General features: G+C 41.0%; 1 protein-coding gene across 12 annotated transcripts; it reads right to left on the bottom strand.

Annotated features, from left to right (window-relative positions):
- Nucleotides 1–62,254: 62,254 nt before the first annotated feature.
- On the bottom strand, nt 62,255–141,015 carry KLHL13 (kelch like family member 13). 12 transcript variants are annotated; one of them, XM_066182051.1, is made up of 9 exons: nt 140,933–141,009; nt 134,314–134,403; nt 127,768–127,832; nt 81,373–81,514; nt 80,032–80,164; nt 79,579–79,775; nt 72,537–73,332; nt 65,383–65,496; nt 62,255–63,800 (listed from the first exon to the last, which is right to left on the bottom strand). In XM_066182051.1, the coding sequence occupies exons 2-9, from the start codon at nt 134,356–134,358 to the stop codon at nt 63,313–63,315; spliced, it is 1,980 nt and encodes a 659-aa protein (XP_066038148.1). In that variant the 5' UTR covers nt 134,359–134,403; nt 140,933–141,009; the 3' UTR covers nt 62,255–63,312. The 12 variants fall into 12 exon arrangements, with proteins under 12 accessions (XP_066038148.1, XP_066038147.1, XP_066038149.1 ...); XM_066182050.1 differs by lacking the exon at nt 140,933–141,009 and adding an exon at nt 137,956–138,030; XM_066182052.1 differs by lacking the exons at nt 127,768–127,832; nt 140,933–141,009 and adding exons at nt 120,428–120,486; nt 137,956–138,030.
- Between the last annotated feature and the right edge of the window lie 3,164 nt (nt 141,016–144,179).

Genomic DNA, 144,179 nt, shown 5'->3' with positions numbered 1-144,179 from the left:
TAAAAAATAAACCACCACCATAGATGAACCTAATTCCCAACCAGATACATTTTCTTCTAAGACATGTATTTTCTTTCCAGTTCTGGTACTGGCAATATTGTGCTGCATCTAATAGTATGGCACCCAGGATGGATGGGTCAGAAGAGTTCAGTCTTAAATTTGTAGGGAAAATGATGCTGTACATATTTTCTAGTTCTTGTCCACCCTAAACTCTCCATCTTGAGACATGCAACATTCACCCTCTCACACATTTGACATTTCCCACTTTTACTGAATGCCCATTCACCTTCTGCTTTGAAATGTTTCAGGGTCTGTTAACAAGGGAAGATAGAACTGCTCAGAAAAATAAATTACTTTTTAAAAAATATCACAGTAGTGCAGGCATGTTTCTGAGTAACTGGGTTGGAAAAGGGGACAACTGCAAACCATGTGCTTAAAAGTACCTGGATAAATTGACTTTGCATTACAAATTGGGCCTGCGCTATTCAAAGGCATCAATTTGTACTGTGTTAGTAGTCAATTCAAGTAGTAGTTAATAATATTCCATTACAGTTAGTAATTGATTCAATAACAAAATTAAATAAATATTAAATATTAAATATAAACATTATTTTGAAAAATTATTTAATACAAATATCAAATAATTAAATTCAATAATAGTTAATGGTTAATCCAAATAACCTATTGACTGTCTAAAGGACCTATGTAAAGAGAACTTACTTTCTAGACTACAGTATCAATGAGTTATTGTAACATCATTTTTTAGCTGCCCAAATGGTGATTTCAAAAGTTAAAACTAAATTTCTGACCTTACACTGTTACTCAGAGGCAACCCTCCACCGCACTGACTAACACAGCACTAATCTGATTTTCAGGAAACATTTGGCCTTAAATCCTCTTGTCATTAGTAGAGGAAATGGGCTGGCCCCTGCACAGTCATTACAGCTCTTAGTGATGAGGCCGGCAGGATAATTCAGAGTGAGTCCTCTCTTCCCAAACTTCACAGCAGCCTGGTGTATCTGTGCTCCAGAAATCCCTGCCCTAACCTACACTGGAGTGGGGCAGGGATGTCTCAGGTGATGAGTTACCCTTCCTCATCTCCTCTCCAAATTCCTGTCAGGTAAAACCCACCTCCACAGACACTCTCCCTGCTCCAAGTGCTCATCAGGCTCCTGCCACTTGTACATGACTCTGCAACAAACGCAGAGACAGAAATTGCCTTCTACCAAAGGAAAGGGCAAGAAGGAAGAGATTGATGTGGAACAGTTGTGCAGTGGATTTTTTAAAATAATTTGCTGAAAATAAACTTTAATGGCAAATTAAGAGCAGAGATTAGCTCTGCAGTCCTGTGTTCTCAGAGGGTGACTTGCACGCACAAAAGCAAGGCCAGAGCTTGGCATCAGGAGCAGCTCAAGTTGCAGCATGTCCCTGGGAGCCAAGCAGGGATGGGAGCCAGGCAGGGATGGGAGCCAGGCAGGGCAGGGAGCTGCTCTGCACAATCTGCTCAGCTCTGGGCAGACTCTGGCTTTTGGGAGCTCTACTCGCTGTGAGCTCACTCAGGACGAAAAAGGAAGGGATGGCCAGGTGGATCAGTTTGGCTGCTCCTCTCCCCTCTGCCTGGCTCCTGAGAGGTGACACAGAGGTTCTGGGCAGAGGTGGAAAATCATTGCCCATGGCAGGGAAGTCACTGTCTCTGTCCAGTTCAGGATTCACTCTCCTGAATGTATCTGTTTTTCCCTGTTGCATTCACCAGTCCAGAGGCCCAGAAGAAGCAAAACAAGACCTTTCAGGCCTCTCCACTAATTTTGTTTCCCATCACAGGAGCTGACACAAGCATGCAGCCTGCACCCCACTGGCCTATTTGAATGTGTTTTCTGAGCTCACCAAGAACTCGAGTCCTTCAGTTTGCATCTCCCAAGTTCTCAGCCACTCTCCCCACTGCTATCCTCTCCTACAGTGGGTCTTACCCCGCCTCCCAGCAGCAGGGCACCGGGAAGGTGAGTTCAGTGGTGTGACAGCCCCTTCCAATGAACGATGGGATACAAGGTAAGGCACACCCTGCCTGGCTCGTGGAATTCCTGTCACCTCCAGCAATGTCTATATCTAGGACCATACCTGGTTCAGCTTGCCCAGAAAACACCTTCCTTATGGAGCCTCCAGTTCTGAACACAGCTCTGTCAGTGCAGAGTGTGTCAGCTCCCATCCTGCTGCCCACTGAATGCTGGAGTGTTGCCTCTGCAGGGAGTGCTTGGGCTTGGATTCCTGGCTGGGAGGCAGATGGAGGCTCCTCCTGAGAGAGCGAGGGAGGTTTCCCTGCTGCACTCCTGCAATCTGTGAATTAAACACCTTGGCTCCATCATCAATTTCTCCCATAATGACTGGGCACTGACAGAGAGGGATGAAAACACCAAGTCATTCCTCCCCCTCTGAAAAGATAAAGGCCAATAAAAGATGGATGTTGGCAGGCTGGCTTGAATTACCACACAGCCTGATGTTCTGAAAAGTCCCAGCTTTGCCAGCACGCCTGACTGCTTCATGGACACTGAATAACTTGACCCCAAACATGACAGAAATTGCTTGTGTCTGCAGAAATGATGTCAATTCATTTTGAGGTTAATTCAGCCAGGTCTCATCACTGTTTTTTCTTCAGTTTAGAAAATACATTATTCTGTTTAATTTCTCCCTCTGTGTTTCAGATCAGACAATCCATTTACTGAATGTGATTGATAAATTAATTAATTGTGCAACATTCATTTCTTTCACTAGTTTAGAACAGACAAACTGAAAATAAGTCACTACAAACCTCTACATATGAAAGATAAACTACAGGTCTTTTAGGATATTTTAGACTTCAGTACCAGAGGAGGATTGAAAGATTGTTTAACCTTGTCCAGTCCAATTCTTCCTCATCTTGCACCCTCAGCAACCATAAGAAATCACCAGCATTGCATGGTCAAACTCAAAGGTCTGTTTGGATGGATATATTGCACCCAGTAGGAGAATTTTCCCTGTATTACTTCATGCTTTTCTGATTTGTTCTCTTACTCGAACAAGCACAATTCCTTTTTTGGTTTTTTTGTCTTTTTGAAACAATGATATCCTACCAGAAGTAAAATTAAAGTATTTTAAATACTAAACTTTTGCCGGTTTTTATGTTTGCTTGCTTACTGAAAGAGAAAATCTCAAGAATTGCAAGGTGTGTGAGAGGAGAGACTATGGCTTGAAAAGGGCAGTGGTGGAAGGTTCCCAGAAGCAGACCCAGGCTCACAAAAAGTGACACTTGCTCCTTTACCAACCCACACAGACATGAGGGGCAGGCTGCAGCTGAAATACACCCTGATTAATAGAAAACGTTTCTTAACACTGATAAACCACTCATCAGGAAACACAAAGCACATCCAGTTCCTTCCAAACATGAAGACATTTACTATCTGCTCTATAAGCTTTGCTACAGTATTTCCTAGAAGTTTTATGCATGCAATCAAAGTGTCTGCATCAAGTTCTGCACATTTTAAACACCTCCATAAAGCAGAGTAATGACCTTCCTCCAAAAAAACAAAGTTAATAAACCAATAATATTCAAGTTTTACATCAGTGAGGCACAAATATGAAGTATATGCAAATTGCACTGATAAATCTGGAAGGTTCATGTAGTATCCAGCACTTTCATAGTCACTGGAGATCCTGGGACAACAGACAGTATCAAGAAAGACTGATGGCCAGTCCTGCCAGAAAAGACATGGGGTATACAAATCTCTTGAGTGGGGAAACTAATGCAAACATGTTTATAATCTTTGGAAATGAAATGCCCAAAGCAATAATTCAAATGCCACCTAATCTTTACTGGTTCAACAGTAAAACAAAAGTCCCTTCCCGGGATGGTTAAAACCCCTCTAATAGCACATCATTAGGAAAGGCAATTAATCACCACCACCTCTGCCTGCCTCGGGCTGTCTCTGACACCTCTGTGCAGGTCCCTGCAAGCTGAGAGCCATAAGCAGTCGGGGGGTACAGGTAGGACTGTCAGGGAGAGGAGAGCATGGCACATACAGCAGTGCTGCCTCTGGGTCACTGCACATTCCCACTGCCAGCCCACACCATCTGTCACGGGTGGGAAAGCCACCAAAGCGCTCCTGGATTTTAACCAAGTGGTCATACAAAGATGTACAGGTAATCCCACAGCTCCTCCACTAAAAAGAAGTTTTGATGTATGACTGCATTCGCTGTCTGTCTGCCACTACCCAGAAAAGGACCTGTATCATGTCTTCATGCAATTAATGCACTGTGCATCTAACAGCACAGTGTTGGCTGTTTTTCTTTGCTTACACTGCAAGCTCATCAACAGAGCAACAAGGTCTACTTCTTTGTAAGTACAGAGAAAGCAAAATGAAAAAAACCTGTCATTGCATTATTATCCCCTTGTTCATCCCTGCTCCTTCTCCCACTCTCCAAAGACACACAACCTTAGGGGTTACCCATGCTTTGAATCTGGGCCAATAATTACATTTCAAAACAAATTTACTTGTCAAGATGAAATCATGAAATCTGCTTTCCTGATGATGTTGATCTTTTCTTCTTTTTGTACTTCAAAATAACATAAACAGAATGAGAGCACCTTCCCCTTGCCCCCCCCCCTCCCCCCCCTAATTTTTTTCCTTTTAGGCTGTATAATTTTAACCTCCAAAGTAGGCCAACTCGGAGAAGGAGCATTTAATCTGTTACTGTGATTAACAAAGCTATTATATGGTTAAAGATTACATGTGAAGTGTTTACCAAAATACCATCCACTTTGTGCAAATGGTTCCTAGATGGTGCTAAGAAAAAGCGTTCAGAACGCAGAGAAAGACTAAAGAAAAGAGCCTGACTGAAACCCACCAGTCTGAAGCTCTGACATTCTGGAAAACTTACCGCTTCCTGGGATATGAATTTATGTTACTCATCCATTAAGAAAGTCAGTACATTCCACAGTACACATAAATCAGTGATGGGTCAAGGGTGAGGAAAGCCTTGTAGACTCCAAGATTAAATACAGCATGTCTCATATCTTCTGTTGCCCACTTATATATTTTCTAAGTTAATCAGAAAATGTAGCATATAGCCCTGTAACATAAATAAAATGGGGAGCAAACCTCTCTTCTCCATCTCGTCCTGACATTTGTGCTGCCTGAGGATACAACTCTCATGGTGTGTTCGGGGGGTGTTTGTGAACAAGTCCTGGCATCATTATTTTGGCTGTAGCCTCAAGCGTCCTCCATTGGCTGGAGGCATTTAAGCAGGCTTGGGGTCCTGGCCAGGACGGGAGGTTTCCCACCAGAAGAGCCCCACCCACCACTGTAATTTTGCTTTGGTATCCCTTCATTTTGATTTGATAGCCCCTGCTCTGTGGGCTTTCATGACTTTTTTTTAAATTTATTTTTTTAGGACATTCCTTGTTGGAATTCTGGAAACTTAGATTTTGGGGTTTTGGTATATAGTAATATGTGTGAATCAAGATGGAGGATTTAAGACATTGTCTAAGTCCTTCTTCTTCACCTTCTTCCTCCTTCTTCACGGGTTTGGGTGGATTTCTGTAACTGGGTGAAAAAGGTCCATATTGCGGGCCTCAGGCAGTCATTGTTGGGTCAAAAGAATAAATAATATAGGTGTCACCCTGTTATTGGGTAATTATCACTTAAATAATCTTGGAAAGAGTTAGAAGTTCCCCATTTTATCTTTATTTTCTAACTTGCTAGTTGGAGCTCACACCTCATGAGACTGTACGTGGATAAGAAACAGTAAACACCCGAGTTCAAACTCAACATCTGCATTTCCTGTGATTTATTCATCCTGACCTTGGCAGAGGAAAAGAAGCCAGAACTGTAACAATTCCCTATCCAACCTGTGGTCCTGAAGGGCCAGGCAGAGACCCAGATATTGGATGTCAGCCCTTCCTGCAGCTCTGCTCCCTACCCAGACCCTGTGGGGAGCTGCCCTGGACCAGAGTACATATCTGTTGTCTGCATCCTTGATTGAACTATAGTGATGGAGAAGCATTTAATTACAGATTTATTACCTTTGTTGGGAGGGTCAGCAAGAGAAGTGAACAGTCCTATGAAAACCTCTGCTGTTGTGCCCAAGTCAGGCAAACACTTGTTTCAGTAGAAACCCACCTGCCCATGCTGCAACATTTACTGCCTTGTCTCGTTTGTTCTTCTGGCTCTCCCCTTTGCTTCAGCATGGCTGATATGCTGGAATAAACATTCTGGGAAGAGCCTGGAGCTCAGCCTGGCTTCCTGTGAAACACACACATCCATGGACTGCCATGGGAAAAGAAGCTGACCTTTAAATCTTGTGTTGCATTTGGCTTGGAATAACTCAGAGCTCTTTCTGTACATAGATTTTCAAGAATATTAGTAATATACAACAATTCATGGAGGGTCTGTGTTAGTTAACTGCTTTCTTATTTCCCCAACCCAGCAAATGCCCTCTTCCACACCTGGTGGTGTCTGGAGTACAGATGCTCTTCAGGTGCTGTGCTCATTTCTTGCCAGGGAGTGGGGGATGTTTTATACCTTCCAGTGAGGGATTTTGTTACCTTTGTAGAGATGTTCTGCAAAAGCTTCAGCTCCTTTTAGGACTAAAATTAAGCCTCTCTCACTGTGTGTTTAATTAACTTTTATTTGCTTGACATTTCATTTTTATTATTTTTAAGCAGTCTGAGGTTCTTGGCATTAAAAGCACATGTAAACTAATTCAACTGACAGATAATCTTCACAAAAGACTTTTTTTTTCCTATCATCACACCACTAGGAATATTTTTCTGAGGAAAGAAAGTGGCTGCACAAATTCCCCTTGATTGCCTCAGTACAATGGACATTTTGCAAGGCAATAACAAGGCGGGGAGAAAGTACCTGCTGAGAACATGTGGACACTAAATCAGACACTTTATGCTTCTGGCTGAGCTCCTCCAGCTACCAGTAAGGGAGAGGAGAGGTTGCAGAATATTTATTTTATTGGGAAAAAAGGCATTTATTTCCTTAGTGGTTTAAAGCCTGATTTTGACCCGGTTCCCTAAGGACTGAAGAAAAAAATAACCGCTGCACTCCTCCACCTGGTTACTGTCAGGCTTCTCCTCCCTTCCCTACTATTTAGGTCATATTTTTGAAAGTCTCTGAGACTTGGTGTCTCTGAGGTGTGAAGCCTCTTGTACCTGAGTGGCCATCAGTGGCCACACGGGAGCAGGAACAGGAGCCTGTTATCACCATGGGCAGGGAGCAGGGAGCAGCTGGGCATTCACTCATCTCACTCCGGCCTCATGCAAGAGAAAACCTTTCACTGCACCCACACCTTATGCAGTGGTCCCATCAGCTTCAAAACCAAGTATGGAAGACCTCAAAAAAAAACCCAAATCAAAAAACTCTTAATCAACATGAAGAGTAAACCCAAGGGGAACACAGAATTCTCTGCTTTGGATAATAATTTTATGTTTATATGCACACACACACATACAAACATGCCTAAGAAGCAGATGAAGATTTTAGGAGAAATGTTGCCCATCAAAAAAAAGAAAACAAAAATTGAATCAATAAATATACTTTGCATTACTAAGACTTGCTGAAGTGCGCTCTTGAGAGTCAAAAAAAAAAACAACTATTTTTGCATTTACAGATCATCTCAACCCACAATGTTCCACCTATCCTTTCCAAAGCACTCATAATTCAGCAAAGAAAGCAAACCTTACTGCATATGAGATATGTTTACAGAGGCATAGCTGGTATATTGATTACATTGGTTCCTTTTAAATATTTTAAAGTGGATAATGGAGTATTTAATTAAAGAGAAATAAACATTAGTTTTCAATTTATGGGTAAGGAATGCCCTTACAGTAAGGACTGCAGGATATGACCCTCACTGTCTTTGCAGATTTATCATTTGTATCAGACATGGAGAATATAAATAACATCAGCCTTAGACTGGTGGCTCTCAGTAACTCTTCAACACTTCACAGTATTCTGCTGAAAAATCGTTGTTCTCTGAATTTCTAGTCCTGAATTGCCAGCAATGTCTTCTCAGTAGAAATCAAAAATTGTTGGGAGATATGCAGTGAGGGTACAGTAGTCATTATTAGGCTTACAGACAGCATAGTCTGTTTGGCTGATAATAAAGTCAGCATGCTGGTTTTGGGAATAGAAAATAACCTTTAATAAGCATCATGTTTGCAAACACCCATTCTATTCCTTTTTTTTTTTTTTTTTTTTTTGCTTCCATTTCCTACAATCTGTTGGATTAAAAGTCTAAAATTTAATTTTGCTCATTCTACCTTCTTACTGAAAAAATTATATTTCAACCTGCATGGATGAAACTCTAAGACCTTCCCACTGAAAAATGGGCTCTCTGGAGTCTTTTTTGCCAACACCTCCCTAATTTCTTCCTAATATCTGATCTAAACCTACCATCCTTCAGCTTGAAGCCATTCCCCCTTGTCCTGTCACTGCATGCCCTTGTGACAACCCCTGCTGTTGTCCCCCAAATGGCAGAAGCAGGCACTTCTCCCAAGGCACCCTTTAACTTTGGGCCTCCCATTTGGCAGTGTCACTGTAATGTTTTGAGGGCTGTCACCCGTCTCATGATTTGCAATGTGACATTTCTACTTCTGCATGTTGAGATGTGGCTTTTCACCCAGCTTCCAGCAGCCTGGCCCAGGTGTCTGCAAATAATCTGGAGCTCTGTGCCTGCAGCTCAAGATGCTCTCCTTCTTGTGCAGCACCTTGCAATTGTCACCATTGAGTCTCAAAGCTTGCAGAGCAGCATCAGCCAGGAGTTGCTCTTTCTAAGGTATTCCTGCTGGCTGTTTTTCTCCTCCTTCACTTTATTTTTCTCCCCTCAGACAGGTCTTTGGGAGAGAGCGCCTCAGCACAGAATTACTTTGTTTGGGTGCCAAATCCTCCTCACACTGGGGTGTAGTCAGAAAGCTGGCATGCCTCTGCCAGAAAAACTCTCCTTTTCAGTAGCTCTCAACACCCAGCATCCCTCTGGCAGCCAAGGCAGGAAAGAACAACCTTATCACCTACCCAAAGCATTTCTTTTTTTCTCCTTCCCCTGCAGACTTCACCTCCACCAGTCACATCCCAGCTCACAGCTGCTGCTCTGGTCCAGGTCTCTCCCCACACCGTCTTCACACAACTGGTCTCCAATCTGCTGCTCTGGCTCCAAATGGAGCTTTTAGAAACAAAAGGAAAGCCAAGCTTGGAGGGAGAAGGACCAAGCCAACTCTCAATACAAGCTAGCCCAGCCAGCCTGCCCAGTCCTTGGCTCAGTATCCACAGACAGGGCTCCCCCCGCCCTGCTGGCCCACAGCCCCTCTTCAGAGCAGATTAGGAGTCCAGAATCAGAAAAGACTTTTCATTTGCTGCTTCTCTGGAGATTTCTTGAGCTGCTCTGTGAGCAGCTCTCATTTAAGAGCTGGTGTGGCAGCCATGCAAATTCTTTTTAAACAATCACTGGTGGAAGCAATTTTAGAAAAGGAATGTAATTTTTGTAAGAGCAGCTTCTGCCTGGGCAAATGCTGCTGTCAGCACTGGCACAAATTAAAATAGGAAAAGGAGATTCTGCCTCTTGAGTGAGATGGGAACAGCAAAGGCTGCACCAGTGCCCCATGGCTTTGACCTCACAGGGACCACAGCTCACAGCGCAAGTGAGCTACCCTGAGCCCTGGAGGTGGTATCTCAAACAACAAACACCACTGAATGTCCCACAAATCTTTCCTCTCTCATAAAGCAAGCAGATTATTGGTCTTTCTTTTCAGCCTTCCTTTCTTGACATTTCTTTCCAGATCTTCCTTGCCCATCAATGAAGCAAAACTTTCATTTTTGCATCAGTGCATTGGGTCAAAGGGTTTTACCCCTTGCACCATAGACCATTTTCAACCATGTTGGTAACTCAGATACCCTGGAGAATACCTGGGTGGCAGAACCCCTCTGGCTCTGTCTGAAGCACTTCTTTTGGAAATGGAAATGGCCCAGGACAATCCTTCTGCTCTAGTTGCACTTTCTTTGGTGCTTTTTGACAAACACAATGTTCTGTGTGTTTTCTTTCACACCCCTCTCACTCTCACACCCCACTCACTTTCACACCCCTCTCATTCACTGCTGTGTGCTGCTGGTAGAGAGTCCAGCAGGACAGCTTGCTGATGGATAAGGTCTGGATGTGGCAAATAAACTGCATTTTAGATTATTAAATTTTGGGGGGATTATAGGGGGATATATACATAGTGTTATCCATTGTACTCATTCTTTCTTCTTATTTTTAAGGAATAACTGTAAAATCACTGAAAGACAAGGGAAACTAGAGGAAAAAAATGAAAACTGCAGGAAGAGCTGGATGTGGTACCTGTGACACAAGAAGAGCCTATGCCATGTGGCACCAGGCAGAGAAGCCACAGTGGCAGCAGCAGGAAGCCCAGCAAGACCCTCCCCTGGGATCCCACAATCCACACCCCACAAACAGCCCCAAGAGCTACTACCTGCGGAGCTGGGGTGGCACTGCAGCTTTCTGAGAGTTTTGAATCAAGCTGTTGCAGCTATTCTTTTTTAGAAAAAATGCAGAGACAGTTTTAATCCACATGTCTACCTGGGAAGGAACAGCATAGAGAAGAAAAATTGCCCCTGAAAAATAAACATTAATGTCCCAAGGACTGGACCAACCTTCTGCACTTGCAAGAGACTCACTGAGTAGCCTAGAGCCATTTTTCTTTGCTTTCATTGTTTTCTGCTTTAATGACAGAAATCCCTGAAGAGCAGAAGGTGAAGGGAGTCTGTCTCTGGTAGCACAGTGATATGCAGTAACCCCATTCTATTCCTTCCTCAAATTCATCCTTATCCCATCACCACTTGACAGCTTCTAGCTATTACTAATTTCAGCAGGTAAAAAAGGGCAGACCTCTCCCTCCCCAGTCCAAGAGCCTGACTTTCAAAATTGAGTGCAATGAGATGAGAAAATAAACCTCAACACATCACCTACCTGATTTGGCTATGGTGGAAGAGAGCTCTGCCAATGTCAGTTTCTCCTAGTAAACTTTAGTGATTATGCATTTTCAGGAAAATATATCAAGCTTCAGGAAAGAACTAAAACTGCTTAAGTGGCTGAGTCTCAAACACTGATATTTACAAGGTTATTAGCTGTGAGAAACAGACTATGCTGCACCGTAGAGCAGAAAAAAATGCCCCACTCATGAAGCCCGGCAAAGAAAATCAGTATGCAATTTCCCTTTCCAAAGGGGAAGGTGGTGGAATTTTTTTTAAAAAAAATACACTTGCCTCTATCTGCCACGTTTCTCTGCTGGCAAAATAAAATAGCAGAGATAGGTAGTGCCAGCATGAATTCCATTTGCTAACTGCGCCTACTCTGCTCACTAAAACAGCTTTGGAGCTATGTTTGTGCTTTGCTACAGTGGCCAAATTTCTCAGCACAGACAAAGCTGGATTCCCACCTCCCAGCACTGCCAGAGATGGGCTTTGCCTCTGCAGACCCTGGAGCAGCCTGGGAAACTTGCCCTCTCCAGCCTCTTGCATGATTCCTCTGTTCTCTGGCTTCTCTACTCATTCCAGATGGGAGAACTGACCTCAGATGGGTCAATTCAAGAGAGGACTTTTCACACCAAAGACTTCATCTCACAGTTTGTATCAACTAAGTGTTGTCTTTCTTGCAATTTTGCAAATTAAAATTTTACCCAACAAAACCCAAACATTATTCCCTGTATAATACAACCTAGATGCATTATCTTTTTAAGGAAGGCTCCAAAGTGAAGACATATTTTAGTCAGAGCAGCAAGGACAGGTTTAATCAGTGTTGAACGATTGAGTTTCTCCCCTGGCCCTTGATTAATGATCAGAAAATACCATCTACCTTATAACTACTCCCAAACACTCAAGTATGTTAAACAGACTTTTGATTCTCTCCAGCTTCTTGAGCGTGTGTGAAGCTGCAGCTGAATCCAATTTGTACCATCGGCAGCTGGAGTTATTCTGCATTTGCCACTGGCACTACATTTGGCATTACACTTCTTTTAGCCGCAATGAGGTGATGCTGAATGATAGATCTCTTTATGCGATGTTAATACCGTGATCATTCAGGTGGTTTGAATCTGTTAGGGCACTTTAGCTCTGTGTCTGCCAGGACAAAAAGGTAGAAGTGTTTCCAAGGAATTTTGACTGGGCGAACTGAATGACGATTGAAGCCAGAAATGGCTCTCCTGCACCTCCCCTGCAGGCAGTCAGGAGTGTGTCCTTTGAAGGACTTGCTAAAACTTCTCAAATAAATCTCATCTATCAGTGGGAGCAAGACAGGCCTAAGGAAAACAGCTTTTGTCCAGAAGCACTCAGGTCTAGTAAAGCCATGTTTTCTGAGAGTGGCTGAAGGCACCTTCCTGTCAAATTGAGGATCCAGTGGCTTCCTGAAGGTGTGGGGTGAAGCCTTGTTAAACCCCACAGACGGCTGCCCTGACCAAAACAGCAACAGCAGGATACAGACAGGATGAAACAGTGGACAGGCACAAACATCTGCATGAACCTCTGGCCACACGCACAGCACATGCTGACCATCAAAGGTGGATGCAGGTGAAGGGGGCAGTTTTTAAAATTTCTGCCAAGAGGGGAACCTGTGCTGTCTTCCTACTGAGAGGAGAATGTGAATACTCACAACAAAGCCTGAACAGAAAGAACTACTGAATATTTTAATCAACTCAGTCCTTCTATAAAAAAACAAGTAATTTTCCCCTCTCAGGGCCTCATGGACGGGTGCACACTTGCTGCCTGATGTAGCAACGATCATTTATTTAGGCCGCTTTAGTTTAACAGCTAAAATTCAGCTCTTTGACTTCCTGTGCTTAGGGAAGAAATTGATACATACTTTTTAAACCTTGAAATAGACAGAAGCTTGTAAAAGCCACAAAGAGGGGAGGAAAAAGGGAGCATTCCGTACAAATCAGCCTAGGGTAATCCAGAATAGTTTTAAGCATGTTTCCCCTCATATTTCCTATTTCCTTCTGGACAGTTTTTACCGTCCAGTAAAAAAAAGGTGTTGTGCACCTTTCACCCGGTGGGCTTTTTGTATCTCCGCATTCCTCTGCCTACAGGATTAAATACCAACCTCTTCCACAGTCCTTAACTCACAGCAACTCAGGGAATGCTCTTCCTAGCTATCCCAGGTATTTTCATCTATAAAGAAAAACACTGGAGCTGCTTCCCTAGCTCTTTCCAACTCTTTTCCAACTCCAGCTTTCTTTAATCTGGGCATGTATTTTCTAATAGTTACCATGTGCGCACAGTACCAGCTCTCCTTGAAAAGCTTTAATCTTTCTGTTAATCTAACTTGAAATTTTTGGTTCTCATCTGCCTTTCTATTCCCCATCCATTCCAAATAAAGGTGAAGAACAAGTAGAAACCTGCCACCCATTAATTAATCTGGACAGCAGAGCACTTGGCAACAGTCAGGCCAAATGCAAACTGCAGGACACAACATTTTTGTCATCTTTCATTAAAACCACACTTCATTCTTAATGGTAAATCTTTAGTATTAAATCCATAAAACTAGTTAATCAATAAATTAATGAGGAAAAACAGAAGTAACAATGGAAAAATATATTTTCAGGTGAGAAACAAAAAAAGACATAAAATATTCCAAATTTTGGGGTGCTTTCAGACGTTTTGTGTATGGTGAAACCATTTCAGCCCAGCTACTGCCCTGCTGCCCCCAGTAACTCCAGTGACACTCCATAACACTGCAGAAATAGTTGGCATCAGTTTTCCCCAGGCACTGCAAGGCACTGATTTGCATGATTAACTGGCTGTTCACCACTGGAAACACCAACATGGAGAATTTGCTGCTTATCTAAGGAGAGGATTTCCCTTCCATCTTAAAGACCCACATCAGTCTTCTCATTTTACTTGGATGATAAAAAGTTTCACAGCAGAATCACAGCTGCAGACAGCTTGAAATGAGCTTAGAGAGCCATGGGCAATGAGCAATCATTCATTGAAATGTTCCTTACCAGATTCATGATTTGTCATATGACAGTTGCAAAAAAAAATTATCTCTTTATTAGTCAATTCAAGTACAAATGAAAAATTGCGATTACAATAACCCTAAAACACCACAAAACCCCTACAACCAAGCAACCAAAAGCCTCAAACACTGCAGGCTGCATTTAGAATAACCAGAAACTGTATCTTTAGACTTCAATTCAGACAAGTGCTCTGCACAAATATTTGTCTATACAAAGTGTATACGAACTTTTATCATCTCACTTTGCTGAGAAGAGGAAAAATGAGGATGCTATGGGATATATTTCAATTATACTCACCCAGAGCTCATTACTACTAATTCACATTTGTAATCTTGTAATATGGATTGGAATAATAACTTAGACTGGAAGGTATTTCTGGAATTCTCTAGTCCATCCCCTGCTCAGAGGAGGGCCAAAGTCAGAGATGGATAAAGTTCCTGGCCTTGCATGCTCAGAGAGAACATTTATTTCCATTTGAAACCCTGGTCAGAGCTGCATTCAGAGAACCCTTTACAAGTTTCATGTCTGGCAGATGCAGTATCTGTCCAAACAGATTTTCCACCTCACTACCATGTTCTAAGCACATTTCCATACAGTTTGAATAATAAAGCAGGGAAAACAACATGACTGTCACCAACCAAGGCTCTTTCTGCAGAGGTAAGACAAAAATGCACCTGAAACGGGTCTTGCCTCAGAGACCACAGAAACCAGTCCAAAGAGGACTGAGAAACCAGCAGGAGCCAGATTTAATGCCCATCTCCATAAAGGTAAGTGAACCTGAAGATGTAGGTAATTAACTTCCATGCAAATGAGACATAGCAGCATCCAATTTTGGCACAGCCTGCCTGCTCTGAAAACAGTCACTGCTTTGCCATTGGCTTCATTGGCAGCAAGACCCAGCTGTCAGCTCAGCATGGAGCTCACTGTAATTCCCCAAAGCTTGCTGTGACACAGGCTGTGTGCCCCGTGGCAGCCCCACATATCTGGGCTCTGGCCCATTGTCCTGGTGCTCACCTGGACCAGTTCTACGTGCTCTCATGAGGTCTCTGCGGGGAATTACTGAGCCTTGGATGGAGGCCACCAAATCCCTGCAATCCCCTGCCCAGGAACACACTATTTTTGGCACCTGCATGGCAAATCCCCAAACGCACAAATACTTCGATCAAAACAAAGCCCTCTGTTTTTATGGGGGAAAAACCCCCAACAACAAAATGCATTGCTTTTTGCTTATTTGTTTCCCATTTTCTTTGTATGAGTCTTCTTTGCCAAGGTCTACAAAGTTAGTTTTCCCTCTCAGATTTTTCAGCATTCCCAGTTTCCACCAACAGCAGCCAAACTGGCAGTCCATGAGGGGCTGCTCAGTCCATGGGACTGAGCAAAGTGAGCAAAAAGCTTAAGGGTTGTGTCTACAGCTGGATGTTTCCCTGGCAACATGGAGAATTTGGTACCTCTCATGATTTGCAGTGTGCACAGATTTCCTCACCTTCAGCCCAGGGAGCTGCAGGGAACCAGCTGGAAACAGGAAAGCCTCCAGCTACCTTGAGCATCCAACCACCTCCAGCACAGGTCAAGGCTCACTGCTATGCACTGAACAGCTTTTGGGGCCACACAGCCTTCTGTGATGGCCTGTGTCCTACAGAAAGACCACACAAAAGCCATTAAACTTGTAATGCTCTTTGTCCCAGCACACAGAAATGACATAAAATGAAGAAAACATAGCCTGAAGTACAGCTTAATTCATTTCTTCTTTAAAAAAATTGTACATAGCTTTACTTCAAGGACTTTGAAACCACCTAGCAACTTGGCATTTAGTAGAACAAAGCCTGTGAGAAACACGGATCCTGAATCCTAAAACAACATAAATTGAAAACTCAGGCATATCATCACTGGGAAATTAGTCCCAATTCCCATAGCACAGCTGGACGCGTAACAACTCCTGATCCAAGGCAAATTACACAGAGGCCTTGGCCTTTGATAATGAGTCCTGGCTTCCCAAGATATCATGTCAGGCAGTGGTGGTAAATGTGTATTTGGAGACAGTGTTTGCACAGGAAAATGCACGCAGAAAACACAGGAACCACATGATGATATGAAAGAAATGAACAGGAAGGAATCCAAACTCATCTCCTTTGCTGCTTCCCACTGAAGATGTTTTAGCACATTGTTCTTCAATGCGTTTCAAATTATCAACTGACAGAACAATTATCTAACTAAAAGATTTAACCGTGATTAAAGTCTAAACAAGCTGCTGAACAAACACCTGCTCAGCCTCACTTGAACTTCATTTCAATTCCCTGCACGTTGAGTGCTTCAGCTATGGATTTTTCTGTTGATCAGGCTGGCAGGATTCCAGGCAGCAACTCTTACCTGCTCACCCACCATTTATAGTCTAACCCCCCTACCAAGGCAGGGTCACCTGGAGCAGGTGACACAGGAACAATTCCAGGTAGGCTGGGAAGTTCTCCATGGAGGGAGACTGCATGACCTTCCTGTTCCAGGTCTCTGCCACCTTTAATCTGAAGTTCTTCCTTGTGTTGAGGTGAAATTTCTCATGGCTTAGTTTATGGGCATTGCTCCTCATCCAATCACTGGACATCACCCAAAAGTCAGAAAATCCTCTGGTACCCACCCTGGAGATATTTACGTGCATTAATGAGATGCCAAATCAGTCTTCTCCAGATTAAATCCTGTGCTAAAGGGCTGTCAGAATGGTACTTTCCAGAAGTCCAAGGGAAATCTGAAAACTTTTTGAAGCTCCCATTATAAACCACACCATACGAGCTAGATCCAAGTAGTCACTGATATCTGTGCACCAGCAGGTCCCACAGAGCCCATGTGCAGGTGCCCACGTGTGCCATTTTCAGGCCAATAGATAACCTTAGAAATCATATTCCTATTTTCAGTTTAAAATCTCTGAAATGATAAAGCTGAACAGAACACCAGCACAGGTAAGGGCAGGGACAGCCAGGCACTTACATGGGCCAGTTGCAGCTGGGAAGAAACCTTGCATTCAGGTGAGTGCAGCACAGGAGGTTAAGGCAAGATTGCCCATGCAGCAAGTCTTTCTTCAAACGCCTTTCCACAGCCATCAGAATGATTTTAAATGGAAACTTATTCAGAACATGAATCTGACAGTGCCAGAACAGCTGCACTCCCCAGCAAAGCCACGATGTTGGTAGTCACTTGATGCTGCCAGTGCCACACAGGTCACCCAGCTCGGTCATCACAGCTGAAATGATGCACAGGTGTCACCCAGTGCCAAGGTGACAATGTTCTTCCCATAGAGAGGCTGCAATGTCCCCTCTGTCCCTGTTAATGGCCCCCCACAGCAGACCCTGTGCTCCAACACCCTTTCCCAGGAGTCCTGCAGAGCTCTGTGATCTCTTTGGAAAGGACAGATGCATTTAACAGATGATTTCTGCAGGAAGGGCCATTCTGCCCAGGCCTAAAGCAGAAGATAATTCCATAACCTCGTGTAGTAAACAGCACCCTAATGAGTGCTGGCAGAAGAAGCAAGAGCCAGCACTCCCCTCACCACACCCTGGCGAGGCAGCCACATCTCCCTGACTTACCATGGACATCGGGAGAACAGACCCAGCAATTTGTCTGTGACAAATGATAGAATGCATTAAATGAAGGGTTTTACAGCAGTGAAATGGCAATATGCCAGCAGGCACTGGTGGGTTTCTGTACCACAGAACAACACATCCACATCCAGGAAATGTCACTGCCTTGGGGCAAGAGCCAGGGGTGTTTATTTAGGCTCCACAGCCACACCCATCATTGCCTGCCACTACACACAGCTCAGCCTAGAAACACGCCAGCAAGGAGCAGGGATCATCCACTCAGGAGGGCAATAAGAAATACAAACACAGCCTGGCCTTACTACAGCTCTTGGGCTAACTGGAGCATTTGAGAAAATGCTCAAGTGCTCATATAAACACAGTATTGTGCCATGGGTGCATCAGTTGAAAACAGAGGAGATTAAACTGACAGTCTGTATCCTGATTTATGACAAAAAAAATGGCAGGATCTTTACTCATTGGGTTTGAAAAATAGTTATGCTGCTTGACTTTTTAATTAAATCGTGAAGACTATTTATTATCTGATCACAGATTGTTTGTATAAATACTTGTGGTTTTGAGGGATCTCAGTGCAAAGGACAAATAAAATAAAAACAAATAAAAATGTATTTTTTACCATTAAATCAATAGTAATTTAAGCATGCTAAGGGCCACAATTCTATTTGAGAAAGATTGATCATCTCACAGGAAGAATTTTTAACTATTTGGCTGGTTCCTTGCACTTTCCTTGAATCAGCTTCTCTTGGGAAACCAACAGCATTAGCTAAAACCTGTTGATTTAAAATAGGAGAGCTTTTGAAAATCACCCCCATTTGCACATATCAGGCATGTGATGAATAATAGATATCTAAACAAAACTGCCCACAGGCTTGCTAAGAAGAGTGGAACACACCACAGTGGCAATAAAAGTAATCTGTAATACCCATTTCCCCATATATGAATTCCATAATAGGTATTAAAAATGAATACATCATAGAAGAGGATCTATAGGCACAATTAAAGCTCTGAATTTGTACCACTGGTATAAAAAAAAAACCCAAAACTGTTAACCTACAATAATGTTAAGATACTTTCAATGCCATTTGGATGACAGAAAACTGAAAGGAAAACCTACAGCTGAAAGAAGCTAATTATGGAAATTCCTGTACAACATATTGCTGAACACAGAAGAGAGTATAGCTTCCACTCTTTTCTGCATTGCAGATGTACAGATTTGTTTAGGTAAATATCCCTGAACAGTAAAGGGAAATTTGAGCATGAAAATAATAAGTTTTGGTAGAGAAAATAAGAAGCAGCAAGCTAACACTGGTTGGGAATGCCTCCCTTTCCCTCAGTGCATCTTCTCACACACACAGGGGGATCTTCCCCACAAAGGACCATGTCTTGACAGATACAACAGGTTCAATTTAATTGCTTATTTATGTGTACAAGTAAATAGAAAGGGCTGCAGAAAATGTCACATCCTACAGAATATTAGATACGCAAGTCTAGGGCATGAAGCTTACAGGGTGTCCGCTCATTTTAGTCCCTAACAGGAACACAGGAATCATTACCACACCCCATGCCTTGGAAGCCGTTATTTATGGGCACTGTGTTTGAAAGCAAACCAGCCGGGAGCATTCACCTTTCCCTGGAGCCCATTTCTGGGGCTTGTCTAATGCTTCCTATTAGAAATTATGCCTGTCACCTATTTTTGAGAAGGTCTATCACCTCTGCCACTTGCTGCCAGATGCTGAAATTTAGCGGGGAGAAAAGCCCCCAGCTAAACAAGCTCTTTTTCTTCAGTTCATTCTGTTTGGGGCTGCTCATGTTCCTTCTGCTCCTGGTGCCAACAGCAATATTTTTCTGCAGCCTGTCAAAACAGTGATTAAATCCAAAACTGCAATCTAAAGCCAGTCCCAGCAGCCCGAGAGAGCTGCAGCAGAGGCAGACGGATCCTGCCTGTGCCAAAGGTTCCAGAGGGCACCTTGCACAGGGAAGGATGGGAAGGATGTGGGGAGGAAGACCAGAAGCACATCCCATCCCTTGGGTGGATTATCCTGCAGCAGTAACAAATTCACCTGAGGGTTTTGCTTCTCCATGGACATTGAACCAGCAACACTTTGCACCTCAGCCTCACCTCTGCTGCACACCTCCTTATCGATTCCTGCCTGATCCAGACTGCAGCAGAGGAGTCCCAGCCATGCACAAGCAGATTTCCCAGCTCACCCTCTGCAGGAAGGTGTCTGAGATGTGAAGAGGGGTGGCAGCAAAAGCAGCATCCCCAAGAGGACGAGGGAAGGAATACATCTGCCAGATAAACTTTTTTCCGAGAGAGAGAGAGAAGACGCTGCTGGTAGTTTGGGGGGGCCTGCACAACAATGCAGTGCAGGGGGAGAAGAACTCAGAAATGTTGATTTACCAGGAGGCAGAGGCAAAACTTGCTACTATGGAGGCAGTGATCACCTCTGGGTGAACAGGAGGGTCTGGAGCTTGTAAATACTAGAAAACACCTCAGCAGCCTCTCAGGACATGCCATTCATGGTGAATTATTTACCAAGATCCCCAGTGCATGTTGCAGCCCATCCCTGGGTTCTGGGCACCCCCTGATCCCTTTGGGTTTGTGCATGAGCTCTGTACTTCTGCTCTTGTGCCAAGATGGATTTGAAAACAAATCACGTGGAGCAGACCCCTTTCTCAGGCTGCAACACTCAAAAACCCAGGTGTACTCACTATCTGTCCAAGGGGCCATCACATTAAAAAATTAAGCATTAGTATAGAAAATATCAATATCAATATAATTATATTAATACAATTAGAAAGATAATATATAGTAAACTATATTACAAGGTTGGAAAACATGGACTTCTGCAAAGCTGAAAAACAGATGTGGATGCTGTGACTTCTGAGCTTCTCTAATGTTTGTGATTCCTCTTGGAGTGCCTGGTGAGAAAGCAAAGATTTTGCATTATTCAGGTCACACTCTCACTAATATTTCTGTGCAGTGGCAAATTGATGCACTTCTAAATATCTTGAAGCTATCTCTATATTCACACTTGTTTTATGGTGTATCTTTCTCCTCCTTAAAAAACTTAATAATGCCAATTAAATTTAAAAAGCTGTGTAAGCTGGATTGGTGAGGCTTAAAAATGTTTTGGCTGATTAAGTTTGGAAAGCTGCCTTGCTTTGAAAATATTTCCTTTGTCCCAGTGCATAGAGCCAAAGGTGACTCCACTTTGCAGCATATTCTAGCTGAGCACCAGAGAAGTGGACAGATAGCACAACAGGCATTCCTGGTGAAGATGCACATTCAGCCATCCTTTATCTTTCTTCCCTTCCAGCCCCCACTTCACATTCTTTACACTTGCTAAGTCCTGTTTGTCTATGCACAAAGTCCCATGGGGGGGACTTTTCAACACCAGGTCTACAGAATTTCCCCTTTACCATCTCCTAGAGATGTCTAAAAGGATACATGCAAGCCAGGGTTCCAAGGAAAGTGGGTGTAGAAACTCAGGACTCTCAGCATCATGACAACTAGAAGAGTGTCCTAGGTTGTAGTATAGGATGTGCACAAAATATTCTATCACCATCTTCATGGACTGTTGAATCTAGATGGGGCAGTGTTTTCCCAGACCCCCTCCCTCTGGGCCGTTATCTTCTGTTAATGGCCTGTCAAATCCCTTGCTCAGGACTGATAGATAACCCCCTCCAGGAGTTCTCTCTGTTCAATGGTCCATCAAGGACCCCCTGCATGACTCATCATCCCATTGTGAGATGCTCCGCCCAGAGGGAAGAACCAAGCATTCTCACCTGGATATAATCTGGGGTTTGGGACAGTATGGGGGGCCCTTACCCACTGGATTTCCAGAGGACCCGAGCTACCAGACCTTTCTATGGGATCACTGCTTCTGGAAGACCACCTCATCTAGACTGCTTCCATCACTCTGCTCAGGTTGTATTCTGACTCTGTCAGTGGTCTTTTGTATTATTGCATCTATTTTTATTTTATCTCTTTTTCCTTTCTTCCTGTTAAATTGTATCTCTGACTTGGAGCCTCTCATTTGTTTTGCTTTCAAACCACTACAAAGAGCAATAAGGAAGTCATACATCTTGGCCAAAGTTTTGTGAAACCTTTCATTTTCAATGAATTGGCATTTTCAAAGGAGAAAATGCATCATTGCACTATTTCTCTTCAGGTCTCGTACAAAAATACAGCACAATAGTTTGATTTGCAACAAATCCCTCTACAAAAAGTGCTGAGCTTGCAGAGATGTCTGCCTGAGAGGGTATTTGGAAGATTTGTAGGAGCACAATCAAATATAAAATTACATGTTAACTTCTGGATTATAACTAATCCCTCTGGAAATAATCATTTCTTCAATCAACAAAATAAGATCAGTTACATTAACCTTGAAAGATCTACTAACAGATACTCTGCAAGCTTCACATACACAGATGATGATGTTTAGCACTGACAGTTCCCAGTATCTGATTTTTCACTCTATTTTTGTCATGAAACAGTGAAAAATAACCTCAGGCCTTCTTAGTGTTTTGTTTACAGGGAATGGAATTATATGGTAGGTAGTTTTCTTCTCACATGCCCCTGTTTATCTGAGGCTTGGTGGCAGCAAAGTTGCTGTACTTCATTTAAACTCAACTGGGAAAAAACACAGATGCAGTTATTCCATGCAGCACCTTTGGATGGTTAAAAAACTAAATCCAAGTTTGTGCTGGAGTTGGGCCCTTGTTTGAGATATGTGTACAATTTTTCAGGTATTCAGAAGGCCTTCCCAAACCTGGGCACCACCAGGTATTTCCAATCAGACAACTGGCACGGATTTTAAACTCCTTATGCCCCAAAATCCACCATGGATAAAACACTCAGTTTTTTTCAGTCTGTGCTGCTGAGCTGGTGGGTTGAAGACTGAGGGAGGGATCTTTAATTTTTTTTTTTAAATTTTTATTTATTCTTCTGATATCATGGTTTGACACTTGTTAACATGCCAGGCACCCATGAAAACTGTAAGGACGGACTCATGAGTTGAGATAAGGATTGAGAGAAAAGCACTCTACAGGTAAAACAGGCTCAAACTTATAGGTATAAAGTAAATTTATTTTAACAGAGCCAGAAGAGGATAATTAGGAGTAAAATAAGCCTTTAAAACACATTTTTTCCAGCCAGCCCCTCCCTCCTTCCCCCCAACAGTGCTGGGAGACAGGATGTGTGGGTTTTAGTCAGTTCATCACTCAAAATTTTACTTCAGTTCACTTAGGTAGAGGAGTCTCTCTTCTGCTCTGTTGTGGAGTTTTTCCCAAAGGAGACAGTTCTCCATGAAATTCTCCAGTGTGGTTCTAATTTCATGAGTAGCAGTTCTGCCCGACCTGCTATAAAGAGACTCCCTCCCTTGGGCAAACAGTCTTCTCAAAACTGCCATGGCATGGGTGATTTTAGTTCATGGGATGTAGTCTTTTAAGGATATGCTGCTCTAGTTTGGAAGCAAGAGCTCCCTATCTCTGTTTCTGAAAACAAGGGCCCTCTTTGTTCGGGTCTCCCATAGGATTACAGCTTTTCAGTATCCACCCACTCCAGCATGAGCACCTTTTCTCATGAGCTGTGAGTGGATGTCTGCATCCCCCCATGCATTTCATGGATTACAGGGAGACTGTTTTATTATAGTCTTCACCATGGCTTGCAGAGGAATCTCAACTCCGATGCTTGGACCACATCTTCTCCTTCTTTCTTTTCACTGATCTTGGTGCCACAACCTTGTCCTTTTCCACAAGTCTTCACTTCCTCCTCTTTCTCCGACTAGGAGGAAAAAAACCCTGCTGATCATTAAGTACCACTGCCAACAAATTCCACCAGTTCAAAGATATCTGCAGGATCTCGCAGCACTGAGAAGTTGATTTTGTTTAGGTTCTGTGTTGTAGAATCATTCATCATATTTCCACTGCCAGCCACTGGCCTGCCATACTGGTGGCAGGTGGTTCTGGCCACTGTGGCACTGGCACCATTCAACACGTCTCTTCATGTACCAAAAATGAGAAGCCGCAGCCACTGGCCCTGCCCAACTGGCTAAAGGCAGCCAGGCAGGTGTCCTACGGTGGTTTTATGATGCTTGTATCCCCAGTCATCTGTTCTGTTAATGCTGGATATTAAGTTCTTCACCTTTAAGACAGCTCCTGAGAGTGAAAGGGGGAAAAAAGGTGTGCAGTTTGTTTTCAGAAACTGCTCTTGCTGCCCTGCATTCCTTCTCCTGGACTGTGGTGTCTGCAGCACTAACAGCCAAGAGAGAGAGAGCTCTCCTTTGCTTTTAGTTAGTTTTTTTAGCTGGCTGAGGCAGAGAAGATCCTTGGACTGTGGCTGTTCTTTTTCTTGGAATTGCTTAAACTAGCTCTGGACTGAAAACCCAGAAAAACACTGGGAGCTTATTGTAGTCCTAGAAACTTAGAATTTGGGGTTTTGGTGTATAGTAATACATATGAGTCAAGATGGAGAATTTTGGGTGTTGTCTTTGTCCTACTTCTTCACCTTATTCCTTCTTCATGGGTTTAGGTGGTTTTCTGTAATTGGGTGAAAAATGTCCGCATTCAGGCCTTGGGTGGTCATTCTTAGGTCAAAAACATAAACAATGTAGGTGTCACTTTGGTATTGGGTAATTATCGCTTAAAAGACCTTGGAAAGAGTTAGAAGCTTGCCATTTTACCTTTATTTTCGAAGACTTCATGGTGTGTGAGTCTGTAAGTACCATAAATAGATAAGAGATAATAAACATTCCAAGTCCAAACTCGAGCTTGGCATTTCCTGTGTCTTTATCATGACCTTGGCAGAGAAGAAAAGAACCCAAAACCACCACAGGAACTGACACCTGTGGCCCACCAGGACCAGGATGTGGCATTTTCCAGCACTGGAGGGACTGATAAGAGACTGAGCAAGCTGAGCTACACCCCACAAAAAGGACTTTCGGAATTTGCCATCTCTTCAGAACAGCAAGAGGTTTTATTGTTTAATATCATTCATTTTTTAGTGCTTGTGAATACTTTGCTTGTTAAATAAACAGGTTTTTCCCACTTTTCTCCAAGGAAATCTTTTCCCGATCCAGTTGGGGGAGGGGCCACTTGAATCTGCTTTTCTAGAGGGACTCCTTTGGGAGTTGCCTCCCAAATTTAAACCAGGCTTTAAACCAGGACAGCAGGCAAAGCTCTCCATGGGCTGTGCTGAGATGGCAGCAGCCACAGTGGCTGCAAAGCCACATACCTGGCACCAGGATGGTCTCAGTGGCTGCACCTCGCCACCCCTGAGAAAAAAAAACCAAACTATTCCTGTGTGGTTTTGATTTTCTTTTTAAATATGTCATCACAAAGACATTACCAATATCTCTAAATGGGCCAGCAACATGTCTGCTGGAGCTTCAGAGCCATCAGAGCTTGGCTCTGTTGGACATCATGAAAACTTCCAGCAGCTTCTCACAGAAACCACCTCTGTGGCTTCCTCCCAGCTTCCAAAAACTAGGCTGTGCTAAACCACCACACCCTATCATGCATAATTTAATTGCAGCATCCAGCCTGGTGTATTTTTTGTCTCAAAACCAGTTCTGGCTGGAGATAACTTCCTATGGCAAATGCCAGTCTCTGGTGTCCTTTAATTTCTGGTGTGCTGCTGGTCCCGTGCAGGTGATGCTGTGCCTTCCCACACTGCACCAAACACCTGCAAAATTAGAGGTTTTACAGCAATTCCAAGCTCAGCATGGCCATTTCTGGAGAGCAGCCATTCCCAGCACTGGAGCACTCCATGAGGCCTAAAAGGATGAGCTCTGAGATCTTGGATACAACCCATCTTCACAGGAGCACCATACATAGCTCTGTGAGCCAGACAGAGGAAAAGGCAAGAGCATTCCCCCTGGCATCTCTTCTTGTTTGATTTTTTTCTCAGAAGAGAAATTCAGAACAAATGAAATGGAAAAGGTGATTCAGATCCACAGGTAGGCAAACAAACTACAGAAACATCGTAGCTTTTTGCAAAACCAGGTCCGTACACTGCTAGAGCTTCACGGGTCCTGCAGAGGAATAGACTGACAACAGAAATTGCCAAGAAAAGGATGGTTCTGGAAGAATCAACAACAAACTGGAAGGCAGCAGGAAGCTGTGGTGTACTGCAGTCAACCTTGAGCCACACTCACAAAACTGCAGCACTGCTCAGTATTGCTATAAAGCAGTGTCATTTAGCTACTGGCTGTGAAGAGGCCCCAGGCTGGCAATTTCCCGGAATGACCGGGGGAATGGTCACCAAAGTCCAGATCCACAGAGGAATTTGAGTACTGACTGCAATATAAGCTGGCACCTGGGGGAGCAGGTGGCCACAGGATGGTTTCTGCAGCAGTTGGGTGGTTATAGACGGGAGCTGCCTGCAAGAACCTGAAAGAAAAGCAGACATCTTCTGTTAGCCAAGACTTGGCCACAGCATTGATATGTCCAGGTGCAAGCTGTAAATATTGAAAAATGTTGTATCTCCAGCCCCTGGAGACAGACAGCAGCCTGAGCAGGGCCTGGATGTCAGCACTGAAGTCCAAGTTCAAAGATTCAGCTCTTGGATGCTCAATCCTGCTCTGACTGAAGCCAAAAGGAAAGCTCATAGACCTCTCTGCAAGGCACTTAAAAAGCCAAGTTTACTGGTGCTTATGTTTATAAATATATAATTAATGTTTCTGAAAAATTCATTCTTGGAGCCATGGAGAGCAGCAACATCAGATAAAGCAATCTTGAAAAGAGAAAGGAGATTGAGTCCATAACGGCATCTTTATGATCCATATATTTAACAACTACACCTTTCTGTGCTATTTCTAAAAATCACCCTCATTTGTTATCTGTGCATCTGTGCAACACCTTTACCATGCATTTCTCCGGGAAAATTATTAAATTCAATAGACTCCGCCCATGTTTTCAAACTGAGATGGAAAGTATTCATATTTAATTTTAAAAAAGTTTCTAAATGGTTATGGTATTTAATTTGCATTCTCTTTGCTATTTTAACTGCAGCTTTATTAGAACAGCATTGTTGGCTGGAGTGTTTATTTTTCACCACCATGGTGATGATAAGAAAAACATGGAAAGCAGATGAAAAAAGGGGAAAATATAAAAAAAGCAGAGCATGAGCAGAGTAGGCTGAAATGTGTGTTTTGGGGAAAAATATCTCAGATCTCTGCAAAGCTCAAATCCCCAATCACCCTCCCTGTGAGCTTCCTGGAAGAGAAAAGAAGATGTAGGATGTTGCTGGCTTATTTCCACACCAATTAAACAGCCTTTTGCCTTGGCAGAGAGGCACAGTCAGTAGGTGAAAACTCGGCCCTCCAGTGTGCTGTGCCCATTGGCACTGGTGGAGGAGGCTTCTCCCAGACCGCCTGTTTCCTCCATCCTTAGATGGTGGGAGCAGAAATCCCCTTTTCTTCCTCTGCCCTCTCCCTCTCAGGATCCACTAAGCCCTGTGGGTTAGATCTGGTGCCAGATGTCTGTGTTTGCCCACTTCAAATCCCCAGGCAGAAAATTAGACACGTCTGCACTGAGAGGATCATCCCGAGTTTCTGTTGATGAAATCATCACAAAGATCAAGAGGCAAGGTTGTAGTGCTGGCCCAGAGCACCCTCAGGACTTGACAGAGTTGACACAGGAATTGGCAGGAAGGGAGAAAGGGAGTGGTGTGGGTGGGCCAGATCTGGGTGGGCGCCCAAAGCCCTCCTGAATTCACAGCCCTGCTCCAGCCCCACCAGCCTGAGCCACAGGGATTATTAGGAGTCAGAGGTTAAACTGCAGAGGGAGGAAGGTGAGTAAAAACAGCAGCTTGATCACAGACCCCAGTAATCACTTTCTGAACTGGAATCAAGAGGATATTCACCACTGAGGAGGTAAATAATCATACGGGTGAAAATGATGCAATGAAACGGTGCTGCAGGCTCAGCACCCACGTTCCCCATTGTTACCAGTTCAGTACCACCCCACAGGCACTATTTACAGCAGCCCTGCCAGCTCCCCAGCCTGTTTTCCTGCCTGAGTGCAGATGCACCCCTGCCTGCATCTGGCAGCATTGCACCAGCCCTGTGCAATGCCTGTGGAGCTGCCAGGGGAGGAACATGGATCAGAACAGCTTCCCAGAAACCAGCACAACTCAGTGGTGAGGAAAGAGACATCACTGGTCAGCATCCTTCAAGCCTGAACCAGGCAGAGAGCAAGGAATGCATTTAAAGAGGGAAGATGGAAAGACTCCAGCAAACATCACAGCACAAGACACTGGGAAAACTTAGCCAGAGCACCTCAATAGCATTTACAGCTCAGTTATGCAGGATGATCCGTATGTGCACAGACAAAAACTGGTCCCTGTCCCAAACCCCAGTAAAAGAATCTACTTTAAAAAGGGGGGAAATAAGAGGAAGCATTCTATAATTATTCAGGTCTTTGAATCTGAAGGAAATGTGATACTGCATGATGAAAAAAATTCATATAGGAGCCTTATCTCTGCTGATTCTGAGAAATTAGTCATTAAATTCTCCTTTGACTTCGTCCATAGATAGGGATTTGCTTGGATTCATTTAATCATCTTTGTTGCTTTCTGGATGGAACAAGGAGCACCAATTCACCTTTCTATAGATGTAACTGAGTCTATGGCCCCATGTGCTAGGAAGGCAAGGCACACAAAGAAAATATTATGCCTTCATTTGCTAGGAAAACAGATTCTCACTAAAATGTAATAAAAGTATTATGAGTTGTTTACTGGTTCTCTTTTAAACAGAAAAAAAAAGTTACTTTAGTGAACTATTTAAGCTGTTTTTGATGAATAACAGGCTTATTGGGAGAATAGTGTGTCCACTGGTTAGATTTTGAGAGAAGGGACATAGGTTTTTCTGTAAACTGGTCCTTTTTCTCACTGCTGTCATGAGTTCAGACAGATCCCCACCAAAAATCAAACTTTGATCTAAAATAACACTCACCAAACATGGAGCAGAGCCAAGAATGCCTGCAATTACAGGGCAGTAATATTGCTCTGTCCTGGGGTTCCTGTGCTGCAATACATACAAAACACTTCAGATGAAATAATTCAGACAATATTTCAGATAGAATAGCTACTAACAATTGTTTTAATTAGCCCTTGCAAAACATCATAGAACAAAGCACTGTTAACACCAAGACTGGTGCAGATGTTTTAAGATTTGCTCAAACAGGTTCAATCAACAGCCTTGTCCTGGCAGGAAATTCAAAGAGGAGAGGACAACTAGACATTTATGCAGCAACACATGAGATTGCAGCTACTAAATACAAACATACCAAAGAGCTTACCCCAAGGGGTATCACAGATTCAACCAGAATTACTGCCAACTGAAAACAGCTCTTCAGTAGTTTCTCTGTGCCTACTGAATGTCTGTCTTCAGCCCATCTCTAAATATATTTCATGTCATCTTGGGAGAAATACTAGAAAGGCAAAAAGATCTTCAGTACTTGTACTCTTTCTTGTGAAAGGGCTGCTACCACCTCTAGCTCCCTTCTTAGATCTGCTACACAAAGTGGCCCTGCTGAGGGGCTTTGCATAGCAAAACTTCTAAAGATGACGATGCCAGAGCATGAGTGCAGTGGGCTCATCACTGGCCTTTGTTTGGCAGGAAGAGAAAACAAGGTGCCTTCAGCTTTTGAAGTCTTCTTTTAACAGGCTGGTTCATCTGATCAGAGGCAGGCTGGCTACTCTAGATTTTATAGGCAATTAGATTTTACAGGCAATTAAAATGGCAGAGAAATAAAATTTAAATACCACATGTAAGTTTAACTAATTGATTTGCAATTATGCAGGGTATTTCATCCGCAGTTCTGCCAGGATGGCACAGAGACTGACACATGACCTCAGGAGTGCCCACACCAACCCAGTCAACCCCAGCAACTCAGTTGGGACCCAGTCCTGAAGAACAAAGATCTTGAAATGCAGAAGGGTTTAAATCCTCAGTGTGGCTCCTTCCCACCTCACAGTCTGAACACTGTAACATTGTGCAGGATGGTGAAATGCTGCTACCTTCTCAAAGTGTCTCCTCCAGAAGCCACTCAGAGCAGGCCACAGGAACAGCCATTTCAAGTCCATGCACACATACATGTCTGAGTGGAGGAAAGACTGGAAGGGCCTCCTGTATGATCTTTTCCAGCAAGGTCTATCTCACCATGCCAAAGGGACCATGGACAGAAGATACAGACCATACGCTGCCCAGGAGTTAAGTGTGGGGTCAGTGGCCAATGATCTGAGGGCACAGGGGAGGTACAAAGGGTAAAGCCTATAGAGGGTTATGAGGGATGAACAATTGGGGAGGGCAGGGTTAAGTGACCAATGGAGGAGTCAGTCCAAGGTAGATTGGCAGTAGTTCTGCAAGGCAACATGAAGGAAGTATTCTCCTTCAGCCTGGGCCAGGAATTCTATGGTAAATCTTTCCAAGGCAAAGCCTGGAAGTTTCCCTGACGGGGGGTTTTGGGTTTGAGGGTTCCCACAGCTCCCCTGTTTTTTCTTACTGTGAAGACCTCCTTAATGGATTTTGCAAACACTTAACTAAACAGGGAAACATGAGCAAAACTATAAAAACAATGATTGCAACAACAAAAAATTCTTTTGACAAAAGACAAAACCTATTGTCAACACTTCTGATCACATCACATGCTGTTCACAAGGGCTGTGCTGGGCAGGTCGGGTCCTGCAGTGGGCTTTGACTTCAAGCAATGCACCAAATCCCTGCACTGGCACAGGTGGCTGAAGCAGCTCAGGGGGTGCCATATGTGAAGGTGATGCCAAGACGGTCCCTTTGATCCAGAGGAGGTGCTACAATGCAAAAAAGACCCCGTTCCATTGCATGCCATTGCCCCAGATCATGGCTGCACCTACCTGGCTTCAGCCGTACTTTGCTCTTTCCCAGCAGTGTTCCCTTCTTTGTGTTCCCTTCAAGGTGAATTCTCCCTTCAAGTTTATTTGGACGTGTCGGTGTGTTTTTGTGCTCACGTTGAAGTGAAGCTAATTTTACATGGCAATGTGCCAGTTCAGGAAACCAATACACAAATTCGTAATTATTAATGCATAATTCAGGGATTATTTGCATACAGTAAACAGGCCATCATCTTGATGAAGTGTCAAATGGTATAAAGTGCTAATGAAAGAAAAGAGAATAGACAAGAAGAGATCATGAGATCAAGAGAGAGAGAAAGTGGGAGTGGAATATATCCTCTAATGAACTTTCAGAAGCCTCCCTAGACTGTTGTACATGACAAGCGACACTAAAACACCTCTAAGCACAGCCTCAGGAGCCATCTTCTCTCCTGACTTCAGTCCAAAATCTTCCACCAAGCAAAGGCACAGTCTGGCCCATGGTTTATCTGGGTGTAAATTAGATCATTCCAATCAAACCAGAAATTAGTCCTTTCCAGACCATGTAATTCAAAAGGCCCATCATTGTCAGAGGTGCAATGTTTCATTATTAAAGGGCTCCTCGGCTGTCCCAGTGGGGTACCTACACTTTAATTTTACATTATGTATGGTGAGATTATTTTAGTCATTTCAACACAGGTGCAAACATTTGCCAGCCTCATTCAAGTCTCTCTTTCATCCTTATCCTGGGGTCTATGAGGGAGGCAGAGTCCTCACTTCCACCAACTGCAAAAATACTCTACATTACCAAGAATTTTTGTCAGTAACATGATATTCACTGAGGAAGAAAGGAAGAAATGGATTCACATGCTGATTATCCAGCACTGGATTCATTCCATGATTTTACAGTGAGTGTTGCATCCACTGGAGAGACACAAGTCTTACTGGAAGCATTCTCTTCATGAGAAAAAACAATCAAAAGCTTTTGCTGTGAGCAAATTTGCGAGCAAATTCTTTCTTTTTAAATATGCAGACTTCATTACTATTACCTTGAGCTTTAAAATGTAAATATTTCAGAAAAGAGTTTCTAGCTTTCAAGATTCACAACGAATGTGGTTTTTAATGTATTATATGTAAATAATATTTCTACCAAACCACACGTGTAAGTAGTTACTATATTCATCTTGAAAAAAACTCTGAGGAAAAGTACAAAAACTGCTGTATGAATATACAAAAAAAAAAAAAAGGTTTTTTCAATGTTTGGCTTTAAAAACTCGACTTTTTAATAATAACTCCTAATGCAAAACTTGAGCATGGAATAGTACAAATGCAAATGAGAAAGGACAGTTCCTATTCTGATTTATGGTGTATTAACCTGTTGCTTTGTGCACATAGCAGTTGGCATAAAATTAAATAAAGTGATGATGGTATACACCTGGTAGTAACTCCTGCTAGACTGAAGCCCAGCCAGGCTGGTTGAGGCTCCCAGAGACTATCGGAGTTTCTAGTGCTTTTTATACACATGTTATTGTGTGGTTTGCCATTGATTAGGTGCCACAAAAGCCCTGACTTCCGTATCTGCTTCCAATGAAGTGGAAATCAGTGGAATCTACCCAGACTTGCTATGGATTTAATATACTGTCACTGAACTGCAGCACACCTATCGTTAATGAAGGGGCAGTCACGTTCTCACTAAATACAAGCACCGAAACATTCATTATTTTGGTTATTCTGTGGTTTGATCATTTCTACTGTCACACCAAGAACAGCAAGGTGGCTTTCAGTGGACCAAAGGAGAGACAGGCTTCCTTTGTGTGCATTTCTGTTTGTTTGCTTGCTTCTTAAGCTGATAATATTGCCTCTCCACAAAACCTATTTATAATCAAGTCTTCAGTCTTGCTTTCCCCTTGGGTTTTTTTGGGGGGGAGTGGGAGTTGTTGGGCTTTTTCCCCATGAATGAACTGCCAGGGGGAGCTGAGCCTGGGAGATAAATATATCAGCTGCAGTAACTCTTGAGCAGAGCTGAGGCTTGGCACAGCTCTCTCTTTCATGCTGCTGTATGCATGATAAAAAGGATTTTTTTTCTGGTGAAGGTGCTTTAGGAGAAAATGTTCTGAGCATGCTGCACAGTGGAGAGGGAGGGAGGGAGACAAAGTCTGGAAAAGAAGGCAGGAGCACTTGGTGCCATAAGAAAAGATTTAAGCTTGTCAGAATGAAAGACAAGCATTTTCAAAGTGCATAATTTCCCGAGAATTACATGGGATGTGGGTGGCTTCAAGGCTACAGCTCCTGCTCTGCCACATATAGGTTTCAAGGTCAGAGTCTAATTTTATCCTGTGATATAACAGCCTGTGCTGGAAGCTGCTCAGACAAGTCTGAGCGCCTGTCGCCCCAAGTGATTAGTGCCTTGCTTTCCTTGTTTCTCTGAAGCTGAGGACAGGGTGAGAATGGGGCAATTTGAGATCACTCCATGACTTCCATGTCCACAAGTGACACAGTGGCAGCCACAAACACTGCTCCGAGCTGCAGCACAGCTTCCACTGCCAGTTTTTAAGGTGAGCTGAAGGTGCTGGAGGGGGAGGAATGAAAGCAGAAATTCCTGAGGTGGGCACAAGCTGTGGAAGATGCCGGTTTCTTTTTCCAGTAAACCCACAGAGGCCTCACGACCTCAGGGCAGGAATCAGAAGTGCAAGGCAAGGAGAGAACATGGCAAGGCAAGGCAAGGCAAGGAAGCAGTAATTTTGTGCTTATGAATGCAAGGGTTCATCTCGGATGAGCTTGGCAGGAGTCTGGGAAAAGCACTGGGATGAAATCTGATTTCAAGCAAGCAACCAAAAAAAGGAAAGGATGGAAAATGCAAATTAAAAGTCAGTGAGACAGACCCTGAGGAACCTGATAAGGATTAACACTTCTGATGCCTCTTCCTCATAGAGGAAAGGAGGATTTGGCAGGGTCACAGGGCTGAATAGTTGTGATCTCTGGAAACTGGTCTGTCAGTTCCTGGGATGGGCTCCTGAGATGAGGGCAGGCAGAAATCTATGCCTAAGCAGTTCCTGCCTTGGAGCAAGCACAGGGCAAAGTGACTTTCTGCATTGTCTGCCCGTCCTGCTATCCAATCATTTCACAAATTCCCCCTAATGTATTTATTGGCATCTGCAATGCATCCCAGGGAGGGAGGGAGGGAGGGAGGGGCGGAAGGGAGGGAGGGAGGAAGGGAGGGAGGGAGGGAGGGAGGGAGGGAGGCAGGAAGGGAGGGAGGGAGGAAGGCAGGAAGGAAGGAAGGCAGGAAGGAAGGCAGGAAGGAAGGCAGGAAGGAAGGCAGGAAGGAAGGCAGGAAGGAAGGAAGGAAGGAAGGAAGGAAGGAAGGAAGGAAGGAAGGAAGGAAGGAAGGAAGGAAGGAAGGAAGGAAGGAAGGAAGGAAGGAAGGAAGGAAGGAAGGAAGGAAGGAAGGAAGGAAGGAAGGAAGGAAGGAAGGAAGGAAGGAAGGAAGGAAGGAAGGAAGGAAGGAAGGAAGGAAGGAAGGAAGGAAAACTTCTTCCTTTGTTACTTTTCCTATAAACAACAGAAATACCTGACTTGGTATCCTTGGGGTTTTTTCCCCACATGAAAATATGCCAACAGATCACAGAAAATGCTGGGAAGCCAAACAAAAAATCTCTACTGCCCAGGGCTACTGCTTTGCCATTATTAGACAGAAAATGTCAGGTTTTGCTGTCACCACAATGTTCCAGGGCTGGTTCAAATCATGGATGAAGAGAAAGGCAAATTCTGGTCACTGGTCCCTTCCCAGTGAAGTGCAGTCCATCAGGAGAGGTCTGCTGTTAGCACTCACAGCTGCTGCTCAGTCTTGTGCTTGCAGCCCCCAGACTCACACAGGGTTTTTCATAGAGTGAAAAACTTTCTCTCCTGTGAGCTCACCTGTAGCACTATTAAAGCTGTCTCCTAATGACAGTCTCAGAGACAGATCTTTCCTTGCCTAAGCAAGAGCACTGCCAATTCCACCCATTAAAAGTATTGACTGCTACAGGGTGATGTGTGGAGCAGTGAGACCACAGAGCTGCAAATTGTAAAAGACAAATAAAGTCCACACTGACAGTTCTGAGCACCAGCACAAAGAGAGCTGTTCCGGCCAGCAGAAGGCTTTCTAATATTTTGCTAGATTGCAAACGGAAACAACACATGGCAACAGTGACCTTTGAGCCAAGGGAGAGCCAAGGATGAAGTTCTTGTATCTTTAAGGGCCAGAGGATGCTGTTGTGGGAGCACCAATGGTGCCAGGAGCTGTTCAGTCACCTCTCAATTTTGCATCACAGATGACAGAGAGCAGTTCAGTTTTTTGGCTCTCACTGAGCAGACACCAGACCCCCAAGTCAGACACCCAGGGCCATTGCAAACACTAAAGCATCTCGTAACTGTAAACCATAAATTTTTCTCTGAAGCACTCTGTTAAGGCAACAAATTCATTATCTTTCCTACACAGCCTACATTTATTTCGCCTTGTACCTTGCCTTGTATTTAGCTGCATTAAAATCAGCTTATTCTACACCAGTCCAGTGCTGAATACAAAGTATACTGCTGATGATCATAAATTCTTCATTATGTTATTTTCAAAGTAGGAAAGATCCGCAAGGCTGGGAGAGACTCTCCTACAATCCTTTTACCTTAATCAATCAGTTTTATACAAACCTGTTATAAACTTGTTATGAAGAAAACAATCAGAAAACTGGTATCAAATTTGTCTGACAAGGTCATCCTGCCCTCCTTTAATACTTGTTATGAAGTAGGATTTAAAATAATTATGCCTTCAAGGTACCTTCACCCCTAGCAGATGGCAGAAGTGACAAGGCAAGGGCTGTAATTAGAAAATCAATGGTGGTCTCATCATTTATTGCCTTCTACATGAGTGCTGGAGAGAAAGAGAGGGGGTCGGTCTGTTTGTGCTGAGGGTACCCATTTTCCAGTTTGGTGATTCTTGTCCCTGGCCTCCACAGAGAACAGAAACATCCCACTTGAGTTGTTTTGGAAGTCTCCAAAGTGCTCAGTTGTTTCCAGGACCAAGGAAAGGGGAAGATGTGTCATTTTGCCTGCTAATAAGTTCCCAATTGCTTTTCTTTAATGCCTTCGGAGCTGATTCATGAAGACTGGCAGGGAAAGGGCACTAACAGTGGGATTGTGCCTTTTGCATCCCCCTGATGAGTTACCACGTTCAGCCCAGAATTTCCCTAGCACTAAAGGGAGTGTGTGCAGAAACCCTGCACTCAAACAAAAGCTCTACGTGCATATGGGTCAGACCAACTTTAATTACACAATCCTTTTTCTTCTTTCAGATTCCCAGATTTATGCAAGACATGCTGCAGAGCTGGTTCATGATTTACAGATTTAGAAGGAGCTCTATTCATAAACCATAAAGATAAGGTTTATGCTCCAGGCCTGCTTCCTAGAGTATCCAATCTTTAGTAGCAATGGGGAAAGCTCAGGAAGGAGCAGCACCTTGGCAAGATTTTCAGTAAGGGCTGAGACCAGCCTGGCTCAGAAAGGATGCAGGTGTACCAGAGCAGCAGCTCACTTTGACTGAAGCTGTCCCAGCCACAGGCTCCAGCATCTCCTCTTTTTGTAACCTTTGGGCAGGACCTCACTGCACTGCAGGCTGGAGGGGTGGGAAACCAGCCCAGAAAAGGGGCACCAGCTACCAAAGAGAGCATCCTGTAAGCAACAAGGCAAATGGTGCAGGGGAACAGGCAGCATTCATTCAGGAGCAATTCTGGAAACATCCCACAGAGTAGATAATGCCAGGGAAAAGCATTTTCCTTTAATGGCCCCTTCATTTCTCTTTTATTGCATCTGAAGTATGCAGTAAAAGGAAAAACATTTTAAGCCATAAACAACCACAAAGAAACAGCCTGGCATCTCCTGAAATACACTGCAGGATTGTATGCAGGCAATTTTAGGAGGGAACAGGGTGGTGGCACAAAGGAAGAGTATTGATGATTCCATGCTGGGGGAAATCTCATCCTCCCGTGGGATGTCTGAATGAAAATCCCACGCTGTACTCATCATCACTTGTTCTGCTCTGGGAGACTTGCCTGCTGGCTCCATGGGCATCAGGCCCCAGGGATCATGGTATTCCTGGGGGAAGCAGAGGTGGTGGATAGACACAGGGACAGTCCTGCAGCAGCACTATGTGTTGCAGGTCCTAGAGATGTGCTGAGGAGATAAGCCAAGACAAGGTTTGTGCCACTGCACTGCAGCACAAGGCATCCAACCAACAGAATTCCACCCCCTGGACAGTAACAATGCTGTAATGTCAGAGCATCTCTAACTGAACTGCACCTTACTGGCAAAATTTTGTCCCTATATCTGAAATACCAAGGAAATTGATCTTCCTTTTTTTTTGTTGGTTTTTTTTTTTTTTTAGGAACTAAAAAAGTACCAAACTCCACAGTGTGCAGGATGATACAGAGCCCATCTAGAGGGTTTGAATACCTGCTCCAAGCAGTACTTGAAGCAAAGCTGCAGGATGGGAGCAGCCTGTGCTGCAGACAGTACTGAACAGCATCGTTGAGGCTCAGTGGGATGAGCAAGGTCCAAAAGTGTAAGGTTTCAGATGAGACTCTCAGTTTCAGAAAGAGTCCCCATGCTGAGCACACTTGCTACTTGCAAAAGCTCGTATCTAGCAAAGAACATGATAAGCAATTTCTCTGCCAACACATGAAGAACTCTGTTTCAGGTGAGGCAGACCTCTTACTACAGCTCCAGCACATGCACCTTCTGGACAGATCACACAAACTGCAGAGCCAGAAAAAGCTTTTGATTTGGGGAAATTAAGGCTTGACTCTGCTGTGCTAATGAGCAGTCATTATTTGAAGCATCAAAGCCAAAGGAGGGAGATCCTGGAGCAGAGTGAAAACACATAGATGTGTCAGGGAGAAGCACGATTACCTTCCCTTCAGAATCAGGGTACTCTCAGACTAGGGCTGCCACAGCATATCCTGCAAAGCAGCTGAAATGAGTTACCATTGAAGATAACGAGGATGTGGATGAGCTGGAGATGGAACAGCTACAACCCAGCATTTCCTATTCCCTGGCTCAGCTCTGCTTTGAGCAGAGGACCTCACCAACTCCAGGCAGTGGGAGAGGCTACAACTGGTGGACTGAGTATGGGGGTTTAACTGGAGTCATCCTGGGGCTGTGAAGTTTGATCTTCTCCTACCTTTCAGCTGCACTCTCTTCATCTATTCTGTGTAGGCTTTTTCTGCTACATTTTCACCTTTCAGCAGCACTCTCAATAACAGGCAAGTATCTCTTACCCAAAAATCCTTCTCCCTCCTACCCTTTTCTGAGAGCACATCCACCTGCATTATTATAAAAACCTACTGATTTTTAAAAGAGCTTCATAAATCCAAGAAGGGAGCAAACAGTGTAATTAGCAAGCGAATTGCACACTGCAACATGATGAAGTGTGAATAGAGAGGGGTAACTTGTAACTTGTTGAGATCTGTCTGCAGAGTCGACCATCAGAGCAGGCTACATAAACAACTAGTCAGAAACTTATTACATCTGCATGAGTCACCACTGGCTCGAAAGCTGCAAAAAAAGGTAAGAGTTCACTGAATCCTAATCAGCAACAAACATGTGATCAGCCTCAGAACTAGGATAACAACTTGTCCTGGTTTGAAAAAAAAAGGTGCCTGCCAAGGAAGGCAGGAACCTCCCTTAGAATGGAAAATATGACTGCCTCCCCTCCAAATTATTTTAACTTTGAAATGAAGGGGCTTTCAGGCAAAGATATGGGGGAAGAAACAACAGTTCTTTACTGGTCTGTACGTGTAAAACCAGGCAAACAAACACCAGCAGCAGCAGTGCCAAGGGACAGAACACAAACCCCGGGACAGCCTCTCTGGGCTGCGGCACGTTCCCCTGCGGTGCAGTTCCGGGCACAGCCAGCAGGGGCGCTGCTGGCTCCGGGCCGGGCACGGCCCTGCCGTGATTCCCCCGCGCCTGCAGGGGGCGCTGTGGCGCGAGCTCGGCCGCGTCTCCCTCAGGCGGTAATGGCGGGCGGGCCGGCGGGAGAGAGAGAAAAGCGGCTTCCTTTGCAAATCCCCAGGGACAGCCGGTGTCAGTGCCCCTCTGGATGGCGAAATGGGCTGCAGCAGGAACCTTGTAGTAGAACTGGGTTGGCAGAGACGGGCACACCCCAGGGTGGCAAATGAAATGTATCAGAAACTCCACAACTGTAGCAGGAGCTGCAGGAGTGTCCCGGCAGGCAGAGGCTATGGGGTTACACTGCAGTGAAAAACCCGGAGCAGCGGCAGAGGAACGGTGGGGCTGGGCAGTGACAGCCCAGCTCCCAAACACGGCCAGGAGAGACTCCCTCAGAGGGGAAAGGGGCTCAGGGTCCTGGGTTTTCCCTGAGACACCTGGATAGATGGTGAGGGATCTCACCCAAGTGAGATCGGGTGTGAATAAGGTCCCAGTTCAGTGGCTGCTCCCACAAGCAGAGCCTCACTCACAGTACAAGACAGAACCCCGTAGTGGTGGCAAATTCTCCCCACAGCAAGACCACAGCCTCCCCTCCCCTCAACAGTGGGAGAGATAGGAGCTGCACTTTCCCCTTCCCCTAGCCCAAATCTCGCAGTATCCCTGCCCCTCCAAGAGAAACCCCTCAGCAAGAGTACTCAGCCGCACCCTTCTCCTGAACCGTAGCAACTTCTTGGGTCTCTATTAAACACCGGTCATTATTGTCTCTTAGCAACAGAGGTGAGAAAATTCCCTGTGGGAAGGAAAACAAAAGGAGCAATCCTAACCTCTAATACAACTACACATATGTAAACAATGCTACTTTCCTATAAAGTTAGTAGAAAGATGTTAAATAACACCTAATGCTGGTTTTAATTTAGCTGGATGCTGTAAAATAATGCCAAAGTAGAAAAAAACCCCCACAAAATCCCAAACAATCCAAATATCAATTTTCAGTGCCCAAGAGTCAGTAACCAAGGACAGGAAACAGGTTAATAATAATATTTAGTGTAGATATGCATTACACTGCTGGTTGTCCAGCCAGCAACACCTAATTGAACTAAAATTATTCACTCTGCATATCTAATTAGAAAACACAGTCTCAAGGCTGTGATACAATCAGCCACTCAGCATTAGGTGTTTATATGAGACATAGCTGATGACACTGTCTTGTGCAGGGCATGGAGGAAGTGCCAGTGCTGGACCCGCAGCTCTGGTTTGCAGCTGATATTACTGCTTATGATGGCCTTGATCTTTTTGTTGTACATTTTCAGACCCTACTGCTGTGCACAGACATCCCACACTAAATCTATCAGAAAATATTACCCGCTATAGCTCTTGGCAGCACCAACTCTGCTGTGCAAACCAGCCAAAACAGGGCTCTAAACGAGGAGAACAGCTCAGATCATATGTTTTGCTAATTATGCATAAGAAGAAGAAGTAAACAAGCTCCATTAAGATTATTATGCATGAGTTCATGTTTTCACACAATTCACAAATTACCTATAACTGCTTTTCTCAGATAAATAAGGTTGGAATGATACAGTCTTTGCCAAAGACTATGACTTCACCGCAGCTTTCAGAGAAATTTCCCAGAGATTTACAGTCTTATTAACCCGTGACCCTGATGTTGTCTGATGAGACTTTATTATCATCCTAGTCTGGTGGTTGAGTCCTTCTCTTGATCCAGAAGACTCAGAGCAGAATCAATATGTCTCTGAACTGAATCTGATTCTGAAAGAAACTGTCCCAGCTATGTATGAGGATAGATAGCCCTGTTCTGTCTAGGGGGAAAACTGGGTCAATAGGATGAACACATAGGATATCTTTCTTTTCTGATTCAAGTCAATCTTATACAAACTGGGAATGCTAAAAGAGACAAAATTACTAAAAGGCCTTGATACATAATTCCCTGATCACACCAAGTTCATGATGCTTCTGCAGAGAGATGCGTGGAGAGTCTGGGGGATCAGGACAAAGAGAACAGGAAAATAGGCTTCCTGCAAGCATCATCTCCACATTCTGAACAAAACCCAGCTCCAAATGCTTAAAGCTATGGCCTCTCCCTAGGTCTTAAATTGCAATGAACATGTTGCTTGGCAATACCATTCCACTTTTAAAGCTCTCCATTCCCCAGCACTTCTGGCTTCACTCCTAACTGCATGCCCACTTAGGATTTCCTGTTGAAAAATGTTGGGAAGCAACTGCACTCAGTTTCTCAGTCCCTTTTTAGTTTTTAACAGTGCATAATCAGATAAGGGCAGACTTGTGACTTTTAAAATTAACCATATTAATATTTTGATACTATTTTCTTCTGGATAATTAGATGACAGGAATCCCTTTCTAACCCCATATTACTCTGCTAATTGCTTTAGTTGTACCTACTGAACACTGGCACACTGGAAAGACTGTTTCAAACACTGGAAAGAACAAATTTGATATGAAGAGATTGTCTGTTTTTCTGTAGTATCTCCTGACAGGAACAGAATGCAAATACCTCCCTGAGATGAAAGTAATATGGGACAAGTCCATTGTTTCAGCCAGCACTGCAGACAGTTTTGCTTGAGGAGAACAGCAAACAGCTTCTTCCCTTGACTGGGCTGTACACAAGCAGGAAGTCTTACCTAACATTTCTTAGATTTATAAATCCCCGAATGACCTCCATGGATCTCTTTAAAATAGTTTTGAAGCACTGCCAGGTTCACCAACCTTGCATAATTTCCAAAATGATGCTGAGAACCTTTGCTTAAATCAGTGGTGGGGTAGGAGCACCTTGTCCCAGCAGCTGTCCTCACACCTGAAGGACTTTAAAAAGGCTATTTAAGGATTTCTGCAGAAATCTCATCCATCTTCCAAAAGTGGTCATTATGAAGGACACAACTCCTGTAACACTGATGGCCCAGGGGACTGGAGAGCAGAGCAAAAGTCTGCAGGAGCCCAACAAGACCTGGAGTTTAACCCAAAATTAACCCAAATGTCCATGAACTGCTGCTGCCATTTAGTTAAATAGGTGTGTGCTTTCCTATGGATGTGTTCAGATATTCAGCTTCCAAATCCAGCTTGCTCAGGGCCACCTGCTTATGTAAAACTGTGCCTAGACCACAAATTAAGGTTTGCCAGTGGCATTGTGTTCTCCTTGACGACGACATTCATAGCCTTTAACTACAGGTATTTAGAATTATATTAATGTCTCCTTTTTATGTAAGGCAGATTAGAGTTCTGTTCTATTTAATCTTGCTCATCCATCATTTATTTAACTTTGCATGTTGTCATTCAAGGCAAGTGTTTTGAAATCAAAGCTCCATTAAACCTATTCAATTATCTGTTGTTCTGGGTAACTGTTATCACTGGGTGCAATAGCTTTTATTAACTGAAATAGAACATTTAAAAAATGAAAAATATGTGATTGTTAACCTTGGAGCATCCCTAGGTCCTCATTTTAAAGCAGCTCTGGCATTAATCCTACAACTTATAAATAAATTACTATTTTAAAAAAGACTAGGAAAAGTTGTAGAAACAGACAACTAAGCAATGTCTTCCATCATTGATTCTGCTTTTTTAAGCAGGTGTATCTTTTTTTCCATGCAGCACACAAAAAGGCTTTGATGTTTTATGTAATGCTGTCACTCACTGAAAGGCAACTCAAAGTTCAGTATAAAATTCAGACTGCACAGAGAACCCAACTTCACAGCTCCTGCTCTCCTATTTGTGAAATGCTTTATATTTAAGAGTATTTATACTGCTTGAAAACTATGTTCAGAAGAGACATATTGTGGTGACTCTGTCTTAATCATTTTGTAATTAGATGTACATTTAGTAACTTCAAAGTAAGGGGAAATATTTGGTCTATTTCTGTACTACTCTTATTCTATGGCATGCTTGTAAAAACTTCAAAGTGTCTAAAAAAACCAGTCTGATTTCATACATAATTAGGTATGGAAGTGATACTTCCAACAGCAGCCTAAGACAATAGCAACCCACTTTCCAGCCCTTGGTAAGAAACAAATCGAGACAGAGACAACAGCAAGAATAGCTGATACCTGGAGTCACCTCCCTGCTTTCTGGAGTGAGAAAGCTTAGAATCAGACAGTTCTTGTGGTCTGTGTATTGTCAAATTTCTCATTTGTGCCAGGAAGATAACTAGGAAATCTTATAGAGTGAAATATGTGAATTGGTCAGAGATAGGTGGCTAGATCCAGAAACACCCTTGAAACAGGGAGCTGCAGAAAATTAACAGGCTCTGAGGAAAGATGCCCAACTCTACAGAGGCCAAAGACATCTGAAATAGGATCACATAAGGTAGCAAGTAACAAGAGGCAAAACTGGACTGTGAAATTCCACTATGCTTAGATACAGTTGTTAGCTTTATCCTGGGAGAAGTTTAACTCAGGCTTCCTTGTAATCCTTTTCCTATTGCTGACCAACACCACCTCCCCCAAACAGCCCTAACCACTCTTCATGGACAGTAGTGCTTGCACAGCACAGCCTGCCATCCCCTCAGCAGTTCTCTGCAGGAATCAATGCAAACTCCTATTAAGGCATATATTTTTCTGTTGTGTCTCTTCCACAGAGCAGAGAACCAAAAAATACCCTTGAAGAAATGCACATATGAGATTGGATGACTTACAGGCAGCATGAACAACAGATGTACGTGGGTATTGACTACCTTTCTTGCTCCAAGTAATAACTGCAGGCTACAGTGAAGAAGCTGCAGTCTCCCAAACACCTTCAGTCGTTTCTCTTTGGCCTCCAGCCAGATCATCCCACAAGAATCTTTTCAATTACGCAATCCTATAAAAATCAATTTGATTTCATGACAGTGATGAATCTGTCCTCTGACTAACCTTATTATTTACTTGCTTGCTTTGTGAAGAGCAGGATCAGACAGCTTCAGATTTATCCATACATTTTCAGTGTTTTGTTAATCACCCTATTGCTTTATCGATGTTCCCATATTGGAAAATCACCTCCATCTGAAGAACACTTGCTAATTGTCAGTGCTGGGGAGACTGGACATTTGTGAAAAGTCTGATTAAAAGAACAGCATTTCTGTTGTTCTGTCAGAATGTAATGATCACCTGTAAAACAACAGGATAAAAACAAGTGGGAAACAAAATAAAATGCTTTATGTTTTCATTCATGGGAAATCATGCCTAACCAATAGCACATGATTCCTTATAAGAGAGCTTCCTTGTTGGACTGGGGAAATGCACTTATTCTCACCTATCCAGAGTGTGGCAGTCAGTGAAATTTCTTTGAGTGAATTACTGCTTTAAGACGGAGTGGCTGGGAATTAAGAGCAGGAACAGGCTCCATTGGGATTACCAGCAGGCTGTGCTGGAATGAGATTTCTCAGAGCAAGGGCATTATCAGTGATGACAATCCAGTTCATAGTTGTCATTAAGGATCCCGGCCCATGAAGCAGCTGTGGTGTTCAAGGAACATGCCAGGCGCATGTTCTAGGCAAGAGCTGTCTTACAGAGGGAGACGTAACATCAAACCTGTGTCTAACTGCACTGTATTACCAGGCTTTTCCTTTTTTTTTTTTTCTTTTTCTAAAACCTTGAAATGGTCAGGCTGAGAGTCAGAGAAAAGGTGACATCAGAGGGACTGGTACAGATAAAACAGAGAATTTCTTGCAAAGAGGCACAGCTTGGCTCAGCTCTGCTCTACATCGAGCAGGTGATCACTAACACAGGCCTGTGTGAAAGAAGACTAAACAGTGTACTTCAGCTCCTGAAGACTCATGTTCTGGGGAAAAAGAAAAGCAATCAACAGTGCAATTTGATTCTAATTCCCAAACTTTTGAAGTCTGCTGCAGTGAAATAGTTCATAATGAAGCAATTTCTACCACCACACTGAAGAGGAGAGACATATGGGCCAGGGACAAATCAAAAGCCACTCTACCAGAACCATTGCTCTTGAAGAGCCATCAGAATTGCTGCTGAAGTGTCTTCAGTGCACGTGACTTAGCATTCAGTCACCGCCCAGGATGATGCCAGGCTAACTAGCCCTGCACAGGTCAGTGTATTGCTGCTGTTGTGGCTGAGCCTGGGGGCAGGTGACTTTTCAGCTTCTCTGTGCAGGACAAGGAGTATGAGATGCTCTCATTTGCCTCCCAGAAATACTTCACATCTAAATAATCAAGCAGTGGAGGAAAAAGGGGTTTTATAATGCCAGATGCTGAAGCCTATGTCTTCAGGGCTCTCTCTCACAGGGTGCACCAAAAAGGATCTGATGGTGCAAAGGTTTTAGTCCACAGAGAGTTGACAGCAACTCCTACACCAAGCCAGGATGTCCTGCTGTGACTTTCCTGTGGTCACCAAACCCTTGGAAGTTTGCAGGATTTCCTCAGCTCAGCTGGGACAGGAGAGCAGGAGCAGCAGCACAGCCAGGACAGGCACCTGAGGCTGAGGCAGGTCCTGCCCCAGTGCCAGGAAGGCTCAACCAGGGCAGCTTCTGGACCAGAGCGCCACAGCTTAGCACTCACCCTAATGACCTACCTATTAGAGGAACGAACCCCGTTAATTTTAATGCTCTCCCATTCATGCTGGAATCATTGTGCTCCCACACTCCACCTGACAGAGTCCACTGAGACAAACAGCGGCTCATTCCTAACGAAGCAGCACCTCTGTACCTCATGACCCCTGAGTGGGGGACCAAAGCTCAGACAGGAGTTCCCTGACACCCAGATGCAGCATGGGGGATGCAGACACCCTGCTCACTGCCCTCACTGCCTCTGTAGGACTTCCTCAGAGAAGTTGTGCCTGGCTGGGTTTTGCCTCCAAAACCATCCCAATCCCTCTGCAACTTCAACGCAAGCTGAGGGACCTGAGCAGGATCCCAAACTGGAGCAATCTGGGGTGCAGAGACTCCTGAGCTCTTTCAAGGGCAAGCAGAGCCACCCAGTCTCTCTCATCTGGTAAAGAACATCTGCTCATCAGAAACTGCAGTTTTCACAGAGAAAAAGAAGAAAAACAGGGTGGCATTTTTCACTCTTGCCCACTGAATCTTTAAACTGAAAATACCACAATTTTCAAAGAAGGCAAAAAAGAGAAAAAAAAATTACAAGACAGGACATAAACAGAAATTAATAGAAGTATTTCCATGGGATTTTTTTAAGCATGAAAACATTTTTATAAATAACTATGGAAAGATTACTGCTATTTTGGATCAGATGTGGAGTCAGCATCAAGCAACAGATTTTGCTGAGCATCCGCTCTTCTGGAAACATTTCCCAAGATAGAAAGCAAAACACCCAGAACTTCTCAGCACACTCAATTTGCTAATTTTGTCCAAGGAAATCTACCCTCCAAACTGTCTTAGACAGAGCAGTCCCAAGGAAGACCATCAGCACTGTAGACACTTTGGTCAGCCATCAATCAGTGTGTTGTACCTTTGTCCAACATACTGCATATGCAATCCAGAACCTTTCCCTTGCCAAATACACATTTTAATCCATTTTAATGCTGATCTTCCCAGCAGCCCATAAGCAGTAATGAGGGGCTGAAACATGGGCAGGGAGGCAGCAACAAAGCCATTCTCAAGGTGTTGGGGAGAACTGAACCTCCCAGAGAGCACTGGTGGGATATGAATTCCTGCTTGGAACAAGAGTGGAGACAAATTCAGGGAACTTCTTCCTGCTGCCCGGATGTGTTCAGGCAGGCAGCTGTGCTGAACTGGGGCTATCCTGAAAGAAAATACATCAGATAGCATGGAGAACAAGACCCTGGAGAGAGGGTGGAACAAACTGTATAGCCATGGATGCTGACTAATGAACACAGATTCATTATCTAACTCATGTTCAACAGTGTTAAAGCACATGGTCTGTCCCATTTCACAAGTCAGAGGCAGCAGCATCTCCCTTCAGACCCTGCAGCACCCCAGTACACATGAAAACAGTTATCTTCGAGGGATTTACTAGCAACGCCAGCAACTTCTACCATGCAGATGGAATAATAATTTTAAATAACAATTTAAATAGTGGAACTAATGAGATTTAACCACAGGTTTGGGTTTTTCTCCTCCTCTGGATAAAGCCCATGTACTATAATTTATTTATTAACATAAACCCTCATTGCAATTGGGATTAACCTCCTGTTTTGCACTGCTGGGAGCTGAACAGGCACAGGCACAGGATGATGGTCCAGAACAAGGGAACTGGATCCAGCACAGAGGATTCATGCCCAAGGAATCCAGAGTTTTGTGTAAGCTGTGGGGACTGGAAGTGTTACCAAAATGGCACTGCTGGTCACAAGGAGGAAAACAGCATCCATGGTGTCCACGGATGGTGCTGGAGAGGTGCTGACAGCTGCAGTTTCACCCCAGGTAGGCGCTGCATTTTCTGGATGAAGATGGGATGTTCCCCTGAGCAGGGCATTTGTCCTGAGAAGTCCCCAGGCTCACCTTCACTCACACATTCACCCACATTTTTTGCGTGTACCATAACTAAGAACAACTGCGCTACCAAGACACGTCACCACATCATCCACATGCAGATGTGAACAGAGGGGAGAGAGCAACTTCCAAAACCATTGCAGATTTTGGGCATAAAAATGCTTTTGGGGATAGAGGAAATCAGTATACAGACACAAATCTCCGCATCTACTAATAAGTTTATTTTCTGACAACATGCATATGGCAGAGCAGCACTCACTCCTAGTAATTCCAGTTAAATCATTGGGAACACCCAGAAAATAATTTAATTTCAGGATTTGATTCATATTCAGCCAGATAGGATGAGTGACAGTGTGGTTGCACCCTTGGTTGGTTGGTTGGTTGGTTGGACTGAACAAATGTATTGTCTGGAGTTGAGCAATCATCCACTACCTGGACTCTCAGCACAGTATTGATGGATTTTTGGTCCAGCCCTAAATCTGCTCAGGACAGAAGTATCATTTTTACTGGTTTTGGAAGGTGTTGGTCAGGGCTTACCTCTCAGAGGCTGTGCTGCCCCAGGCACCAGGCACAGGTAATGGGATTTAGAACTGGTCCATTCACCAGCCTGGGTGAAAGCCAGCACTCACCAGTCTCAGGTATCACTCTGCAGAGCAGGAGCTCCACTTAAAAACCCAATTGATTAAGGTTTACATAAGCATACTTTTATTTTTTGTATCTTTGCCAAAATAACATCTGTAAAGTGTCAATGCTACAGCAGAGCTCTGCAAAGTAGGATATTTGTAAGGCTGTTTTAAAGATTTTAAAAATTAAGCAAGTCAGTTTAAAAAAGGGAGCTTCAGATGGGAACTTTAAAGCCAGTTTGCCAGCTAAACAGTACAAGGAGAAATAGCATAATTAAAATAAAGTTATCAGGCTTTTAATACTACATTAACGAGACAAACTAAATATAGCAGCATTAGTCTAAAGCATTGTCTTTAGCAGGCTTAAGTTTCAACAATTCATTTGCTGATTAGCATCTACATGAAATCACTCAGCACCTTGATTTTTGAGAAAAAAGACAAATAGTGAATTTTTATCTGTTTCAAGAAACCCAAATCACAGTGGGCTAAACATGGAAAAGGAGAGTGATAACGGAGAATGATGTAAAACCTAATTAAAGACCTTTGGCTGCCGCAGAATTGAAAACCAATTAAAAACCTCTTTTTGCCTAGGAAGGTCCCAGAAGAAATTCCTAAATCTTAATTTGCTTCTGTCCTTATCTGAGCTGTGACAGGTCTCTGAAGCCTCGGAAGCCACACCAGGAAGATAAGAGGGCAGTGAGCAGTGGCGCTTGGGGTCTGCGTCCCTCTCCGCCGGCAGCACCGCCGGCACCGCGATCTTTAATTACAGAGCACGACCGGATGCTCCATTAGAGAAAGGGCTTTTAAAGCCCCATTTAAAACTTGATACGCCAACCTCAGTACCTCGCTGCCAAGTACAGCCCTGGTGGAGGATGAAAGATGATGCTTAGCCCAGGCCATGGCTTGAACATTGCCTGCCAGCATTTCCAGATGCTCCCAGCTGGGGCTGTCTCCTGTCCTGCTGCACGGGGATAGTGCCTCGGCATTTTGCCAGACACTTCATGCCATTTTGTTTTATTGCTGTAGGGAATGATCAACGAGAGAAGCTGGGAACACTCTGAAAGACTTTTTAGAGGTTTATGCTTAATTTAAAAATCTAATTTAAATCTTTAGTAGTCTTTCCTTTTTATAAAATTAACACTTGATTCCTTCCTTGCTACTTGAATGAATTCATATGTGTGGTCAGCCAGAAAAGATGAAATTGGAAATTACAGTTCTAGGGTGGCATACTGCATATGAGTAATTAGAACTATGGATTTTGACATAGATTTATTTTCTTTATTATTACTTTTTGTTGCCTACGATAATATCACTGTGACCTGAGGTTTCAGATTCTCAACTACAGCAAGTGCAGAGACCAGAGGGAACGAGAGGCAACCAGAGGGCTCAGCTCTACTCCCAGTTCCAGCACTGAGAAGGTGCAGTCTGCCCACTGTGTGCCCACAGTGGTTGTCCTCCCTAATATTGCCAACACACAGATCAGAAATCCCAGACCAATGAGACTCTGCAAAGCATGATTTGGGAGCTGCTGCCATGCCAGAGGGGGAGCATCTGAAGGCAGAGGGCATGCTGCCATGTGTCCATCCCCTGAGACATTCTTGGAAAGATATCAAAGAACCTTTTCTCCTGCACATCTTTCCCTTTTGTTGAATGCTCCCTTTCTTCTGTTAGTGCTCTTCTTTTCCCTTCACTTTTTTAGATTTCTAACGTGTTCTGTTTTCTCCTTCCCACCTAGGCAGACTCAATCTTGTCTCCCACTGTGGAGCTGCACAGCTGGGTCAGCTCTCCCAGCTGCAGGCAGCACGTGACCCTGCTCACACCATCCCTCTCATGAGCTCTGGTCATCTCACCTGAAGAAGAAGAATTTAAATTATCCTAGCAAAACCCTGCACAATGATGGATGACTGGTCATGGCACTTTCTCCACAGGCATTGCTTGAGCTGGAAGCTTGCTGGGATTTTCATGATTTAATGTGTACCCATGAGCTACCTGAAGAGCAACTTGGGCAGTGCATCATTTTTCCTGCTGAAGTCCCAGCCTCCATCCAAGCTAGCAGCTGCAGAGGAGCAGCCTGTGCCTGTGCAGATACAAAAAAAAAAAAAATCATAGGACTGGTATTTACCAATTGATTAGCAATGACATGTGCATTCACCATAAGCAAAAGGACCACCGGAGCCCCGGAGCAATTAAATAAAGCAAACTCTCACCTTGAGAATGTATTGACATTATTTAAAACTCATGCTCCTGGTGACTTTTCTCCCTTTGCTTGTGCCCCTCGTGATGGCAGCTGTGGTGGATTGCTGCCTTGAGTCAGCCATGCCAGTGGTCTTCACGTTCCACTCTCTCCCAGAGCTGGGACTCTTGCTCCCTATGGACAGGGATGGGTGCTTTAATTGCAGCCTCTTCCCCTAGGACTGGAGCCTCAGAGGAACAGAGCTGTTCCTCCCAGGGAAAGCTGGGATACTGAGGCCTCACTCTTTGGAATGCCAGGCCATGGTGCTCCTGGGCTCTGGTGGTCCTTCTGCTGTAGGTAGATGAGCATTTGCAACCAGCCCTCAAGCATCATTTCCATGACCGAGGGCCATTAGTCATCTGATCAGCTTGCTCACCACGCCAGCAGGTTCTGCTGCTACACTCCTTACATGAAAAAAGACAGCTTTAATTTGGGGGAGGCAGGTTTAATCCTGCTGGAGGAGAAAAGCCATCAGGAGTTCATTTAGTGCAGTTTGACGGGAGTGCTGTGTGTCAGCTCTCACGCCATCAGATGCTTAGTGAGAAGCAACTCCAATTGGGAATTAACCCATTTTGCAGTTACTGCTAAACCTCTGGGCTTAATTATTTTTAAGAGAGTATTTTAATCTCCATTCCTGGGTTGTTTTTTTCCCCAGAGATCTGTTGGCCTTAAAGCAGGTTCATTTCTACAATGGCAGCTTCAGAACCTTGTCTGAGATGGGTTGGATCCTGAGCTTAGGGGGCTCCAGGGTATCAGACACATCCAGGTATTCCAAAACCATCAGCCTCAAGGGCTCTTCTACACATAAAAATTGTCTTTGATTTTGCCCCTCCCTCCCCCACTGGTTCAGCTAAATTTTATTTTCCTTTATGCCAAGCCTTTATTCCTGAACAACAGACTGCCCAGAGAGAAGGATAAAGAGGAACTGTCTAGAGGTTTGTGTATTGTAAGGTCACAGCAGGCCTTTCCTGACGTAAGTCACTAATAGCATGCCTAGACACACTAAATGACATAAAAGTCAAGAGTGGACAATTAAATATAATTTCAAAGTGATAGTTACCCTACTTGGGAAGGCCACTGGATTTACAATGTCTAATCCTTTGCAAAATGTCTGTATATTAAATAGCAATAGTAAGTTCAACCACATATCCTCTCAGTGACCTCGTTAGTCTATCCCCTTGCTAAAAATACTCTTGGTTTGTCCCTGGGAATACAGTGATTCTCATTAACAAATCATGGATACTTTTATTTAATACAACAGCACAGACTAATACACATGAAAAATACATCAAAGAAACTAAACGATGACTTTCTGCCTTTCTGAGAGGTGAAAACAGCCAGAACAGTCAGTTATTTTCTTGTGAGAACACAAAAGAACCACCAGACCACTACATGCAAAACCCAGCAACAATCTTGTGCAGGTATAAATTAGCCCCTAATTTATATATATTTTTATCTCCCTGTACTCAGACCATGCATCGTACCCACAGCTACGGTCTTTTATTCCCTCCATGGCACGTCTTGGAGGTCCTGGACAGGAGCTACACTGACCTGGCAGGGTTGTGCCACCTGGACCCACCACGTCACTGAAGAGCTCTACACCTGTGTCAGGTTCAGTTCTTGTTCAAGCCACAGCCCTCCAATGTCTCTTCGTCACAAGATGCTGACCCTGAATTACAGGCAGTTTCTTGTTGAATTTTTTCAACACTGTCATATCACTCCTACAGAAGTTCTCCAGCCTGTGAGATGCAGTAGGAGCCATGAATTGTCCTTCCAAATAAAGGCTCAATTTGCTAAAAAAACATGCTTACAGAAGGGTTAAGGCAAGCAACTGGAAATTCTTAAAACTATACAAAGCATTTCCCGTGGGCATGCTGGTCACAGGGCTGGTCAGGATCTCCTTTCTCCATCTCTATCACCCAACCCAAAAGCACAGCTCAGTGAGGACCAGCTGGTAACACCAGAGACAAACCAAAATTGCTGAATCCAGCTCCTGTCACAGCAGGAAGCAGAGCCTGCAGGAGAGATTCTCCCCTGCCTGGAGGAAGCTGTGCCCAAGAGAGGGATAAACCTCTCAGCTACCAGCAGCTTTTCCAAAGGGCATTTAAAGACCTGAGTCCTTCCCTGGCCTTCACCATCCTTCAGCAGCAAAACCTAAGAACCTTCCGAACAGGCTCAAAGGCTGAAAGCAGTATTTTTCCTAAAATTTCTTTAAAAATCATTCTAGCTTTCATAAAACTCATTTTACCTGTAATTTTATCAAATTTTTTTGGTGAAAACTCTTCACTCCCTACTTTGTGATGTCCACAACCAGAACCTATTCATATGCCTATAGTAATGCTGGGAACATGCTCCAGGTTTGTTTTCTAAGCCTAAAATTATTTGAAATAACTTTTCATCAAGACACATAAATCTAATCTGTGACCCACACAGAAACATTTCACCTGGTTCCACATCTTTCACAGGCGCTTGAAGGAAAATGGACCTTATATAAACATAAACCGTAGCATCTGAGTATTTAACATCGCATCTTCTTCAGCTGTGGGCAAACAGTTCCTCTGTTACATCCTTCTTGTTCATCACTTTTTTCAGCTGAGAACACACAATTATTGGTGATAGAAACTCTAAGTAAATAAAGTTAGTTCTAATTAGTAACCAAAGTAACTTTTACTGAATAAGTAAACTATAAATCTTTCCTCTGTGCCTACAGGACATATTCCCTCTTATATTGTCTGTGATCATATTACCAGAGTCCTGCTACTCGGCAAACCTGGTAAATGAAGAACAGAAATATCAGACATTCTGCAAGGTGTGAACAGGGCAAATGCTGCTGATGTTGGTTGGTGGGGTTGTACTGTTTGCAAGAAGAAGTTGCTACTAAACTGCTGCAGCCCTTCCCAGAGTCTTAATGGTGGAGAAGTGGTAAAGCACCTGCTACGGGCTTTTAGAAGGAATGAAACTGTTTTAGATTTGCCACTGCACATCTTTACAACCAACTGTTCATGTATAAACCATCATCCATTAGCTATGATAAAATACTCTCTAAAAATAATTTTCAAAAGGAACATTCAGCTGCTATTTACCCATTCAAATTTTTTTTTAGCCATTCAAGATGGTTTAATTTTTTTTGTCCCCTTTTTAAAGCAATTCATCCCACTCCACCTTGACGTCTTGTTTACAATTTGTTTCTAGCCACAGAGAGCTGACAGATGTGATGTGATTAGCAAGACAAGACAACCTAAATACAGAGCAGACAGCACAGCAGACAACACGAGAGGGGCCTGCAAGCTCCTCTGTACACTCCATCATCCCCAACAGCCCTGGGTGTTTCCATCTGCCAGTGGAGAGGGGCATTAACCCCCACAAGACCACACAAGGGTTGGTTTCAAAATGGGCTGCACTTAGGAGCAAACCCAGTTTCTGTTGAATTACAGAGAAGAAGTAGGTGGCTTTCTGCAGCACATCTCTTTCAGACAGGAACATTTCCAGCTCTGCTCCACTATCATTAGCAGAGTTACTAAAATAATTTTTGAAGTTCAGCTTGTGTGCTGTGACCTTGTTCTTGGTGCCACCTCAGAAGTGCTATGGGAAGAGGAGCAGAGTCCCACAGCTGCTCTGAGCTGCGGAGCAGAGCTGCCTGTGGGGAAACTCTCTCCTCCAGTATCCAGCACTGTCAGACATGGAAGAATCTGTGTGTTTTCCAAGCAAAGCGGTCAGGACTGGGAGGGCAAAGAGAAAACTGAGGAACTGTCTAACAAACCCAAATGAGCATTTCTGGTGTTGGCGAATTCAGATACCTGTGGTCTCTCTTGCCAGGGTCTTTACATTACAATGCTTTGGCTTGTCAAAACCACCCCCCACAATCAAGCAAGAGGTAACACATCCAGAGAAGAAGCTCTATTAGTTCGATGGGGTCTTTCCAAAATATTACTCCCCAGTTTTGAGAGGCACACAAGGCCATCCAATATCCACCCCCCAGTACCACACATCTGAGAATGTGCTGTCCAGGATCTGCAGACAATGGGGTCACAAGCCTCTGCAGATGCCTTTACTTACTACTCCGGTGAAGCGTTTTCACTGAAGGCTGTCAAATCACATGGATAAAGTCCACAGTTAGAGAGGAGAAACTAGGAGCTGAACAAGGGACATCCCACCTTCAGCAGGAAGAGCACAGTGGGTTCAGGGGCTGATGGTTCCCATTATGGAAGCCTTGCACAGCATTTTGCAGAGGCATTAACCAACAGGGATGGGTTCAGAGCCAGGAGGGGTGGCCTTCACTAGATACTTGATCACAGCAGGCTTTCATTCCCTTACTCTTGTGATGAACTCAGTTACTTGCAGCAGCTCAAGAGCTGTTTTCATAAAATAACCAGTGGTCATGAGGTTCTCCTGTGCCTTCCATGGGTGGCCAATAGAGCCACTTGACAGCAGTCTTTGCTGTTGACATCAAAAATGTCACCTGACCCCCCATCCTCCTTCAGGCAGATCACCTGATGTTAGGGCTTTTGAGAAAAATCAAGAAGTAATATCAATAAACAGTTGGAAAAAACAAGTTTTTCAAACCTTAGCTGATAACCGGCTTCAGAAGAATGTAATAAATTATTTGTTCCCATTTTATGTGTAAGGGAATACAGGCATCCCAGGTGGCTTAGAAAAGAAACAGAAAAAAGAAAAGTCTTCCTTCAGCAAATATAACTTGGAAAATAAAGATGTGTCATACCCTCTGACCAAGACCCAGGCCCTGGGTAAGCCAGGCCAAGGGTGCCCCTCCCAGACTCCAGTCCTGCTCTCCCCACATCCCCATCCAGAATCTGAGCAAATGGCAGTGCTGGTTACTGGGAAGCTGAGGAGTCAGCCTGCTGGACATCTCCTCTCCATGCAGGTTCATGGCACTCTAGCTCTCAGGACAGTGGTTTTGCCGACCTGCTACAACATTCAGGCCTTCTTCCACAGGTCCCTCCCTCTACTCACTGCACTGTGCCCATAAGATTTAGCAATAGAGAGGTTTCACTTGTGTCTTAGCTTTCATATTTGCATCACACAGATTGAGATTCTTCTGCTTAATCCTGACCCATTTCCAGCGGCAAAGCAGTAACAATAGGTCAGTAACAGGATGTAATGTTTTGATGCTGCAAAATCAGCTCTACGTGGGGTGTAGGGAGAAGGCTCAGAGCAGAGGCTTTTGTAAAAAGGAACTCCAGTAATTTTTAGTTTGGTTGCTAATTGACAAGCTCATTTTAGACTACACGAAAGACTAAGTGCTATTGCTTTCAGTCAGTGAACTGTTAATGAAGCTGGAATTTGTCCTAAAGACCATATGGCACATGTCATCTCTATCAAGTTATCTAAATTCCAGAAAGTCCACATTTATAAGTATATAAATATGGAAGAGGAAAATGAAATGTGATTCTTTAAGAAGCATAGTTTCTGCTGTAACCCTAAGTTCCAAGCTGCATCTGTTTGTTTAATGGCCTTGGTCTCTCATGCCACACGATGTTAAGACAAAATAATTCATCTTAATTTCGAAAAGACAGCAAAAATGAAGAGTGAGATGAAGAATGAGAGTCATCTTTTAAAACTCCCAATCTGATGCCTGGTCTAATGAAAATGTTGGTTTTACAATGAGGGTGGGTTTTCTTTGGGGAAGAAGTAAGGATCGGGAGAGCAAACAAGGTCACAGCTCTTTTCTCATCAGCATCCCTAAGTACAGGGCACATGCTTGGTGACATGGAGCGGTCTCAGTCATGTCCCTAACTACTTAAACCTCTGCATAGCCCAGCCTGCCTGGAATCAGACTCACAAAATGTCTGAGAAATATTTAGGGCCTTGGCAGAAAACTGGGGGTGGGGGCGAAGGAATCCCCACTCTCTCCAAAATCAGTGGCTGATGAGTGCTAAAACTAGATGAGATCGCTCAGACATGCTCCTAGTGACCTCTACATGCAATGATTGCAGCTCAAATTTGTCCTGTGCTTTGGAGAGCCGAGATTCAAAGTATTCTGATGAACAATCAAAGATAAAATGCTTCCTCCATGCAGCTGGATGAAGGCATTTTTATGGCTCTGCTGTCCACAGTGGAGCCCTGCTGGTCCCTGCTCAGTGGGGCACAGCAGCACCTGCCTTCCCAAAGTCACACTCCATCCCTTCAGCCTCCCAGAGCCATGGGCTGGAGCCCAGCTGGGGCAGAGGTGGCCACAAATGGCCCCTGGCTCTGGGCAGCTCTGGCACCGTGGGGACTGGATCCATCCCCCCAACAGGAGCAGGGATGGCATTTGGACCTCCAGTGCCTCAGCACAGGCAAGTGCACATTGTTATTCTGTGGTGTGAGACAAAAGCCACAGAGCAGGGAATAATGCAAAGATGTTTGGTTTTTCCTTTCCCAGCACTGTGTCACTGCAGGCCAAATGGAAACCTCCTGGGTTATTACACAAGATAAATTTTACAGGATTGTAAATCAAAAAATTGTCCCAAATGGCTGCTGACAGCAGACACTATCATTCAGTTGCATCTGTTGTTTCCTTTGTTTCTTCTTGCCACAAGAAGAAAAATTCCTTCCTTAAAACTGTAAAGTGAAAAGGGGAAGCAGAAACTCCAAAAATATCTGAATGATGAACCAAAACATGACATTTCATGTTTCCTGGGTTTGACTAAATGCAGTAATGCTGAAATAACTAGATACATAAAATCTCTTTTAAAAAGGTTTAGGGAAGAAAACCAGGAAAGTCTATCCTCTAATATTCTATATAATTTTAAAACATTATTCAGAATTGACTAGGTAGAAAACACTGTGACTTACAGGAACTAGGGCATCACTTATGTGATATGAGCACTTGAGACATCCTGTATACACACAAAGTCAAATATTAATAGGATGGTATATCAACAGAAGCAATCTCTCCCTGTTTTGGGGACAGATGTAGGGATTTATTTTATTGTCTTTATTTGCAGCAACAATACTTTCATTACCAATATCCTCAGCTCCTGACAAAACACGCCTAAGGGCCAGCAGCTCTCTCTTCTTCCCTTTCTGGAAACATGGGCTGTGCTTTAACTGCAATTAGGAAACTGCTTTGATTTTCCGTCCAAGTTCACTGCTCCTGACCCTGGTGGAGGTTTTTTAGTCACACAAGGTTGTTCCCTGAAGATGGAAGAACATCAGTCCCAGTGAGTCTTCCTGGGTAGGAAGGGAACCTCGCAGGCAGGGGCCGAGGAAACCTCAGCACCTAGTGCCTCATCCATATACCAGCAGGGAATACACACTCTATAAACAGCTACTATAGGCACCCCTCGCAATTATGTAGCTGAAAGAGTCAAATATCCAAAACTGAAGTTAACCACAGGCCAGAACGATTTGCATTTAAATGTATCAAACAGGGCAGGCCTGTTCTTCAAAGCAATTTTTTTCCAGAAGTGTTTAAGAAAAGAGATTACCCCTCTTTACCCCAGCTAAACCCATCAGCAGGAATTTTATGACTCTGCGGTGGTATTTGTTGACAGCTGTCAAACTTTTCGGTAAAAATATGGAAAGATACAGTGGCAGGCACTGAGTAAGAAACATGGGGAGGGGACTCAGGTGATCAGCGGTGTGTTTATTTCGGTGCATAAAACATGTAAGGAAAATCATTTCCACATTTCTAAGAAAAGGTTACAAGCAATGAAAAACACATGGAAAGAAACCAAGCATTTTGTTTTTTTACAGTAACATTGAACAAGGGAGGTCAAGGCAAAGTTGTTAATTCAACAGAAGCCAAGTATTTTGGAACAATCCTGGTTATGAGGAACACAGGTTAAAACAGACTAATTTTTTCTTTATTAATGAATATAGTTCTGTGAAATAATGTTTAAAATCTGAAATATTCCTACAGTTCTTTTTCCTGCAGTGTTGTGCAGACAGATGAGAATAAACAAACCTGCTCTCTACTGAGAGCTGGAAAACGTGACCCAACCCCAACCTTCCCTCCCATGATCTCCATCTGGGCACAGGAGAAAGAGCAGAATCAAAGGCCAACAGAAAGTATGGTTACCCAAGGGGTTCCCGTGTCTGCCCCCTTTCAGAGCACTCAGCGTGCACATCTCTCCTTGCAAAGGGGACGAGGACACTCTGGTGGTCTTTAGATGCCCAGGCTACTAAAATTTTCAGCCTGAGAGATTTGCCTCCTGCACACAGATTTTGGCTGGGTTTGGGAACATCTTGAAAAGCAGTGAGGGGCTGGTGGGGAATTAAATATCAAAGCCATGGTCCTCAGTCCACAGCTCCACAGGTACCTTAGATGTAAGAATCCAAGCTCAGATTTATTTTGGAACTCAATCAACAGGCAGCAGGGAAGACAGGAGGTGCTCTTACACAAGGAAACAGATGCCAGACAGCACAAAATGCCTTGGTCTGAGGGAGAATATGGCAACAGGCCAGCCAAGAGTGCAAGCAGGTACAAACAAATGAGCTTTGACTCATTTAAGCCAACTATAAGTTATTTTTTAAAAAATTACATATATATATATATATCACTCCCTATTCGTTCTGTGAGAGCTCAAAGTCCAAACTAACCTCTAAACCATGACAAAAAGATTCTAAAACAATATGGATTTCTGTTCCAGTCCCAAACACATTTTTCATCTGAGGTCTTCTCACATTGCAGAACGATTTCTCCTTAACACTTAGGACACAGAGCTTCAAACAGAAAGGGTTTAATAACCATGTGGATAGCCTGACAGCATGAAGCTCTGACTCTGAAAGAGCCACCTGAACCTTCTGCTCCCACTGCAGACTCAGAGAGGCATTACTCATTTCATGAATAAAAAGTTAAAAACTCAAACAGCAGCAATAAATAAAAGATGGGGGAAAAACCAGCACACTAGCCAATACATATAGTAGGAGATTATCCCCTCAGGAATGTCAGCCACTTACGGCTCCTGCTGTAGCACCACTCCCACATAATCTGGGCTACATCATCTATACAAATTACCAGGACATTAAAGAATCCTGGAGGACTCCTGTGTGTCACTGATGGTGGAATTCCTGAAAGAAACAAGCCATGTTGTTTCAGTAAGACGTGTCATGAAAACACATCACACCACATTTTCCCCAGAGTTGGTAAACAGCATGTCCAACAGAGCAGGACATCAAGATATGGAGCCTATGGACTGAGAAAAGAAGTTCACTTAATGACCTGTAAAAGACTGGCAACAAGAACGTGTGAACTGGTGACAGGGAGGAAAGCCATCCAGATTTCCTAGCTTGCCCTCGAACTGCAATCACCTTTTCACAACTGAATAGGTCCTGCAATACTCAAGGGACGAAAAACGGCATCAATCAAGCAAAGTAAAACTCTGCCCTTTAAGACTATTTTTTTCTGACCGCAGTTGCACTCACAGAATCATTATTCACATTTAAACTAAAATACAAGAGAAAAAAAATACCCAATAAACTACATACGGTGTGCAAGAAAAGAACACTTTCACAGAGCATGGAAAGCATAAAGTGCCACATGGGAGCTTGACTCTCCCTCCAGATCTCTGGGTAACCACTGCACACAACCCTCCACACACCATGTAAGGTGCAAGCCAGGAGGAAACAGGACACACATTACTCCTGCAACATGAACATGCCTTTCACTAGTTTAAAACTGCTTATATATTTCCAAGAGTGCACAAGCTGAATAATGAATACATTTATCAACAATGGACTATTTTCTCTCTTGATGTAAGGACAGTGCCACTAAAAAAGCCTCAGCTTTATCTGTTCTGATCAGGAGCAGAAGTAAGAGAAATGTCAGCTACAAAACCAAAGGATTAAAAAAACAGTGATCAGCAGATTCAGACACCAGTGTAAAGGTGAGGTGATCACCAGATGGAGGGCAGATTAAGAAGGAACAATTCTGCTAGGCAGAATGAACTTTGCAAAGAAAAGTGCTATGATCTTTCCTGATCAGATCATCCCCAACTCTTTGGTTAGAAACTTCTCCAGATATTTGTACTGCAGGTGTTGCTGTGGTATCAAATTATATTTTGATGTCCAACCAGCCCATCAGATTAAGACTGTAAGCCTTTAGGGAGAACTTTATTTATCTGCATGTGAACTGCCCTAATCCATGATTAATCATTCTTCCACTACAGGACCAGACTAGTGGTTTGAGCTTCTGACTGTTACTAAAATGCTACTCCTTAGAGATCCTACCTCTCAGAAACAGAATGGACAACCTAAAAATAGCATTGCTTATAATAAAACAACTCACTTTTGTCCTGAGAACAGGTAAAGTGATTCTTCCACCCAAGGGGCCTGTAGGGCAACAGCCAGGCTCACCCATGTTCTGCTGCGCCAGTGCTCATCCCTTCAGCACAGCTCCATTATCCCAAAAAGCCACAAGACTGGCTGGATCCTGGCAGGAATTCATGCTTTCCCTGGACCAGGTTCTTGGACTTTACAACTTTCTAAGGGGAGGGGAATCACAGAAAAATGGATACGTGCAGATGATGAACTATCTGATGTTAACAGGGCAAATGAACTTTACATAACCTGGATTTTCCCAGGTCATCTTCCCATTGTCCTTGTCCTATCTCAAAACACAGACCAAGGGAAATGTCATCTCGGATGTCTGGAGTCAGAGTGCTGAGTTTTGCAGGGATATCAGATGAGCCTTTGGGCAAACTGTATATGGAAGTGAGCACTTTTGGCATTTGCTGCTAATTGGGCACCAAAAAAGCAAAATCTGAATTAATTTTGCAGTGTGTGTCCTGCATCACTGAGAGAGGGCAGACAGCTCCTGTGGCTCTCCCAGCTGGCACACCATGTAGTCTTAATTTCACCCAAGTCAAATAGCTATAACGGCTTTTTATCCAGATGCTTTTCTGATTTAGGTACTAAAACTGCAATATGAGACAATCCAAAATTTATGAAAAGGCAGCCTGACTGGAAATGGAGATGAGTATTTGCTGTATCCATGTGCATATCTATACCTGTAGATTCAGAGGTGGAAAGGGGTTCCTATGCTATGGTTAAGAAAGATGCACTGACATCAAGTTATTTTTTTATACTACATTACAGAAAAAATCGGTTTGCAGTTTTGGGCAAGACTTTGATGTTTGCTTTTCAATCCTAGTAAGTAAATGTTAACTAATGTCATTATAAATACTTTAATCCAGAGGGGGATTAAAAAAAAAAAGCAAAAAAAACCCCCAAGGATTAATTTGATTGAAGCACTACATTAAATCCACTGATGACAAAATGTTCAAAAATAATTCTTCCACTTTATGTAGAACAGATAATGAGTCACTTTAAAAAAAAAAAGAAAAGAAAAGAAAACAAAAACCCCTCAACATTGTGGCCATATACCAGCCCCTGGCTATTCAATGCTCAGACACAGAACTGACATCCTGGCTTTAAACCACCTCAGAATGATCAGAACCCATTTGTTAAGCCTCTTCCAAACAGAGAATAGCAGTGAAGATACCCACTTTTAAACAGTGTCCCTCATCCCCAGCACACAAAGAACAGGATATATTTACATTATCCTAAAGGTATTGCAATTCCTTCAAGTACTTCTCTGTTTAATTAATAAAAGAGACACTGCATATGGTTTTCAGGGGATTTAAATTCTAGCAGGGTCTAAAATATGGTCTCTTGAGCGGAAAAAAAAATAGTAGTGTGTGACACTTAAATGACTGACAAATCCTTAAAAGACAGAGCAACATTTTTCTATCCAGTGCTTTGCACAGCATAAGAAGAGTATTCTTAGGGTGATGAATCAATTTATCTTCACTGGCCAGTTTCCAGAGGTATCCAATGGTGCCACTATTCCACCTCCAACTACCTCACACAGCCAAATGGAATTGAGATTTCAATGTTTTAAAGAGGAAGAAGTGCTTTTGATTTTAACCAAAACAATAATGAAATCTACAGCTTACTTGTAGATTTTGGTAGTGACCATTATTAGTAAACTGCATGAAGAATAAATATCCATACTTCCAAAACTAACACCGCAGTAATCCTGCTGCTTGATGCAACAAGCAGGGACAAAACACAAATAGCAAGCTCCCAACAAAAGTCTATTAAGCTTTACTTGGTTATTATTAATAGGTAACACAATAAGCTGGTTTAAACAGTTTTCCCCAGAGGATGCCCCTGTGACTGTGTTCATTAGCAAAATGACTTTTAACATGATGGGAAGTTCAAAACAAGCACAATGGCATAATCAGAGCTGCAGTTTGTCAGCAGGGCACTGTATTTTGACAGGTAAAGATTTCTGTGAATTTGCATGGCTGCACACATAAGCAGTTCTCCAAGGAAAAAGCATTAAGACTATTTTTTCATCAGTCCCTAACAATAAAATGAACACATCAGACCAAAATAGTTTCTTAAAAGTAGGTCAAAAATACCCATTCATGATCACTTCTGCATTGGTTTCCTAGCAAATTCATCTACCCACATGGATATACGTAATACATATCCTGGAGACAGTGAGGCAGAGGAAGAAAACCAAATACATCAATGAGGTAGCTTAGACTGGGTAACTGCAGTTAAAAGTTTTATTGAGCAAAAGAAGGTAAAATGTGGTAGTCCAGGTTCACTGAGCAAAAGCAGCTCTCTCACTGAAGCTGCACTTTGTGCTAAATAACCTTATTAACTGAGACTATACAGAGAACACATTATGCAAGTTATCTCAACAGCAAAGGAGAAAAGGTAGATTAAATTTGATCGGATGGAACCATTTGGTCAAATTCAGTGGCTTAAGTTACTGTTTCTAGCCCTTAACTACCCATATTCGGTACAGCCATACAACAGAACACACAACTGCATTGAATCCCCATTTGTTAATAGTGTGTGCTCCCATGCAAGCGGAAGCCAATTCCTGAAAAAAACCCTATCAAATTAAAAAACACAAACATGCTTATGATGTTTTGTTTGAGGCATCATTCAACTGACTCAGGTAAAACACTCGATATATGTTATAAAAAACTCCCGGCCTCTACAAGGTCCGCTCCTGTACAGTGCTAATATTTTAAAATTATTTTATTACTTCCCTCTGCCTAAGAAACTTCCTATGCTTTGAAAGCACCCACAAAGTCAGGTGGGTAAACAGATACGTCAAAAATACTCTGTGTAAAGAGGGAGGTAGCTCAGGCCCCTTGCCAAACTTCAGACAGTTCACATGGATGTGGTCTACCTACCCTTGTAATCTGCAGTCACAAATGAAAGGAAAAAGGATTTCAACATGAAATTTAGTGACATGTTCAATACAAATTTGACTCACTGGGCTCCCAAAGGTAAGCTATAAGGTACCTCACACCCAACATACAACATTAATAACGTACCTAGTTCATACATTTTATAGACAATACCCCCTCATTTGTTAAACATTTGGCTCAGGCGAGTACATCTTTTATTGTTAACCACTTGAGAGACATTTTAGGCCAAAGAAACAGCACAAATAATGTCAAAGTCTTTTCTTTTTTCCAGTAATTGAATGAAATGCTGTAGGCTAAGCCTAACAGAAACTACTGAAGAAAAATAACAGACCCCATGATGCAGTGCAGAGGTGTTACTACGACATGGTGAGTCAAGGGAGGGTTCTAAGGTGCTGAAAGAGGAGACTCTCTAGACGGTGACCCTGTATTGTCCTCCGGAGGGAAAACAGTGAGAGTGCAGGCTCGAATGCCACCAAGGGATTCTGGAAGGTCAAATACTTTATGCCACTCATCTTTTTCTGGATCATACTTCTGAACTATTTCCACCATGCACCGGTTATTCCAAGAATATCCTCCAACAACATAGATTTTATTTTCAAAGACAGCAACCCCAACATCACTTTGCCCACGTAACATGGCAGCAATTGGAGTCCACTGGTCTAGAGTTGGCGAATAATATTCACAGCTTAGAACATCATCATAATCACTTGTTCCTCTAAAGTGATTTCCACCAATAACATACAGCTTGTCTCCTACAGTACACATGCAATGCAGACCTCTGACTGTCGTCATCGGAGCTTTCTGAGTCCATTTGTCTGTGTCAGGGTCAAAACACATGAGTTCCTTTTGGAAAGTATCATGGGTAATTCCCCCTAAAGAAACAAGACACATGTTAGAGTAGTGCTTACCCTAATAAGCATTAAATAACAAAAAATACATTTCACTAAAAGAATCCCAACTTCTTTAAAATTTCTTCACTCTAGCTTAGATTACTATCACAGAAGTACTCCTTTTCCAATGACATTTGTTCCTTTAAATGGGCATATGGACAGAAGCCATGTCTCACACTGCACCTCATTACACAATTGATACTGGCAGATTAAAAGAACAAATAAAACCTGTTACCTATACTTCTATTTCGCAAAATTATTTCTTTGCTTACATTTATTCAGTTTGCTAGTTTTGTTTCTCACCATCAAGAATCCATTTCCCTTTCAAATTTTGATACTATGCCACTGTATTTTAAATATCACATAGTAGCATTTTCATCAGAAAATTCTTTTCATCAACTTCAAGTGAACTGAAAGAGGACACAGATTTCAAATATTCTTCAGTTAATAGTTACCTATGGTTCCCCTCTACATTTACCTTCTCCAGAGCTCTCTGAAAAAGCATTTAGAGAGACTTCAGGACAAAAGGAAAAGAAAAATCTGTGTGATCTACATGAAAAAAACACAGCAGACAGCATATGCATCTGCCACCTGCAGTAAAACAAGCAAAATGGGCAAAACACAACTGACAACAGCACAGCAATTAGGAGCTCAATGGACTTGCTCACAGTAAAATAAGCACCTGTACCTTACAGTAAATTCTAAAGCAAATTCCTCCTAGTCTACTGCAAAAGGGCCCCTAAATCAAGCTGCTCCAGCACATCTCCCCACTAATTCTTTTCAGGTAAGCAACCTTGTCCCACCTCCTGCCTGGAATTTCAGCTTAGTTCTTAAGAGGATATCCTTTAAAATTTCCATAGGAAATATAGTCCTGTGATCTCTGCAATGATCACTGACAGACAGATTAAATCTTCTTTAAAAATTAAGCTAATAGCTGATTTTCAGACAATCGATTTAGAAAAATAATGTAATGAAACTACAGCCTCAGTGACTTATAGGACTGAGCATATTCCAAATAAAAATCTAGTATAAGTACAGATATCACTTGTACAATGTGATTAACATGGGAACTTAGCCCTTTCCATTACCTTAATGAAGCTAAATGTTTTTTAAAGTAACAAAATTTCCAATGCATTAAAAATTTATAGGGAGGGTGTGTTTAATTACATTGCTACATTATATCATATCATAATACATGTTATAATTATTTAGTAGTTATACACAATTATAATTAGATATTATAACTATATTATATTTAATTATATCGCAATATAAATTTATATATGTGGCTACACATATATAAAAACTTTATTCTGATTGGTAAAGTGAGTAACTGCTTTGGAATTTGGAGCTATTCAATTACTAAGCATAATACTATCTACAATAATTTTGTCAGAGCCTGCAGTGTGTGTGCTGTTTGACTGGCTTCACATGAAACTGTATCACTACTGATACCATGGCAATCCTACTGAAACCACAGACTAATTTGTAAGGTCTGCTGCTGAAACAGAAAAAGTTAGACAAGTAATTGTTTCACAGAGATGATATCACAGGCATGATTTACCTGAAATATACATTAACCCCCCATACACGGTTCCAGCATGGCCATAGTGGGGTTCATTCATTTTTGCCACGTAGCTCCACTCGTTCATTCTGGGGTTGTAACATTCCACCGTGGCTGTTGGAGACAAATGAGAGCAGAGAAATGTTGAAACCAGCATGGCAGTTTGGTGCTGAGCTCAGTGCAGTGGCAGAAACATTCACAGAGGAAATGCCAACAAGTAACATTGTTCAGCTGAGGGAGTCTCAAGGGAATTATTGAGCACTATCACAGAAACACAGAACAGATGGGGTTGGAAAGGGCCTCTGGAAATCATCTAGTCCAACTCCACTGCTAAAGCAGGGTCACCAAAGACAGGCTGCATAGCATTCTGTCCAGCTGGGTCGTACCATCAGCAAACTTGGTGAGAGAACACTGTCGCTTGCTGACTAATTTTCTATTGCATTGCAGGGTTTTACTAAGGATTTACACAGCAACAAATGCACAGCATATGCAAGTCACTACATCAGTTTACAAAAGCCAAAGTTAAAAAAAAAAACAAAAAAAAACCAAAAAAAAACCCCAAAGATGAAACATCCCTGAATCTGGAAAGAAGATAAGCAGTGGCTGTGTTGATGTACAACTCCATTTGTGCAGTTTTCTCTGTGAGTTGGAATGTTAAAATGATCAAGGATTTTATCAGATCAGAAATCACAGAGGACAGTGCCAAGTTAAGAGGAAACCCAGCACCCAGGAGTCAGTGCAGAATGGATTTCTGAGAAGGAAACCTCCGTCCCACATAAGATGGGAGAGATGCAGATTGCAGGAAAAGGGCATGCAACAAGCACAGGGAATACAAATAGAAGGCAGATTAAATAATGGAGTAAGCTCTAGGTACTGGCAGTTTGAATACTACAGTATGATCAGAGGGGCACAAGATCCTCAAAAACCTCATAATATAGTGATTTTACAATGCACAGAGCAATTGTCAATAATTAAGTTATCTTAAAGACAAATCAAATCTCATTTTAAACAATTAAAGACTGCTTAATCTCTGTTGGATGTTTATGAACTATACATAGAAAAATCAAATCTGTCTTTAAAAATCACATTTTACTTGCCCTAGAACAAGGTTTTTATTGAATCAAGGGCAGAAAATCTGAGTCAGATCTATGGAATCAGTGATGGTGACTTAACAGTGCAGGATTACACATCAACAGAGAAAAAATACCCTTAGAATCTCAGAAACTTACTGTTATAAAGGCAGAATCTAGTTAGTGTTAGTTTAAGCTTAATTACAGAATTATAGAGCAGGCCAGTAAAGAACATCAGACAGTAAGACTTACATAGTGAATATAAGGCACCTCACCCTAACTCCAAAGCTATTTCAAAAAGATTCTCTGGATCATTTTGGAAGAATATAGCTATGGTCTTGGACTACAAAAAAAATTCCCTAGTCATGAAAAAATTAGTATAGAGAACATTAGAGTGACCTTCTGAATTCACTTTTAGTTGCTGCATAATCTCCTTATTGTTGCAAAATGGGATGATAATACATAATTACATGCAATTAGTGTCTCAAGTGCATGCACTGAAAATAGAAGCTTCCAGTTCGAATGTCAGAAATACTGTTTGACTGCTAGTTCAGCATCATCTAAGGCTAGAAGTGAAAAAAAAAAAAAAATCTATTTTGCATTTAAGAATTGTTAAATTGTTACAGCACACTGGATTTGCTTCAGCTTTTCCCCATCTAAGAGCTGAACTTCAAATTTATGAAATGCAGAAAAGTGCCAGTCCAGAACATTAAGTTCATGATATAAGGCAAAACACACTAAATTTCTGCTTTTTTCTAAACAAATTGTATATGTTGATTTGCATGTATAAAATTATTAATTTCATATTCTTGAAACTGTTTCAAAAGAGTAATGAAATCTTGAAATGCATCTGGTTCTGTAAGAGTGCATCACACAAGGACTCACAGTTCTTCTGCCTCCAAGATGTGTAAGAGGGGCAAAAAAAATAACACACCAATACAAAGTAACTGAAGTCATGTGCATGTGCAAGCACTGGTGATGTACCAAATTTTTGGTTTTAAAAATCAGCCCAATATATGGGCAAGTTTCCAAGTCTACTCTAAGAGATCTGCCTTGGTTGTTTAGGTTTTCTTAATAAAGAAAGAAATCTCCTCTTAAAAAAAATTGTATTCTTTTCCATTTGATATGCTGCAGGCCTTCTGTGACCCATCAAGGACTTAGCCATAAATCCAGTGAATGCTGGACACACTGTCTTGCCCACAGAAAGGTATAGGTACAAAGAACTGATTCCACAAATAACACCTAAAATTAAATCTGTGAGTTGTGTTTCTGTGCAGTGCCACCTTCACATCAACACATAGTTTTTGCCCAGTCCCCAAATAAACCCATGTTCGCTCTTGTAAACATATTCATCCATTCCAATATTCTTTTTTTGAAAGGAAAGCTCCTTTCCACTCTCCTCTATTTAGCAATCAGAAGAAAAGACATGCAGAAATTTCAAAAGCAGAAAGAAACAGATTTGATGTGCAAGTAATTATAGTTGTCCCAGTTCCACCCCTGGAGCAGCCCCTTCCAATCCACTGTTCACTGCTCCTCTGCGCCAAAACCATCGCTCTACTGCTTCCACAACAACTGCATCCCCCTTCCCAAACTGCTACCACTCTGCACTGAGGTGAGAACTTGTATTTATAACACACTCCAAGAACAGGAAGAGCAGAGGATGTGCAAAGCAACTGCAGAGCCAACAGCACCCAGATGAACATGACATTCAGCGCTGGACAGTTTTATCTCACTCTGCACTACAAACTGCATTTAAGAGAGAAGCCATAGCCAAAATATCCCTTTAGCAAGAGAAGATAAACCTGCAGAATTGGTACCCATTACCAATATCACCATATTGTAAAGACATTTTTTATCTGAGAAAGGATGATGCTGAGTCCAAGACCCGTCACTTTCTGATGTGGCTTCAGAACTGTCTCAAACATTCCTGGTACAGCTAAAGTACTGTCTGACACTACTTCAGACAAATTATTCCAACTCAAATCTCACATCCACTGTGCTCTAAAACAAAGCTAATCACTTTCCAGCTGAAAAGCCCTACTCTTCTGTTAGATTGAACTGGATACTTGTTTCCCTGTTACCTTGTAAGGTCATTCAAATTCTCTCTTTTAGCCAGATATTCCTCTGCGCTGAAGAGAAAAAAATATTCAAAATTCCAGCTATTAAAGGCGCCCGTAATTTGAGAGAGACATCTCTAGAAAGTCTCCAGACAGAGCAGAGTTCACAAAGCACTCTAAAACTGCTACTTTAATGTATCTGAGAGTGATGGATTCATTCTTCCACCACCATGAATGATTCAGACCAAGCTTTATTTATGTTTAACAGTAGAACTTCTGATGTGTTCATTACCATAATCTAGGGAAGACAGGCCTCATTTTAATAGAATTAAGCAATCTCGAAAGGACATGAAGTTTTGGGAGTCCGAAGAGATGTTCAGCCTGCCTGCACTCCTTTTATAGTGCCATCTGTGATGCTATTTGAGGAGTATACAGATATTTAACACTTCTCTGTCAGCAGCTTCTAAAGTGTCTTGAGGTCTGTTACAGCAGCACTTTGCAACTCTGTGATGTCCAAAAACCCAGGCTCTTAATTTCGTTACGTTATTTCTATAATACAGCTTGTTCCTGTACAACTCCAAGCTGACTTAGTTAAATAGTCCTGACTAATTTTGTCCTAGCATACCAAGGAGCCACTCCAAAATAAGCCTCTGCACAAGAGGTCCTCTAATTCACACTCTGGTCTGATATTCCCTATACTACTCTGACAGTAAACAGCCCAGCTGGGTACTGGTGCATATCAACCAATGACATTTAAAATACATTAGCTATACCTTTATATACATACCTACATATATATGTACACACACACTCTCTCACAGGGGAAGTTTTTACATAAAAAAAGGAAGGTTCAACATCATAGAAGGCATCTGGAAAATAAACACCTTCCAACTTGATGGGCAGAGAGTCAAAAGAACAGACAACTAGCCTGGCAGTTTTCTCTGTCTTCATTGCAGTGTGATGAACGAATCTGCAGTTTAGTCACAACCCAATGTCCCCTAAAGTGTTCAGGAAAAGCCCATATACAAAAACCCCAAACCCTGCTCAAGCCTATCAACAGCAGAGCCTGGAGTATCTGGAAAATACTTAAATGCACAAGTTTTCTAGTACTTACACACACAGCTTCTGCCATCATCAAGCACCACAACAGAACTCTTACCGTGAGCTACAAAAATCTACTTTTCAGAAGAGAAAACAGTCTCCAGTGTTCAGCTGGAATCTGCCAATGTGCTGTGCTTCACAAGCATCTTTGTGAGCCACACCTGGTTTTCCCTTTCTCTTTTTCCAAAAAGCCTTGTTTTTTTGCACACCTGCCTTGTTCAGGCTGGGCTCCTCCCTTTGCCCAAGTGCTGTTCTCCTGCCCTCTGGGAATACCTCTGGCAGGTTCTTGCCTTGACATTTAAAGGGAACTAACCAGAATTATCTACAATCCTTCCAGGAGTGGGGCTTAATTCTGCACAGGCCTAAGCTGCCACAGTGTTGAAAAAATCTAAATTATAATATGATAATTCAGGACATTTAAAGGATACATTTACCACTTTCCAACACATGTACCACATACATGGAAATCCACTCATCCTGTCCAGTGAACCAAACTTTTCTCAGTGGCATGCACTGGTAAAACAGCAGCTCATGATTAAACTAAAGCAAGAATTGCAGGTGTAGAAGTGGCATTTACAAAGTTCTCAGAAGATGAAACATCTGAAAACTGTTTTGAAAAGGTTTGATAGAAACCCTCAAAAAGTGTAATTTTTATTCCTGCGAATGTCAGGGGAAAAAAAATTCATTTTAGTAACTTTAATCCTTTGGCCCTTTTCCATAAGAGCTCATCTTCCAGAAAGTTCAGTTCAGGATTTGGGAATTTTCCCTCTTTAACAACAGACTGAAATTAGTTTGAACCCAAGGGCAACTTCTTTAATATCTGTCCAACACACATTTGACCTTCTCTTCTATGAAAAGCCTGAGAGTTTTTCTCTTCTGAACAGAATGTGAAGTTTAAGCTGGATTGCATCTTCCAGTTGTCAAGATTTATGAAAGAAATATGAAAATGAAAAGTGACTCACCTCTCAATTAACAAGGAAAGAACCTGAAGCTCCAAATCAAAGCATCAGACAGCTACAATATTTAGCATTTAGAGTGCTCTTCCCACAGACTGATCCAGTGACACTTTTCAGGTCTGTGTGGAAATTGCTACAGCATTTTAATGATATCTTTACAAAAGAATTCTGGATAGATGATAAATTTTGTATTTTAATAAAGGAAAGGAGAAGAGTTGAGGTCAGCAGAATGATACTGCTTGATCTAATATAAGGTAACGCTGTACTCAAAGCCTCCTTCACACACAGATTGCACTGGCTTACTGACAGTATTATTTCATATTGATTTTGTCAGACTTGCAACTTTTTCACTGACATTTTTATAATCCTACTCAGTTCAGAGTTTACAGTGCACAAGGTCAGCAATCTATCTACTATTAATTCATACTGTTAGAAAATAGCTCACTGAAGATATATATTAGCTTTTCTGATACTCAAAGATCAATACATGATGTTAGTTTGTACATTTAGTATTTTAGAGGATATTGAAATTGTTTAGGATGTATTTTCAGGGAAATAAAGTGATGCATAGTAAAAAAATCTGAAAACCTCAGGATCTGCATCAGAAAATGGCTGTCTAGGGAAAACAAGTCATGGCTAAGCAGTTTCCCATCTTTTTGGAACAGGAGGCATTTTTAAACCTCCCATTTCATCAAACATTGGAATGGATTTTAAATTTCTAGCAAAGCCAGGCCACTTTTGTATGGTGGAAGCAGTGTACTATATGTTTCCTTTGAAAATTCGCAACATGACAACGGATTAAACCTGTGTATGTGAATTCCCGAGATGCAGTAATTTTAAGAAGCCACAAATCCTGCAATAGAATTCAAGTTTTGTATTGTTTCAATTAAAAATGATTCTCACTGCACCTATTGATATCTGTGCATTTCTGAAAAGCAGATCTTAGTAGCAAGAGGTAGAAGCCACAAAGGGACAAGGGACAGTTGAGTATCGGGCTGAAAGCAGCAAACTAAATAAGATAAGATGATACCTGGTTTATATATATATTTATACCTGGTTTAGATATAATACTATGCATCTGGTTTAGAATATAAAACTGGTTTAGATATAATACGAAACTTCCAGGAATAGTCTCTGTGACATTTCAATTTTAAGGCACAGACAAACTTACAGTAGAGTCTACTATCCCAGACTTGACTAAATGCTAACCACTATGGCTTTGCACAATGCAGTGAATTAACAGGGCTCATCCTCTGCAGATTTTTGTTAAATTAAAACTTACCATGTATTTATTGCAAGGGGGGAAAAGAGGCACCAGAACCAAGTCATTCAGTCATTCATACAAATAAGTTACCTGCATACTCACAAGATCATAGGTGAAATAAATAATTTTTAATAATTAAAAAAGCCCAGAACATCAGAATATCTGAATCTCACTAATCTGTGAGTGAAACAAATCACAGTCATTAAACTAAGACAACAACAAAAAAAACCCACATCAAAAACCCCCTAGGCATTTCAAATACTATTCCAGAAATTTTGTGTCTTTTAAAATGTAACGCTCATTCAACAGTGAGCTTTAGCTAGAGCCACGTATCTACCCCTTCGGAATGGATTTTGTTTCTCAGCTGAAGTAATGATTAATTTTTCCTTTTTCAAACTTCATTTATATTCCCCCACACTTACACAGGCAGACATACATGCTTACTTCATGTTTCATGGTAAAGGCCAAGACATTGGATATTATACATCAATACACAAGACACACATATTTGGAAATTTTTTTTGTGGGATGCCTTCTAAAATTAACTTCTAATACCATCCAGACAAATTTCTCTCTGCATTTGCAGTATTTCCAGAAAGCAGCAGCACTCCAATGACTTCAACTTGTTTCTCTCCACCCATTCCCTGAGCAGCAGGGTATTTCCAGGCTCAACAAAAGGCAAGGGGCTGGCTCCAGGAGGACTCACCTAGCTCACCCGCTGCATTCCGGCCTCCAACTGCATACAAATGTCCTTTGAGGGCACTTAGGTGGAAGAAGGTCCGTTTCTCGTTTAAAGATGCCACTTGCATCCACTTGTTGTAGCGAGGATCAAATCTGAAGACCGTGTCGACCGCCGTCTTTCCCTTGGTGTCATAATTGCTCTGGCCCCCCACCACGTACAGGAAGTTCCCGATCACGGCAATGCCGTGCTGGTACCTCGGTGCATCCATGGGAGCCAAGGATTTCCACTCATGGGCCTTCTCATCGTACATCCGTAGCTCCTTACTGACCACCAGCTGCTGCCGGAGCACTCCCCCCAGGGTCACCAGGTGCGTGCTGTCTGAGCGGATGGCCGTCCGCTCCGACTGCATCACCGGCTGCATGTACGGCATCATTTGGTAATTGCTGGCCTCCAGAAGCAGGTTGACACAGGTGTTGTCAGTTCTCATGAAGTCCACCGTCTGCACATAGTTAATAAGATCCTGGGGTGTCATCAGGGGAAACCTGATGTTCTTCATGAGCTTTGCAGCGTACTCCATGCGAGGTTCCTCGTAGCGCAGCCAGCGACATGCTGCCTTGAAGAGTTCAAGTTCAGTGCAGTGCTTAAGGCTATTACTTGAAAGCACGAAGGCAAGACGTTCAAAGGGGAGTTTCACAAATTCACCAGTACTTAATAATGCAGGGAAGTTCTTCAGGATGAAATTATTAACATATTTATCCACTTCTGTGAGATTGTATGTGTTGGCAATTCGCCCAACCTCAACACAGTTTTCCAATGAAACCTATTAAGTAAACAGAAAAAGGAATCAAAACAGTTTCTTTATTTGGTGTCTAAATTATAATGTAAAATTAATGGATATTGTAGAATCAGCAATATTTCAGCATTTTGCAATGTTCAAGGTGATTTACACATGAGCAAATATTCAGTGCAATATATATATATTCATCACTGCAAGGGGAGACCCAATTTATTCCTTATTTTGAAGAAAGAAATGAGACAAGGGACAACCAGATGGCATATATTATGTCAAATACCTTATACAATGATGAGGCATAGCAGTTATATAGCACTCCATCTTTGAAAAGCTCTGAAAACATCTTTGTAAGAAACACATGTGGAAAATAAAGTTAAGGGAAAGGTGATCAGTCCAAGGTTACAGAGAGCAAAAAAAAAGCCTCACCATTAGACATTTTCTGACATTATTAAAATTGTATGGACATAATAAAGAAAAGAGAATGGCACAGCTAACCCCTGCATGCCACATATTTTGGACAACTTATATTTACAGTGTACAACCTCATTAATAAATTCTTTCAAAACAAACAAAAATGGATCTTTAATAAATCAAGGCAGTGTTCTTACAGACTGTTCAAAATTAAATACATGTCAAAAATAAGACAAAGGTAGTGATTTTAGCTTATACATAATTTTTTTAAAAGAATGAACTTAGAAGGATTTCCCCTAAAAATACTCACCTCATTAAATGCTTTGGCAGTATGGATCACACCCTAATTAATCTCAGTACTTGAGTAACTGTATCTTGGTAATTATCTGTTTTACACTGTAGCTGCATCTGCCTTTTTATATCTTCAGCTCCTGAATTTCTAAGGTCACTTGGGATCCAAGGCACAGGGAGGAAGAAACATGCCAGGTATGGGGCACAATTCTTAGTGGGTTTTCAGTGCACCCAGTCAGTTCATTTCAGAAAGCTCTCTGGTACATGTGCCCAGAAAGTCACTCAAATGCTTCTTGCTGAGAATTGTGGCTTTTTTGCATTCAAACCTTATTCCAATCCAAGCTTATTTTACACATGTTCTAGTCTCTGTGTATGTCAGTCCTACTCAGTGTCAACCATCTTCACAACTTAGTGATTCTCATTACATTTGTAATGCCAGAAGAATTTAAGCTTATAAATCTCACGGTTATTTTTAAAAAGATTATGAAGATTGAGGACTATGACTTAAGAATTGGTCTGGAGCCTAAGAATTCAAAAACCTTCAAATGACCTTCTGGTCATGACAGAGATTAGAAGATTTTAATACTGAATAACTCAATCTGATCATTGTCCTTTAATACCAGACAATTCAAATGTCTAATGAGTACAGGAGTAGGAGATTTTCTTAATTCACTAGAAACTGATCTAACTTGAACTAGAGTTAAAATCTACAGTCATCCAAAGTCTTCATTCCCACATCCTGAAAAGCCTGCTAATCCTGTAATCAGGTCCTATCTATAAAATGAATGTGCAGCAGACTGTCAGGAGTTCTATTATGAAAATATTTGTGCTTTATATACATGGAAATAATTTTTGTATTACAAGACAGATCACACTATTTATATCAAAATATAATCACACCAACTAGCAACAGCCTGTAGAATATTCTCTGACTGGTTTTGAGGATCAAAATATTCTCTGACTGGGTAATCAAGCAGGCTACCCAGAGAAGCTGTGGCTGCTCCATCACTGAAGTGTTCAAGGCCAGGCTGGATGGGATTCTGAGCAATATGGTCTAGTGGAAGCTCCCTGTCCACAGCAGGAGGTTGGAACTGTGTGATCTTTAAGGTCCCTTCTCACCCAGGCTAGTCTATGATTTTAATTTCTGTACATTTCCTTTTAGGTATTTTAATTTACATAAATTAATTGCATAATAGAAATAACAGCATACCATAAATTGAGTAAATGAAACAGAACATTCTTACTTCTAAAATTTCTTTCAAGGTGTATTACAAAATAAAGCAACAGAAAAATCACCCCTTAACAAACAGCTGACTTGCAGTATACCACAAATCTTAACTCTCACTATATATTTACTGTATTTAAAAATCACTTTGGAATACATTGACTGACACCACACTAGAGAGATTCAGCACTTCCTCCACATCAAAGGCAGGCAGATATTATTGCATACAGGTAAGGCATGCTTGAACTTAAAAGATCAAAGCAAAACCTGTACAGTTTTTGTACAGGTTCTGTACCTTTGGCACATGTTCAGGGTGCAATTGAGTATTTGGAGCTATTGCTGACTGGCTGCCACTTATCAAGTGCCCAGAGTGCATCAAGTTATGTATTATCATAATTATGTTACACTGTAAATCTATGCAACTGAGCATATTCCTGGACTTCTTATGTTTGAGAAATTTATTGACACATTACACACTGTTAATGACTGATGAACACAGCATCAGCAGTTTCCAGTCAACCCCTGATTCTCGGAAAATTTACTTTATTCTTCCTTTTATTAATCCACTGGGACTGTAATGCACTCAGAGTTGTTTTTTTTCATATATGATTGCAAGTACTGCCCATTGTGCTTATGAAATTTTGCATTATGATTGACTGATCAACAAATTCCACCACATGCCTCAAATCAGGGTGTCATATTAAATAGTTTTCTGAGTTTACTTAGCTTGCAAAATTACTCTTACCCTCTTTACTGTGGTCTAAGATAATAATCAGTGTACCAGGCTAAATTATATTGCAAAAACTTAAAAGTCATAAAAATATACATTCTAGAGATTCCTAAATCCTGAGCCAAAAAATAATCCTTCAACAAAAAGAAATGCTGTCACTACTTTTACTTGAATGTTCAAAACTGTACAGAGTTCAGTACAATAATGTTATTTAAATACTTCAGTTATCCAAACATCAGGGGTTTTTTTGTTTTGTTAGAAGTTTGACTTATGCTATGGTTCTGTGTGGAAGTCAGTCAATCAGGAGCTCTTCAATGGAGAGAAGGAACTACTACTCTGGAAATCCCACTGAAGTGAACAGGAGGAATGAAATATCAGGTGAAAACATAAGACTGACAGTACAGTGTATCCACTAACTAGTAAAAATACTCACAAGGAAAAAGGTAAAAGCCATAAATGTTCAAACAGCTAAGCAGCTCCACAAGGTGTTGAGAATTTCATTTAAATAAATCCTATTTTACATGGACTTTGACCACTGAGCAGAGCTTCTCACTCACATTACTCATTGTAATTGCTCATTACAAAGCAGAAGTTGCAGAAAATACTAAAAAGCTTTTCAAAAAAGAAAGGTCAAGCACAGCATCGTGTTATGACAGCCTGAAAAACCCAAAGCAAAACCCAAAGTACTTTCTTGAGAAAGCAGTTCACTTAATTCTTTGAAATTTTGAAGCAACCACTTTCCAATTTCTCATAAAAACTTAACTGACTATAAAATACTACAAAACTGGACACAGCAAAATAATTGCAAGTATGAGAGCCTTGGAAAACAGCTCAAGAAAAGTAATATGCACAAAAAAAATCAAGCCCTCAAACCCGGCAGCACAAAACAATCGGGTGTCTAACTTTGTTTTGTTTCAATGACTGCACTTAATGCAGTCCTTCAAAGAGACACAGTTTAAAAGGGCAAACACACTCCTGAAACCCTCCATTTTCCTGCGGGCTTCCATTGACAGAATCCCAGAAAAAAAAGTACAGAAATTTAACCAGTTCAGAAAACAGTATCCACTGTACCTCTACAGTACAAAATCAAATTTCTGGTGGCTGTCAGAGCTGGTCCCAGGGTTAAATCCCATGCTCCAAAACAGATTAACTTGCTCCATCCTCAGATAACCAAGTTCTTTTGACAAGACATGACTTCCAAGTATTAAGCCTACAACATTTGACTATTTCCTAGTAGTTACACAAGTGTATTATAGAAGGAATTGTAGAAGGAATAATATTTTTGCAGGTACATCCAAGATACTAATTTTCAATGTTTGGGAATGTTTTCTTTAAATACAGTGTAACAACACTTTCCCCTTTACCCTGTGATTTTCCTAAGTGCTGTAATTCACTCGGGTAAGTTTCTCATCTTCATTTTGCAAACTGCTGCTACTTTTGCAAAATCAGTATTGTGTCTAGAACTCACTACTCTGAAAACATTTCCACAGCATTTTTATGAATTTTAATTACATTACACCTTAGTTAGATGTAAACATGAGAGCCGTCCTAGTCTATTGTACAGCTGTAATTATTTAAAATCAATAGTAACAGTAAGACTGAGAGTATCTTAGGAAGTATTCCATTGTCTCTCTGGGAGTCTGTTTGGTTGCAGAGCAAGGATAATCAGAGCAATGGGCTACTTGACAGGAGGGCTGCATATGCAGAGCAAATAAAAAACACTTTAAAGTCAGCTACAACAGACACTATTCTTTGAAGGTCTCATTATTTTTGTTACACAAATTAAGCTGTTACCTTAAGCTTTGGGTTTTCTTTGTAAATATTTCCAATACCCTCTTATGAAATACACAATTACATTATGCCTTACATAAACTGACTTTTATAATCTCTTTAATAATGGACTCCCCAGACAATTCAAAGACAATTAAGCATTTGTCTGAGAATGGTTACATCAGCTCTCAAGCCAGCTAACTTCAGTAGAAATAAGCTCAATACATGCTCAGAATATTCATTTAAATTACAGAAATGCTCCGTCAAAAAGAAGCTCATTTGGACACCAACTCTTGTTTCAACAAATTTAGAAGTAAGGTCATTCAAAAATACTTTATATAAGGACGCTAAGAACATAACTAAGCTAACAGAACAACCTCAATTTTGCACTTCCTCTGCAGCTATACCATGTATGAGATTATATCCCCTTAGACATCAGTCTAAATGAAAGCATTCCCAAAAAAAAAAAAAAAAACCCAATAAAATGAGGAGAATTCATAAAGTTTTCTTCATTCTTTAAAAATGCAGTATCAAAGAAGATATTTCTTATTTGGACAAAAACAGTGACTGAGTCAACATCACAAGTGAACATACTTTCAGAGAATGAGCATTTTAAACAATAACATCATTTAATATGAAAAAAGTTCTTTCCATAACAAAGCAAAATAAACAAGCAGCTGCCCTACCCAGAAAGGGGAAAGGGCAACACAATGTCCCCAGGGCTGAGCTCCCAACATAACGAGCCCTTTTCAAATCCCTAATTCAAAACACCACCAAGACCTTTTTCCAAGCTGGTATTTACAGTAAAGTCAAACCTGAAGAGGCATCTTTTTGGAGGGTAAAAAAATTCTGAGCAACATAAAATAGGTGGACTAGAATTGAAGAGTATCAAGCTTAATGAAACATCATCACATTATCAGATGACTGGTCAGTTAGAAATATTTCCAAATTACAAGCAAAAGAGCATTAACAAGCCAATATATGTCTAACACATCATATGAAACAGATTGCTGCCATTGCCAGCTCGGAGTCCTCTGGTTTACATAAATCCTGGTACATATTTTCAGTTAGGGAGGTCACATTTCTAAGCCTGTACTCTGCAGAGCATCTGGAATTCCTGCTTCTTTATTTCTCATTACAGAATCAAAAAGCTGAATTCCAGATAATTTTGTAATTGATGTGGAGCACACCAGTCTCCCTGTTAAAGCCAGAGTTCTACTGAGGTACATAAGCATTTAACATCAACATTAGAAAACCTCCAGGAAACATTAAAAATAACTACAAAGTGTCTCTCCAGACAGAATTGCTTTGACAGCACGGCTCTTGCACCACTGATGTTCTACAGCCTCACAGAGCAGGCACTCCTCATTGCAGGCAGGGCAGGAGGGCAAGGAAAGGTACTGAGGGATCCTATGTGGGTGTTGCTTTTAAACTGTGTTTGAGTCAGAAAACAGGTGACTGCACCCCCATTGATATGGAAAGGCTGTACATACAGGAATAAAGGAATGTAACAGAAGCACACCCAATGAATGCAGCAAGCAGACTAATGGTAGAGTGAGTGCAATCATGCAGGCAGACCCTGAAACATCTCATATCAGGCATGTAAGGGAAGAATTTTAATGTGGAAGAACACTTGTATCAAGCTCATACTGTACATAATACTCAGAAGAAAACCAAGTTTTTCAAGGAAACTATAAAGCAAATTTGCTCTCAGTGAATCTAACCAATGAATAATGGCAAGTTTTAGACATAACTTTGACTATTTTGTAAGTAAGTGTCATCACAGAAGAAACAAAACTACACACCAAGGCCTTAAACATTGTAAACGGGAAACAAATAGTCTTACCCCAGAGATAAGAAATACTTTACAGAAGTCCAAAACAGGTAAAATCTGCAAAAAACTGGCAGCTTCCAGAGTGTCCTGAAGGTTGTCCATGTTAAGGGAAAGTTTTGCAGTATAGATAAAATCAATGATCTTCTTTAGGCCTATTTTGTTCACACCATGAAGCTTAATGCACATTAAATCTTGCTCCTTCATTCCTCCTGAAACACACATGCATGTAAATGTATATGATCATTTTGAGGGGCTTGAAATTATTTCATACGTTTAGAGATAACTACAGTACAATTTTAAAATTTAATTTAAAAACCCCATAGGCAACAGTAGAGAGAGAGATGCTTAGTCCACAGTGTTGTTTGCAATCCTGGACTGATTCACACACAGCACTGAACTTGTGCCTGAGTGTCTGAATGAGAGCAATTTGGAGACAGCAGTACATGGCTTTAATAAAAACTCCACCTGTGAACATGGCCTTGAAGTAATCACTTGCAGAAGCCATCATTGCTCTGTGGACAGGAAACACCTCGTCACCATCTCCAGGAACAAGCGTCACATCACAGAGCAAACCTTCCACTCGCAGTTGGTCAAAGCCCTGCAGGAAAAGCACAATGCAAAGCATCCCTTTGATTTGGGAGGAGAGTAGGAAACTCTTCTATTTCCTTTATGTAAGTATTTATTTACTTTAATGTACATGTGAAGTGTAGGTCCAAAAAAGTGACAAAGAAATAATTTGTCATCTTAAAAACATTATCTCTAATATATTGAATGATCATTATTCATTGAAAACAAGCAGAATAATCATTATTTTCCAGATTCAGCTGATGAAAGCAAAGTACACCAGGTCTCAGAAAGTAGTTCTATTCAAATAATTAAGTTATTTTCAGGAAAGAGTTTCTTTTGTAAGCTTTCACAATAGCCATTGTTTCAGGTAGGGATTGCTATCTTTTTTGGACCAACAAAAAAGGTCACATATGCATTCTAGATATAATTCTGTTCCACAGCAATTAGAGGTGTTTGCAACCTAATAGGTTGCAAAAGTCTGTGGCCTGAAAGGAAAGCTGTTACCTGGTTCTGTGATTATCAAATTTGTTACCGAAGTTGAATGCTAAAAACTCCAAAATAAGCTCCCATTATACATCTGCTCTCCTCTGAATTACAACATCTATCTGTAATAAAAAATAAAGTCTTCTACAGCAGCATCCTAGAGCAAGATTTCCTCCAAAGATGTGCCCATTTGTGGATACTGGAGGATGGATGAAATACTCTCCTCCTTCATTCACTATGTAACAGAAGCTCAAACATTAAGTATTTTCCTTCAAACTGGCATTTTTCTAATACTAGTAAGAATGTAAGTATTGTCTCTATAGATGCTTCTACCACACAGTAGTGCCACTGTCAGACCCAGCACAGGGCATTACACAAAACCTGGCAGGGCTGTGTCATCTTAGGCACATGCCTTACTTAATTAAATAATGACATTTAAGTGAGCTTCTTTGACACAGCTGTCATGTCAGAGTTTAAATGTTGTTTCCTCTTATAACTTGAGAGTGGACTGGGATAGGACCCCAGGAAACAGCCAGGGGTTTTTTCCAAAGCTACTGCTGAAAGCTGAACATCTATCTCACAAGAAAAGAAGTTCCAAGAAATGCTTGCCTGTGGGTTTTGACAGCACAAGAACATGACAGTTTTCGAGGCTTCATAGGAATTACTAGACTAATAAAATCTATTGAGTGGACACATAGTTTAGAGCAGCCAAAATTCCCGGTACAGCTCAATACAGGCATGAGAATATTTAATTACCTGTAATACCACAGAACTGTGAGTATTGCTGGTGAAAAATCTTGTGGTTCCTGTCTTCGAAGACTGTAGATGGGCAGAGACGCCCATATCGCTGCTACCAAGAGACACTTTCATATGAGGATCCTCCTCTTCCACCAGAGATCTGAGAAAATTGGAACAGAGAAACCTTAGGACCAAACTCATTTTCATTCAGTGATCTTTTGTTCTAAATCCATAGTCTTCTGGGATGAAATGTGACAGCACAGAGGCTACAGGAAAAAAAAATCAGCAGGAAACAGAATCAGTCCTTAGTGGTTCCCTTCAGCTAATACAAGAAAGTGAAGCATTAACAGTCACTAAAAAGGACTAACTACTTTCTGGCTAGTAAGTTTTTCCTTTTCTTTCCATCCCCAGCTCCCTGATTTAGACACTATGTTATTTCTATGAGCCAATAGTTTAAGATGCTTGTAGAGGTTTCGTCTGGTTTCTAAAATCAAGCATCTTAGCTTTTCCTTGGCAAACTGGTGAAACACAAACTCTAAGTGTAATATTAAAGAAACTATTTTCATTCTTACAGCTTGCATTACCTCATTCTTGCATGACTATTCATAACAGAAAATATATATCATGGAGTTTCAAGGTGCAGCTTTAACCTGCTTTTAGAAACACACAACTAGAACTCCTTTAGGACATGATATCCGGTATTTTGCTAACTGTGCAGGCAAACACTCCATAGTTTTAATTTAAGATTTTATTCCAAGCAATTACCATCCAAATCTAGATAGGACAAGCTAATTTTAGATAGAGTTGTTAAAGAATTACTGCAGTATTATTAGCCTACTATTTTAATCTTGAGATGTAAGTTAGGTTACATCTGAGAGCCTAACTATGCTAACTTGTAATTATTATACAATGTAAATAAAATTCTTCTACAGAAATATTAACAACAACTAGTTTCTGTAATTTCTGTGATCTAATGTTCTACCTATAAGCCTGTATAGAAATATAATGAATTTGTGCACAATTTCAATTAGCAAACATTTGCTATTATTCCACAGAGGAAGGCATCTCCATTATTAATGAAAACTCCCTAGCTCCAAAAAGATTTATAGTTGTTTGACGTAATTGCTGCAAATTTCAGATGCAAAAAGATTTCCAAATTTTAAACATGCAGGTTAAAACATTGGCCTCCAAGCTAGTTTCAGAAATTACTTTAAGTAACAAAAATGTGCTTAAATCCCCCTCTTTTTCCCCAGTTTCGATCAAGATCTATATAAGGACAAATGTGGAATTTGTGGAAGAAAATAATTTTCATAATTTCCTTTTAAAAAAATATTTAACTCCACCTTCTTCGGGTAGAAAGACCACGTAGACCACTTTCTGAAACTCATATATTACCCTCAAAACATCGATATGCCTTGTTCAAACCCATGAGTACAAGAGGTCAGCTACGAAAACATACTCAGAACAAATTCACCATTCAACAGTGTACATGGGTTTGAAACAGTGATATTTTATGCACACAGACATAACACTGTAGGAACAAGGGTACATCTAAACAGCTGTGACTTCTAATGTATTCAGCTGAATAAACTAATGTGGATGAACAGCAGCATGCAAGACTTGTTCTATTTTTGAAACACAATTATCTCTATTTTATAAAACAAATCCAGAGTCATTTAAACAAAGTTTACAGGGTATACCTTAGAAAAGGACTCACCAGACTATCTCTGCACCAACAAATACAGCTATGCAACAGAGCAGCAAGCAGTTGCTGGCTCACAACCCAAAATATTTTTGTTCACTCGGTTCTAGGGTGTTTTGGGTTTGATGGGTTTTGTTTATTTTAGTTTTCATACAGTGGCATGGAGGCAAGAGTCTTACATAATTTCAAAGGACATCTAGTCTCTAAATTTGTACATGTCTTTCTAAGAAGAAATACAAAATAATGTGGGGAGACTTGCAAGCATGGGTGTGAAGAACAACAGATTCAACAAGCGTGAATATGACTCTTTGCTCTTGAAGGGTCTTCCCAAACTGTCAGATCAGATAGATGTTACATGAAAGAGTATTTAAAATACTTTCTCTGAACTCAGAAGAAAATAGAAAGTGAACACATCATTAAAATCATTACGAAAAGAAACAGACAAACAAACCACCCTTCTTGGCTGTTTGCAGTGGGTTTTTTACCATGTTTGCCACATCACTACTCGATTTCCTGACAGACAGCATAATTCATAAGTTTTACAAATGAAGGCAAAGACCTTGAGCATGATTCATTTATTCCAAGAATGGCTGAGATAATGGAAGCATTTTTCTGAACATGACACACAACTTCCCCCAGCTCTGTTCTCTACAGGTCATCCTCTATAGAACACAATGCCTTGTTAAAACTGCACAGTCAACAGAAAGGATATAATAAATTTTAAAATACTTGCAATACCTAAAAGCAGACATTGGATATGCCTGGTATGCATATAAGCAATTATTTTCTCTACCTGATTTTCAATATATAACGAGCAGTTCTCTACATCGCACACATAAGCTAAGCAGCTCACCAACTGAAGCTCTTCCGCAGAAATGATCTTCACCATTTCTCTTCCACATTTGCTGTTATGTATGGACAGAAACTTGCACATGTGAATGAGGCACTAAAAACTGCAAATTCCACACTATAAAAATGCACCACCTTTCTAACCTACAACTTAATAGTTCTGAAGGGCTCTCCCTTCTGCAGAAAGTGACTTTCAGGAGCTGGGTTTGGCAGAAATTCCAAAGCAAGTCAGCAATAACACCTGGCAATAAGGCACCGATCCCCTGAATTCCAGCCCTGTGACATTCACCAAGAGGGAAAGAGCACTCCCAGAGCGACCACAAAATATGCCTTTGTCACTGCTTTGTAGCAGTTCAGCATTTATCTCCACACACCACAAAGAACCTGTCTTTGTAAGACAAATTGGAACTGCGACAGTGCTTAAGGTCTGTGTTAACAACAATACACAAAGAGCAAAACCCAAATATTGCATCATACACCCTGCAACAAAATCTTAACGTATTCAGAACGTAGCTTCTGTTGCTGTAACATTAAGAGTCAGAAATAACTCTGCAATTCACACCCAGAACAGACGGGAAATGCGCTGAATGTCCAACTGACTTCCTAACAAAACCACAGTAAGTTCATCTGTCTTGTTTGGACACTTACCAAAGGCATTATTTACATTTATTAACATAGGTCTCCTAAGCACTATAATTAACTCAAAAGTAATGAATGTAAACATATTGATTTTTTTTTTAATTTAAGTACAGTATATCACAATTAAGAGTACTACCAAAGGAGAAAGTTAATTCACTTTCTAATTAATTCTATTGTTCTGATCAATAGAAATCATTAAACAAGAACAACAGCAGTACCATTTTTAACCAGACTTTTAAAAAATTAGGAAACAAAAGTTAAAAGAAGTCAGTAACATGTAGTGAGAATTCACAACAAGCTGCTCTAAATGTGGATGTTAAAACCAGCATCAATACACACACTTGGTCTGGAGAGGGTCGAACATCATAGTGGTAAGAACAAGGGAATGTTGGAGTTGAGTGTGAAATGAGTATTAACACTGCAGGAGAAAGGCAGAGAAGCTGCCTGACTTTCTGCAACCTCTGGGAAGCAGTGGCTTGCAGTTCAGAGAGAGGTGCCAGAGGTTAATTAGTTGCTATCACAAAGTAGGTTGAATCAGAATTTTCCTTCTAACCACATGTTATTTCAAGTACAGCCCAGTTTTTTCCTAGAGGCTGTAACCAAATGTGCTTTTCTCACGACTTCAAGTTAATCGTCAAAGTACTTCCAACTGGTATTTTTGTAGTGATGAAATATGGAGTGTTCATTATATGGATATTAACATGCTTTAACTTTCCTGCAAATACTGACAGATTTCACTGGCTGGAGTTACAACATGGTTCACAGAGGCAAATCGCTCTCTAAACCACTTAGCAAATAATAACCTTTTAAAACAGTTCAGTGACATTCAGGTAACTCATGATAAGCAAAGATCCATGAAAACCATGACAAATTTTATTCTCAACTACAATATTCAAATCATGGAGTTGCAATCCTTTAGAGCTTAGTGGCACAAATTAAATAAATCAATATTCTGTTAGGATGGTTTCTTCAGAAGTAGTCAAGTTTTTCTGATGCAGCAGAAACAAGGCAACTAAAATATTACCAAGGATTTGTTAATTTCCATCAGTAATCCATTCATCTGTTTCTCAGACTATTGTAGAAACTCCTTAAAAATGAAGTAAGAAGATCAGCCTACAGTACAGATATTTTAGAGTGCATGTTCTCCAATTTATTTAAAATCTAGTCTTTACATAATTCAGTAAAAGCTTTGCCAAAGCGAGATTGGCCAGAGACTGAGTTCTTAATTTGGTGAAGCCCAATAGCTCATTTTTGAAAAGACTATAACCTTTTTTTTTCTGTCAAATTACTGTTCAATGAACCATGACCACAAGTGTTCTGGACACTGGTAAAATGGCTTCAGATGCAATCACCCCTGGCATGTGCCAGGACTCTGGTATTTATCAGGTAACAAGGACAGAGATTTCAGTTTCATATTAGGTTACTCTTATTGCAGGCCAAATCTTTCTGATTTTATGACATATCAGAAAAACCCCTAGTACATTCCAGGGCTATCCTATGCATGTAATTTGCTAATTGCATGCAGTTCCAACTTCATGAGTAATGAATTTAGGAATTCCCCAACAAAGTACCTGGCCACCTTGGAGCTCAGTAAAAGCAGAACTGATATGGCAGCGTTGTATTAAAAAAACGAAATTTTTTTTTGGAAATTCAAATATTAATATAATGTAGACGAAAAAAATTATGCAATCAGGGTATTTCACATTTCCATTCCATATCTTCTACTCATACAATTTCAGGAAATCCTTTATTCAGGCAAAGAAGTTACTTTTATACTTGTCCTCCCCTAAAATAACTTCTCTTCCATTTATGACTACTTTTTATCATTAATTTCTAATTTAATTCTTTTATGGTATCAGCAATCCAGTAAATCTAACCAGTTTTATCAACTGCTAAGGATTTCTTATTACTAAAAAGTTTTATAGGAAATGCAAGTTCATATTTTAAAATGGATACATGATTCCGGCTAGCAGAGAAAAGAAAGAGAAAAGGTCATTTTTGTTCCAATAGACTGACATAGCAAGTTAACTCCTCTCCACAGACCAACCAGCAGGTTCAAACCTCAGTTCTTTCTTTGAGGTACACAGGAACTAACACCCCTGCTGCTCAAGAGCCAAACGTAGCATGGACACAAGAACAACACTGGAAGGCAGGACCTAAATTGCTTTGCACAGATCACCTCTGTGACACACGCAGTGCATTAGGAGTGGGAATCATGCCTTTTTTTCCTTTATCACTATGGCCAGTTGTCCTGTGCAATTGGCTTCAGATGTCACTGTTTTTACTGGACAGTTTAAAGACCATATTTTTATTACATGAACTTGAGGCTGCCACTGAAACTAAAAACACCTTGAATTTGTCAAGCTACTGAATTTCTTTGCCATTTAATTTTGTTGACTTGAAAGGGCCACCACAACCAGAAGTTTACAAACCTTCTGCCTCAACTGAACTATTATTGCACTGTAACTACTGTGAATGCAATCTACTAAAACAGCTAGAGCAGCTAGTGCAGAATACTGCTCACTTTAGACAATGTTCTGATGTTTGTATTTTAATATTTCACTTTTTACACCTGAGCTTTTTCATACATTAGAAGGGCAGCAGTAACAGCAGAACATTTAAAAATATTTGCTTAATAACCTCATACTGAGCTCTTCTAAATTTGCACTTCAGGAGAAAGGCACAAAGTAAAACTTACTGCTTCGTAAATTAAAAAGCAAACAGATGTCCCATCTTCCACATTTCCTCTAAACTGAGGGTGTTCCTTAAAAGGAGAACATAAAAACAGGCTCTATATAATAGACCAAAGCAAGTGGGTCTTTTACAAGGCTCTGGCCAAGGGGAGCAGGAGATGAGGATACAGGACTTGCAAACCCCCAAAATGGGCAGAAAAGGACAAAGGTCATTTGTGGCCACAGGCTGATGGGCAGAGGCAGGCAGTGCACCAGCTTTACCTGCTGTTCTGACACAGTTACAGCACAAGATGCTCATAGCAGTGGCCAGCTGAGGAAGGTGAAAGTCAGTACAGAAGCAATGCAGCCTGAGCAGCTCTGCCAGCACCATCACCAAAGGCAGCAAGGCCACAAGGGGAACAACAACCACAACCTCACTTGAAGGACAGGGACAGTGACACGTCCGTAACCACAGTCATGCTCCAGGTAACCAACTGAAGCTATTTCTAGAAGCAAAGTTTTGGAGACTAGTACTTAAATGTCAAGCCTTAACCTTTCCATTCTTTTTTCCTTTTTTTTTTTCTTAGTACATTCAAGTCTCTTTGGACTTCCACATGCAAGCACCATATTGTGTCCAAGCTCACAAGCCCACATCAACAGAAATGATATGAGCTACTACAAACACTCAGGTGATTCAAGACATTGTCACTGTTCTCAGCACCAGTGGATCTCAAAGGCAAGCAGGAGAACACAGAAACAAAGATACTCCCAGCATCACTTAAACGTTTTTGTATCGCTTTCTAGTAAGGCCACACTATGACCAAAGACAGCAGAAGATCAGTTGCCACAAAGCCAGAAGAAGAGGACTGAGCAAAACCAACTGTTTTGGTATGATTTCCCAAGAATATGCACACAGAAAATATTTTCTTCAAAATTCCTTTTTAAACAACTAAACAATCACAGGTCTCAAGCTGTTTGCAGCATAATTACAGCCCGCTGGTTAATTCAAGTTTGTTTTCCACAGAAACAAAGCAATATTTGGCTCAGTCAGTGCTATAAAGCTTTTGTTCCTAACAGCATTTAATCTCTCTGGGAGCCTTAGTATCATATCCACATTTATCTGTTTGACAAAGGGTTTGCATTCATTGAGTCATTCGTAGCTTAAATTTGCAGACTCGCATTGTTTAATGATGCTAAATTAGAAACAGTTCACTAATGACTTTTTGCCAAAGTTGGTGTTTGTCTGTTGATTTCTACTATTAGAAACAGAAAAAGGAAAGGAAATACACATTTTGTAGTTTTTCTACATAAGGAGAACTATTTTTTTCCCTTAATGTTGAAAAATGTAAAATAGAACATTCAGAGGTTTCACAGTTTAGGCTGGACTAAGACTGCACCTATTTTCTGCTCTTTATACTTGGTCTTAAGTACTCAAGAGTTAAATAAGAATTTTGACTAGGCAGCTTAATACTTCCTGTGTATTACAAGACACTTACAAAAACCATTCTGCAGGCACCAGCAGATTACAGTTGTACCTCATGTGTCCTTAGTTTTCACACATAGAAATTAGTAAGTTAACAGAATTGCTCCTTAGAGACAAATATAAGTCTAAGGAGGCACCTGCACATTCAATATTTGGTCACAGAATACATCCCACTGTGTTCCTACAACTGAATTATGAACTACTCCTTTCAAGACCGTTAGAGGATTTTTTCCTTATATAGTGGTCAGAATAATTCTGATAACTTAAAAAAGTCAGTAAGATTCTAACCTAAGTGTTTGGTTTCTTATTTACCATTCCTCTTGCTCTGTCACTTCTCACAGATGTTTTAGCATTCCTTCATTGCAGTTTGCTGGAGAGGATGTAGAGGGGCATTAATTACTTTCAATTGTAAAATATTTTTCCCCTATGTGATAAAGCATTCCGATCTATGCATGCCTGATAAGAGGGGCATGTGACTTGTTCATCCCATGAAAAAACACATTTTTACAACCTAGACATTGATACAATCTTAGTCACTGCTAGACAAAATATTACAATACTATAACAATAATTTAAATGTGCATTTCCACTTTAGTGTGATAGCTACACATTATTATACTACAACCCTCATTACATTACTATTTAGAACAAGCAACTACTATTTTAAAACCCAAATATTCACCAAGCACTTTTTGGAAATCCATAGGTAGCCCTATCCAAATGTCAACAGAAAACACCACTTAACACTAGAAAAGTCAGTGAGTAGAATGTGACTGGAGAACAAGGTTTTTTCACAGTAAGAAAGAAATAACAAACTGGCAGAATTGACATGCTGGCAGAACAGGCTGAGTAACGTATTCTAGATAATTCAATAAAGATGCTTTACTATGTCACAACACAATGTCAATATTGCAACATCCTGCTGTATAAGAAGTGTGTAATTTGGGGGACCTGTAGGCCACATCATCCCCTATAAGGTCTCCCCAGGAAAAACAGTAGCCCCAAGAGACTTCATGACAAAAAAGTTGGAGGGTTTTTCTCATTTTTATCGTTTATTGCAGCAATGAAATTTCACATGTCAAACTTAGAATAATCTATTGAAATATCTATTATATAAAGAGCAGAAGAAAGATCAACAGGCACAAAGGAGAACTCTGTACACAAAATTCCTGGGATTAAAAGCAGCCTTCTACTAGTATGATACAAGCTCTTTCTACTCTCCAGTCATCCAAATCATCTGTTTGCATGTATTGTCAGATCAGTTTAAGAAACATTTGAGGTGAGCTGCATATTGACTTTCAACATGTTAAAATTTGAAACATCTAGGAAGCAACGTCATAAAATGGAAATGTTGCCGAAGACAGGTGAGTGTGAATATCATGTAGTCTGTCAAATGCTCAGAAACCCAACAAAAGGGTTCATTTACTAAAAATGACCATTGAAGGCAGCAGACACACAGAGGGTGGTCTCAACAAAGAGAACCAATACAAGAGGTCTGATGAATTACACATATATCTTTTCCCATTTAAGTATATATCACTGTTTAGCATAAATTCAAAGAGCGCATTGTAGAACAAAGTAGGTGGTTGGAAAAAGACACAAAAGCATTAATCCATATAACCAATATAAGCAGCTAAAACTAATGCTGCTTACTCCAGAGTATTAAGAATTTATTCTACTTTTCAGCATAGTAACTGATTTCCATTAGAGCAAAGCATTTCCTATCAGACAAATTTCATAACCACATGACTCAGGATAGACTGCGTTGCAAACCCTTTGATAGCAACATATTTAGAATACCACATCTGTTTATTTCTTCTAACATTAGTCAGTTATTTATGAAAACACATGCAAAGGATAGTTTCAATTTAATATTAACGTACTATTCCATGTGAAAGGATAGAAGGCACTAAGATTACAAGTGGATTATTCTGAATTAAGAATTCTTTTATATTACTTATCTTTAAAATTGGCATGAAGGTGACTAAAGCCACTTAATTGAACATTTAACTTTCTAAAAAGCAGCTAAGAATATTCTTGCATGACACAACCTTAACAGAACAATCCTCTGTAAAGTGTTTTTGCAAATAGTATTTTTGCATTATTGAATTCTTTGTAGGTGTTCATCATAGTGCTTTAATCTCCTGAGTTTCCACAAACATCTCTTCCATTTGTGTTAATGGAAGATGTGCACTTTTTTTTTTTTAATGACATTACTGGTGAGACTAAGAAATAATTCTCTTAGTTCTTAATGTATGAGATGCCATGCCCCATGAACAATAATTGGGATTCGTGTTCCTTTATGTCTCAAAGCTGTTAAATACAATTCAGAACTGTTCCTCACCCTCACTGTAGTAGTGCTTCAACTCTCTGGTTTTGTCAGTCACTGTTGTTTTTTTGTTTTTAAACATTTGGGAGTCACGTTAAATAACAGCCATGATGCCATGGGACACCACTTTTTCAAGTGTTATTCACTGTGTAATCCACTTTCCTCTTACTCACTTTCTGAAAATGTTCACATAATATATGAAGCTTTGTAGGTCTCTCTCCACATAGTCAACACAACCACAAATATGAATATGATTTGACTAGTGGTGCATAAACTTGCTGTAACAGCTTTCACAATGTTTGGCATTCAGCATCTATACTCTAAATCCCAGCAGAATAAGTGCCATGAAAGAAAATGCAGCCTGACAAAGGCGTGTGCATGTAGCCAGAGCTGCACATTCCTAACTCGTGCACTAAGCCAGCTGCGCTACACCTACATATATTGGCACATGCCAGCATTCCAATTCTAATAATGCCAAATTTTCACTAAGCAATGTCACTGGATCTCTCCAGCTTGGGGGAAAGTTCAAGCTACTCTGAATCAGTTTCACCAGAAGTCAGAGAACGTGTGCCTTCCCCATCAGCGGGACCCTTCGCCATCTCTATAAAGTGAAGTTACCTCTTGCAGCCAAGATGTCCTGAAAATATCCCGAGTAAATACCTGGTGATATACAAACCCACCAACCAAGAAGTAGCAAGTCCCTGCTGCTCCTTCCCATTGCCAGGAAAGGCGTACCAGATCCCGCAAATCAAGCAAGACTTCTCAGTGACAGGACCACATCCTCACCTACAAACCCATCACACCTCAACTTCTTCAGGTCCTTCGTTTCAGGTACTACACAGCCACAAGCTCCCCATGGCACAGAACTCTCTGAGATGAGCTCCTCACACCCATTTTCCTCTGTCAGCAACTACCACAAACTTCCCAAGAAGAAACTGAGATAAGACTGCACAGCTGCAGGACAGTCAACATTTTGCAGTGGCACTTTGTACATAAGTGCTTCATCCAAGAAGCCAAACCTGCTCACAACCCCCAGTCTCAGCATTTAGGGAAACTAAGGCAGAGCTCAGCTATCAGGTATACAGAACAAAAAAACTCTAATAAAACCTATGTGTCCTGATCATTAGGTTAATCTCTAGATAAGTTGCTTGTAAATCATAAGCAGGTGATAAGCAGATGAAGCTTTTAAAGCTAAGGTCAACTTTACTAGAGGAACCTGAAAAACGGGAATTTAATTTTATATACAAGAAAAAAAACCCCACTTTTAAGACCTTCCTAGTTTGCATTCCAAACTACACTAAACCCTCTATTTTGTAAGATTGAGATGCCAAGTACTAAAGGGATTAAAAGCTCAATCACACCTTTGTATACCCTAGTTCCAAAATATTTAGTAACAAAGTGTTTGTTCATCTGTGAATTCTAGAGTTTTATGGCCATTTATTTTACATCAATATGTGTTCAATTCCACATATCACTTATTCCTCAACCCTTTACTCAAAATATAAGCCCTTTGCCAGTCTGCAGAGTACTACTTACGACAGAAAACTTATAAATACGAATATGAAAAACATCAGGTAATATGAAACCGTATCAAATTTACTGTTTTTTCTGCAATGAAGGTAATTCATCCCATCACCTATTTGACAGGTCAACCTAATTCATAAGGGGTTTTTTATTTAGTTGATTTATATTGCCTAATCAAATAGGTGCCATTTTGCATTCTTTCTCATTCTTTATAATAAAATATATGAATCATTTTAGCATTAGATATACAAGTCCTCCTAATATCAGGTCTCTGTGCCAATAAAAAAATGTCTTCAAAAACATTGAGATATACTGACTCATTATCAAGAGATGATTAAGGCTGCTGATCACATATTTCTCATCCTCCAGATAAGCTCAGCATCATATAGTTTAAACATGATCACTAAACCTGTTCATACTTTCAACACACTGAGATAATCAGCCACACGATCCCCATCACAAAGGCTGGAGCATTCTCAGGGCTAAGATTAGCACTTTAAAGGCGACACACAAAAGAAACGCTCCGTTTCGGCAGCAGAGAGATCAGACTGGGCTAGTTCTGATTTTTCTTGCATTTAAGACTACTACAGTTTTAAAAAAACAGCATAAGAAAAAACACAATGGTACTGTTTCCCTGAAATAGGTTCAAATGTCTCACAACTCTTATCATCAAGACACTTTCCTTATATTTAAGTCGTATTTTTTAACAACTTGGAATAGGTAGCAATTTATAGGAAATAGCTTCTCTTCTGGTAGCCTTAAGTATATTTGATGCTTCCCACAAAAAGACTGAAGCACATCCACATCTTGTAATAAGATTAATTATCATAAATGTGAGCGTGCCCAGCACAGGTTTTGTACAGCCAGGTTTGTTCCCTCAGCCTTTCTGCCCGAGAACAATAGTGACCATGCACATGGCGCTGGATTCTTTCAGCCCCACCGTAACAATGCCATGCTCAGTAACAACAAAAAAATACATTTAGAGGACCTGTGCACCTCTCTCTTACAGCATGTACCTACTGTTGCTGAAGCAAAAGCCGATTGGCAAGTAGACAATACAAGCTTAAAAGTACTAATATTGCAGGTATTAGGCTGGAATACTATTGGAAAGTAGTAACCTTTACAGCAATTTCCAGACAGAAAAGTCACCTACACTGCTACCTGTGCCTTTTAAAGCAACTCTTCCTGCTTTTGGAAGAGCTGATTCCTTAAAGGCAGAAGGAATTTAGTACCTTGAGCTTAGGAGTTTTATTTCAGAAAAGAGAAAAAAAGCCACCTGCATATGCTAACACAGAACTCACAGCAACAAAAGGTGAACAAAGCTGCATCAGGATTTGGCAAGACAAAGGCATATTGTGAAGCTACTTTACACTGACAACCTGTATAACTATGCAACTATTCAGATATGAATGATTCAAATTTATATTTTAAGCTTTCGTTGTAACTTTTTTTTAAGACATTCAATTTGTATTAAGGCTAAGACTTTAAAGAATAAAACAAGACCAAAGCAGGATGATTTCATCTCTACGAGAACTCACACGAACAAAAGTGCAGTACAATACAGCAGGTGATTTTAAGCTCAATTTCCAAATGAAATAGTCAGGAGGAGAAAATGTTCACATATACACTATACAGAAAGCCTGCCAGCCTCAAAGCTTGTCATTTCAAGATCAGCTCTACAAATTAACACCACCACAAAACTTTTCAAATGAATATACACAGTATCATTATGAATAGGGCTTAATCTGCACAATTTCTCTATGTTTCAACAAAAAGGGAAAGACTTGACATGACATCCATCATGAAACATCCAGGATAAAATCAGGGAGGGGGTCTACATAGCAAACAAAATAAAATTCTGAGTGCCAATGTCATTTAATATGTAACAGGGTATTTTGCCACAGGGTAGTCTCACGAAAAGAATTCCCACCTTATTATCCTCATTTCTCTCACTTACATGTATGCTGGAGAAAGTGGCGATGACCTGGATGTTTTAAGCACAGGAACTGGGAATTTCCAGATAGCAGGAGAGCTCGTTTTCCATTTCAATGGCATGTTGTCACCACGGTACTACAATAACAGTAAACAGCGTTTCCATAACAGACTACCAACTAGGACTTCCATTCCACACACTACTGACACAGCAGTGGCTGCTGCTAAGAACAAGGAAATGATTCTGCCAATGCCCTTAAACCGATGCTTCCAATCTGTAAAACAGGGCTGTAAGGCATCTCCTTTTAAATCCTGCTGTCCCCTAAAGCAATATGATGATTCTTTCCTTCTAACTCAACAATAGTGCCACCTCGTTAGGGAAGCACTGACTGCAGTATATGTTTAGAAAAAAAAAGGAAAGACTGCACTCTGCACACCAGCATAATGCAGCTTTATTTAATAAAAGCAGCTAATTTTTAAAGAACTGTTTCTGATGCTATTGTTCTACCTTAACAGGGACACTGCAGCACTGTACTATATTCTCTCCCTATTAACCTCATTTCTGACCAATGGAAGCAGAAAAAAAAAATGGGTTTCATATGAAAATGAAACAACATACCTACTCAGAATACACTTGTCATCCTCTGAACATTCTTCTTTTGAGCTGCAACAATACAAATGGGATATAAATCTCAGCATAGCCTTAGGCCACGGCTAATAGAGATCAGTGACTAAATTCAGCAGCCTGTTTTCCTCCTGTGCAAGCTCTGACCAAACAATACAAGAATGCCATTATGGAAAAAGCCCATTGCAAAAATCAGTCCTTCTAATCCATAGCTAGGAAGACAAAATATAGCAGAAATCGCTGCAGGTTTCTGCATGCTCTTCTAAAAGCTTCTGGTTCAGGATGCTCTCATTCTCCTATTCTCATTTCCAAGGAAGAAGAGCAAAATCTCATGCATTTTACAACATGATATGCGAACACAAATATCACTCTGTCTTCTGCAGCAGAGAAGCAGAGACTAGCAGGCTGTTAATAGCAGCCTTTGTAGGAACGCTATCAACAATCTAATTCTCAACGCCCCCCCAGCAGCTCCCAAATTGCCTCCAGAACTGACGAAGCAGATGGTCACGCAGGTCCCCATCAGGGACCACTCCGCAACTCAGGGCTCTGCTTGGTGACCTCCTGGGGCTGACGGCAGCAGGGAGCAGGGGAGGCAAGCTATTAAAAAGGGAATGGGGAATTTAATAGCATTTTATGCAGAAGCAGAGCAGGTTTCTAGGGAAAAGAGGGCAGAGATTCAGCTATACTGATTACCTTATGGGAAAAAAATACATCACCTCTAATGTTTTGCCACAGCAGACCAAATCAACACTAACATATTTAGTCCACAGATTTCAAAATAGTATCTGTACAGCATGACAATTTTTCTATTCATCAGGACAGCTTAATCCTCTCATTAAAAAGCCAACACCCTGTCACGCTACTTAGCAATAAAGAATTGAACCAGGAGCTATTTCTATAAATTTGTTTATTCTAGTAACATTTAACAACGCTGATAGGTTTTTTGTAACAGTGAAACATCTTAAGTTTCACTGTTACAAAGTGTTTTTCACAATGTTAAATTCAATTTTGGGATGAAATCATCAGGGAATAATTGCTGCTGCTGATCAGCATCATTGAAAACGTTTGCACAAAATATTTTGGACATTTGAAGCTGTTAACAAAACCAAAGGCAATGAATTAAAATAACACAGGACAACTTCACTCAAAACCAGATGCACCCCTTGGACAAACAATTGAGGGCCTCTCTCCCACTTCTCTCAAGTTCCAAATTACAAATGAGCAGCATTAACTCAGGCAACAAATTTCACAGGAACTGCTACTGGGATGCTGAACAGACACCTCTGTGTATGACAACAGTGTTTACGTGCTGTGACAATATATTAAGAAACACAAGTCCTGCAAAAACACCTATGCAGTTTTAGCACAGTCATAATTTAGCAAAAGAATTCAAGTATTTACATGCCAACAGGCACGTTTGGCTACACACTTGGTCAGTACTGTGTCCAGTCTCTCACACACACAACACACCGGACTACTATATCTGCACTGCCAGCTCGGCACTGAAGGTCGTGAAATCAGACCGAAAGATGCTAGATAGCAGCTATTATAATCACAAAGTTAAAAAAAAAAATCACGACTTTGCATTCATACACTCAACTTTACTGTTACATTCACCATTATACAGAAAGAATCTCTTAAAATACAATAAGCAAACGCAGTTACTCCCCTCCTCAGACCGAGTGCAGCCAGTGCAACCAACTGGTAACTGCTTGTAAAGTCTCTGTTTCACTACTCTGCCACCCCCAAGAAGATTTTCACATGTTTTATTTATTTAGAGCAGCATGACTAATTTAAAAAAAAAAGAATGAGGCTAAAGACATTCAATGGACCCTTTTTTCAGAAGTAACTCCTGAAACACCCTTTTGATCAGTAAAATAAAATCCAACTCAAGCCACAAAGTCATTCCCAAGTATTGACTGACATTTAAGTCAATCCACGCAGGCACAGAAATCAGTTCCTTCCCACTTTTGACCCCAACAAGATCATTCACCCTAGAGGCCAACATGAGTCTTCAAACACCTGCTCTCCTTTGTGTGCTCCTGGTCCCACTTACTTTTACACTTACTCTACAAACAACATAAACAAAACATTTGCAGATAAACAGTAAACATTTTTTTGAAAGTACAGGAATTCCAAGTACTGCCAACCAAATCCCCTCCCAAAGTCCAGCACAACCTAGTCCACCGAACAGCCCATGTACAAAATCCAGAATTGAAGAAAGTAGCAGTACCAGGTACTCTAAAAATAGGGAAATGCTTCTCACTTGCTAAAGAACAACCATGTGAGAAATGAATCACCTATCTGCACCTAAGGAGAAAAACATAAATCGAATCCCATTTTCTTCCTGACAGTCACAGATTGGTTGCATACTCACAAGGAAAATACTAGTATTATGTATTTTATGCTTTACACGAACTATTCCTAACACAATAGAACATTTCAGTATATAATTCTGGTACTTTAATTAAGATTTCAAGAAAACAGTTTAGCTGTACATTTAAAAATATGGGAAAAGTAAACTGATTTCCTGGAGTGCATTGCACCCACTGAATATGCATTTTCTGTTCTCATGTTACATAGCTTTGCCACTCATCCTCTAATGAAGGATTCTGAGGGCCAAAAGCAACATATACAGCTCTGTGCAGAATCCTCCTTGCTGAGAAAAGTTACTTCCAGACAAGTGCTCTGAAAACATACCAACTTGGCACACAAACCAGAGACATGCTTTAAGTTTAAAACTCCTAAATGCTGAAAATCCCATGATAACTGCACAGATTAAACATAATTTTGGGACCATTCAAAGGGCTTGTTTTCTGTAGTTTTCTCACAAGCATGTTCACCTTCAAAACTAAAGTATCTCCTATTTATAACTTTATTGAAGTTATATTCTACTTTTCGTCCAAGTCTCCCACACATGCTTTATTCTGCGTACAAAAGATGAGAAAGCGTTTGGGGTTTAAGCAACTACCTCCATGCCTGTGTTTCCAAAGCTGCACTGAGCACAGAAAGTAACTGACAGAGTACCACAAACTTCGGCACAAAACTCGGCCATAAAGGAAGGGAACAGGTGGCATGAAAAGAAAACAAGTAAATAATGCCACCAAAGGTAAGATCCCAAGGTGCCATTTTACAGACCTGACATGTTAAGCAAGGCCAGAAGCTACTCACTGGGGCTGAACAGCAGTGCAGCTCTGATCCCACAACGAGAACACTAGAAAGTGCTTGTGTTAAGAGAGGAAAAGCATTTCCTAACCCTCTTCCTCCATTCCTGCACCTACATCCTGATTTACTATTGACTGACAAGAAAAATTTGGCCCCAGATGAGAAGAGCAGGCAACACAGCACCACACTCAGCAAACACGTAACCGAATCACATACAGAGCCCCCCCTTGCCAGGGCACTGATCACAGCATCTTTTCTTCTGCAAGCTCTCCTTGACCTTCAGAGCAGGAATGTAGCTAAAACCACGGTCCTTGTGACTCTCTTCCATTTCTGGGGATATCCTCTTCCTTCCTTTGTGCAACTTGAATGCTAAGCTGCTACCATGTTGTGTTGCACATACCAAATGTCAACACATTGTCCTCTTACAGCCCACTGTTCACATTTCTGGGGCATCTGTACTTCCAACAAAACTTTTAAACATCTCCCATAAGACTTACTTTCACAGCTGTTAAAAAACAAGAAAAAGGCACAGGCAGAAAGCTGTATCAGAGCCCAGACAAATAAAACTGTACTAGTCTGAAACTATATGTTCTTAGCCTTTGAATGCCACTTGAATTTTTGTGCAAAAACTACGCAGAATAAAAGTCAACTTCTAGAGATATTGATGGATTTTCACTACTTTGCACAGATAATAAGTTTAACTCTTTTTCCCCAGTTCTTAAACTGTTAAAAACAAAACTGAAAAAAAATACTTGCTCAGTCAAGTGATTTGCTGTGTTTAAAATAATTGCTGTTCCACTTTAACAGGCTACTTACTTCTCTCCTTTTATCCAGCTCTTAGGAGTCAGAGGAACTGAAAGCACTAGGTGAAAAGTAGGGTTATGTTATATCACAACTTTCGCAAGTCCTCCAAACCCTTTCTAGCATGACCTGAAAAGTCTTCTCACTTCCAGAACCTCAGGCTTCTTAAGCTTTCCAGAAAGAAAAACAGTCAAAGCTACAGTGACAGTATGATGTACATCTCCCATTTTCATGTAGACATGGAGACAACAAAAAGGTCTTAATATTTGTGTCACACACTATTTCCTACTGATATAGTGTTTATATAAGAAAAGATGCCAGACTCAACAAGAAAAATACCTTTAAGTAGTAGTGGTAAGACCAGTAAACATATTCAAGCTTCAAAGATTCTTTTCCCCTACACCTGTGTTCTAAAAATTCATTGATACAAAAGCATGTTTCCATTTTAAAATGCACATTTCTTTGTATTATAAAATCCCTGGTTTACGATATTAGCACTAGCAGAGCTTGCTTCAAACTGAAGGTAGAAGATCAGTTTCACACAAGGAGGAATTGCTCTCATCTTTTCTATATCTTCAAACCACCAGCCTGCTGAGCTGATGAATCCTATACTACATGAAAGTGTTTTGATACAGAAGAAAATAAAGCAGAACCCTCAAAATCCAGTAAAATATTTCCAAAGGCATGGAGCTCAAATGCAGTAATCATTTCAATATCAAAATCATTTCAGCAATTTAAATATGGCTGCAAAGGCACAAGTCTAGAAACTGAAGAAGAAAAAATAAGGATGTGTAACAATTCTGTACAGGTTCCCTAAAAAACTGAACGTGTGATAATTTAATTGGCTTCCTTATTCAGCTTTTTCCACTTCACATGGGTGCCTCTCATGCCTCTACCTCTGGCTTTTCAGTCTATTAAACTGCAGCTGTTCCAATTACTGGAAGAGAATAATTAAAAGATGGTGTTGACAGTGCTGTCCTATATATGAGTCAGTTAATTAATACAATTTCTTTGACCATATATCATCAAAATATTGGCACCAAAATTCATATGAAGGGAAAACAAACCTTTGCCTAAGGATGAATCCAAAGGAAACCACTGCAGTCACATTTGCAGTCCTCTCACAGCAACACTGTAATATTCCCCAAACACTGAAGTACAGAAAAAGATTGGCAATATGCATCTGGCAATGCTTTTACTGAAATGGCAACTTTTCTTGAAACAAAGATCTTACTAAGAAACACTCTTGGCATTAATTTTTAAAATTTTATTACGGAATTGCTTAAAACTGCCAAAGACGGTTCTGACAATTATGCCTGTACTTTGACTTGCTACCTGCTATGTTGTCTCAATTTTTTTTTGTAATTGGGGTAAGAAAAGCCTTTAGACACCAGATGTAAGTTACAGCAGCTTTGAGAAGCAGTTGTACTGTAGACATCAAGGTGCATGTGACCTCATAAATGGATCAGAGATGCTTACAAAGTAGTTACTATCAAATATATTTAATTTTTTTAAGCTGGGCTGACTGCTCAAGGAACAATCATAAATAATAAAGCATAAAGCAGTGAGATAAACTGGGTTTGCAGCCAACCCCTTCTGCTGTCAAAATACTGCAAGCAGCGCAGGTTCCTGTCTCTACAGCAATATGTGGGGCCCTCTCTCAAATAGGAAAAAAAGAATCCCGTAATCTTTAAATATTAAGTTAAGCAGTCAGGGCATGTCCTATGTGTACAAGAAGAAGTGCTACTGTTTTCCACCCACTCACTCAGCACTTTTTCCTGTATAAATGAGGAAATTGCTGCAGTAACATCTTAGGATGCACCCCTTCAGTGAAAATTATTATACATAAATATATATACGCATACTATATATATATATATATATGGGATTGTGTATATAGCATGTGTGTACATGAATACACATATAAAAATGCACACTATATATAGACATACATTATTCCTAAATATATTTGACAAATACTCATTATTATATGCATCTGACACAGCCACTTCCCCTTCCCTTCCACACAGATAGGAGAGATTCAAATTCTCACATGATTTTGAGACTACCAAAGTAAGTGTATGTTCTCAGCAAACCAAAGATGCTGAGAAGGAATCATGTTGAGAAATAAGTTTGTCCATTTCACACATTCTCCAATGTCCATAACCCTGGTCTTTGCATCATTCATAAATGGAAAAAAAAATCTGATACTCTAAGTTTGAAACTTCTGAAATTATTCAGCAAGAGCAAACATTCAAAAAAACTCACATCATTTTCTATAAGCTCACAATCAACTATTTTAAAAATTATTTAAGTAAAAGAATTTTGCTTAAATCTTAGGTCAGGTTGCAAAAACTTGCCAGAAAAAGGGAGACAAGAAATGTCTAAATTCAGTCCCTGCAGTACTCACACTTCTAATATTTGAAAGCACTCATTTACTAAAATATTAAAGCCTGTCTCAGGTATATTTGGTAACTACACACCATCTCAGAAATATGTCAAATATTCTTATGTATGTGTTTCTTTCCATGAAAGTGGGCTTTATTTTATGCCACTTACGGATGTCTTGCATTTCCTTGCGTGCATTCTTGAAGAGAGATTTTTTCTAAATTTAAGGTAAGATTTGTCAAGATGCACTGTTAACTTAATTACAAGTTACAGGTTATAATATTTTCAAAAAAATCAGCTTTGCTTGGGTAAATTATTGTTATGGAAAAGTTATTCAGCAAAACAAGCACGTGAAACACTTAGTAGGAAGTAAACCAAAGTGAGCTAATGAAGGTTTCCAACTTTTTGATCTAAGTCAATGTACTCTACTGACAACACACCACTAAGAACAAATGCTTTTGAACTAGCATCAATTTATTCAGAGAACTTGGCTTATCTTCTCCAGGTGATTATATTTAATAAATCAACACAGAAAACTGAATGCACAGTCACAGCAGCCAGACTGACCCTGCTGAAGATAATTGTCTAAAGCAACAGTTATTTTTATTAGGTCAAACTGTGAACTACAAAGAACTTATTTCTAAACAACTTCTCCACAGCTGTTATAGTCTGTTGGCTGCTTAATTTAATTTAGTATGTATTTTAGTATGCCTAAACACATCTACACATCAGACGCAAATGCGGCAAATATATTAAACAATTTAGTAATGGAACAGAAACCAGGACTGAGCACCAGCCATGAACAGCTTCAGTATTTTCTGCACCACAGACAGCAAACTACAAACTACAGGAGTCATGTGTTGGGTAAAGTTTCTTGGAAATATTCTTAAAGTTTGTAGGTTTTTTCTTTCATTCTTGCATTATTTACATGGAATCTGTTAGTCCTCTTGCATTCTCTAAACCTTACTATCTTTATCCCCTGGAGTGTTTTGTGGTGCTGCACACCTACAGAAAGTGTCCCTGCTGAGAAGAGCAGAAGAGCAGGCGTGGGAAGACAAGAACAAAGCCCTTGGTCACTGCTTCCGTGTGCTTCTGTAATGAGTCAGTTTCATTAAAAGCCAAAACCACAAACTTTTCCTGAACACAGGAATTCCTACGGCATTGTCACCTCTGATGCTGCCAATCCACAGCCCACAAAACCTCCACTATGGACACTCCTGACACCTCTATCCAAGGGTCAGAACCCCTCAGGAAGACAGAGAATGATATTGAAGAGGTTTCAAGAAAGATACTGATGCTTCAAGTCCAGGTTGTCAGAAATTATTGTGTGCATCCGGGGAGCCATAAAAACTGCAGACATGCTTCCTCCAGGTGACTTGAAACTGCGGCACCTTGCTGCCCATGGCCACTGCACTGCAGCTGGCTGGATTCCTTCAAGGAATCACAAAACAGACACCCAGATGCAATCAATTTAATTACCTGCCATCAGATACTCTGAAGCATATTAGATACTAATTTTTACGAGATACCAATTTGACCTTAAAGTTCAGCTTGCCTTCACACAGAGACATGTGAAAGTCTTAAGCAGCAGAAAGTTCAATTTCAAGTTTGTCACTAATGTTAATTGTTTATTGCTAGTGTTAATTTCTCACATTCAGTGAGAGGAAAAAAAAAGGTATAATTTCTCTACACTAGAAAAGGAATTTCAGGACCACAGATAATTTCAAAGAAATGTCATGAGGACAGGTGAAATTGGTACCAAAACCAGAACGGCTGAACAGGCAGTGCAGGAAAAAGCATTGTACTAAATTTTCATTGTACAGTTAGTGAGTGTGTTCATTCCAGAGAATTAGCCCCATCTTAGTGGTCATCAACATTTAAAAAACACTTGCAACTTTCAAAATGCATACCTTGCTTACATTTAGATTTTTCCAGAAGACAAAAAAAACACGATCACATAAACAATTCTTCATATGAACTGGCTCCATTTCTCTGAAATACACCACCATGTTCTAAATCACTAAATGTCAAAACTCCTGTGTAATAATTAAATTACAGGCAGAAAATTACAAACTGCTTTCATCTTAAGCAGCTCTGAGAACATAAATTTAAGGAAAATTCCACATTTCCTAGGAAACTTGAAAGAAGCCAGTTAGTTATTTCAAATTTGTTATGGTGGGCAAATATGCAAGCTATTAATTCATTTCCAAAAGCAGATTTAAATTTTTAAGATATTCACTTAGCAGAGTGGAACTCTGCAATTGCAATACCCCTATTTAGTGGCAATCTGGATAATTTAGGATCAAATGAGGACATGCTGCTCTGCATAAAATAATTGTACATAGCAAGAAAAGTACAAGCTGATTTTAGAAAGGCCCATGGAAGAATGGCAATCTTACTTGCATTTTTAAAAACTATGAACTATTTAAATCAAATAGTTTAAAGTCTTCTGATTATAACCCTTTCTTTCCTAAAACTTCAGACATCTGACGCTTATTCAAAAATGCAGTTCAGTGCTTTCACCAGTGTCCATGCGGCAGCTTCTACAGGTCAATTTACCAGAACTCCACACACTCCCGACAGATTTCTACATCTTTATAGTGTTGCACATGCAGCCATACCCCTTCACCTGGCAAACCCCCCTTCAGAAACACACAGCTGAAAATAAATCAGTGAAGGTCAGAGGAGGAGAAGACTGCAGAGAGGTGGGTGGGAGGCTTAGCCCAGTGACAGCCACCACCAGCCCAGCTGCACCACTTCATTCCACCCACTTCATTTGGTCAGGAAAAAACGGGTCTAAATTCTCCAAATAACTCTAGGCTCCTATGCAAAACAGTCACATCGTTTAAATCTGCGCTGCTCTAGTGAATCACAGCAGGCTCAGGAGAGATTTCTCAAGTTAGAGGAAAAAAAAAATCGATGGTGGTGCACGGTGTAGAGGTCCTTGGGGTGAAATAACATTGCACAGCTGTGATGCACGAAGACACAGTGCAAGAGTCAGCTAAACCAGGAAATATCTGTTTCTCAGCACCTTCTGCAGCTGCAGTAATGTACCCTTCTACAGCTGGAAATATCTTTTTGAAGCCTACAGAGAACACCAAGCAACCATGATAACTTTGAGCCGGGACAAGCCCTTCTCTGAAATAGTTTTAAGTAAAGTAGTTGTAATTCGGGGCTTTGTCTACCAGAGGGAGCTGAAGGAAAGAGAAAAAAACCCAGGCATCTCATTCCTTCAGACATTTCAGGGTTGTCCTACACCAATAAATACAAGTATTCTAACCAAAAGGGGGTTTAATGTAAAATCAACCCCAGTTGTCTCTGGCACAGGGCAGCTCTGCACTGACACTCCACTACCAAAACTTTGCCCATCATGCCCACTGCAGTCGCTCCAAGAGGGAGTCCCTCTACAACTCTGAATGGCAACAATACTTCCATTTAAAGTGTATTTAACTGCTTTTTGATCAACGCCGTAGTGGAGATGACTGCCCCAGAGACAGACTAATAAGAACAGCATCAAATGAGACGGTATACAACATCTTCTTACATCAGCTTGTCAATAAATGCAGGGCAACACTGCACAAAGACTAAGCTTCCAGTTAGAACAAGATACATATTATCTGAAAATAGATTGTCATTAAAAGGCTCATTGGTCTTTTTTGCACACTCTTTTCACATACTGCTTCTAACAATGTTGGTACACCTAAAAATCTGCCTGTGGTTAGAGGTGCTACTATGCAATATTACTAGCATTTATATGTCACCAAACCAATAATTTACTATTTTACAGAACTTGCTAAAGAGCTTAAAATAAACAGGAATTGGTCTCATTTTGCAAATTGATAAAGCAAACTATTTAAAAAATGTGTTCATGGGAAACCGGGATTCTGTAAAACAGCTCAGGAAAGAATTTCACTGCACATATACTGGATGACCCCTGTCTTCCCTCCTGCATTTTCAGGTAAACTACTTCCACCTTCAAAAACTTCGCCTATAAAAACCAGCACAAAAGGGTATCGCAGCTGAAAAAAAACCCAAACCAACAAGGCAGATGGGTATACCTTTAAATAACTCTTTTAAATGCTAAGGTCTAAGCTGATCCAGCTTCCCTTAGATCAATATTTCACTGACAGCTTTAAAATCAGCGCAGCAGCACTGTGCACATTTCTTGCAATCAGAATGCTTTTACCAAAACCAGTTATGCCACCTTCTGGTATTCACAAGAACTACACAACAAGACAAAACACTACTCTTTTAAAGCTTTTGGTTAACCTGTGCAACATCATAGCTCTGATTAAACAGCTTGGACTAGTTTGTACCCAGCCTCGAAGTTCCTATGCCCATACTACTCAGAAGATGGGTTTGATGATCCTTAGAGGTCATTTCCAACTCAGGATATTCCATGACACCTACTGACAGAGCACCCTTCCCACGCATTACCTGGTGTGAGATGTGAGCTATTCTGCCCTTTGCCCCATCCTGCCAGCTGCAGCAAAAACTGGGAAAGGCAGAGAGTGAAAAGGATGAGAAAATTTGTGGAATGGCTTCTGTACAAGAATGGACTTTCAGATTGGATTTAACAGCATGGAAAGCAGAGAGGAAAGAAGAAATATATTGAGAGTATGTAGTGTCATAAAAAGCATGGTATATGTGGGGTCCTTATTCACCAGCTCTCTAACACAATAAAGAAAAAGCCTCACACGAAACTAGCAGGTGTTTGACGGAAAAAAAAAAAAAAACTAAACAGAGGAAATGTCTTCATGTAACTTGCTGCCGCTATCCCACCAGCAGCAGCTTTTCAATAACTGTTTACTACAACACAGATTCACTGAAACAAAGTGAGAAAAACAGTTGAAAACAGAAGTGGTTTGTACCCAGTGCTCTGTACATGACTCCAGCACTCATATACAAGGCCAGCAATCAAACTTCTCCACCTTACCTCCCACGATCAAAGCATCCTTAATACTGTAGTGGGACACACACAGTTATGTAAAAACAACTATAAACTCCCTTCCTCCTATATTATACCTGGATCTATGCAATTAACACTGTACTGACAAAAACACAAGGGAAGATCAATTTAAGCTATGACTTCAAGAAATTTTTTATGATTTCCAACCTATGCCTTCAATATAAAACTGCTTCTAGATGTCAAATTCCCACCAACAGTTTCTGAAGCAGAAAAAACTTCAGGGAAGGAAGAAAGAAGGCACAGAATTAGGTATGAAATAACATTTACAAATTAAGTGGATGATTGACTCCAAAGTGTGCCAACTGCTACTGCACAATCCCTCCCAAGACAAACATTTAGTAATTCTCCAATCTTAGACAAGCTCTGACACAGAAAGTTGGTATTTCTGTGTAGATTAAAATTATATGTATATATATCATTATATATAAAAATTATACCTTTCTAGGTATAATTTTGCACTGTAAGCTTGAACAACAAAGTTTAACTATATGAACTTAAAAAAGAATTTGGAACTTTGGTGTAGGAATCAAACCCAAGACTAAGCTCAGGCATTAAGGTACAAATAGCAGAAACAACATAAGACAGCTGAAACACAAGGACATCTATCTGCATGCTCACTTGCTTATCACACCTTCCTACAAACCTCTGCATATTCTTTCAGCTGTGTTTACTCAGCTCTCTGCAGAATGTGTCCCATGGTATAATCATTTCCCGGATCTCTAAACAAAGCAAAACTTACATTAATCAAAGCTTTGCTTTGACGTGTTCTTCCAAGTACAGTAGATTTCACTCATTCTGAAGTTTGGCAGTTTCATTTTCTGGGGATGCTGAAATTACAATTTTGCCTACACAAGACAGAATGATAATACACAGGAGGGCATGCACACACCAGAAGAAATAAAAACATTATTTTCATCATAAGCAACAACATAAGTCATGCTGCAAATAATACCTTATTTTCCTGAAAGATTGTACAAGAACCTCTGAAATAACTAATATAACAGCAAAGTTGCACAAAAACAATCCAGGAGAATCATGAAAGTAACTCAGACCCGGCAGAATGTGACTGCAACCACCTGAACAAAGTCTTGCTGTACATTGCACAAAGTGTTGCCAGGAAAATGCAATGCCATAATCCCACATAACCAACTGTTAATACAATTTTTTTTAAAAAGCCATGCACTAACATCACTCATGCCTGAGCTGCTCCTGCCTCCTCATGTATCTACAGACATGTAGAACTGGAACTGAGTAGATTTCTGCAATTTACCAAAGCATTTCTTCAGTCTCTTGGAACACTAATTCTAAATATCAAACCTTATACTGAAAGCAGTGTTGGTGTCTAGAGATTCAAAGGCAATCTCAAAGGAACTCAGTACTTTCATGACACTAATATTCTTGAGTTGAAGCTTTATAGGTCTTTGAACAGCATATACTGAAAACATGAAAAGAAGGGAAGATTGATTCAGGGGATAGTGGGAAATCTCTGCTGAGACAAACATACACTACTCCAAAAGCACAGGATACAGCAATCAGATTAGGAAGGCAGGGCAGTAAATCAGATATTTATTCAGTAGGGTCAGTACTGAAATCAAAGCAAAATGCAGTTGGTAGCTTAAGATAAGATGAATGTTTGTCACAAGACTTTCTGTAAACACTGAAATAAAAACTGTTCCGTGAATAATAAACCTCTGCAGGGAAACCAACAGTTACAGCAACTATGAACCCAGGAGTTTTACATAAACACTGTTACAGAAGACTGTTCTTTCTTTAGTGCTTCTCATCAAATTTCTGTGAACTTAACGTTCTGGCTCATATCCTACATCAAGCAACAACATGCACAAACATACCTTCTTCTGTTTGAGTCTTTCACTAAAGTAGAAATATTAGCAAACTACCAATACCTTGCTGTCCAAAAAGCAGCTGCTGGGGACAAATTTCTAAAACATGACAAAATGTTGCTGGATCTTGAAATAAATGTCCATTCAGGTTTTGTTGGGGGTTTTTTTGCTGGGGGAGAGGGAGTGTGGAGATGGCACTAATCAAAGACTGATTTATTAAAAGGAAAAGACCTATTTGAAGACTACCAAGTATTTTGATTAATTACATTCAAAAAATACTTAAGTTTTTCAGAATTGTCAGTCATTGTATCAGGCACCTGGGTGTAAAATAACTAAACACAGAATTTGTAGATAAGCAGCCTATTTATAATTGGGTTTTGTCAATACCCTAGAACAACACACAAGGTACAGTGTGACTAAGCTTTTTCTTCAGGACTCTAATCTGATGAAAGTCTACGGAATCCAAAGGGCAGAAGTACAATTAACCAAAATTATTGAGCCTTAGCTTTCTGGTGTTGAATGCACAAATTCTTTTTCACAGCAAATTCCAGTGATGTGATTCAGTTCATTCACCCTTCTCCCTCCCTTTGCTCCCGAGTTCTGCATCAGTCTTCTAACCCAGTTAACTGGCTGGAGAACAAGGCCATTCCTGTTCTCCAGCACCACTGCTTATTACTCCTGAAGCATGCGCAGCAGAGGGGTGGCTGCTCCCACTGCACATGAAGCCAGCAGCATCACATAATTACTCCTCATCAGCCGAACTCTTTGACACACCCCACTGCAGAGCAGCAATGAAAAGGATGTCCGGTTCCCAATGACAGACCACTGATGTCCTGGCAAAGGCCCTGAGCAAAGCCCAACACAGACAACCATGTACTTTGCTGTGTGGGCTGAGCTCTAATTATCTGAAAGCAACTGAACAGAGTCACATCCATGCTCTAATTACCGGGACACAGAACAAGAGAGGAGAAAACCTGGCTGTGAGAGCAAAGAGGAACCCAGACAAAGGCAAAGATGCTGCTTCAGTTGGGAGAGAGCAGCTTTGCAAAGCCTGCAAACTCCTCTGCTTCAGCTGTCATGCTCTGCTTCATTCCCACATTGCTCTGACTCACTCAAGTCACATCAATTTAAGCAACAGCAAACACAGCTTTGCTCCTTGTCCAGCTGGGTTTCTGAGGGACTTGCTGACTTGTTGATACATGACCTCTGTGCTCTTGGGGACAACAGAAGCAAAATGAGACCATCTGAAGATTTAACACATTCACTTCGAATTAAGTTTCCTCCCGCATCCACCACCACCTGATCCACCACCACCTACCCAGCTGTCAGCTTGGATTTAACCACCCTGTAACAGGTGAGCTAGAGCAGAAGAATGAAAGCAGAATTCAGGAATTTGGAACAGGATAGTTGCATGCTGAAAACGCTTGGAACCCAACATGCTGGAGCTGAATGTGATAACATAGCTTGGGAAAATGGAAGGGGATTAGCAAGATGCTCAAGTTTCAGCAATGCCATGGAAAGGTCAGGCATAAATATACATACAATATTGTGACAAATCAGAACAGCAGTAGTTATAGCTGAAAGTTTTCTGTGAGAGACATGGACATTTAAACAGTGTACTGTTATCTTCAATTTTTAAATTTGCTATTACCCACAGGAATCACACTGCTGTCAGGATTTTGGTATGTGTTTATTTATGGGATTGGAAGTCACCAGGCTGTAGAACACACTGTTTGAAAAACTGAGCTGTTTCCCTGAACAACTTTGCTGGTCCTGCAGGATACCTGTATGATACCCCTGAAGATCACATGAAAACTTAATAGTTGCTTCAAGTTTCATTCTCCAGGACAGAACATAATTGCAAATATAACCAAGCACTTTTCATTATTTCAAGATGTCCTTAACAACATTAGTAAGCTTACAGTGCAGCTCATTAAAACAGATCAGTTTCAGATGCAAAACTGTTGTCCCCATACAATGAACACAAGCAAGACTGTTTTTCCAGCACAGTCTCCATCACCTTGTGATTATTTTCCAAGATATGACTGATTTTGCAACCAAGTGAGCTGCAACCTGAATCAGAGACATCCCAGATGTCCAATGACAATGTAATAATGGGAAATGTATTACCAAGCTGCACATAGGAACATAGACAGAACACTCCTAGCATAAAAAAAAGAGTGGAATGTACATATAGGAGGTTTTTGATTGGTTGAGTTTTATAGTGCAAGGGGTTTTGTGTACAGGTGTGGGTGGTGTTTCTGTTCAAATAAGACATAAATATACACATTATTTAGTTGTTTTAGAGTGGGGTACAACTTTTTTCATTTGTTTTAAATGTAGGAAATACCAAAGTATTTGGAAACCATGAAGAAAGTGATACTTCTCTTTCCAAAATTAGGTCCCTGCTTCTGTTAACAGCAAAATCAAATAAAACAGATCAAACACACCCAAAGAAAAGTTCTATTTAATTTTTCCCCTTCCCTTTATGAATAGCAGATAATGTAGTTCTTCCATTTTGACTAAGTGGGGGGACATCCATTAAACTTTAGCACCAAAAGAATTTTTGGGGAGTAAGAAATTTAGACAGCACTGTTGCTTTTCAAGATTACTACTTTTATTTCAAAAGTGTTCATTTAGATGATCAGCTGCTAGCTATGGCAGATTAAACTGTGTATTACAATGATGCATTTTTGAAACAACAGGGGTAACTTTTGAATGTTTTGTACATAATCAATTTAAGAACTATGCCAGTCTGTACCCCAAAGTGATATACACAGTTTAAATATACAGTCACAATTGATAAATTACAAGCAGACAAACAAATACCAGCAGACATCCACCCAAGTGACAGAAGACAGAGAGAGGAAACAAAAGGGAAAGTGACAATCAGCATGAGATTATACTAAACTTCTAACAAGTGTCATCAGATGGAGAACTTTCCAAAGTCAGAGCTCTCCAGAAAATAAAACCTGCTTACGGTATGTTGAACATCCTACAAACCAGCCAGACCTTCCAAGCAGCCAGGGCAGTCTGCAAGCTCACCTATCCCATTTAAATCAGCAGCTGACCTCCTTCAAATGAAATATGAGCTATTTTAGATCCACACCTCTCTGCTTCCCACATGAAGTTCAAGTTGCAAACAGTTCATGTGCAAAAGGCACTGGCTTACAAACCATACACTAAAGCTGCACTTGGACAGATGGCAGGACCCACAGCCATGTCTAGAGGAAATTGAACTGTGTTTAACGCAGAAACATACCCAAACCAAACCCAAAACCAGCTTTTAAATGTGCAACAGAATGTTTCTGCTTCGAACCACTATTCTTTCTTTATGAAAAAAAAAAAATTAACAGGAACACACCTATGTCATGTTTCAATATATTCATTAAGCCTGCATAATAATTTCTAGTCACAGAAGAGAAGTTTTTGCTTTTTTATCAAATATTTCATCATAAAGAAAATATTATTTTTCCCTAGCCAACCTCTAAACAAATTACAGATATTTTCTTTTAATGCAAGTCAATACGACAGCTGTAAGTATTCACTTTACTATTCCTTAGGTCGTTTTAGTGGCTGGTTAAAAACAAAGGTTATTTGGACAGCTAAAAGCATTTACTGGAGAAGAACGTTTTACTGAAGAGGTTAATTCTTCCACTGAGATTAAAAAACATTTTTCCCCTTAACAAGCATAAATACTGTCACACACACCACACTGAGACCAGATATAACAAATCCAAATGTCCAATAAATAAGGTAAGAAGTTCGTCATCTCCTTAAAAAAAAAAAATCCACTGAAATTTTTTCTAGTTCTTTATCTTCTAACTTTAATTCTTACATGAAAATATTAAAAAATGCTTCACATGGCAATGCCAACACTCACATTTTGAATGGTAATGGAATTCTAAAGTATTCAAATCCACATGCCTGGGAACAAAAGACAAAATCGTGAACCTAGTGAGGACTGAAGGTACTTTTAATATCACTGTCATCAACACAGAAATGACTGCTAAATAAAATTAAGTAAAAAAGAATAACGTGAAGGAAATAGAACTGAGTAGGTACTGGTTGGGATTACTAGAGACTGGAAGCTTTCAGAGGTGGATAGAACACATAAGAACTCTGCTCTAAGAAAAGCTTTTATAACGTTATTCTTCAGAATTATTCATTAAAGAGACATTTTTCACTCTAAGCAGAAGTGTGACTAACTAAAACACTGCTAAGAGTTTTGTGCAGAGTGCAAGTCTGAAAAGTGAAACTTGAGACTGAATATGCTCAAGACACCATAAATGCATCCAGCAGACAAAAGGCACTTATGTGCCTATTTGGAAAAAAAAAGAAAAAAAAAAAAAAAAAAAAAAACCCAAAACCAAAACAAAAAAAAAAAAAAAACCACTGTTGCTTCTAATCCAAGATCAAACATATAAGGAAAAATCCCCCCGGAAGCAGCAAGCAGCATACCAATGAGTTTGGTCATTCTTCACGACTGATTTAGCTACTGCCAAAACATAACTTCAGTAATTTAAACTGTTGTCCTATGAATTATCTGTTGAGACCGAGACAGAAGTGCACAAAATCAGTCAATGAAACTACAGAAACTATTAAGATTTCTTCAGTCTAAACTTGTTAAAAGAAGGTTGCTTGATGTCAATAATGTGCCATGGAACAGAAATAATTGAGCATTTATTCTTAAGATGAATGCTCAAAACAGTTATAGTAATCTAGTTAAATTAAAGGTTTAAAATGGCATTAGCAATCCAAGGGAAAAAAAGGTGGAGGTCTCAAATTACATTAACAGAAAATTCTCTTGCTGCAGTAATATTTTCAATCACCTATAAAGGAAAATATATCCTACCAACATGCTGAACCCTCATAGCCAGGATGTTACACTTCATACAGTGGTGAAGAAAGGCACAGGATGGATCCCTGTCACTTTCTCAGACAAATGCTAAATCAAAACTATTGTTTCTGACAGGATGTCAAGATGTAAAGTTCCTTTACAAAGTAATGTCAGAAACCATTGTGCCAGCAGTGCATTTCATCATAAACTTAAGACCCCTAATCTTACCTTTTCCATTTAAGTATGATGTCCCTATTCAACCGAAAAATGCATGAAAACTAATCAAGATATTTGTATTTCAGAAAGCAGCTCAAAAATTTTCTACAGAAACATACTGCACTAAAAAAAATTTTTTTTTTCATGTTTCTTTGAAAGAATGAATGCAGTCATTCCAATATAAATTAACAAGATCAGCCAAACTACTATTAGGGGTGTGCAAAGTACAGTGCAAGATAATATAAACAATGCTATAGCTTCTACGTTCAGGTTATAAACAAACAGTTATGTCTTAAGTGAGGATTTAATTTCAAGAAAAGACACTGAAATAAGGTTGCTGGATTTTCTGTTGGGTTAAAGTGATCAACTCTGCATTAAATGACTGCTGAAGATCTGTGGAATACATCTCCTGTTTACTATAATAAATTAAGTCATGTGGTTTCAAAAAAAACTACATCACAGAAAGCCACAAAACAGATGAGACATTCTAAAACATAGAATCACATCTAATCACAAGTTTCCAATATCTAAAATGTACTTGTAGAGAAGATGGGAATTGTTCCCTTCACAAGGATACACTTATTTCTTCATCAAAAACCTGTCTTGAAAACATATTAAGAACCAAATTACTTTCCAATTAAAATCAATATTAAGTAATTTTTTGTCACCACAAAGCATACCAAACAATTAAAATATTCTGTATTTAAAAAAAAAAAAAAAAAAACAAAAACAACACAACCCTACTAAACTCTACTAGTTTTTCTCTTTGCCAACAAAGCATCAAGAATTAAAATGAAATTCAAAAGTTGAAGTAGGTTCTCAGACATTTTAAAATTATAAAGCCTTGGGTGAAAGTGACAGTATTTATATCAAAATAATCTTCTCATTTCTTCTTTTCTACCCACATGCTACCTCGAGTTTTGGACAGATCTTTATTTATGCCTTTTATCTTGCCTGCAGTAGTACATCACTAGGGACGTGCAGTTTTGCCTGACTGGTAATTTGTTTCCTGGGAGCACTAAAGAAAGAGTGTTTTGTTGGCTGGATCCTGTCCCTTGGCATGAAAGTGAAGACATAGGAAACATGAAGGGTGCTGTTTCTCTAAAAAACTTACACATACAGACCAGCAAGGGCCTTAAACAAATGCAGTTATATTGCTACATTATTTTTATCAATTTATGTCATCAGTTAGGATAAACTAGGAAAAAGCCATCTTCTAGAAGTTTATTCTGCAGATATAAAGAGTTACTGGCAAATAGACAACCATTTTTTGCAAAACTTTTTCTACAACATCTTCAAGATGCAGCTTTTTCTGCCTTGTTATCTAGTCAGGTAGAATCCATCTTTCACAAAATTAAATTGTTCTGGCTTCCGACAAGCCCCACATTTCCTAATCTTTGAAACAACTCAACTGTCTTCCTGCCTTGTCTCTTCAGACACAATAATTTACTACAGCACATCCATCCAATACTCCTGCTTCTCTCACCACATCCAGCATGAAAAGCTGCTTTCTGATGCCCCTCAGGGCTCAGCTTTGCTGGTTTTGCAACACTTTTTCCCCTCTACTAGACCAACCTTTGACAAAGCATCCAACAAACACTTATGTGTTCACTTCCATGGGACCCCTAACATACAAAGGCACCAGAAAAGAAGCAGCAACAATAACTTCTCCTTCAAAACAAAAACAAGCTGGCAATGGCACATGGCACTCAGCAGTCAAGAGTGATGATATATGGCAACTACCACTTCTTAGGCACTCGAGTTGATTTTGCACAGATCCCCAGACAATCCACAAGCTCTTACAGCAGGAATTGGGAACTCCAGGCTGGCGCAGCACAGTCACAGCATTAAAAGTGCAATTAAGCAGCAACTGCTACAGTAACACTTTGCCTCTCACAAAAACTTGGTAATCTCTGATCAAAAGCCACCGAAACTATGATGAGGGGTGCAAGCTGATGGCAGAGCACTCTGCTGGCACAGTAACAGCAGAGACCCAGGCCTTTCCATCAGAGGCTATTCTGACACAGCTGCACACACCCACATCTGCAACATCTGTTTTGTCAGGGCTGCTTAGGAGCAAGGATTAAAGAAGGCATCAGACAACATCTAAAAAAATACTTCCCATGGATTTCTGTCTTTAAATGAACACTACAACACTCTTCCTTATTACAAAAAGAAAAAAAAAAATCAACAACAAAACCATTTAGTTTGGTTCCTTGAAGTGAAAGCAATTTTTAATAAGTTGTCCAAAGACTATTTTTTAAGGAAGTCTTGTTAATACAAAAACCCAACACTCTTCATATTGCACTGAAGAGTTAATCAAAATTCAGCTGAAGGCAAAGTAAGCATGTGTTGAATCAGTTCAGACTTCCTGAAATGCCATTTACAAGCACTGAATTTCAGGTAAGACACATACACTAAAAACGAAGTGAGACTAATGGAACAGGATTCACTTCAATGAACTCCATACTACAAAATCATATTTAAAATCAGTGCATGTAACTCTTGCCTTATGTAAACCATTCTACTGCAAAATTAGCTTGTACAGCACACAGAGCACTGCTAAAGCAGCATAAACACCTGGCTTGTGAAAATACATCCTGGCAAGCAGGAGGCAACCCAGCAAAGCATTGTGCAGAGAATAAAGCTCCAAAAAATCTATTGCTTTGCCCTCACCATCCTAAAACACTTCCCAAAACAACTCGGAAGGACACCTGGACCAAATCAGAATACAAACTGCTTCACTGCATAGCCACTTCAACCTTTAATAAGACCTTGTACAGCAGCAAAATAAACGTCTTGTGCTGTTACTTCGAGAAAGGAAAACCCTTCTACAGTCTTAATGAAATCTAATCTATAAGCTCAAAACCATTCAGCAATTCCAACCCCTGCATAACATTTGCAGGAACACAACTGTGCTTCTGTGCTCGCAAGCAAAATGGGATTATTTCACTGCCTAAGTACATTGGCATCTTGGCTCTCAAGTCAATCCCTGTCTTGGCAGTTAGGGGCCAGTTCCTAAACTGAACTCCAAGAGGGACAAGTCTGACAATACCAGAGTCATTGTAAAACTTCAAAGCAAACAGGGTTGCATTTTACACAAAGATTCATGTAACTTAAATTTAAAAGCAGACCTGCCTGTTAATACATTAAGGAAAATATGGAACACACTATTACAGAAATTTTAATCCACTATCTTGTGTCTGCCACAAGTCATCTGAGGCCCCTCCTCTCTTCGTACCTTACTTCTAAAATTTTTCTGTTCCAAATGAGCTTTTCTGTCCATATTAATAGCCTAGAAGATGACACTGCTTCCATCCTCTGCCTTGTGTCTAAGCGAACAGCTCAGCCTTCTGCAGCCTCAGACAGAGCAGGGACAGAAGCTCTTCCCACCAACACCTCGCCTCAAATGGGGCAGGGACCTGAAACTCCACCATTTCTACATGCAGCAGATGACCTCAGGGCTCTGTGCAAGGACAGACTTAAACCGCTGCACTGAACAGAAAGCAGAATTTTTACAATGCTGAGGTATGTGTATTAAAATACTGTCCTAAATGGAATACTCTTCTGAATTTTAAGTCAGATGATCAACTTTCTCATGCCTGGATTTGCATAATGAACCAAATTTAAACTCACATAACTATGGTGAAATTAATCAAATTATTATTAGCTGGCCCAAAAGCATCTAATCAATTTAATTTAGAAGTGTTCTTAAAATGTTTGTGAACTTAGAGATTTCCCATCTCTGGAGTATTCTGTAAAGGACTTGCATTTAACCTGCACTTTCCAACCCCCATAAACCTTTCCCCTGATATAAGTCACCTGTGGCTACAACTTCAGCATATTAAAGCTCATTCATCATCACCTGCACTTAATAAATCCACAGTGATACAATAAGCTCTGCTGACAAAAGGTTGATTAGATAAGCATTGCATGTAAGCAAAAAAACTGTACATAAGAAATTCAGCAAAGTGAAAGAAAAACCTGCACTGTCTCCACAAAGACAACAGGACCGTGACATTTGGATTCCACCTTTTCCTCACCACCAAGTGAAAAAAAATCTTGGTATGAAACCAGCTGCTGACTGTCAATTATTTTAAGAGCATAAAACTTTACATGGTTACAGAGAGGAAGGGCCAACAGAATGTACTAATTTGTCCATTCATGAGGAAACTGAATAGCTCAGATACAGCATGACCCTTCAGTGTCCAACTTGTCACATATCCCCCCTGATCCACCCTCTACCAAGGGCACAGTTCAAGTACCTTTTACTATTGTAGAAATTAGACTCACTCAGATATGGGCAGATGTCAAGCAGAACAAGGCACCCTCATTCAGCCTGTCAGAAAAAAATCAGCACAAGGAATGCTGTGCATCTCTGCCTTTTGGTTGAACTTCATGTTAAATATTATCCACTACACTTAGGAATTAATATTTCTGAAGTTTATGAATTTAGGAGTCAATACTACATGAAAATGAAAAAGATTTTATTGTACATTTGTTCTTCATTAGCAAAGTTATTTTTTAATTTAATGGACTCAGTTGCAGTAAATATTTCAAGCCCTTTAAAACCTGCTGTTTGAACATGCAAATGGTGAAATGTTTTTTCATTTTTCACCAGAAATTCTACACATCAAGTACACAGTAATAATCACAAAAAGAACAATGGCAACAGGCAAATAGCAATTTCCTTTATACAGCCCACAAACTCAATAAATACTTCTCAAGACATTACAGCATAAAGGTTAAAACCAAGGTTATGATCATGCAGAACTGGAAAAGGAATCAGTTCCTTCAGCTCCGTCCTGCATCAAAAACTAAATTCAATTCTCAACTTATCCCATTATATTTTACACACATTCACCCTTGCAATAATGCTGTAAGACCTAATGGAATTGTCTACAAAGGTATTACCCATCATTGCAGCTACTAATGCTGACACTGAGGAGTACTAATGTAGGCAAATTCCAAAACACTCTTCATGGTGGGTGTCATTGGCTGTGAGCCTCATCCACCCAAGTATCAGATCACCACCTCATTCAGCCCAGTGCTGAAGACCATGAAAAGCTGACTGCTGTGCAACTGAAGCGCCCTTAACAGCAAACATCTGTACAAATTAAATGTTATCCCCACAAAATAACTGCTGCCTATTTTACAGAAAGTCTTTTCTGAAAATGACATCACTAAAACATACTCAACATCTGTAAATAAGCTCCAGGACAAATGCATGTATTATCAATAATTGTAGCATCACCATAAGAACACTTCAAGGAATATAGACTGATACTTGGAACTTCTATACCTAAACTTCTTGTTTAATAAAAAAAAAAAATAAATCAATCAAGTTCCAATTTTATAAAGCAGGTAATATTAAAGAGATCTCATTTAAAAATAATGAAATAATGAAGAATATTGCATATTATTGTTGCTACTCAGCCAACTGCAGCTAAGACTTCACAGACTTTGTCCACAAGAGATTTCAACATAACAGCGTAAATCAAATAACACTATCTCCTGGGTAAGTCAGCTGGATCAGAACGAGGATTTCTCCTGCTGCCTCATAAAGAATCCAGCATCTGGCCAGGAGACTGTTACAAAGAAATCTTCACACAGCCTTCCTGAACCAGCAAGCAGAGCCTGGAAAAGCCAAGGAAAAGATGACTACAAGCCAACATTATCTTTAAGCTGTTTTTCTCTTGAGTGAAAGCAAGACAGGCTTTCAAATTAGGCACTATTTGCAGATGCCAAACCAGAATGAGGACATTAGGCAACAGTGAAATTTTTAAATTAGTTACTAAACAAATCACAAAACTGTATCTATGAAAATATCCAAAAGGCTCCAGGAAGAGGGAAGTCTAAAAACCATTTAACTTTTCTTTTAGATCTAGGTAACAAGAAAGGCAAATCGAGTGTAGGAACCCAAACGGATTTCTACCTAGGAGTTCAAGCAGTTACTAGCCTATTGCAATAAAAAGATTTTTCTTCGATTTAAGAACAAAGAAAAAAATTTCATTGTGTAGTTTTAATGTTACAAACATTGGAAAAATGAAAAATCAAGGTGCCTGAGGTAAGGGCAGTTCTTCAAACTTGAGCTCTTCCTTGCCAAGAAAAGCACTGAAGCTGTCCACAAAGGCAATATTCTCTTAGATAATTATCATTAGAACAAAGCAGCAGCTCCAGAGTACCAAAGTTTATGGTTTAAAAGAAAGCACTCAAGACCACATTACTCATATTATACTTACACAAAAAAAAGAAGCACAAAGACTATAATGGAAAATCCTAAAATAACATGCTGCTTTAATTCACAACTGTTACTGGAAATCTGGCAAAAAAAAAGGGAAACACTGGGACTAATTACTCCAAAGGAATGAGCTGGCTGAAGAGCCGACAGCACTAAAAGCACAGCATTTTTATCGAATCCATCTGAAAAATTAGACATTGCATCACCTAATTGTGCTCTCTAAAAATGACCTTTTCTCCACAAAAGCAAGTCCTTTAAGTACTCATTTAGGTACAGTTATATTCCATCATGGAGGTTCCTTTCCTGTAATATTTTAGGAGTGCAGTTTCGCGGCTTGATCCCAGAATATTGTTTGTTCCAGCAGACAAGAACCGAAAACTTTCAGGAAAGCTTCTACTGACTGCTACTATTCCCAACATCTTCATGGCAGATATAGCAGACTTGCAACCCAAAACTGGACAAGGACAATAAAGTATTAAGAACCTGACATGCAGAATAAGCTTCTGGAAGTAACAAGTTAACCCTGCTAAAAGTTCCCTATCCCCACCATGTCAGGGGTTTTACTGCTGTGTAGAACACTTTCAGCAGTCAACAGTAAAAGCCTTTGGCAGACTGACCAAAGAAAAGCATTGTGGTGAATCATTTGTGCAACCATACATTGCTCTGTCCTCCAGTTCTTTCCTTCAACCATGAGCTTCGCCCATAGTTCCCATGAAGGTTTCTACACTCACAGCTTTCCAGACCCAAATGAAACTGTTAGACATATGGCACAGTTATTCTAAGTTAGAGAATTCAAAAAAAAATTATTTCCACATTAGCATTTTGGACATTTTAGAAAACACACGTCAGATACTCACAAAGAGTCTCTCCACATCATCTCTGATAAGCGGAAATATCTCCTCTGTTCTTCATGCACCTGTAGTCAAACAGAAAAGAACTGAAGCAGAGTCACAGACAGACATCCCCAAATAATACCTGGCTCTCTGATCCCATGGATTTTCACTAAACAAACCAAGATTTGTTCCAAACATTCATGCACAATCTGTTTCCCCATTTCACTTACTTTCTCAGGTAAAATTACATAGATGAAGGAGCACAAAAGCAAGAAAAGTGCTTCTTGTTTGCATGCATTAGGCTGCTCTTTGCTGTGGAAACAAGAATGAATTATGAAAACTAATCAAGTGAACAGAGAGCACATGCCCTAGATTTTTCAAATAATCTCTTGGTTTAACCCTGTTGCTCCTGAGCCTGCCTATCCCATGAACAATTTACTAAAATGGAAGCTGTGACTCATTAAAGCCACCTTTTAAGAGAGAGAGAAACAGCTCAAATTATTTATAAGTAAGACGTAATCACATTAGTTTGTATAGAAGAGGCCAAAATCTTAATGAGTTCCATTTCTAAGATCTAATACAGTTGATAAACAAATTCCTGGTTCATTTTTTTTTTTAACGTCTCAAGAGTATGGTATTTTATGGCCTTTAACCAAAATGAAAGACTGTAGAATATATTCTCACTTGTGAAATCATACCTCCACTTGAAGGGACAGTGAAAAAGTTGTAACATTTCTATTTGCTGACATTTATTTATTAGCAAACATTGCAAAATATAAACTATGCAATACCCTTGAAAAGAGCCACACTTCAGATTTTTGTTCTTTTATATATTTTACATTTACAAACATAACTGAATTACAAAACCTTAGTAGCTGTATGTATCAGGTATTTCTTTAAAGCAATTTGCTATTAATTCACAGCCCAAAGAAGCAATTTCTTTTTCTTAGTCAATACTTTTAAGATACAAAAGAAAATTTTTAATTAGGTCACAGTGGCAGTTTATATATACAATGAAAATAAAAGCTTCTGCAAATCATCCTTTCCCCTTCAACTGCTCTGTACCATGACAAATAAAATTTTGACTTCAGAGAGCAGACACAAGCTCTCCTAATTTAAGAGCCTGTCTAAAATCTTATTTTGCTAAAGCAGACTTAGACATTTAGTGGAAGGAAATGGTACACAGTATTTGTAAGCATGAATTATAAATTCAGTGTGTGCATTGCAACACTTGAAACATGCTACAACTGAGACAGCAACAAACAGAATTGTTTAACAGCACCTAACTTGCCCACTCCATCCCACTGATACAACAGCGGCTGGCAGAATAAAGTGGTTTTTAACTCTTGGTGTTGCTACACCTCAGGACATCCTTTTGGTTCAAATAAACTTTAGGTTTTTGTCTGTTAAAGAAGCCTGCTGAGTAAACAGGATAGGTTTTATCCATCTTCCATCACAAAACTAGAATTCAGAAAGTGCCACATCACCTGAGCTGTTCTCCTACCATCACTACTCCATTATTTGTGAAGTCCTATGTGATGTGCAGTGTGGTTACTGCAATTAGGATGGGTGCTTAAGTCTCAGTCCTTGTTTTACCATCCTGTGGACATCACACAGGCTTCTCTAATGAGACCAATACATTACACAGCGGTGTGAAGGGATGAAAAATTCCATGTTAAAATAGAATTTTTTCACACTCAGAAAAACTTTAATCTTTAACAACAGAGCTTCTATCATCCTCAGTGTTGATTCTATATTCCCAGCATATAAATATCAGAAATTCACACCTCTGCTTATATCTCTGCAACAGAAAGGACAAATCTGGTCACCAGTACAAACTTGCATCCCCTGCCAGGAGCTGAACTTTTCACTACTGCGCAAGGTCCTGAGGTCTCTGGTTTGCAGGGTTTGCTCTTGGAGCTGCTGTTACCTTTTGCCATTGTTCTTTCAGAAATGCAAAAAGAAGTATGTATATTAATGAATAAGGATTCATTTCCTATAAAAACCATGACATCTGTTCTAACCATCTTCAGCCTGAATATGGGAAGACAATTTGAAAGAGGTGTGGTTGAGACCCATGTAAAATTTTTGAGCATTCCTGAGAAGTTAAACTACTTCTAATTCCAACTCCATAAAACAAACACACTAGATGCACTGTCATATGCCACTGAATGCAACTCACGTGGTGGATACCCTGTGAAACTTATTTTTATGCCTGTAATTCATCTGTCAGGAAGCTCGAGATTATTCAGGGTTGATAGTGCACACTGCATAAGTAGGTTACTAGTATCAGTTACAGCCAGCTCCTCAGAAACAATAGCATATTAGTGACACAAGACATGCCGAGGAGTGACAAAGTGTGCAGGGCAGAGCCTAGGAAGCCATTAAATGAACAAGCCCACACATCCTCAGGGGCAAACTTGAGCATCCAGGGAACATGAGAAACACTCATCAGGTCAGAGGCCAGACCTCAGCAAACGTCATTCCTACAGCAGGCAAGTTGGTTTTAACTGATTCTCAGGAATCACAAAACAGATGCTGGGATTGAGCCTGACTTACAGTGTTAACACAGTCCTTCCTCCTGCACAGTGGACAACCTGAATCAAAAACTAACAAAACACAACTGCTGAAAAACAGAGTGCTCATGAAATCCAAGGGGGCAAGAGGTTGAATTCCCTCCTGGGAACACTACTGAGAGCCACAGTCCCACGTTACTTAGTTTCACCTAATCAGCACTTGCCTACCTTATGCCGGACCACACCACCCAGCTGCACAAGCCAACAGCAAAGAGCTGTCACAGGACAGGCAGTGCCAGCGCAGCCAGCGCTGCCTCCCACCAGAGGGACAGGGAGATGCTGCTCTCCAGGCGGCAGCTGCAAATCCCCGGCATCTGCAGTGCAAAGAGAGAAGGAAGCAGCACTGTCCCTCCCAGCAGCAACTGATTGAATCTGACATTGAACTACACTCCTAAAAGAATGGCTTTAATCTCTAAATAAGTAATAATAAGAGAATCTCTCTCTAAATACAGAGAATGTATACCTAAAAGAAGTATTATCATCTTAGAAGTCAGATGCAGACCAGCCAGGTGTAGGCAGTTTTCAGCATGAACTTCATACACAGTTCTGGAGAACAGCACAGCTTCCCAGTTTTTATAACGGGCATCAGAGTTGCATTACTCAAGAGCAGCATTAACGTATATCAACTATCATGTGATAATCATTGCCAAGTAGAATAATTTACTAACTTCCACCCACAAACCAGAAGTATACAAGTACTTCAACATTTTCCATAAAAATCAAGTCCAGACACAAAAGAAACCCCATATTATAGACAACGGAAAATACAACTGAAGTTACCAATTAGCTTTAGTCGGTCGAAGTCCTGCATTTTGAAAATCTCAGTGTCATAAAGGAAGCCAACAGTCAAAATACAACTCTGGGTAGCAGAACAGATCTTATCCTAATGAAATTTTTGCAGTTTTGTTATGTGAAGAAGTTTTACCCACCAAATGCAGTGCTACTCTTCTTGTCAACTGCAATTATAGAATGGCCTTCATTAATGTCCTTTAAAATATGTTTGATAAAAATTTTATTCAATCTATTTTAGGAACACAAAATAAAACAAGTTTCAGCATGTTCACACAAGTTTAGAAGTCTTCAGTAATACTTCAAGTACTAAAAAGCCTCATGCTTCTTGGTATAGAATTTCACTCACACAGAAAGAGAAAACAGTTCCCTGAAGCAGATCAAGTCATTAATATACCACATATGAATCACACCTAAGTAAAACACCTGCAGTTTAAAACAGCACCACAGGCAAAAGAAAATGCTGTTACATTGAGTGGCTGTGCTAAGCCTAACAGACCTAGGTTCGATGCCCTTATATTATACTCTCAACACTGGGAGCTTCAGCAATTACAACATAGCATAATCAAGTCCCAAGGAATGAATGGACTTCTCTCCCATTCCCTTGAGCCCTAACGAGCTCATATCCCACACAGCAATCCCAGCCTGGGACCAAAGAGAGGGGGACAAGGAATAGGCTGCAGATGACACACCGCAGTGGCAGTGAGTCTGAGATGCCAGCACAGGGAGGGGACAAGGATGCAGCACGGACCAGTGCCCCAAAACACAAGAAAGCAAGCGTGAGGCAAGCCAGCACCCTGCTAGAGCCACAATGACTTGACAGGTTAGTGACTCACCTGGGTGCACAGCAGCTCTGTTCCCTGGACAGTAGCACTGCTCTGCCTTTTCTGCCCTCAGTTTAAACATCTGTACCCTCTCGTCATCCCCAGCTGTGGCTCCAAGCACTGTTCAGGGCTGTGCACAGCACCCAGATGGCCCGTAGTGGCAGTTGCCAAAAATGCTGTAGTCCTCCTACAGCCACAACAGAGCAGGTCCCTACCAGTGACAATGCCCGTAACTCCTGCTGTTGGTCTGTGCCTCGGCAATAAAGCAGATTCCATGCCACCCCTCCCCTAAAGGCAATGTGAGCTTCTGCCTCTGTGCTTATGACTGGAGGAAGGTTTTTAATCATTATCTCCCAAGAGTGCTGACAGTACAAAGTTAGGAGTCTTACCCGCCATGGCTTGCTGCCATTTGCCAGGAACTCCATCCTGGACAGTCTGTGTCACAGATTTAGAGGCACCAACTACTACTCTGGAAGCATTAATGAAAAAGCCAGTTCACATCAGACTAGAAACAGATGATAAAAAGAGGAAGTAAAAGCCTATGAAGCTTCCCAGTAAAACAAGTGCACAAACACTTCAGCAGACTGAAATCTTCCAGTCTTCACAAGTGACTCCTGGATAGCCAGTACACATTACCTGGCAATAAAAGCCAAAAAATCTCAGAACATTAAAGCCCATTTTCTGCTGTAAAACCTTTTGGCACCCTCTCCTATATCATGTACCAGAGTATCAGAACCACCTGAATCACTGAGAAATTGAATCCTTGGTATTTCCTTACTGTTACCATTCAAGTATCCATTGACAAGTCACCTTGAAATCACTTTCCACCAAACTCCAAGCCTTCCCACCTGCTGTTACTTCCATCAACAATGTCCTTTACCTGGAGGCTTCTCCTAAGCTACTTTCCTGGGAGAAGAAAAATGTACATATGCAAATAAAGGCCTGAGAAAAATCCTAGATCAAGTTAGTCAGTATGACTTCCAACACCAATCACTGTCAGCAAGGGTCCTAATTTTGCAGGCTGTTATGGGCAAAGGTGGAAGCTGAGGGAACACCAGGCTGCAGATGAACTTAGAGGCATTAGTTTTCCTTTATTTTCTGTCTAAAGCTATTTTGAGCAGACCTTGAAATGGCAAAAACACTGAACTGACAATTCAGGACACACTAGGTCAGAAATGTACCCAGAACACAACATAGCTCACACCACCCACTGCCTTATCATAAGCCTCACAAATGACATGACAGCTGAGTAAGATGGACTTCACATGTTTGTCATTCATCTTCAGTTAGTGGCACATGGATGTTTTCTAACACAACGGCTTTAAAAGCAAAATGAGATTTGGATTTCTGATGATACCTGTGCTAGAAATGGACATTAAGAACCTCCCAAACACAAGCGTCTTGAACACCAGTATAACAGTCCAACTTTTTTGGCTCTAATCACCACCTTGAAAGAAAAGCCAGAAGAGAAGCCACACAACCTTTAGATAACTGATTGGCAGGGAACAAAAAAAAACCCAGGATCATTCTAGATGTCCCAACCTCTCAAACAGTGAATTTGCTAAATAAGACAGTTCAACATGAAGGAATGTTTTACCTCTGAGCAGTACAGCTTAAATTGTTAGCTCAGTCAATCCACGATCAGAAAAAGTAAACTAAAGCTTTAGCTGCATTCTGGAAAGATTTCAAAGCTACTTAATATTCTACAAATACATACATTTACCTTTTTCAGGTAAGCTGAACAAACTTCTCAGAAAGCCAGAAGTAATCAAGTCTTAGCAGAATCTGCTTGAGTTACATATCCTACCTCGTACAAAGGACTAAGCTTCCTAATAAAAGAACATAAGGCTCGGTGATTTGATCTACAAGAATTTAACAATTATAGTTTGTTCATCAAAGAGTCTTGATATTTTTGAGATACTAGCAGTGCCTAACATCTCAAGTATATAAACCGGCTTTTGAAAGCCCTTGAAAAAAAACTGCTGCTGAAGAAGAATTAAACTTGATATTGTCAGAGTCCTACAAAAGAAAATAAAATATTTTTTCATTTGAACTTTTGCATGTTAAGTATTTAAACTGTTGTAAGAGTTTAGATTACGGAAGTTTTCATGAGATGTTTCCATTTCCAGTGGACTACATCCAAATTATTATATGTAGTAATACAAAAGCCTTCTAATTTCTATCTCAGTGAAGCTGACAAATTGTGTAAGTTTTCCATAGACACTGTTGACTCTTTACAAACGTGTAACTCACCCACACAGTCTCTCAAGTAATCTATTTTGCACCAGGAAAATTAATCAGAATAATTTTCAATGCATTAATTTAAGGATGTCTACTGCAACATCTGGAAAAGTCTATATAAAGAATACAGAGCATGTACATACATGAATATTTACGTATTCTTCAGACTAGGAACTAGGAAGTCTCAGGCTACCAACAACACAAAAATATCAGAATATCTTGATCAACATTCAAGAATATCATTAAATGTATCTTGCTTTCTTGGCTACATGACTTGTTTAATCAACCTCTGTTACACACTGAGTTTCATATAAGAAAAGCAGCACACAAAAGTCAGACAGGAAGACCAAACCAGCCAGGTTACCTAACAGCAGTCAATTCAGGAGCAGTGACAGTGAAAGGACACTGCCTTCTGGCACCTTCCCACTGCCAGGGTTTTAGGGACTTCCTCCCACAAACTGCATCTGGAATTCAGCCTTGAGCATTTCAAAATTCACTTTTATTCTTCCACTAATTTGTCTAATCACATTTCAATCTAATTTGCACTCAAGATATCCCATGACAATAGAGTCTTGATATAATTATACACCGGATATCAATGGAGTGTCACAATATAATTACACATTACAGGAAAGCATCCTTCAGCTACCACCTCAGTAATTTCCTAATGCACCACCCATAGCAGCTTCCAACCTCCAATGCCATACTGACTGCAGAGACTTCCCCACTATAGCTTCCCAAAGATTGCTCCCCTGCTGATCCACCCCTTTGACCTACTGTGCTCCCTCTTTACTGTCTGGAAAGCTGGGAGTACCTCCACACCGAGCTACACAATGTGTTGCCTGGTTGTGTTAATTGAACAGGAATGGTTTCACTGGGGTTTAGTCACTAAAAGAAAATTATTTGTGTACACGAAGTATCTCAACTTTCTTACTGTTCATGGCAGGATCCCAGGGCTATGTTTCTCCATTCCCAAGTAGTCCAGGTTAATTTTGACATCTAGAACAAGGTTTGGGAAGAGAAAAAAATTGTCACACACCTTTGCACACTATTATCCACTGTAGTTGTTATTTTAAAGAACTGCAGGGTACAGCATCCCCAACAAAGTTAACTATTGGCTTCTGCAACCCTTTGAGCTCTGTCTGTAGCGTGAGTGGAAAATTGGATAGCCCCACTTCTTGCCTGAAGGGAAAGTCCACATAACTCACTAAAAATCTGTGGCATCCTGCTCTTTTCCATGTGTATGGAATATTTCATACAGAATCCCACAAGATCACAGCTCCACATAAAAATCAATTTCAACAGTAATGCAGAAGAAAAAAAGTCAGATCTAATTTTTGCTTTGAAGCTACTCAGGCAGTCACTGTCTCAGAATCACAGCCACCATTTCATGTCAATTACTAAATGCATACAAGCCACAGGAGGTACAGAAGTCCTAACAGAAGTAATACCTTGCACTGTGATCCCAAGCCAACCCCCCTTCTCACGAATTCCCCCCAGCAGCTGTTACCACAGCAGGAAGCAGGAAACTCAGGCTGAGCTTGCACAGGGAGCACCAGTCACAGCAGAGCTCAAATAGCACAAAGTTACAGTGAAAAGTCATCTTACAGCCATGAACAATGGGATAGAGGGATTTAGGAGGAGACACGGCTTTTTTTTTAATGCTGAAAATACAGCACAACCAATTCAAAAGGAAAACAGCAGGCAGTTACCCAAAAGACAAGGAGCAATCAGCAGTGCTGTTATTTGCACTGGCATTAATTTTTTTTAATTCATTCTAACACAAAGCAGAGTGAAGAAATGCTGGCAATAATGCTGCTGGCTTTCGTTTCCTCTGCGTTTCCTCCCAGGAAAGAAAAAAACTAAACCATTGCACTTGGCAACCCATATTCTCACACTGTTAGCACCAATAAGTGAGGGTCACCTCTATAATTCAATGAATGAACGGTATTTTTCCAATTACAAGCCCTTGCCAATCAAATTATTCATCCAGTTAAAACAATAAAGCAATACTAACAACAAAATCATATAGGAAAGTGCAGGTTAACCAATAATAGTGGATCAGAAGCACATGGGACATTTATACTTCTTAACCTGAGCAAAGGGTTTACCTAAAGATGAGATGCTATGGCAGTCTTATTGCATGAAGCTTTTGATACTCCTACCTAAAATGTGTCAAATTATTTTACTTTTTTATATGTGCAGCTATGGATGACAGCAATCAGAATGACTCAAGTTCCAGAACTAAAATACCATTGTGTCAGGAATGACATACACAATTCACCAGGAAGACTCTTACACAGCTTGTTTCGGTGAAGAAGGCCAGAAAGACATGAAGTTAGAAAGTAGTTTCTGATAGTTTCTTACTCCCTTTAAAACTAGGAGTGAGATCCAGCTCTCCCCCCATCCCCTGTGAGCACATTTTGCCCAACCTGCAGGGTGGCACAGCCGTATCAGGCTGCTCCAGTGACACACACAAGTGTCACTCCGCCAGGCCTTGTGAAAGGCTCTTAGTAATGAAAATTTCGAACAATGTCAGACTTGTTAGACACATCTGGGAGGGCACTGAAACAATAAAGGCAATACAAAGATAGCATTTTCTCCTCTGGCCCACTCATTTTTTCCTCCTCCCATTTCTTTTACTGCCATTTTTTATTCCTGACTCCTTGTTTAGGACTGTCAAGTGCTGTCATGCAACCTCTCATCGTGCACATTCACATTTTCCAGCCCAACTCCCTCCTACCACTAATTTTACTAGTGAATAAACAATCTGAACTAGTAGTGGGAGCCGGTTACAACCATAACATGGACTCTTCTGTACACACGTGGGGAAGACAAGACACTGCTGCACAGCAGCCCCACACCACATGCCCTGGCACCCCCACCAGAAGGGTGCCAGCACTGCCATTCTGCTTCCACATGAAATATGTCTAAATTTAATCCCTTCTTTCACTCCACACCAGCAGATCATTACAGCCTAACCAGAAAATACATTCATTCCCTGAGGATGATGAAGTGGGATTTTCTTATTTCAGCTGTAATCGCAAAGTTATTTGCAGGGGGAAGCCACAGTGAACCTCTACCCTATGTCTGGATCTCCTCCTCTAGGAACAGCTGTGCCATGGAAGAGCTCAGCACCCTTGGCTGCTTGTCCCTGCTCTCTGCCACAAGGCTCCAGCTGAGCTGCTCTTAAGTACTTTCTAACCTATTTACTCAGGATCAACCAATACAAGGAGTGATTATTTAGGCTGTTTAAACCACTCCAGCTTATTTTGGTTGACATTCTGTAGAAGAGCTCACATAAATGTCTAAGCTGACAGAGGCAAGGTTTACAGCTCCCTTACTGAAATATTTTCACCTCCTAAAAAGTAGGAATGATGGCCAACAGCAAGAGAAAGCCAGCAGCAGACAAGAATCCCTGCTGTCATCCCAAAAGAAGCCAGTGCATTTGGCACACTCATCATCACCAAAGAAACCGATTTTAAGAGAAGGGCAAGTCCAGTGAATATCTGCTCAGTCCTTTCTCTCAGAGAAGACATAACTTGGAGCTCCATGAGCCAGGACAGCCATGTGAGCGCCTACAGTAACACTTCACACAAACCCCTGCCCTTGGAGGAAGGCAGGAGATGCAGGTGAAGTCCAACACATCCCCTTAAGGCTACATGAAAGAGAAAAATGTTACCACCACAGGCTAGACAACTTACTAAGGTGTTACCAACAATAATAACTGTTCCTTTATACAGTCCAACCCCACACACTACCACCAAACACCAGAAAAATAACCACTGGAAGAAAGACTAGGGCAGCATAGCAAGATTTGGGAACAGGAACTGCCTTTTTGTTCTGCACATAGGAGGCACTATCATAACAAGGTTTTGCTGCATGACTGTGCCTCTTAATTATCATCAGGTAGACACACCAGCTAGAACACTACGAAAAAAAACAAGGAATTGCAGCAGGAACACAAAATCTCAGAATCTCTACTTCTTGCTAAAGGGAAGTGCTAGGGGGGATTGTACCATGGTTCACTTAGAGCGTCACAGCAAACTCCTCCACATATCAAAAGTTACATTAAGACAAGGTACTAAACCATTCCTGAAACATATTAGCAAAATACAGGCCAGGCTCTCTTGTAGCAAGTGATACCACCAACAACACTGAGATAAGTGATGAGTTAACAACACTTCTGCCAACCCCAAGACAGGTAATAGCATGATCATCTCATTGCTCTTATCCTTTAAATAAGAGAACTCTGTTTGTTAAGGACAAAAATTCTCAGACTCAGGGGTAAAATAAGGTACCAAGCCTCTTGGACCACAATAGTCCTTTAGTCATTACAGATGTCATTGTTTGGTACTGTCCAAGCCTAATAAGGAACAGAGGCAATGAATGCTGGCACATTTACCGCCCCATGACAAAAGTGAGCAACCACAAGATACCGGTCAGATTTGCAGAGCCAGCAAGGGAGCATCATAACGCAGCTCAAGCAACCTGCTAATTTCAATATTGCTGACTTATCCAGATTCCTCCTTCAATTCTTTCGTAGTTTGAGTGTTTAATTCCTAATTTCCAGCTTCAATGTGTAAGCCTGCAAAGTCTTCTGTTTGTATGTCTCATAGGACATACATCCTGGTGGAAATACTTTAATTCCATTGTATAAAAACAAGATTTGCTTAGATCAGCAAACACAAGAGCCCAGATTAAATTTCTAACCATAAAATCATTGCTATATTATAAATAAAATGTTAAAGAGGGCAAAACTGGTAACACTGTTACTGTTTAAAGCTTCCAACATAAACAGGGAATAAAATACAATAGTTAATAAGTGTCAGCAATACAACCTCACATACATTTTGTAACTTGTAGTTGCTACTACTTAAAAAGTTACTCCCTAACACTGAGCTGAAAGATAATGGAGGGAGGAGGGTAGGCATAAACTATTAATGCAAGCCTTCTACAATTCTGGCACCATGGTGGCTAATCAGCTTCTAAAAAAATAAGAAATATATATATATATATACAGAGCACATGCCCACGTCTGTCGGATTCTAGTGCTGCTCACAGCTTTCTTTAAATAACGGATGTGCTACTCACTTCCTCAATTCTATTCAAAATCTGTGGGCAGCCGTACACTTGCTCAGAACCACGTGTTTTGTAACACTGAAACTTGAGAGTCAGGCACTGAGAAGCCAAAAGTTGACAAGGCAGAAGAGCAACCCATTTCTCCTTCTTGGCTCCCTTCAAGAGCCAGGTACCTGTCAGTACGACGCAGGGCAGGGTTTGAATCCTCCAGAACTGAGAAAAAGTTTTCCTTCTTCCATAATGCAGTGACAAATTCCTACTTTAATACAAATATTTACCTGAAAACACGAATTTAAGGATTATATGGGTCATTCAGCTTCCTCGCAGATGGAAAGCTACTTGGAGAACAGCAATCCCAGGAAGAGCTCTTTAAAGGAAACATGACACATTTGAAGTGAGAGTAATGCCCTAGTCCAGCTGAGCTGAGTTTGATGCTTCATCCCCAGCATCTTCTGGGAGAAGCCGTGCTGCCTTTCCTCCACTCACCTCCTGACATGATTCCTGCCTCTACCTGCAAGAGCAATAGCAAGCCGTAGCCACAGGGTGAGTTATTAAACTGATAAAAACATTTCTGAGTGGGTAAGTTTCCCATGAGCTAAGCAGCATGAAAGAAATTGTCCTGCAATCACTCAAGCGTTAGCTCTGCCAAGGAGCTGCAGCAGGAGATCAGGGCACAAGGCAGGACCACCCAGAGGCACAACTGATGAAGTACCTTGCAGCACCAAACTGTCCCCAAAGCCTCTGGCATTAGATTTTGCTGCCTGAGTGTGAATTTTCTGCTTAATTTTCAACCCCCAACAAGTTTATAAAGAAGTTTGAAATTTAAAAGAAGTACTTTGCATTTTTTTCTTACAGAATTACTTTAAAATGTAAGAAATATACTGCAATCATATATGACAGAACCAGAGCTTCAACTTTAGAAAGCCAGTACAGTAAAAAGGTGCTGGGTTCAGATCATCATACTGCTGGATACCTCCCATTAGCATTATCAGATAAGGTTAGTTATTCAAAGGAATCAAAGTTCTCACAATAGTAGATTAAATGCATGTGGAACACATTCAACTTAAACTAAAACATGCCACTCACATGGAGATCCCAAAGAACAATCAGGAAAAAGGAACTGGGTTGAAATTCATATTCATCCTTGCTTTTTTCAGCCTGTAAGATTCTTTCTAATATTCAATCACAATCACATTAATTCTGCTGATTTTTTTCATTACATGGCACCTCACCTTCCTCATAACAATTTGCACTTCACCAGATGGCTATGGTGTGAATTTAGCTCATTTACCATGCACCATGGTTTTCACTTGTCATGATGCTAAATCCTGGACTGTGACTTCTGATTAACAGACTGATAAAATGAGTTTATTCTCCTCCCCAAGAAAAAAGGAACAAAGTTCTTCCCCCACTGCCCTGCAAAGATGGAAATTAACATTCATAGCAGGACCCACATGATGAGTAGCTGAGTACTGCAATATTTGTTAGAACAGATACTTTTAAGTTGTCCAAGCAAGGACAGGCACTCAAATCAAATCACCTAGTTTTAACCATGAGATCCAGGCAAACGCATTCCCATAAGCTTTGTGCCAACTTTTGTGAGGTGGAACAGCTTAAACAGAACCTCCGTCCTAAAGCAGCTTACACCTCCCACCTCAGGCAAATAAAGAGACTTCCGAGAGGCAGGACAAACAAGTCCATATGCCAGGAGGCAGGAGCCAAAGCAAGTGTCTGCCATCACGGGTAAATTGTCCTGCTGCTTTGCCTACTGACAACCAGTTCTGCTCTGGTCCCATCCACCCCTGCACAGAGAACAGCAGCAGCTTTGCTCTGTCAGTAGCCTTCCATGTGCATCACAGTCTGGGCACCCTCCAGAGAAGAGGTCCTTGAAAATGGAGAGCAAAATGTGCAATGTGATAGTTCAAGCAGGCACGGGGCACTTGGTAAGACTGATGCTCTTTAATAAGGAAATGGAGAAAGGTCTGAAGTTTTCCCCAAAATTTAAGCAACTACAAGTCAGGGCAAAAGCACTAAGAACTTATTTGAAAGCAAAACTTCTGTTGACAAGCTATTTTCATTTGTACTTTCTCCTGTACATAAGCTTGTTCATATTTTAAATATTTCACATTAAAGAAACCAAGCAGAATACCTGGCATTGCCAAACAAATTTCACATTTCATGACTACAGAACACACCATCAAGCAGTTGCATCAGTCACAATGAAGGCAAAAGAAAAGCCCTAAGGAATCATATGACCATCGTCGTTTGTATTAACCAAGCACTGTCTCCACAAAAAGAAATCAAATTACATATTTCCTACAGCAAGTTTAAAGCAAAAACATCAATAATACAAATCAGTAGCTGGGGCATTCTTCAAAAAGTAATACAGCCGACTCACTTGAAAACAGCTTCTCAGAACTGGCATCGAAGACATCAAATTCATTACAGGACACTGAACATGGGAAATCACCCAAATTTTCTTAGTCTTCTGAAAGACACAAGCCAATTAAAGGGGTCAGGTTTAAATTTTGTAGCAGGTTGCATGCTCCTCCTGGCTTCGAACAGAACCCTTCCTACCCCAAAATCCAAAAGATATCTTCAGGAAATCCACTTCTGAAATGTTTCTATCACCAATACCAAGCCACATATTCCAACTCCCTGTATCTCCCACCCCAATGCACTTAGAGCCTGGTTCCCTTGACAGAGCCTCCTGATACAGGATATATCTGTCCTACATGGCATAGGCACACTTTCACCCCAAAACACCTCCTACTGTGTAAAGCCCTCAGAGACAAAGGCTTATGAAAATAATTCATAATATTTCATAATAATAAATAATTTAATTATTATAATTCATAATAATTCACATAAAACCAGAAAATTTTTCAATTCCCCTGAATGCCCAGTGAAAGCATGCCTATTGTCCCAGAGACTACAATCTAACATTATTTAATTACTTTGTAGCTTTTCAAAGACAGTTTGCTTAGGGCTCACCAATATACTGAGAAAAGTTTCTTCCAGAGCAAAGTTTCTAATCTATCCACAAAAGTCTAATCTTCCAATTTTAATAAACCTGTTTCATCACAAATAGTTAAAAAGAAAACCATAGAAATGTTTCCAGTCAGTGCTCTGACAATGCAATACAGCTGTGAAAATTAAAAAAAAACTTGGAAGTAGAGAACCTTGAAAAGAAAGCACAACATATGTTGCCCCATCTATTTAAGCTTTTACCTCCCACTCACACTGACACCCATAAACGCTATGCCAGATCTGTGATAAAAGCATCCATGGCTGTGAACTCAGCCCCAGGCTGTCAAAATCACCTTTGATAAGCTATTAAGAGTCATTAGAAAAGTTTCGTACTATTGATACAGAGAAACAGCCTAACACCGAATCTGTTCTGAAGCTGCTGTTTTTAAAGAACTTCATAATTGATCAATTTTTGCCATAATGCAGTTTCACAGAAAGTTTTGCCAGCAGACATATCATCTGAAAGAGTAAAGGGGAAAAAAGCACCATATACTAGGCATCACAACGATTTCAGCAACCTAACAACCATGAAAAACACAAGCATTTCTGACAGCTTTGCTTGGGGTGTTTGTGGAGGTGAGAGAGTAGTGATAGCAGAAACACTCCCAGCAGAACACACTGCAGATTCCTTTGGAATCTCTACCAACACTTTATTTGTAGTGTTGATTAATTATCCCTTTCTTACAACTGGACCACACCAAGAACACACAGCCCTGGAGGTAACTTCAATGATCTCCTATTTCAGACAACAGAGGTTATACCTTTGGATCCAGACAACCTGGACTTGATCACCATTGTCAAAACAACACATACAAGTATCCTGTTACACTGAGATACATTCAACATGAGATAGCTTGTTGGTGGGGGTTTTTTAAGAACTCCAGCATTTTTCTCAGTCTGTTGGAAAACAAAACAAAGAAAAAACCAAACCTGTGACTAGAATTCATAGAACAATTTCAGTTGGTAGGGACCTCAAAGATCATCCTGTTCCAACCCCCCTGCCATGGGCAGGGACATCTTCCACTAGACCAGGTTGCTCAATGCCCCATCCAACCTGGCCTGGAATGCAGGGGGAAAAGGAGAGCTCAAGCCCAGTGTGTCCCTGGACAGGTCATGTGCCAGCAGAAGAACCCTTCCTGCAGCAGCAACATCTCACTTCCCCTCGGAGCTTCATGTGCCGCCCCAGCAGGATACCAGCTGCACGTACTCCCTTCCCTGCTTTGCCCCCACGGCTGCCTGAGAAGATCCCAGTGTTCATCATTGCTCCACAGACATGCTCTGCTGTCATTTGGGGGACTCCACTGCAAACCAGAGCAGGGAATCCGGGCATAACCCTTTTCTTCTGGCTGGTTACATTTGCTGATCTGCTTCCTACATCACCAGAAGTTGTGCCAATGATACTACGAATCGCAGAAGTCTCCAAGCCACTATTACTGCTACAGATTAGGTACAGTTGAACTATGGCCTCGGATGACATTCAGTTTAATGAATTTTTTACAGAAGAGCAGAAAAAAAATCTTTAAAGTAATAATAATAAAAAAGCTGGCTGGGGCAAAGTTGCTTTAATTCATTTTTGACACCTAGTGTCATTGGCTCACTAGAAGCAGTCTTGCTTCTTTGAAGCAGAGCAGCATGCTAATTTGTGCTGGCACCTCACTACAATTTTTTGAACTTTAAAAGTGAAGGAAAATATTTAGAAGCATAATTTTGAAAATCATAGAATCAAAGAGATCATGAGAAGAGCATTCTGAATGGCATTTAATCCAAGTTGCTACACATTTATTTTTTACTATCAACACTCTGCAGCCTATTCTAGTATGAAACAGGACTGCAGAACAAGCTCTACCATGAAATCAGAGAAGTGGGAAGAGTGCCCTGAAGGTTATTCATTAGCATTATCTCTATGTGTAGCTCACTGGGGAGAGAATAAGGAAAACTCCTCTGTGACATTCTATTCAAATGTATGAGGCATATTTAAATGAATAGGGAAAGTATTTCTGATGCAGATTTCACAGCAGGTCCAAGACAGCATCAGTTTCATTAACACTCAGAACATCCAAGCTGAAGAGCCCTTTGCCATACAAAACTGAAAAAGATGTGCACCTTGCATCTCCTGAATTATACAAAGAAGCCGAGCCAAGACTCCTAGAGTTCTTAAGTTAACATCGCACTTTTCATGCGGAGGCGAAAAGTCCTGAACAGTACCTACTAAAAACAGAGCTTGGCCTAAATTTTCTGCCAACTGTGAGAAGAGGAAACTGACAAGTTAATTACAACCTACAGCTACGTCCCCCTTTGTAATGGCTGCATCTCAGAACTAATCCCCGAAACTCCTTCCTGCACCCAGACCTCATCCAGCCTATTTAAAGACCCGGGAACAATAAACGACGAGCAGAACGGGCCGGGTGAAGGAAGAGAACGATTACAATGGCTGCACAACAAAGCCTGGGAAAGGAGAGTTAAAGACACTTCTTGCGAGGGGCACAAGCGCCGCAGCCCGGTCCGCACACGCCGCCAGCCGAGACCCCGGCCGGGACAGTCCCGCTGTGCCCCCCGCCCCTCCCAGCGGTGACCCCCGTCCTGCCGGACCCCGTCCCTGCCCCGCCGGGCACGGCGCACTTCGGCTCTGCCATGCACCAAGCACCCCTCGCCGGGCACCCGCTGAAACGGGGGGAACCCTCGTCTGCCCTCTCTCACCAGCGGGGTCCCCCCACCGCCCCACGCCGGCCCCCCGGCACAGGGGCTACCGCCCGCCGTCCCCCGAAGTGCAGCCGGGACGCCCCGGTGCCGCCCCGCACGCAGGGAGCCCCCGCCGCCGGCAGCGCTCCCCGGTGAGGGGAGACCCTCGGGGCGGCCCCTCCGCTGCGAGGCAGCCCCCCCCCGCGCCGCTCACGGAGTGCGGCCCCGCTCCCCCCGCGGCCGGAGAGGCCCCGCAGGACGCGGCGCCCCCGGCCCCGCCGGGCCCCCGAGCGGGACGGAACCGAGCCGGGTCCCCGCGTTCCGCCCTCACCTGCGGCTGCGGCCGCCCGGCCCCGGCCGCGGCCCCGCTCCGGAGCGTCCCCGAAGTGCCGAGCGCGGCCCCGCTCCCCGCGCGCACCCAGCCCGCCCCGCCCGGCCTCGCGTCACCGGCACGGCCTTCTCACTGCGCCTGCGCGGGGCGGGGCCAGGGGAGATGGGGCGGGGCCAGCGGAAAGGGGCGTGGTCCGTGCGGGCGTCGGGAGGGATGGAAGGAGGGCGGGAAAGAAAGAGGGAGGGAGGGAGGGATGGATGGAAGGAAAGAAGGAGGGAGGAGTGGAAAGGAGGGAGGGGTGGAAGGAGGGATGGAGAGAAGGAGGGATGGAGAGAAGGAGGGAGAGAGGAAAAGAGGGGAGATGGAGGGGCCACACGGTGCACAGGAGTAGCAGGTCTGCCAGCAGGTCTTGTCTCCAGCAGTTTGGCGCATTAGGAGACCTGCTGGAACGGCAGGGAGGAAAGAAAGAGGCAGCAACAGCCATAAAATCACAAAATGGTTTGGGCTGGAAGGGACCTTAAATGAAGACTGTTTATTCCACCCCCCTTGCCACGGTCAGGAATACCTTCCACCAGAGCAAGTTGCTCCAAACCCCATCCAGCCTGGCCTTGGACTTTTCCAGGAATGGGGTATCCACAGCTTCTCTGTGCCAGTGCCTCACAACCCTCTAAGTAGATAATTTCTTCCCAATGTCTAACATAAACCTACGCTCTTTCAGTTTGAAGTCATTTCCCCCCACCCTACAGTTGCTACAGTTCCCAATGAGGAGCCCCTCTCCCTCTTCCTTGTAGTCCCCTCTCAGACACCAGAAGGCTACTTGCCAAGTCCTTGGTGGCCTAGGGAATGCGAGTGACAGACAAAAACATCTCGTGCTCTCCAGTAGATTCATTTGGGATCAGCAATATTACCAAGAGAAAGGCCAGCCCCAAGCTGCTCGCCTGACCACAGTGTTGGCTCTTGAAAAGCTCAGAATTGCTTCACCTGCTCCGTAATTGCTCCCAGGATGCAAACCCTGAATTTTCTACACAGTCCTCTCCTCTTTTCCATGTGGCCACATCTTTGATTTGGGAACTGCTGTTCTTCTGCCGTTCTGCCTGTATTGTTTCCTGTAAACACCTTTAATTACTGAACACCCAACATTCAGCAAATTTTTGACTGCAGGTGATCTTAGGGCAAATAATGCCTTAGTTAAACCCAGTCAACCCTAATGAAGTTATAGGAATTTTAGCAATGCAATTGAGGGCAGTACTTTATGCAAAACTAATTATGAAGCCGTAGGTAACCTTCCAGCCAAGACGGCAACCAGCTCCTCATTCTTTTAACCCTGGAGGAAAAGTTGAACAGCCTAAGAGACCATAACACACAATTTGAGAGTTGTGTATGTCCAACAGCCCTTGCTTTCAAAACTCTTTTTTATCTGGACATTTTTTTGCATTGACTTATCAAAGCCAGCACAGCATCAATCTCAGAGCAAAATATATCCTGGTTGAGTAACTCTCTAACAAATTTTGCTATGGGCAGTTTTGGGTTCACTTCTGCTCTCCTCACATCATTGAGAGCAACCGAAGCAAATTCAGGCACAGGGAACCAATTCACCTCTGCTCTGAAGCCGACAAGGAAATCAGTATCTCAGTTGCAGAAGAAAGCAATTTTTGTGTACATTTTTCCAGCTCCTGTCCTTGAAAATGACCTCTTGCATGAGCCAGTGCCAGTGTTGACTTATCTTTACAAAACTTAAGGAAGAATTCACCTCTGATAAGAAAAGACATGGACAGAGTGACACACTGGATATTACACAAATATTCCCAAATACAGTAAGTCCAGTATAAGAATGTGCTCAGTCACAGTATTTTACAGAAAGTCACAACAGTGAGTTCTTCACCTTTTTGCTTCTTTCTTTCCATTAGAAAAGGAAACTTACCATTTAGATGGACAGTAGCTATAAAACACATGCCACTCCAGATGTTGCTTTTTTTTCCTACTGGTCTTTTTTATCACAAGGCAAGGTAATGTCTCTGATTCACATTTAACATGGGCTATTGCCCAAGTTTAAGACCACACTTCCAACTGCCCAGAAACTTTCTGATCCTCTTTGATCATTTACCTGGTGAAAGGTTCTGGGTATTCTTTTTTTATTATTCTTTTTTCTTTCTTTCTTTCTTTCTTTTTTTTTAATACTAAGGACTTGGCAAATTAATTGAGTGCTCATAGTGCTCCATAGTTCTTCCAACAGTTCCACCTTGAAAACCAGGCAAGTTTTCCCCATCTTTACCTGGGACCTCTCAGCACCAAACTCCAGCAGGCATCTGGAAGCCCCCAGGAGCCCAGCTGTGCAGGTGAGGGCTGCAAAACTCTGTTTGGCAGACCTATGCTTTCTCATTAAGTAGTTCCTCTTGAAAATACATGTACAGGGGTTGCTCAGATATTGTGTTATCATTTAAAAACTTGTCCTAAGCATACTTGTCTACAAAACTTTGATGCCTGTTATGTATTTCCCTGCAAGAAATCCACCTGAAATTTGCTGTAGACTCTCTGTCAGGTATCTCAAAGTATAAACACAACACAAGACAAATACACAAAATTACTAATACAAAGCAATTTACAAAGTAAGTTTTATATGTAATTATAATATATATTACAATCATTATATTACAGCAACAGAGTATTCACAAAAATTTCTGATATAAGTCTACTTACAGAATACTTCCTTTCAAAACAGCCTTATTAGTATTTATGCTGAGAAATTTGATACAATTTGATAATTATACCGAACATTATTTGGTGTGATAATACACATTAAGAGCATCAGAACAGTATAAAAAAGAACAGTTACCAGTTCAGGCAGAGGAGGTTTATATCCACCTCACAATTACTTTGCATTGATGTTACAGATTAGAGAGAGCAATATCCATTAAGCAACAGTATTTCCTGTTCAGAAATTATATAACTCGATTTTATCTTGAAAGAAAACACTTACCCACCACCTCCAGAGCTCGAAACAATTCACTCAGAGCATTTGCCCTAAATTTTAACAGAATCTGTCAAAAATTAGATCTTGGGTAGAGGTGAAACTAAGCTCTATTAAGTTTCAATTGCTTGTGGCAACACTGATTCGCTATTTGCAGCTCTGCAGGTAGTTACTGTTGAACTTGATTGGAGCCTGTGAGGAGCTGCAGCTCGGGCGTAGTGAGTACCCACACGTGTTTAAGGCAGCATTTCTGCAGTTCTTTCAACCAGCATTGCCTGCCAAAGTGAACATGCAGCATCCATGACCCCTTCTCCAAGTGCAGGGCTACAGGTGGAGATGCACCTATGTGCTTCTAGATGTGAAGCGAGCTCCACTGCTGCATGAATGTTTTTCAGTTCCTCTCACTTCCTTTATTCCACAATTTAGAAAAGTTACTTTCAGGATTTATACCTCTTCTATTATGAAAATATTCTGTGTAGGATAGATCTGCATATTCATGCTGCAGTAACAGCCTCACAAAATTAAAGTCATTCTAAAATGAGAGGCTAGGAGCATGTTTGTCAAGCAGTAAACACTGAAAATGTTTTGTGGTAAAAAAATCATTCATTTAAAGTTTTTTTTACAACGGACTTTCCCCCTCAAGACAGCTTGATTCCAGCCACGCACAGTGCATTTCCAAAGTTCACTGACAATTCTGGCTCCCACTAATGCACAGCAAATCCTATGGAGCTGGAGAAGAAAGGAACATCTGCTGAGTACAGGCAGTTCTGAGCGCCCGGCTGTTCCTGCAGACTGCCATCCCATTCCAAAGGCCGGGAACAGCTCGGCACTGACCATCTGGAGGGTCTGTGTGAGCACAGCCTCCAGCAGAGAGAGAGGTCTGAGCAGCAATACACCATGTTTGCTGTGGCTGGTGAAGCCTCATAAAAAGTCTTCATTCAGAGTGGAGTGTACCTACACCCTGTTCTTGGTGTTTGCCTGCATTGTGAATTAGAAATTTCCCCCAGAACGTTATCAAAATAAAAATCCTTAGAGGGCAGAGCAGTGCTCTGCAGCTTTGTCCTACTCCATCTCCATTTCCAACAGCACGCAGGAGACACCAGCCAGTTTCCAGGAACATCAGCAAGGAAAGCCTCCTAATTTCTCAGGTATTTTCTGTAAGAAAGACAACCTGGCAGCTTCTCTCCCTGTCCTGAGATGCAAACATGAGATACTTACTGGTGGCCAGCATGAAAAATGGAAATTTCACCTTCCAGTCTCATGCTTTAGGGCAGAGAAATGGATATTAGCTTCCTCACCACCCAAGGACTGGTCAGATTAGAGCCAGCTGAGGAGCACGGAGATACAGCCATGCCTCCCCAGACAGCTGCAGGCAGCCCACAAAAGCAAGTGACGCTAAAATATATATTAAAGCTTTATCAAAAAGATATTTGAAATGTCTCACCTTGCACAGTCAATGCCTTTGCATTACGGAAGTGCCAGATATTAGAGTAGTTCCCATTGCTTGGAAGAGGAAATAGGTGCCTGGCATGTGCTGGCACACAAAAACATTCTAAATTAAATTACAATACTGATAAATCCTGCAAATGCAAGCCTTGATTTTCAACCTTTTTCATTATCCACAGCCATTTTCACAAATGTAAAAATGAGGGCTAAACAACAATCTAAAGATTAAATTTTCTTGATACCAATTTAAATGCCTCATCTTTCTTTGCCGCCTTAATGTTTTGTCTCTCTTTGCCTTCCACACAGTCACCCATCACTGAAATGGCAATTACTGGGGCAGCAGGGGATCACAGACAGCTTGGAAAGCCTGCCCTTCTCTACCAGGCAACTTCACCACAGAACAGGAAAGAAATCAGCATAAACAGCATTGCTACTCTCAGAGAAATATTTCCAATGTAAATGGAGCATCTCACTGGAGAGGCATAGTTAAAATATTAAAATATGTAGGAAGGGGGAGTTATTTTGGCCACTGAGCATTAAAATTCATCATATGGAATTTAAAAAATTTAAAAAAAAAAAAAGAAAAAGACAGAAAACATTTAGGTTACAATTGATTCAAATCTTAGGAGTTCGGGAAGACAAATGAAATGTGAAGGGAGTGGAAGGAAGGATGGGGAAATCAGAGGAGATGACTGCAGGGAGTACAGTCTGTAACTAGCACTCAGGCAGAAAGGAGGCCATCCAGAGCAGGCGGAGATTTAAATGCCTCAAGGATTCGGAGTGGTTCTAAAATTTAACCCAACAACTACAAAGAGAGAATCTGACCTAAATACGCCACTGACATCCTTACATTGTCCAGTGCAGCAAAAACCTCTGTAGTTAGAGGCCATGAACGACTGATATAAAAGCAACACTGACATTTTAATGCCATTTTTAAAACCCATACGTGCTAAGATTGTTGATTGACTTATTCTTTTCAAGACATACCAGTAGATTTTACATTCTGTATCATGCCGGCTTTGCATAAAATGACAGTCAGAGGTCCATTGCCCAGGGTATAGCTTCTTGTGGTAGACACACAAAATGGATTACCCACTTTGTATTGCAGGGTATGATTGCAACATTTCCATTTGCAGCAAGTACTCCCTCTTTAGTCAATCTTCAGTTGACTAAATTGTTTTGGAAGCCTTCCTTGGAAACATAAGCACTGACAAATAACAACCTTTACCAGCTGCAGTCTGCCAGTCCCAGGCCCAAGTACTCCTTACCTCAAAGGATTTCACGCTAAAAAAAATAGCAGTGGAACCTGTCATTTCCTTCAAAGTAATTTTGGACTTTATCATGTTTTTCCTCCAGCGAAAATCAGTGAAGCAAAATTTCAGATCTAGAGGAATAGCTATTTTTAAAAGAGGTTTCTTCTCGCTATAATATGTTATAATAAAATATCAAAAGATCAAAGAGTGCTCGTCCTCAGCTGAGGTAGAGAGCCATTTGGGAGCCAAGGCAGGCTGCAGGTTGTGCCTGAACTTGGTGCAGGACTCAGTCAAGATATTTCTTTGGTAATTCAGGTATTCTTCCGCAACAGATTTCTTTTTCAACCCAGGAATTTTGCTGTAAAATCTTTCCTTGCTTGCTTTCTTTGAGATTCAAATTTATAAAGATGAGTGAATCAACTCAGTATTTCAGTTGTATTTTTTCTCTACATTGCTTTTGTCTTGATTTCCTATACACATTATGAGGCAGTCCAGAGAGGAATAGGAATTTGAAGTCTGTGTGTCCAAAGTCTCAATTATCTGGGTTTTTGTAATGT

This window comes from Chamaea fasciata, unplaced genomic scaffold, assembly GCF_029207755.1.
Source record: "Chamaea fasciata isolate MVZ Bird 193981 ecotype frontalis unplaced genomic scaffold, bChaFas1.0.hap1 SCAF_4, whole genome shotgun sequence".
Lineage (NCBI taxonomy): Eukaryota > Metazoa > Chordata > Aves > Passeriformes > Sylviidae > Chamaea > Chamaea fasciata.
The sequence above is the reverse complement of the archived record's forward strand: the minus strand, read 5'-3'. Positions and strand labels throughout refer to the sequence as shown.

Excerpts from the sequence above, each read along its gene's own strand:
- KLHL13 (XM_066182051.1), bottom strand. The coding sequence starts at position 134,358 with ATGAATTTGATGTCTTCGATGCCAGTTCTGAGAAGCTGTTTTCAA. Across the intron at positions 80,165-81,372 it reads ACAGTTCTGTGGTATTACAG|GGCTTTGACCAACTGCGAGT; the intron begins GTAATTAAATAT and ends CTTTTCCTGCAG. Across the intron at positions 65,497-72,536 it reads GAATGCAGCGGGTGAGCTAG|CCACGGTGGAATGTTACAAC; the intron begins GTGAGTCCTCCT and ends TGTCTCCAACAG.